General features: G+C 43.3%; 8 protein-coding genes, 1 long non-coding RNA gene and 1 pseudogene across 11 annotated transcripts; 4 read left to right on the plus strand and 6 right to left on the minus strand.

The window, feature by feature from the left end:
* Positions 1–6,520: 6,520 nt before the first annotated feature.
* LOC129834600 (Golgi to ER traffic protein 4 homolog) lies at positions 6,521–11,502 on the plus strand. The gene is made up of 9 exons (XM_055899775.1): positions 6,521–7,086; positions 8,041–8,119; positions 8,254–8,335; positions 8,450–8,599; positions 8,696–8,834; positions 8,945–9,085; positions 9,190–9,265; positions 9,374–9,446; positions 9,588–11,502. Exons 1-9 carry the CDS (start codon positions 6,944–6,946, stop codon positions 9,674–9,676), a joined length of 972 nt encoding a protein of 323 aa, XP_055755750.1. The 5' UTR covers positions 6,521–6,943; the 3' UTR covers positions 9,677–11,502.
* A 1,932-nt stretch (positions 11,503–13,434) lies between these two features.
* On the minus strand, positions 13,435–17,212 carry LOC129834660 (uncharacterized). The gene is made up of 3 exons (XR_008756291.1): positions 16,962–17,212; positions 16,525–16,602; positions 13,435–13,671 (listed from the first exon to the last, which is right to left on the minus strand). It is a non-coding gene; the product is annotated as an uncharacterized LOC129834660 (long non-coding RNA).
* Positions 17,213–21,184: 3,972 nt separating this feature from the next.
* On the plus strand, positions 21,185–32,314 carry LOC129834831 (palmitoyltransferase ZDHHC16B-like). Of its 2 annotated transcripts, none has more exons than XM_055900173.1 (10): positions 21,185–21,587; positions 24,602–24,855; positions 25,201–25,464; positions 25,587–25,675; positions 25,791–25,819; positions 26,027–26,160; positions 27,835–27,920; positions 29,551–29,674; positions 29,768–29,838; positions 29,916–32,314. In XM_055900173.1, the coding sequence occupies exons 2-10, from the start codon at positions 24,610–24,612 to the stop codon at positions 30,022–30,024; spliced, it is 1,152 nt and encodes a 383-aa protein (XP_055756148.1). In that variant the 5' UTR covers positions 21,185–21,587; positions 24,602–24,609; the 3' UTR covers positions 30,025–32,314. The 2 variants fall into 2 exon arrangements, with proteins under 2 accessions (XP_055756148.1, XP_055756231.1); XM_055900256.1 differs by having other exon boundaries at positions 21,186–21,587; positions 25,270–25,464.
* A 37-nt stretch (positions 32,315–32,351) lies between these two features.
* Positions 32,352–50,374, minus strand: LOC129834707 (MMS19 nucleotide excision repair protein homolog). 2 transcript variants are annotated; one of them, XM_055900059.1, is made up of 31 exons: positions 50,239–50,374; positions 49,725–49,773; positions 49,510–49,610; positions 49,324–49,409; positions 49,117–49,191; positions 48,923–48,992; positions 48,624–48,752; positions 47,469–47,530; positions 46,972–47,058; positions 46,673–46,747; positions 46,496–46,573; positions 46,222–46,360; positions 44,972–45,126; positions 44,605–44,674; positions 43,561–43,686; positions 43,240–43,321; positions 42,868–42,965; positions 42,579–42,740; positions 41,940–42,095; positions 41,613–41,706; positions 41,177–41,279; positions 40,936–41,010; positions 40,603–40,729; positions 40,405–40,511; positions 40,075–40,131; positions 39,760–39,946; positions 39,548–39,630; positions 35,211–35,375; positions 33,410–33,469; positions 33,170–33,270; positions 32,352–32,989 (listed from the first exon to the last, which is right to left on the minus strand). In XM_055900059.1, the coding sequence occupies exons 1-31, from the start codon at positions 50,324–50,326 to the stop codon at positions 32,959–32,961; spliced, it is 3,078 nt and encodes a 1,025-aa protein (XP_055756034.1). In that variant the 5' UTR covers positions 50,327–50,374; the 3' UTR covers positions 32,352–32,958. The 2 variants fall into 2 exon arrangements, with proteins under 2 accessions (XP_055756034.1, XP_055755950.1); XM_055899975.1 differs by having other exon boundaries at positions 40,936–41,013; positions 50,239–50,373.
* Positions 50,375–50,738: 364 nt separating this feature from the next.
* Positions 50,739–63,283, plus strand: LOC129834956 (ubiquitin domain-containing protein 1-like). The gene is made up of 4 exons (XM_055900348.1): positions 50,739–50,811; positions 51,384–51,525; positions 59,604–59,831; positions 60,093–63,283. The coding sequence occupies exons 2-4, from the start codon at positions 51,438–51,440 to the stop codon at positions 60,473–60,475; spliced, it is 699 nt and encodes a 232-aa protein (XP_055756323.1). The 5' UTR covers positions 50,739–50,811; positions 51,384–51,437; the 3' UTR covers positions 60,476–63,283.
* Positions 63,284–81,982: 18,699 nt separating this feature from the next.
* LOC129865586 (small nucleolar RNA ACA64) lies at positions 81,983–82,102 on the plus strand (annotated as a pseudogene).
* A 1,219-nt stretch (positions 82,103–83,321) lies between these two features.
* LOC129835057 (anthrax toxin receptor 1-like) lies at positions 83,322–109,260 on the minus strand. The gene is made up of 18 exons (XM_055900446.1): positions 108,413–109,260; positions 100,272–100,343; positions 99,228–99,299; positions 98,954–99,035; positions 98,811–98,841; positions 98,635–98,708; positions 98,455–98,523; positions 97,644–97,724; positions 97,347–97,407; positions 96,709–96,807; positions 96,475–96,544; positions 93,921–93,999; positions 93,602–93,697; positions 92,324–92,362; positions 91,617–91,715; positions 91,272–91,439; positions 90,986–91,066; positions 83,322–85,473 (listed from the first exon to the last, which is right to left on the minus strand). The coding sequence occupies exons 1-18, from the start codon at positions 108,571–108,573 to the stop codon at positions 85,213–85,215; spliced, it is 1,695 nt and encodes a 564-aa protein (XP_055756421.1). The 5' UTR covers positions 108,574–109,260; the 3' UTR covers positions 83,322–85,212.
* Positions 109,261–116,701: 7,441 nt separating this feature from the next.
* Positions 116,702–125,082, minus strand: LOC129835129 (retinol-binding protein 3-like). Its single transcript, XM_055900563.1, has 5 exons — positions 122,072–125,082; positions 118,855–119,169; positions 118,482–118,672; positions 117,862–118,004; positions 116,702–117,742 (listed from the first exon to the last, which is right to left on the minus strand). The coding sequence occupies exons 1-5, from the start codon at positions 124,727–124,729 to the stop codon at positions 117,414–117,416; spliced, it is 3,636 nt and encodes a 1,211-aa protein (XP_055756538.1). The 5' UTR covers positions 124,730–125,082; the 3' UTR covers positions 116,702–117,413.
* Positions 125,083–127,209: 2,127 nt separating this feature from the next.
* Positions 127,210–131,388, minus strand: LOC129835240 (growth/differentiation factor 2-like). The gene is made up of 2 exons (XM_055900813.1): positions 130,332–131,388; positions 127,210–128,842 (listed from the first exon to the last, which is right to left on the minus strand). The coding sequence occupies exons 1-2, from the start codon at positions 130,678–130,680 to the stop codon at positions 127,941–127,943; spliced, it is 1,251 nt and encodes a 416-aa protein (XP_055756788.1). The 5' UTR covers positions 130,681–131,388; the 3' UTR covers positions 127,210–127,940.
* Positions 131,389–131,777: 389 nt separating this feature from the next.
* Positions 131,778–136,974, minus strand: LOC129835196 (growth/differentiation factor 10-like). Its single transcript, XM_055900694.1, has 3 exons — positions 136,435–136,974; positions 134,753–135,648; positions 131,778–133,317 (listed from the first exon to the last, which is right to left on the minus strand). The coding sequence occupies exons 1-3, from the start codon at positions 136,691–136,693 to the stop codon at positions 133,126–133,128; spliced, it is 1,347 nt and encodes a 448-aa protein (XP_055756669.1). The 5' UTR covers positions 136,694–136,974; the 3' UTR covers positions 131,778–133,125.
* Positions 136,975–142,821: the final 5,847 nt, after the last annotated feature.

Raw genomic sequence — 142,821 nt, forward strand, 5'->3', positions numbered from 1 at the left:
ATTTTTGTACTCTGAAGACTTTGGGTAGGTGGAGGGAGTCTGGAAGGGCATTTAGGAATCTTTGGGTTGTCAGAGAATTTATATCGCAGCTTTTGATAATCTTTGGTTGGGGTTAGAGCAGATTATTTGTTGCGATTTCAAACGTAATAACATGGTGGTCCGATAGTCCAAGATTATGAGGAAAAACATTTAGATCCACAATATTTATTCCACGGGACAAATCTAGATCCAGGGTGTGACTATGGCAATGTGTAGGTTTGGAGACATGTTGGAAGTGATTGAGTAGGCTGCATAGATTTCATGACTAGAAGCTTAAAAGGCGAAAACGCAGTCATGTTTTTCCCGTAAATTCAAATTTGAGGTCATACATTTTAGCAACACCTTCGCCTTTATGGGATGTGCAGGGGGATATGGCCACTAGTGTAACCAGGAGGAGAGTCCTCATTTAACACAGTAAATTCAAATCAAATCAAATTTTAATTGTCACATGCGCTGAATACAACAGCACCTTAGGGTGAAATGCTTACTTACAAGCCCTTAACCAACAATGCAGTTTTAAGAAAATACCCCCCCAAAAAGTATGAGATAAGAATGGCAAATAATTAAAGAGCAGCTGTAAATAACAATAGCGAAGCTATATACAGGGAGACCGGTACAGAGTCAATGTGCGGGGGCACCGGTGTCGAGATAATTGAGGTAATATGTACATGTAGGTAGAGTTATTAAAATGATGACTATGTATAGATAATAACAGAGAGTAGCAGCAGAGTAGAGGGGGGGGGGGGAATAGTCTGGGTAGCCATTTGATTAGCTGTTCAGGAGCCTTATGGCTTGGGGATAGAAGCAGTTTAGAAGCCTCTTGGACCTAGACTTGGCGCTCCGGTACCGCTTGCCGTGCGATAGCAGAGAGAACAGTCTATGTCTAGGGTGGCTGGAGTCTTTTCCAATTCTTAAGGCCTTCCTCTGACACCGCCTTGTATAGAGATGGCAGGAAGCTTGGCCCGGTGATGTACTGGACCGTACGCACTACCCTCTGTAGTGCCTTGTGGTCGGAGGCCGAGCAGTTGCCATACCAGGCAGTAATGCAACCAGTCAGGATGCTCTCGATGGTACAGCTGTAAAACCTTTTGAGGATCTGAGGACCCATGCCAAATCTTTTCAGTCTCCTGAGAGGGAATATGTTTTGTTGTGCCCTCTTCAGAACTGTCTTGGTGTGCTTGGACCATGTTAGTTTGTTGGTGATGTGGACGCCAAGGAAATTGAAGCTCTCAACCTGCTCCATTACAGCCCCGTCGATGAGAATGGGGGTGTGTTCGGTCCTCCTCTTCCTGTAGTCCACAATCATCTCCTTTATCTTGATCACGTTGAGGGAGAGGTTGCTGTCCTTGCACCACACAGTCAGGTCGCTGACCTCTCTCCCTATAGGCTGTCTCATCGTTGTTTGTGGTCAGGCCTACCACTGTTGTGTCATCAGCAAACTTGATGATGGTGTTGGAGTCGTGCCTGGCCGTACAGTCATGAGTGAACAGGGAGTACAGGAGGGGATTGAGCACGCACCCCTGAGGGGCCCCTGTGTTGAGGATCAGCGTGGCAGATGTGTTGTTACCTACCCTTACCACCTGGGGGTGGCCCGTCAGGAAGTCCAGGATCCAGTTGCAGAAGGAGGTGTTTAGTCCCAGGGGCCTTAGCTTAACGATGAGCTTTGAGGGCACTATGGTGTTGAACGCTGCACTGCAGTAAATTAATAGCATTCTCACATAGGTGTTCCCTTTTTCCAGGTGTGAAAGGGCAGTGTGGAGTGCAATAGAGATTGCATCATCTGTCTATCTGTTGGTGCGGTATGTAAATTGGAGTGGGTCTAGGGTTTCTGGGATAATGGTGTTGATGTGAGCCATGATCAGCCTTTCAAAGCATTTCATGGCTACAGACGTAAGTGCTACGGGTCGGTAGTCATTTAGGCAGGTTACCTTAGTGTTTTGGGCACAGGGACTATGGTGGTCTGCTTGAAACATGTTGGTATTACAGACTCAGACAGGGAGAGGTTGAAAATGTCTGTGAAGACACTTGCCAATTGGTCAGCGCATGCTCAGAGTACACATCCTGGTAATCCGTCTGGCTCTGTGGCCTTGTGAATGTTGACCTGTTTAAAGGTCTTACTCACATCGGATGCGGATGGCGTAATCACACAGTCGTCCGGAACAGCTGATGCTCTCATGCATGTTTCAGTGTAACTTGCCTCAAAGCGAGCATAGAAGTTATTTCGCTCGTCTGGTAGGCTCGTGTCACTGGGCAGCTCTCGGCCATGCTTCCCTTTGTAGTCTGTAATAGTTTGCAAACCCTGTCACATCCGATGAGCGTCGTAGCCGGTGTAGTAGGATTCAATCTTAGTCCTGTATTGAAGCTTTGCCTGTTTGATGGTTTGTCAGAGGGCATAGCGGGATATCTTATAAGCTTCCGGGTTAGAGTCCCACTCCTTGAAAGCGGCAGCTCTACCCTTTATCTCAGTGCGGATGTTGCCTGTAATCCATGAGGACGGACGTCCTTGATGCACTTATTGATAAAGCCAGTGACTGATGTGGTGTACTTCTCAATGCCATCGGAAGAGTCCCTGAACATATTCCAGTCTGTGCTTTTTCCCCCTGTAGTTTAGCATCTGCTTCATCTGACCACTTTTTAATAGACCGAGTCACTGGTGCTTCCTGCTTTAATTTTTGCTTGTAAGCAGGAATCAGGAGGATAGAATTATGGTCAGATTTGCCAAATGGATGGCGAGGGAGAGCTTTGTACGTGTCTCTATGTGTGGAGTAAAGTTGTCTGGAATTTTTTTCCCTCTGGTTGCACATTTATCATGCTGATAGAAATTAGGTAAAACTGATTTAAGTTTCCCTGCATTAAAGTCCCCGGCCACTAGGAGAGCCACCTCTGGATGAGCGTTTTCCTGTTTGCTTATGGCGGTATACAGCTCATTGAGTGCGGTTTTAGTGCCAGGATCGGTCTGTGGTGGTATGTAGACAGCTACCAAAAATACAGATGAAAACTCTCTAGGTAGATAGTGTGGTCTACAGCTTATCATGAGACACTTAACCTCGAGACTTCCTTAGATATTGTGTACCAGCTGTAGTTTACGTATATGCATAGGCCCCCGCCCCGTGTCTTACCAGAGGCTGCTGTTCTATCCTGCCGATATAGTTAATAACCCGCCAGCTGTATGTTCTTAATGTCGTTGTTCAGCCACGACTCGGTTAAACACAAGATATTACAGTTTTTAATGTCCCATTGGTAGGATATATGTGCTTACAGTTCGTCCCATTTATTTTCCAGCGATTGAACGGGACGGAAGGCAAAGGCTGATTAGTTACTCGTCGCCATGATCGTCACCTGATCCTCACAAGGCAAAATCTCTGTTTCCTTCTTCAGCGAATGACGGGGATCTGGGCCTGGTCGGGTATCTGTAGGGTATCCCTCCCGTCCGACTCATTGAAGAAAAACTCTTTGTTTAATCTGAGGTGAGTAATCGCAGACTTGAGCCATGCTTCAGTCAGGCCAATCACATTAAGGTCACATCAAGGTAATGATCAGTGATTAGTTCATTGACTATGACTGCCTTGGAAGTAAGGGATCTAGCATTACATAATCCTATTTTGAGATGTGAGATATTATCACAATCAGTGGCGACCCGTCATTCATGGCAAGCCCCACCTGTTTAGCAAAAAAGCAAATATATAGAGATATTTTATTGCCTGTTTTGCATGTTATTTTGGCATTAATACTTGTCCCATATCAGTTTGCAAACAATTTAAAATAGCTTCATACAAACATGGTCTCTTTTTTGCTTTCTTGAGTAAAGCAGCTCCAAAATGCAGGTGTTTCATCCTAGCTCAGTGCTTTCTGTGGTGGTGGTGGGGCAGCCAGTGGAAAATACGGAGCGTAGTGGTTGGTAATGTTCTCTAGTTGCGTAGTGATTGGCTCAGTGTTTTGCCACTCATGGGGACACTACGTCACCGCAAAATCTATGGAGAGAGCTCAAAAATTGAAGCCCCTTGAGTGCTGCCATAGAGTTACATTATAAGTGCCCATCCAAGAAGGCTCAAGGTCATTGGCCACAGATAAAATGATGTCAAATCACATTATATCTACCGTAGCTTTGATGGACTGAGGCATCCCGAGTGGGGCAGTGGTCTAAGGCACTGCATCGCAGTGCTAGCTGTGCCACTAGAGATTCTGGGTTCGAGTCCAGGCTCTGTTGCAGCCGGTCGCGACTGGGAGACCGATGGGGCGGCGCATAATTTGCCCAGCATCGTCCTGGTTAGGGGAGGGTTTGGCCGGCAGGGATTTCCTTGTCCTATCGCGTACTAGCGACTCCTGTGGCGGGCCGTGCGCAGTGCACGCAGACACAGTTGCCAGTTGTACAGTGTTTCCTCCGACACATTGGTGCGGCTGGCTTCCGGTTTAAGTGGACATTGTGTCAATAAGCAGTTCGGCTTGGTTGGGTTGTGTTTCGGGGGACGCCCGGCTCTCGACCTTCGCCTCTCCAGAGTACGTACGGGAGTTGCAGCAATGAGACAAGACTGTAACTACCAATTGGATACCATGAAAAAGGGGTATAAAAAAAAGCTTTGATGGAATGATCTGGTCAACATCATACTTTCAAAATCTTATCTAGCAAGCTAGACAAGCAGTCATCATCGTGAATCACGTCGACAATCTACTGGCAAATCCTTTTCAATCCTTGTCATATGAAGAGAAAGTATAGATAAAATGTATCCGTGCTCATCGGCCATTGGACAAGTTCAACAATGAGTGGTTTGGAAGGAATCAGTGGCGGTTAACTGCAAGCGTTACTAAAGCCAATCACTAGTGTGCTATTCAGTGGAGTGGGATGTGGTCCAAGTCTGGGTGTAAAAGGGTCTCTTTTCCAAGCTTAAAAGGATAAACATTCAAGCTGTCAATCCAGCATGATTTCTGTCGGGTTCAAAACAACTGGAAATTTGGAACTGGGAAATCTCAGACTTCAATGAGTTCAAGACACCTGGGAACTCAGAAAAAAAGAGCTCAGACTGGGAAAATACGTTTTGAACGGTCATCCAACTCATCCAAGAATTCCAAGTCGGGAACTCAGGCCTCTTTCTAGAGCTCTGACCTGAAGATCACTGATGTCATGATTCAACCTTGTTTTCCCCCCCAGTTGTCTTGAAAGCACCATAAATCCAGAGAATGCCAGACCTTGATGACAAAATTTGCCCAGAAGGACAGCCGCACAAGTGAGCTGTTCAAGTGAGCAAGGCACAACAAGGTGAGTCCAAAAATGTATTGTATGCTGCTGCATAAATGATGTAATATGCCAGGGAGATATGTATACTGTAGCTAAGAAAGTAATAGTAAGTGTATGTTGTGTAGTAAGCTGTTAGCAGCCTATGTGCCTCACCCTAATTGTTTGGTCACTTTCTCCCTATAGCCTGTTTTAGAGAAATGTAATCATCGAATATTGTAAGAGTTTTCATTGCCTGCTTATATGCCCCCTTTATTTATCCTACGGTTCTGACTTGGTGTACAGGGAGAATACTGTAAGAACAGCCCATATTCTGAATTCTGTTGCTGTACATTTCAAAAGTGCTGAACAAATAGTTATATTGACTATGTCCGTCCTAGCTCGCTCATTATGTCTTAATCGAAATTACGGATTGCCTCTAATCTGTTCGTTGTCCCCTTATGCCATAGTTTGTACATCCTAATTGTCAGTAGAAACCACATTTGTTTAAGCAAGTCAGCCATATCAGCTATGTTTCGTTTTTTTAAGGCAGTAAATCAGGCTGAATGAACTGTTTTGGTGCCAGACAAGGCTCCACTGATAACCAGGTGTAGCAGTGGTAAGGATTCAATCCATGGTGCTGAAAAGAAAGCTCCGCTGTTGGGACAGTTTTATGTAGGCCCTAACAGTTTGTGGGCACCGTTTGAAACCGTTACAGTGCAATTCATGTATTGTTTAGTGTTGTGTAGTGGCTTTGCTGGCATCTAAACATTTTTTTGTTTGTTTGCCCCACCAAGATTTACATGCTAAAATCTCCACTGATCACAATCTCTTTCAATAACGACAGGAACGGAGGAGGTATTTTATCCAGTGAGATTGCTAAGGCCAACACTGCCATGTTAAGTTTTGTCCGACCTAGACCGAGGCACAGACACTGTCTCAATAAAAAGTTGAGCTGACTGCACTAGTGGCAGACTCAACTAAGCTGGCAGGCTGGCCGGCACCCTATCTCATTGTGACCTTAGATGAAGAAAAAAAAAACATTTGATCACATAAAAAAGGTAACTGTAATAAAACGGTGAAAATGTGTAAACGCAAAATTAGTGAAATGAAAGTGGCCTAACTTTAGCAGGGACTCTTGTCACTAACGCCCCAGACTGTATTTGCTAGTACCTGACTTGGATGTAAACAACACAAGGTCATAGCCAAAGATACAGTATTTATAGATTTCCTTCAGGGAACGCCTCCTCTGTGAAGTGCGCATGTACACAAACCTTACACTCCTTCTAAACAACGCTATTTTTTAAGACTTTGGGAAAGCGTCAAGTCTATAAAACTTAATGCATTGTGTTCGTAAAAGATTTTAGTTTTGGGAACAGAAAATGTATTGAGATCAGATGTTTCATCGATGAGAAAATTTGCAGAATGTCGACACAGTTTCACCCAGTTCCATCCTCTCCCACGACCTGCCACTGGACTTCCTCTCTCTACCATATTTGGTGGTGAGAAAACGTTCTGAACGGATGCTTCAGCTTTATAGCCTTTGTGGCGTGTCTGTGTTGCCCATTCTGTCTGTGCCATAGCTAACTACGGCAAGTAAAATGGGTCAATGCTAGGTATTTTTTTTGTACACGCTTTCTGCACTGTCAGTGTCAACGTTTGGTTGTTGGGCCGAGTTGCTGGGAACAAACAATAATGATGTCGGAGCAGGAGGCTCTGAAGTGCTCCAATGCAAGAAATCGTGGAGGAACGCAGCGGGTTGAAGGGAAACTGCGAGCCAGTGTTGAAAAGGGAGATTACTATGAGGCTCACCAGATGTACAGAACCTTATTTTTTAGGTAAGAAATTTCAATTTTCGTTAGCCCGGTGAGATTATTAGTTCGCTTTTGGGCCTCCCCTTTCCAGACCGTTCTACTTGTTAACCTTGCTGCCTACATTTTAGTGTATGATTGGTATATTCAAGGTACTGCCCCACCCACTAGGGTCAGTCCTTCTTTTTGTTTGGACAGTTTTTTGCGTCAATCACTCCAAGTCACAAAATGGGACACAGCATGCGAGCTAGCCTAGCTAATGTCGCAATATACGCTAGCTAACTAGCCAGTCCATCTCGTTTTTCTAACTAGTTCCCCATAAGTGTACGTTTTGTTTAGTAAAGATACCGTTCACTGACCTGACACACTGATAATCAGACTGTCATCTCCAGCCCAGTAACAATCATGTCAGATACAAGTAGTAGCTAACGCTAGCTGGCTATCTAGCTATCGCGCTAACTAGAGTGTGTGTAGTTAGCCAACGTGAGCAAGCTAGTTTGTTTTAGCTAACTTACATGTCCTAACCAGCTAACGTTAGCTAGCTAGTCGTCTTTGCTACACATGCACAATCAATTTAGCTATGGGTGTTGGTATTGCCCATGGTTCCTAACCTTCCATCACTATTTTAATAGCGATGGTGTCATCAGTCATTGGGTGTAATTCATTCACTTACTGTTGTACTTCAATGTTTTTGACTGTCATGACAGGTAGCCTAACTTCACATGAGAACTGTGTGTGCCTAGTAACTGACAGTTAACTGTGATTTACTGTCGTGTATTGAGAAATGTTGGTCCAGTGACTGAGTATTACTTTTCAGCCCTCGTTATTAGGCAGGGGGACTACCACACTAACATTCATACTGTCACTCGGCTGATCTAAAAAGGGCTTTATAAATGCATTTGATTGATACTGTCACTTGCTTAGCCTGGCTTGAATTCAGTTTGTAAGTGACATGACATTTGCCATCTCTGTTTGACACAGGTATATTTCACAGGCAAAGCACACCGATGCCAGGGAGTTGATGTACAATGGCGCCCAGCTCTTCTTCAGCTACAACCAGGTATAAGAAGTCATGACGCTGGGTCATTTGTTGCATTTCGGCCACTTTTGTGGCATTGGCTATAGCAATTTTAATTATCCACAGCTGAACAGTTGGGAGTTCTGTGGCAAATGACAGGTTTTTGTCATCCACAGCTTAACAGTGCTGCAGACCTGTCAATGTTGGTGCTAGAGTCTTTGGAGAAATCCGAGGCAAAGGTGGAGGACGAAGACTTAGGTGAGCTAACGTGTGTGTGTGTATATATAATGAATTGTAGTTAAACAGTATAAACACAGTTAGTGTCAGTGTGCCGTAGTCGCTGTGTTAAGCTCCTCTGGGTTGTAATTTCAGAGCACCTGGCTAAGCTGTTTAGTTTGATGGACCCCAACTCCCCAGAGAGAGTAGCATTTGTGTCCCGTGCACTCAAGTGGTCCACAGGTGGCTCGGGGAAGCTGGGCGCCCCCAAACTGCATCAGCTCCTAGCAGTCACCTTGTGGAAAGGTATTCAGTAGAAAACTATGAACATTAAACTGCAAGGATATCATTTTCATGTTTCCCTGAACAGAGGTTGAATATGATATAATTATATCTGTTTAGAGCAAAACTACAGTGAGTCTCGCTACCACTTCTTGCACTCCTCTGATGGAGAGGGATGTGCCCAGATGCTGGTGGAGTACTCGGCGCAGCGGGGGTTTCGCAGCGAGGTGGACATGTTTGTGGCACAGGCCGTCCTGCAGTAAGTCTCTGTCTCCCTGCACCCTGATCCGTTTTCAATCTGTCAACAAAAGCTGCTTGTTCTGCTGTTGAATCGCTTGTTCACCTCTGCCCCTCCCTCTTCCTGCTCAGGTTCCTCTGTTTAAAGAACAAAAACAGTGCGTCTGTAGTTTTCAGCACATATACACAGAAACACCCCTCAATAGAGAAGGATCCTCCCTTTGTGCAGCCCTTACTCAACTTTATCTGGTTTCTCTTGCTGGCAGTGGATGGGTAAGGCCTTATTTATCCAACTACCAAAACCTTCAGGGAATTAAACACATTGTTTTTCCAGGTTCTCATAAATGTGCCTCAACTTTTTGTGTTCTCCTCTGCAGAGGAAAATTAACAGTGTTCACGGTGCTATGTGAGCAGTATCAGCCTTCCCTGAAGAGGGACCCTATGTATAATGAGGTGAGCTTGACCCTTTAATGAGTGTTCCTCATGTAGCATTGTAACTCGGCATGGTGTCTAATGATTTTTCCCCCCTTCTCCTGTTACATTGACTGCCTGCTGCATCAGTATCTCGACAGGATAGGACAGCTTTTCTTCGGGGTGCCACCCAAACAGTCTTCATCATATGGTGGATTGCTAGGTAAGTGCTTGTGACTGTCATCTCTTAAATACCAGGCATGACCTAAGCAGTATTTTTGCAAACTCATTCTGATCACCATTGAAAGCTGCTTGGTGAAACGGTATGTTTGTGTTTCATTCAAGTGTGTTCTGTATCTGTCAGGAAACCTGTTGAACAGCCTGATGGGCTCAGGTGAGGATGAGGAGGGAGAGGAAGCACAGGAGCACGGCAGCCCCATCGAGCTGGACTGAGAGCACAGGGTAGTGCAAGGCTGACCCCCCCCCCCCTCTACATCCAACAAGAACCCGAACAAAGAGCAGGCCAAACTATCCCCCTCAGCACTGCCTGGACTGCGCCAAAATGCAAATTCCTTCCGTTTGAGTTATGTTATAATTGTATTTTTTTGTCGTTTTTGTTTCTTAGTTTTGGACAATTTTCTGTGTAGGTTTGTTTCTTTAAAAAGGATAAGAGAGCAACTGCAATCCTTCCTTCCCTGGACTTATTTTCTCTCATCCACAGGGGCAGAAAAGATTCAACAATGGCTGCGTATTCATTTCAGTCAAAGTTCAACTCGTTAAATAACACGGCAGCCTGGGATACAACAACAAAGAAACCCTTTTCATTCTAGGGAGTGCTGCTTTTTCTCCTCATACCATGCATCTTCCACAGGTGCAGGTAGTAATTTGTATTAAATAATTACTATAAACAACTTGTAATGTGGTAGCTGCATGGTGTAGAGAGACGTACCTGTCAGGCATCGTACACCTGGCTGAAAGCTAAAGCCGGACTTGACCACTACTCATAATCCAAATGGAAGATTACGTGTGTTTAAGTCGACAGGAGTAGACGGGTAGATGGCACCTCATGGTAATGGCTCGAGTGGAATGGTATCAAACACATGGTTTCTATGTGTTTGCCATTCCATTAGTGCTGTTCCAGCCATCATTAGGAGTCATCCTACCCTCAGCAACCGCCACTGGTAGATGGGTATGCTCAGGTCATATACCTGGGTGGGTGTGTGTTAAATGTGTTTGGCATGCTCATGTGAATGTGAATCCGTTACGTTGAAGTCTTCTAATACATTGCCACCTCCCCGATACATTGTCAGATTGAGTTGGTGACTGCGCTATTTTTGTCGGTCCAGATGTTTGACTGAGACCAGAAAAAACTAAGAAGATTTAAAAATACTAAGATAAAAACAAAAAAAATCCCAGCCTATTGTGGAATTATATTGTCGATATCCAGAAGCTTAATTATTAATCTCACAGGGTTTGGTTTAAATATACCCCAGTATCCAACATGAAGACTCCTTTTACGTGTATAGAGAGAGTATACAGTGGTTGTTTAAGCCAGTTCTTTGACATTTTCCACTGCTAACTTACTGTATGTGTTTTGGTAATTTCTTGAATTCATGTTTAAGAAGAGTGGTGAAAGGTCTTAGGGGTTCTTATCTATTTTGGAATTATAACGGCTATAAATACTCTCACGTGACTCTTCCAAGCTAACAGACACATCCTTCAGGTATTGTTATTATAAAGTTACATCTTTGATAATAGCCATGATGTCCATAAGTGTTACTACTTTAACATATGTCATTTTGCAGACATTTTTATCCAAATCTACTTAGTCATGCGTGTGTACATTTTACGTAAGGGTGATTCCAGCAGTAGAACCCACTACCCAGGCTTTTCTAGCGTGTTGCTCTACCAACTGAGCCACAAAGGATCACTACAAATATCTCAGCTTAAAAAAATAAGTTAATACCATTGGTTACATCATTATTCAATGCACTAACTCAACAAGATCAGTTGCCTGGATAGCATTAAAGGCCTGCATATATATTATTCCTCCTGGTGTGTGAGTCGTATGTACGGTAATGCGCAGAATATTTAGGGAACGCTACCGGAGTTGAGGGGTATGTGTGATCAAAGGCTTTTTAGACAGACTGGGGCTCTGGCAAGCAAGCCAGCATGTTGAACATAACATTTGGTTTTTGATAATTTCATTTGAATGCAAATGGGGGTTGTTTGCCTTTTAAATGATTCACTACTTGAGTAAATAAACACAAATGGTGATAGCTTCTCTGTCCTCAGTCTTTTTAAAGAGTGCTGTGCTTGAATGAGTTGGTTGCTTTCAGAGGAGCCAAAACAAATACCCCAATATCACGATTTAGTTTTTTTCAATCATGTATGTTCAGACATTATTACAATAATATGCAGAATGGAGAAATATCAGTTCAGTAGAAATACACAAGTATACATTCATTTGAAATGGAGTAAAGTTTAACGGCACTGTATGAATCGGTTATCTATAATGTTAGTTTATGGTGTAGTAAGGAGCTTTTCCTATCTAGGATCAGTCTAGACTTGAAGAGGGAGTGTCATATCAATCTGGCAATTAATTGATCAATTGATGTAACTTATTGGCTGGAGGCAACCAACCTAGTTTACTAGGTCCAAATGAAATACTGAAAATGTTAAATCTGTAAGTGTACAGTCCTCCAGGGGCCTAGTTGACACCTAGTGGGCACTAAACAGATGCAGTTTTAAGGTGAGACAATCCCTACAGGGGATGTACAGTGTCTTCAGAAAGTATTCATACCCATTGACTTATTCAGCCTGAATTCAAAATTGATTTAAAAAAAAAAATGTCTCACCCATCTACACACATACCTCAGAATGACAAAGTGAAAACATGTTTTTAGAAATGTTTGCTAATTTATTGAAAATTAAATACAGGTATCTAATTTACATAGTTATTCACACCCCTGAGTTGATACTTTGTAGAAGCACCTTTGGCAGCAATTACAGCTGTCAGTCTTTCTGGGTAAGTCTCTTAAGAGCTTTCCACACTTGGATTGTGCAACATTTGCCCATTATTTTCAAAATTCTTAAAGCTCTGTCAAATTGGTTGTTGATCATTGCTAAACAACCATTTTCAGGTCTTGTAGATTTAAGTCAAAACTGTAACTAGGCCACTCAGGAACATTCACTGTCTTCTTGGTAAGCAACTCCAGTGTAGATTTGGCCTTCTGTTTTAGGTTATTGTCCTGCTGAAAGGTGAATTAATCTCCCAGTGTCTGGTGGAAAGCAGACTGAACCAGGTGTTCCTCTAGGATTTTGCCTGTGCTTAGCTCCATTCCATTTATTTTTTATCCTGAAAAACTCCCCAATCCTCCATGATTACAAGCATGCCCATAACATGATGCAGCCACCACTATACCTGAAAATATGGAGAGTGGTACTCAGTAATGTGTTTTATTGGATTTGCCCCAAACATAACACTTTGTATTCAGGACAAAAAGTTAACTTGCTTTACCACATTTTTTTGCAGTATTACTTCAGTGCCTTGATGCAAACAGGCTGCATGTTTTGGAATATTCTTATTCTGTTCAGGCTTCCTTCTTTTCACTCTGTCAATTAAGTTAGTATTGTGGAGTAACTACAATGTTGTTGATCCATTCTCATTTTTCTCCTATCACAGATATTAAGCTCTGTAACCGTTTTAAAGTCACCACTGGCCTTATGGTGAAATACCTGAGTGGTTTCGTTCCTCTCCAGTAACTGTGTTAGGAAAGACGCCTGTATCTTTGTAGTGACTAGTGTATTGATACACCATCCAAAAGTGTAATAACTTCACCATGCTCAAACAGATATTCAATGTCCGCTTTTTTATTTTTACTCATCTACCAATAGATGCCCTTCTTTGCGAGGCATTGGAAAACCTCGCTGGTCTTTGTGGTTGAGTCTGTGTTTGAAATTCACTGCTCGACTGAGGGACCTTACAGATGATTGTATGTGTGGGGTACGGAGTCATTCAAAAAAATCAAGTTAGACTCTTATTACACACAGAGGGAGTCAATACAACTTATGCGAGTTGTTAAGCAAATCATTACTCCTGAACTGATTTAGTTTTGACAAAACAAAGGGGTTGAATGCTTATTGACTCAAGACTTTTCAGCTTTATATTTTTTATACATTTGTAAACATTTTGAATAACAATTCCACTTTGACATTATGGGGTATTGTGTGTAGGCCAGTGACAAAAAAATCTAAATGTAATAATTTTAAAATTCAGGCTGTATCACAAAATGTTAAAGTCAAGGGGTGGGAATACATTCTTAAGGCACTGTAGATGTATGGGACAGGGGATGTAGTTGATGGCCTCAGGTCCTAGACTGCAGGGTGAGGTGTTGAACCATGTCTGGCTGCTGGGCCTGGAGCTTGATGAATTCTAGTGTCCTCACCTGTCAAGAAAAAGAGGGTGACTAAGAAATAAACCATATTCTGTGTTGTGTATGTAGAGATAGTGAATATCTCTCCATGTTTTGTTCTTGCACCTAAAACTGCCTGTGTCTTGGTATTGTCCGCATGTAGCTCGTTTTTGGTCACAGGTCCAGGAATGGTTGAAGAATTGCAACATTTGCGTAGAACTAACGCTACAGATAGCAATACTGGGGGATTTGAAAAGCCATAGTCAATCAATCAATAATATAATTATTTTAGCAAAAATGTTTATTTCTAATTTACAATCCGTGGAAGCTATGAGAATAGGAAGATTCAAATCTTTTGTGAAGCATCACAGCACAGTTCAAAAATATATGGCAAATAAAAATCCGAAATGGATGATGTTGGAAGATAGATGGGAAGGGTTGAGTGGAGCTGAAGGGTGGGACTAATAACAAGATAAACAATGTAGGGCATACGGGATCTGTGAAATGTGTATAGGTGCGGAGCTATTGTGAAATAGCACAGTTACAAGTGGAAATCAAACTGGATGGACAACAGAAATAGAGGAAGGACTAAGAACAAACAAGAGAGAACTATTATAAAGTAGACTGTGTCTGTAAAATGTGTATAAGATGTATAAATTGAAGGTAAAAACAGAAATGTTTATCAGTTTACTCCAATTGGGGGATCGGTGGTAGGGTTTGCGGGGAATAATAATAAAGGTATACTCTTTAAAAAAAGTATGTATGTCTATGTAGGTATGTGTATGTATATATGTGTATATGTATGCATACGTGAATGGATATATATATTTACCCCAAAAAATATGGGGGATTGGAAATGATGCAGACAATTACATTGGAAGCAACATTCTTTCCGCAATATTAAGCTGATCCACCCCTAAAAAAAAAGTAAAAAAATATAAAAACAACTGCCTGTGTTTTACTCACGGAGGTGCGTGTGTGGCTCAGATTCCACAGGTTGAGTTTGTTGTTACATAGCTCCCCATGAGCCAAGAGGCAGCCAAACAGAGAAGGCTAGACTACCCTGTCTACGAACACTCTATAGCACAAAGAGGAAGAACAGGAAGGGATAAGAGAGGACAGTTAAGTAAAACATATTCTATGGAAAAATACAAAGAACATGTATAAGCAGCGACTTTGACTCCAATGATTCTTTCATTTCACTTTATCTCTATATTTCTAAAGTCTACTCTGAGAAATCAATATCATATGGTCCTCTGTAGCTCAGTTGGTAGAGCATGGGCTTGCAACATCAGGATAGTGGGTTGGATTCCCAGTACCACTAGTACTTGGTTAGAGCCATGGTCCAGTAACTGAAAGGTTGCTGGATCGAATCCCCAAGCTGACAAGGTAAAAATATGTTGTTCTGCCCCTGAGCAAGGCAGTTAACCCACTGTTCCCTGGGTGCTGAAGACATGGATGTCGATTATGGCAGCCCCCCGCACCTCTCTGATTCAGAGGGGTTGGGTTAAATGCGGAAGACACATTTCAGTTGAATGCATTCAGTTGTAGAACTGACTAGGCATCCCCCCTTCCCATGACTGTAAATTGCTTTGGATAAAAGGGTCTGCAAAATGTTGTTGTTGGCCTAAATGGCATAAAGGACCAGTCAAAAGTTTGGACACACCTACTCATTCAAAGGTTTTTCTTATTTTTTTTTACTATTTTCTACATTGTAGAATAATAGTGAAGACATCAAAACGATGAAATAACACATGGAATCATGTAGTAACCAAAAAAGAGTTAAACAAATCAAAATATACTTTATATTTGAGATTGTTCAAAGTAGCCACCCTTTGCCTTGATGACAGCTTTGCACACTCTTGGCATTCTCTCAACCAGCTTCATGAGGTAGTCACCTGGAATGCATTTCAATTAACAGGTGTGCCTTGTTAAGTTAATTTGTGGAATTTCTTTCCTTAATACATTTGAGCCAATCAGTTGTTGTGACAAGGTAGCGGTGGTATACAGCAACAACAAGGTAGGGGTGGTATACAGAAGAAACTACAGTCCATCATTACTTTAAAACACGGAGGTCAGTCAATCCAGAACATTTCAAGACCTTTTAAAGTTTATTCAAGTGCAGTCGCAAAACCAAGAGTCACATCTGGAGGAAACCTGGCACCATCCCTACGGTGAAGCATGGTGGTGGCAGCATCATGCTGTGGGGATGTTTTTCAGCAGCAGGGACTGGGGGACTAGTCAGGATCGAGGCAAAGATGAAAGGAGCAAAGTACAGAGAGATCCTTGATGAAAACATGCTCCTGAGTGCTCAGGACCTCACTCGCAAATGCTTCATAATGTATTTCTTTGTAGGCTATATCCTTAAAATAATATGCCATACCATCTGGTTTGCACTTAGTGGGACTATCATTTGTTTTTCAACAGGACAATGACCCAATACACCTCCAGGCTGTGTAAGGGCTATTTGACCAAGAAGGAGCGTGGTGGAGTGCTGCATCAGATGACCTGGCCTCCATAATCACCCGACCTCAAACCAATTGAGATGGTTTGGGATGAGTTGGACCGCAGAGTGAAGGAAAAGCAGCCAACAAGTGCTCAGCATATGTGGGAACTCCTTCAAGACTGTTGGAAAATCATTCCAGGTGAAGCTGGTTGAGAGAATGTCAAGAGGCAGAGGGTGGCTACTTTGAAAAATCGAAACTGTAAAATATGTTTTACATTTTTTTGGTTACTACATGATTCCATAATTGTTTTTCATAGTTTTGATGTCTTCACTATTATTCTACAATGTAGAAAATAGTAAAAAATAAAGAAAAACCCTTGAATGTGCAGGTGTGTCCAAACTTTGACTGGTACTGTAGATAGTGCTGTGGTGTGACAAACCCTGACTCAAGCAGCAGTCTTATGGGAGTGGCTCCCCCTCATCACACAGCTTGTCTCCATGGCCAGCTGGTTCACAGCCTGAAAAGAAGACAATAAGTTGAGTGCATTTACAGTATGTGCTCTATGTGTAACCTTTGGAAAATTCTTACAACGTTTAACTAGATCGATATCAACTGTCAAAAGAAGTCGGTTTGTATTGCAATTACAGAACTACACACAAGTTAATAAAGGTCAACCATGTCTAGGTGTGGTCTAGGTGTCGCATGTATGTATGTGCACACACACAGATAAGACGATGTAGATAAGGGCTTATGAGGGGTTATGGTTGGCCCCTTGGCTGTTTTCACGTGGAGGGGGGGTCACTGTCCGTCAGCCTTGGAAATGCAGGAGGAGAAGTAGTGCGGACCCAGAAGAGGGGTATTCAGTCAGACACTCACCATGCGTATGAAGCCATTGATCAGTAAGGCCAGAGATCTCTTCTCATCCTCCAGAGTCAGCGCACTAAAGGACACAGAGAGAGTGGGGTCACTTTATAACACACCCACCCACAGTTGACTATTTACTTTACAGTGTCGTGCATGGTCTTGCAGACGTGCAGTAGAGCATTGAGGATAACAGGGTCTCTAGTGTGCTCCTGTTGGTGTCTGAAGGGACAGACACAGACAGACATTCGAGATAGACACATGGATACATGCACAGAAGCAAACTGAGTTCACATAGAAAAGAGTTGAAGAGATATTTAGCTTGGGTGTCATTAGCCACTTAGCATGACATCAACCAAGGTGTTGCCTAAACCAGACGTACTTGATGAAGACGTCCATGATGGAGAGACACACCTTCACCCTGACGCAGTCCTTCTGGAACATGTCCACGAAGGGAAGGAAACGCTCCTAACGGAGAATCATAGAGAAACTAGTTAGATCGATCCACTGACAAACACAAGTGATTGTGTGAGACTGGAGAATATCAAACCAAGTCTTACCATGGAGAAGAGGATAGAGAAGTCATGAAAGTAGGTGAGGATCTTCCTTATCACGGACTGGAGCTGAGCATAGGCATCCTCAAAGGCATGATCCGGCATAATGTGCTTGATGATGTCAGAGAGCACAGTGTTGACCTCACGTTTTTGAGAGAAAGAGGAAATAAGGATTATACTAGCATGAATCATTTGGAGACCCTGATGCTTACAACTCTTTCATTGGCAGTCTGTTTTGGAATAGATGGCCAGTAATAATCTGGTCCTGAACATCTCTAAAACTAAGAGCATTGTATTTGGTACAAATCATTCCCTAAGGTCTAGACCTCAGCTGAATTTGGTAATGAATAGTGTGGCTGTTGAACAAGTTGAGGAGATAAAATTACTTGGCGTTACCTTAGATTGTAAACTGTCATGGTCAAAACATAGATTCAATGGTTGTAAAGATGGGGAGAGGTCTGTCCGTGATAAAGAGATGGTCTGCTTTTTTGACACCACACTCCAAAAAGCAAGTCCTGCAGGCTCTAGTTTAGTCTTATCTTGAATATTGTCCAGTCATGTGGTCCAGTGCTGCAAGGAAAGACCTAGTTAAGCTGCAGCTGGCCCACAACAGAGCGGCATGTTTTGTGCTTCATTGTAATCAGAGGGCTGATATAAATACTATGCATGCCAGTCTCTCTTGGTTAGGTGTTGAGGAGAGACTGACTGCATCACGTCATCATTTTAGAAGAAACATTGTTTTGAAAATCCCAAATTGTTTGCATAGTCAATTTACACACAGCTCTGACACACACACGTATCCCACCAGACATGCCACTAGGGGTCTTTTCACAGTCCCCAAATTCAGAACAAATTCAAGCGTACAGTATTATATGGAGCCATTATTGCATGGAACTCCGTTGCACCTCATATTGCTCAAGTGAACAGCAAACCTGGTCTCAAAAACAGATAAAGCAGCACCTCACGGCACAACGCCTCTCACCTATTTGACTTAGATAGTTTGCATGCGTGCATTGATATGTAGGCTAATTATGCTTTTTTGTAAAGACTTTTTTTTTAATGTAGTTCTGTGCTTGTCTATTGATGTTCTGTATTATGTCATGTTTCATATTTTGTGTGGACCCCAGGAAGATTAGCTGCTGCTTTTGGAACAGCTAATGGGGATCCTAATAAAATACCCACAGTGAAGTGACGACAGGTGAACTCCACCCTGATCTCAGCACAGTTGATGTAATCCTGGAATAAGAGAAGGTAACATTTACAACCCGACCATTTGTCCATGTGCATCACCAAGCATGTCTTCATCGTCTAATAGGGTTATTATTTGTTGTGCACCTGTGTACTGCACACTTTGGTGATGACCTTATTATATAGAGCCAATCCTAAATGTATTTTTGATACTGTCGCAAAGCTAACTAAAAATCAGCGTTCCCCAAGAGAGGATGGCTTTCACTTCAGCAGTGATAAATTCAACTTCTTTGATGAAAAGATCATAATCATTAGAAAGCAAATGACGGACTCCTCTTTAAATCTGCGTATTTCTCCAAAGCTCAGTTGTCCTGAGTCTGCACAACACTGCCGTGACCTAGGATCAAGAGAGACAATCAAGTTTTTTAATACTATATCTCTTGACACATTGATGAAAATAGTCTTGGCCTCTAAACCTTCAAGCTGCATACTGGACCCTATTCCAACTAAACTACTGAAAGAGCTGCTTACTGTGCTTGGCCCTCCAATGTTGAACATAATAAACGGCTCCCTATCCACCGGATGTGTACCAAACTCACTAAAAGTGGCAGTAACAAAGCCTCTCTTGAAAAAGCCAAACCATGACCCAGAAAATATTTTAAAAACTATCGGGCCTATATTTTAGGTTTGTTTTGTTTCCTCTCAAAATATCAACATTTCCTGTCTTTTTCTCCTCACTTTGAAAACATCTACAGTCCTATTGATCTGATTGGTTACTAATAATATCATTTAAAATCCCTCAAATTGTGTCCCATATGTGTTTAGACACGGCGACCATTTACGGTGACGATCCCCAGTCTCCCATTCCTCTCAAAATTTTTAGAAAAAGCTGTAGCACAGAAACACAATGCCTTCCTGAAGACAAACAATGTATACGAAACGCTTCAGTCTGGTTTTAGACCCCATCATAGCACTGAGACTGCACTCGTGAAGGTGGTAAATTAACTTTTAATGGTGTCAGACCAAGGCTCTGCAACCTGTCCTCGTGCTCCTAGACCTTAGTGCTGCTTTTGATGCCATCGATCACCACATGCTTTTGGAGAGATTGGAAACCCAAATTGGTCTACACAGACAAGTTCTGTCCTGGTTTAGATCTTATCTGTCTTTGTGGATTGTTTGTCATCTGACAAATCAACTGTAAATGTAGGTGTTCCTCAAAGTTCCGTTTTAGGACCACTACTGTTTTCACTATATATTTTACCTCTTGGTGATGTCATTCGGAAACCTAATGTTAACTTTCACTGCTATGCGGACAACACACAGCTGTACATTTCGATGAAACATGGTGAAGCCCCAAAATTGCCCACCCTGGAAGCCTGTGTTTCAGACATAAGGAAGTGGATGGCGTCAAATGTTTTACTTTCAAACTCGGACAAAACAGAGATACCTAGTTCTAGGTCCCAAGAAACAAAGATATCTTCTGTTGGATCGGACAATTTATCTCGATGGTTGTACAGTCGTCTCAAATAAAACTGTTACTTTGGACCCTAATCTCTCTTTTGACGAAAATATCAAGAATATTTCAAGGACAGCTTTTTTCCATCTTCGTAACATTGCAAAAATCTCAAACTTTCTGTCCAAAAATGATTCAGATTAATCCATGCTTTTGTCACTTCTAGATTAGACTACTGCAATGCTCTACTTTCCAGCTACCTGGATAAAGCACTAAATAAACTTCAATTAGTGCTAAACACGGCTGCTAGAATTTTGACTAGAACCAAAAAATGTGATCATGCCTCAGGACTACCTGGCCTGATGACTGCTTGCTGTCCCCAGTCCACCTGGTCGTGCTGCTGCTCCAGTTTCAACTGTTCTGCCTGTGGCTATGGAACCCTGACCTTTTCACCGGACGTGCTACTTGTCCCAGACCTGCTGTTTTCGACTCGCTCTCTCTACCTTTGCAAATATTGCAGTGTGTTTGTATTAATGCAGGTCAATCAATCAATCAAATGTATTATATAGTCCTTTTTACGTCAGCCGATGCCACAAAGGGCTATACAGAAACCCAGCCTAAAACCCCAAACAGCAAGCATTGCAGATGTAGAATCACGGTGGCTAGGAAAAACTCCCTAGAATGGCAGGAACTTAGGAAGAAACTTAGAGAGGAACCAGGCTCTGAGGGTTGGCCAGTCCTCTTCTGGCTGTGCCGGGTGGAGATTATACTTTGATGCCGAATGTTGTTAATTAGAAAGCTGACTTCGAGAAAAAACAGTCAAGACAAAGTTGACAGCTTCTGACTAGTTATGACAGCAAGACCATGACAGCAATATCAGGACAGTACACGCATTTTAATTTGCTGTTATGCATCTAGCTATGTTATTTTAATGTGATGTTTATACTCTTAAGATTTAAAGAACAGCAAAGACCGATTTTTGATCAGAAAATAGGCATCTTTCCACTGCACAGATGCCGTCTCTCTCCAGTCATATGACGTCTCCACTTCCTGCTTGGAGTACCAATTTTGAGACAACGATGTTTTCTCCTCTAATAAAGAAATGTTTCCAGATTTAATTTATGGTACTCATTAAACATGAAAATCCCCAAAGGATGGATGATGTAGCGCAGCTTGAATCAATCAACAGATTAGCAGGGAACGGTTTTATTTACATCTTGAAAAGTACAAAAAAAAATCATTTCCCATGATCCAATGCATGCCCAAAGGGGTACGACGTCTCGAGGATTTTTGACACAAGAAAATAAGATAGGCTGCTTCCGCGCGCGATTTATAATGGTTTGCTCACTTTGCGAAATCTCTTGAGTGTAGCTAACGTTTCACAGTTATAATGACTTGAATGTCAATGCATTTAACCTAGCTGGTCCTATCATCTCTGAAGATAAGGTGAGTGAAATATTTTGATTATTGGCATATCAATGGTGTCAGTACTAGTAATTAGCCAGCTAGTTATCATAGCTAACTGCTAGCGAGCCATCATAAAATGGCAATATTTTGCAATCAACACACATCTCAGATTGTATTCTAATGTCATGGAGCGGCCTGCCAGCGGAAAACTCAGCAATCAAGATTGCCAGGCTGGTGGCACCCTATCAACATGGTTTGTCTTTTGTGGTAGCCAGCGGCAACAGATATTAACATGACACTGAGTATGCTTGTCTGTGCCTTAAAGCGGCAATCGGAGGTTGAAACAAGAATAAGACATACTCCTCGAGTCCTGCCACCTTTTCGGTAAAAGGCTGAGAAATGGGTCTAGAGAAATGTTAGCTCTCAATCTCAAATTTACCAGCAGACCTATGGACACAATGACTGAGCCATCCATGACATCAACAGGATCGTTTTAACCATGTTGAGGCTATATAGGGTTTGTTTACAAACATTTGAGTAATGGTTCTAATGGGGTACGACAGTTGAACTAAGCTCATGAGACATTTATAACTTAAATTCTTCAATAATTGATGGGTAAATATAATTAATTTATGTCCGAAAATGTATGTAGTAACTGCAGATTGCCCCTTTTTAACGTTAGAGAACCCTGTAACATGAAGACTAGAAAGAAGTCAGGGCTATGTTATTTGTACAGTCAGCGCAGAGCTGCAGACATTCCAGATGTTTTGAGTGTTGATGGTGTGAATGTGATCATAGAAATGTAGTACTTTAGGATGTAGAACTTACTGTTCAGTGGTGACTGCATTAACATTCTATTTTGTAGAATGGGATTCTTTTCTTAATATGTGAATATGTAATTTGCATCCCTTCGGATTGTAGAATGAGGCCATTTTCTGGAGTACAATAACCCCAATAAACAACTCCATCATTCCCTGGGCCCAGTGCTGTCAATGCCGGTGTAAATGTTTACCCCGAGGACTGAACCAAGAGACACAGCAGTAGCACAGAGAGCGAGAGAAGTCTTGAGCAGAAGCAACAAACAGACCGAAGTGTCCGTTTTAGAGTTGTCAGTACAGCTTGCCAGTTGCAAGGCCTGTGCTGCACACAAATATGCTAAGCCAGTTTCAGGGACAGACCGGGCAAAGCTTATTACCCTGGCAGAGCAGAGGTGACAATTTCCTTGCTGGGCAGATTTGGAGGTTGCCGTAGAGACTGCCCTCACTGCCTTAAAGAGCTTAATTGTTGTGTTTTAAAATGGAGAATTAAGGGGTTAATCTGAGATTCTGGAAAAACGAGCTTTCTGATGGTGATGATCAGGTTTAGAGATTGATTGCATGTTCACATTTTGTTCATACTGGTTTGTTCCAATATGTCACTCTGAACTCTACCTTTGGAAATTCATGTGTAGTTGGTAGGTAGTCAACAACAGCCTGTCGATTTGGCAGGAAACCAACCCTAATCTTTTCCAGTTCCACGCAGCTTTTCTATGACTGGCATGCTGCCATATGCTGATCAATGATCTCCGTAATACTGGGTGACTTCATGGTCACCTGTTGGCATTATTAGATTTCTGTCATTCTATCTGCGCAGGTTGTAAAGAGGGATTACATACTCTCTGCATATTGACAACAGAGGGGGCAGTTGTAGGCCAAACAGCTGGCCACAGTGAAGGTCCCAGCATTATAATTGATGATTAGGCCTTACAAATGTAATTCAAAGTTGGAACGAATGACCCTCTTCACTTTTCTGGAAATTGCACAATTAAAGCAAAAAAGATGTCCCCAAGCCTCCAGTGAAGAGAGAAACAACTTTCCCTCAAGTTATGGCTGAACCTTGCCTAATTTAGCCTCCCAAAAGGCAAAAATATATTGATTTGGTCGCTAGATGTTGAACTAAGGTTGCTATAGTATGTTAACAAGATAGTCTACTTCTGTTTTGTTGTTCACTCGCATCACTCAAAAAAATAATCTGTAAAACATTTAACAAAAGGTGTATGGCCTTAGCGTTCTGGAGAGCCTAACCAATGTTTCCCCCTTATCGGTGTAACTAATACTCACTTTCATGAAATTGATGCCCCAAATGGGTGTCCACTTATTCCCCTCTTAGGAAATTCATCCTTGGGCTTTTGGTGTCTTATAAGGTTACTGGTTTTGCATACCTAAGGTCTTTCAATAGAAGGCTCGGCCACAGAACTGTATTTCTAATGAATTATTAACATTATACGTTTTGTGAGAGTGGACGCACTCATTACCTGATAGCCCTGTCCCATTTTCTGGACATGCATCCTTTGGTTCCATTGGAAACGGCACTCACCTGGTTTTAATTACTTTAATGCCTTGTCTTCACTCTGTGGAGAGGAAGACTGCGCTGAGCAGACGTCTCTCTTGATGAGCTTTTCTAGGTCTTGGAGAGCTGGTTGTTGTTAAGCATTTAAAGGGATACTTCAGGATTTTGGCAATGAGGCCTTTTATCTACACCAGAGTCAGAAACTCGTTGATACCATTTTTATGTCTCTGTGTCCAGTATGAAGGAAGATGGAGGTAGTTTCGCAAGCTAATGCAATTAGCAATTGCGCTAGTCAAACTGCACGCGGAGACATAAAAATGGTATCCACGAGTTCATCTGACTCTGGGAAAATGAAGGGCCTCTGCCAAAATCCTGAAGTATCCCTTTAATTGAGAGATAAGATGAGGTTTTTCAGCTTTTTTAAGAAGAGTGGAATTCCACCCGTTTTGTATTGTTTTCATGTTTTATTCAGACAGATTAGAATTAAAGAAGGAGCTTGAGGAGAAGAACACATTAGGAAGGGTGGATGCGGGGATTGAACCCTGGTCTCTGAAGTTGCAGTATGTGTCGAGCTGGGAGTGTTACCACTCAACCGTGGGTTGTATTTCTCAAAGAAAGAGTGACGATGATGACATCATCTGCAATATGGATGACTGTACATTCCAAGTTCTTCTTCCCGGTCGTAGTAGTTTTTCACCTGCTTCTGTGTTGTGTGTCTGTGGAAGACTGGGCCATGCGCAGCTGGAGGTGGCAGTTCTCCAGGATGATGCGCCTTTGCCTGCGCTGGTGCCGGCTGTGTCCTAAGCGAGGGGTGCGTCCCAGCAAACCCCGGAGGAAGCTAGGAGAGCTGTGGAGCTACTGGAAGCTGCTGCTCAGCTCCCTCTACTTCAACAGCCTCACCAACTCTGACACCTACCTGGACTGTGTCTTTGAACCCATCTACTGGATTGTGGACAATGTGACTCGCTGGTTTGGGGTGGTAAGTCAATAGATCACTTTTCTGGTACATTTGATATTTTATATACATTTGAGTCATTTAACAGATGCTTTTATCCAGAGCAACTTTCACGAACAGTTAGTGTCAAGTGCCTTGCTTAAGGGCACGTCAACAGATTTTTCACCTAGTTGGTTTGGGGATTCAAACCAGCAACCTTTCGGTTACTGGCCCAACGCTCTTAACTGCTAGGCTATCTGCTGCCCTGTCTGTAGATGTACAGTCAAATAGCTTTGTTTTAATGTAGTTAATTAAATATAGGCTAGTTAATTGAAAATATCCCATGTTTGGTTACATTAACCTTTTTGCTCTTCCATTTTTCCCCCCCAGTTTTTTCGCCTTTCACGCTCCCTCATGAATTGTTCCCTCTGTCCGTGTCCTCCTCTCCTCTGTTCCCAGGTATTTGTGTGCCTGGTGATTGCCCTCACCAGCTCTGTGGTGGTCATTGTCTACCTGTGCCTGTTGCCTGTTATCCTCAACACCTACCCACTGCAGTGGATCATCTGGCACCTCACCTATGGCCACTGGGTCCTCATGATGGTCCTCTTCCACTACTACAAGGCCACCACCACCTCCCCTGGACACCCACCACAGGTGAGGTGCCCGCTCCAATGCCTGCAGAAACACGGTTTTGTGAAGACACAGGCTATAGGCAGTTTTAGGTGTTGTTGTGAAATAACTGTCTTCTATTTCCCTTTTTTTGGTTTGTTTCTCAGGTTAAAAGTGATATACCGTCAGTGACCATCTGTAAGAAATGCATCGTCCCCAAACCAGCCAGGACTCACCACTGCAGCATCTGCAATGCGTAAGTTAAGGTCTCTGTCTGTCATTAGATGTCATCAAGAAATACAAAACCTCTACTAGATAGCTCTAGTCCATGGAGCAGGTCAATCACACTGAGTGACTTTCTTTCATTCCAGGTGTATTCTGAAGATGGATCACCACTGTCGTATCCTTTCTATCGAGACCCACAAACAGTCTTCAACATCTCACCTGTCTCATTCCTTTTTTTGTGTAATCTTTTTATTTGAATTTAATACATGTTAAAACCCAAGGGGGGGGGGGCAGTCATTCAATTGAATGATCTCTCGCATTCCTACATGTTTTATCTTTGTTAGATCTGCCTCATTGCCCTTAACTTGCCTTGTGGCGCTAGCTTGGCTCAACAACTGTGTGGGCCACTTCAACCACCGCTACTTTTTCTCCTTCTGCCTGTACATGACCATGGGCTGCATGTACTGCAGCGTCAGCTGCAAAGTCATGTTCATAGAGGCCTACAACGCTGTCGAGGTGAGGGAGATCAACAGACGGAAGAATGGCAACTTCTTAGAGGTTCTAGAAGGCTTGACATTTTGACTTTCAAAGAGTATTCGGAGTACTGCCCTCCGTGTAAATCATGCCTTGTTATTGACATGTGGACCAAACACCCTGATTGAGTGAGGCCGCTTGGTTCATGACTGTTTGGATAGAGTCTGGCATGTCTTTGCCACATTTTTCCTGCTGTTATGTGCTAGGTGAGGCGTGGGCTTGCCGTATAGGTAAGCGAAAGGCCATACATTCTGAGCATGATGTGTCAAGTTGAGCTGCCGCAAGTTTAGCTAAAGAGACAGGCAAAAGACAGCAGCCAAGCAAAGCTGGCTTACGGAACGCCAAGCGAGCTTTGGAATGTAGGACTCAAAGACATCAGATGAAACATTAACAGCAATTAAATGCACGTGTTTCTGGTTAAGTCCACTGAGAAGGCACATGGCTGTTTGTCTAATGTAATTTAAAGTCTCCAGGATCAAGATCACTTACTGTTTCTTACCAGTCCACCATGGTAAGATGGGAGTTAATATAGTAACAGATCCTATGGCTCTTAGGCAACACCTCACTGTTTTAGATTTTTAAAATGCTTCCATCGCTGTGTGACAAATTCTCTCTAGCTACAGAGGTATCATGATGATAACCCATAACCAGTCTAGTCGATAGTTTCCCTCACTATTATGAGTTCTGATTGAGCTAGTCAACAGCACTAACTTCTCTCCTGCATTTGTCTGTTGTCCCCCAAATTGCATTTTATTCCCTATATAGTGCACTACTTTTGACCAGAGCATTGTGGGCCCTGGTCAAAAGTAGTGCACTACATATGGAATAGGGTGCGATTTGGGATGTAACCAGTGTGTGTATTGACATTGTTCCATTAGCAGTGTGAATGGGGAGCCACAGAGGGATCCAGTGATAAGAGTAGGCCATGTAGTACAAAAGGTTTTTGAAATCACAGCACTCAGAACAGGGCCTGGTTTTCCAAAAGCATCTTAAGGCTGTTTGGGAAACCGGGCCCTAGTGTGTTGGCCAAAATTAAAACTGCAGATTAATTTGTGGAGGGTACTCAAAAAAGATGTTGAAAGTCATCATTTTTTGGCCCGGTAGTACTACAGATTGACAGGCTGCAAAGGTCAACTGGGCAACACTGGGTCCCACTGTCAATTAACAATCAACATTTGACAACAATGAGGCAATCTCCATGTGTAGTATGGGGCCTTCTATGTTTCCCTGCCCAGTGAGACTGCAGCTCTCTCCTCAAGCCAGGCAGTCCCATGTGATTGGTAGTTAGTTTGAGGTCCCTTGGCTATAATTGGCTACAGACTTGGCATCTAGAGTTTTGCTGATTTGCCACTAGTTGCATCCTGAGGACCGCGGATGTGCTCCTTTGTTAACCCAGCTACTGTTTGTGATTGGGCTTTTTTGTGGTTGGTGGTTTAACCCTGTGGAATACTCATTGGTATCACATTTACTAATTGAACTGTAACTTACTTGAGTGAGACCATTCTGCACATTTTAAAGTGCGTTTCTAGCTTAAACGGTGTAGGAGGAGTAGCGTGTTTAAGGTTGAAAATTTAAGCTGGGGTTTTTGCTGTGCAAGCACCACAAACTGCTTTTCATGTAGGGTCTTTACATTGTTTGCTTTTGCTTTCTTTCTAGAGCTACTATCAGACCCCACCAGCACTGTTTTCCATCAGGGAAAAGTTGGTCCACAATGGTGTCATTTTCCTTTGGGTGCTGACAAGGTGAGACGAATTTGTAACCGCTAAAAGTTTGGGGTTTTGTTGTGGTGAACTGCTATGGCTGTTCTGTGTGTGTTCTCAAATAGACCTCATCTTGAGTTGTGTTCAGTACAGTCGTGGCCAAAAGTTTTGAATGACAAATTTTCAAAGTCTGCTGCCTCGGGGTCTTTAGATATTTGTCAGATGTTACTATGGAATACTGACGTATAATTACAAGGATTTCATACGTGTCAAATGCTTTTATTGACAATTACATGAAGTTGATGCAAAGAGTCAAAATTTGCAGTGTTGACCCTTCTTTTTCAAGACCTCTGCAATCCGCCCTGGCATGCTGTCAATTAACCTCTGTGCCACATCCTGACTGATGGCAGCCCATTCTTGCATAAGCAATGCTTGCAGTTTGTCAGAATTTGTAGGTTTTTGTTTGTCCACCCACCTCTTGAGGATTGACCACAAGTTCTCAATGGGATTAAGATCTGGGGAGTTTCCTGGCCATGGACCTAAAATATCGATGTGTTGTTCCCCGAGCCACTTAGTTATCACTTTTGCCTTATGTCAAGGTGCTCCATCATGCTGGAAAAGGCATTGTTCGTCACCAAACTGTTCCTGGATGGTTGGGAGAAGTTTCTCTCGGAGGATGTGTTGGTACCATTCTTGGCTATGTTCTTAGGCAAATTTGTGAGTGAGCCCACTCCCTTGGCTGAGAAGCAACCCCACACATGAATGGTCTCAGGATGCTTTACTGTTGGCATGACACAGGACTGATGGTAGCGCTCACCTTGTCTTCTCCAGACAAGCTTTTTTCCGGATGCCCCAAACATTCGGAAAGGGATTCAGAGAAAATGACTTTACCCCAGTCCTCAGCAGTCTAATCCCTGTACCTTTTGCAGAATATCAGTCTCTCCCTGATGTTTTTCCTGGAGAGAAGTGGCTTCTTTGCTACCCTTCTTGACACTAGGCCATCCACCAAAAGTCTTCGCCTCACTGTGTGTGCAGATGCACTCACACCTGCCTGCTGCCATTCCTGAGCAAGCTCTGTACTGGTGGTGCCGCGAATCCGCAGCTGAATCAACTTTAGGAGACGGTCCTGGCGCCTGCGGGACTTTTCTTGGGCGCCCTGAAGCCTTCTTCACAACAATTGAACCGCTCTCCTTGAAGTTCTTGATGATCCGATAAATGGTTGATTTAGGTGCATTCTTACTGGTAGCAATATCCTTGCCTGTGAAGTCCTTTTTGTGCAAAGCAATGATGATGGTATGTGTTTCCTTGCAGGTAACAGAGGAAGAACAATGATTCCAAGCACCACCCTCCTTTTGAAGCTTCCAGTCTGTTATTCGAACTCAATCAGCATGACAGAGTGATCTCCAGCCTTGTCCTCGTCAACACTCTCACCTGTGTTAACGAGAGAATCACTGACATGTCAGCTGGTTCTTTTGTGGATTCAGTTAATTTGCATGGCAGAGGGACTTTGCAATTAATCTGATCACTCTTCATAACATTCTGGAGTATATGCAAATTGCCATCATACAAACTGAGGCAGCAGACTTTGTGAAAATTAATTTGTCATTCTCAACTTTTGGCCACGACTGTACAATTGACAGATGGTCATGATCGCTGTTTGTATTCCCTGCAGTTCGGTGGCAGTTGCTCTGGGAGGTCTGACACTGTGGCATGCTATCCTCATCACTCGAGGAGAGACCAGTGTGGAGAGACACATCAACAAGAAAGAAATCAGACGTTTAAAGGAGAAAGGAAAGGTGAGGCTTATTGGACTCTATGGGTTTACCAAAATATCAACAATGGTGTACCAGTTCGGAATGAGTGAGTAAAGCCTGTTTCTCTTTTGTAAGGTGTTCCGAAATCCATACCACTATGGGAAAATAAACCATTGGAAAGTTTTGTTTGGCGTGGAGGAGACAAGGTAAGCCTTGTTTTTAGGCTGTTGTGAAACATACATGATTGTTCTTACTGAGTTGGTTTGTCTTCCTCTTCCCACAGTCACTGGTTGACCAGAGTCCTCCTGCCGTCTAGCCATGTTCCCCATGAAGATGGACTGATATGGGAATGCCCTCGGGCTCTCACCAGAGGAGACCCGATGACCATCTAACCTCACTGCTGCTGGACAGTTCCTCATCTCCACTTTATGGGCCATAATCACTGCTATGGCCCCTGGATGGTGGGGTAGACAGAAGACTTCTTTTAGCCTCTGAGGAGTGGACTATTTGGTGTTGATTGTGGCCCATGAGTCCAGGGACCTTAATCAGACCTCCAGTCACTCTCATGTGAAGTGAACTGATGGTCCTGTCTTTAATTGTCTCCTTGTCTTGTGAACTGACTGTTTTTGTACTGTTAGGTATGTTGTCCAACGTTGATGTGAAGTGTGTGCTTTTTAATTGTACTGAAGTCACAGAAGAAGCAGTTTGGACTTTTTCAGTGCCAAAGAACAGCTTTCCACCAAAGGCTATGTTCGAGCTAGATAACCACATGCCTTGGCCATTGTCCAACTATGGGTGAGTACTCTGGAGACTCCAGTTAGATTATGGTGCTCATGTTACTGAGCAGTGCCCCTGTCAATATTAGGAATTGTCATAAGATTGCTATGTTAAATCTTTAACCTGGTTTCTATTTGTTAATTATCAGGCACTAATGCAAAGTACAGTTTAATGTATTTTCTACTATTATCCAATCTCTCCCACATTGATTTCCCCACTAAAAAGCGGCGTGTACACTACACGATTTTGGTCCTGATAGCAGTCCCGGTCAAGTTTTTGAGATCGGTATTTTCAAACATGGGTTTTACTTTATCGGCATAAAATCAGCAATGATCTTGTAGTGTGAGATGTGCAACAAGTTTTTAGAATGGTGATAAGCAATAGCCAATGAGAGCTCGCCAGTGAGATGACGTTTCGCATCACACAGAATGTGTAGGTGCTCGAGCCGGAGCCATGAATACTATTAGTACGCATTTGTACTTCCCTTTAACCAAAGCGTCAAGTCGTTACAGCTCTGAAGTTCACAAGCAATGTTATTGAAATCAAAATGTTGTCTAGATATTTAAACTCTGTATGGCAAGCGTGAAAGTCTTAAATAAAAGGAGAGCCGCACACTCTAGGAGCTCAGATGCAAAACTATTTATGTCCAACGTTTCGACAGACAAGCCGTATTCATCAGGGTATAATGACAAACACTGCGAGATGATTCATTTTATATAGTGTCAAAAGACACACAGGTGTCTTATCATGGACAGTTGTGGCCTGATATCAATGGTTAATTCTATTAAAATAGCATACAAATACAATTTGGCTACAGCGTGAAAGTCTGACTGAAAACGTTTGAGGCTGTTGAGACCGCTCGTTGTAGCTACATTAAATCTAATAGCGTGGTATCTAGAATCCTCACAAGTGAATTATCTTGTAGTGTTTGACCCCTGTCTGTGCCACATCGTTTAGTGCGCACCACTACATTGGCAAGACAACTACAGGAATGTGGTTGTTTAACTTCTACGGAATCACCCCCCCCCCAGGTCATGGTTGCGCTAACGTGATGAGCATGACGTAAGTAGCATGAACATAGACATATCTGATATGGGCAGAAAGCTTAAATTCTTGTTAATCTAACTGCAATGTCCAATTTACAGTAGCTATTAGTGAAAGAATACCATGCTATTGTTGAGGAGAGTACACAGTTAGGTACTTAAATGTATCAATTAAGCACATGTTGAACAGTAATGCAATGGTTCATTGGATCAGTCTAAAACTTTGCAGAGACTGTTGCCATCTAGTGGCAAATCTAAATTGCACCTAAACTGGAATAATACATTGTGGTCTTTCTCTTGCATTTCAAAGATTAAAAAAAAACGTTTCTTTGTGTTATAGATCTAATGTGTTATTCTCCTACATTAATTTCAAAGTCTTTCCTTTTAAATGGTATCAATAATATGCATATCCTTGCTTCAGGTCCTGTGCTACAGGCAGTTTAGATTTGGGTGTGTCATTTTAGGTGAAAAAAATAATAAAATAAAAATGGGTCAGATCCTTGGTTTTTATTGTGAGAGGCTCAGCGACGTTAAGATTTTGAAAGTTGTGTAGTGTACACCCGCCTTAACCAACATTAAGATCACTTAACATGGTCGGAAAGCTGCGGACTTCCTCCTAGCTGATCTCGAATATGGCCACCATAGTTAGAATTCCTAGTTTGGTCGGGGGATATTTCTTGTGGCCAGCCTGTAACAGGAGGGAGGGGCTATGTGGTTGACATAGTGAAAGTTGACTGCTGTGACATGACCAATAGAAACTGTTTAACTATATTGCGCACATCTATCATTACAATTGATAATACTTTTGATATTCGCTTGTATTGTTTTAATATTTGATAAAGGATTGTTTTTGGAAACGTCATCCAGCTTCTTTGAGCTCGTTGATTTTAAAGCACTGATTCATTTACAAAAATGGTTTTATTGACAGCTTAAGTTAGACATTTAAATATTGTCCACATATCTTCGGCATATGTTTGAGGTTCAAAGTTAGCCTAGTGAAATTAAATGTGCAGCCTACCATGTGCCAGCTGCATCAATCCTTCCAATACTGAATACAATGTTGACTCTTCATAATGGCATCTTCACGAGCGATGTTAAACACATTAATATAGTCATCTATGGTTAGATAGTCAATTATGTCAAATGTACTTAAATCAGTAGCTCTTGTACACAACTGGCAGGGTGAGGTCAAATGTTAGACTTGTAACTCATGATTTCAAGGCATAATATTGTAGATAGAAATGGTTCTCTCTGTGCCAAGCTTGTTTCAGTGCAGCGCAGTCCTTCCATGATGGACGGTTGGCTGTCACCTATAGGTCCACGCCACCATGCAGTGGTGGAGGGGTAGCAGTACAAAAAAAAATGGACGTGTAAAAGGTGAAGTGCTGTGGGTGGTGAGATGTCACAGACTCCAAGGGCAAAAAACTAGGGTCCCATGCCTGGATCCAAAGCCTCTTCCTCAGGAGCAGGCGGTCCCACAACCAGTCTGTAATGGTGGGGCCAAACTCACCTTCCCCCTGGACTCCCCAGTAGGAACCTTCACATGAGACACAATGGAGAGAAATTCGGGGCCTGTTTTTCTCATTGTTAGGTTTTTTGTGTCATATTGACTTCTTGTCTGGTGAATCCTGTTCCATTTCTAACAATGTTACATCAACAGATTGAAATGCCTAACCCTTGTAGTTGTGAGAATGTTTGAGGAAATCTAATGCCTCACCATTCATTGCGTGCCACCACCGCCTCGCTCCTCACCATCCTCTTGAGGTCGTCCAGGGGCACAGCCAGGCCACGCAGCACCCTCGCACGGAAAGGCATGATCTGCCAGAGGAAGGGTGGGTTTGTTTATGACCAGAGTTTATATGAATCGGTTGTTAAAGCCAATCACTTGTTAAAGTCCCATCTGTGTGGCCAGTTGGCTGACAGAGGTTGTTCTGTGCAGTCCAGGACCGAGTCTTACCTCATGTTCTGGAAAGCGGGAGAGGGCATGGATACAGCGCAGAGAGGCTATCCGCACTTTCTGTGAGGACGAGGAGAGAGACAGACAAAAAAAACGACCTTCGTGAGTGAAGATAAGTGTATGGGGATTGGGGACAATGGTACTCAAGGTTACCTTGGTTCATGTTGCAGCTGAATACTGAATAGTCCAGATTTCAGAAACGCTGAGTTGCATTCTGGGGTTTATGACATTAATTGCGTTTCAGGTTAAAGACCACACCGGTACAGTCAAGCAGCATTTCATTTGCAGATGTATTGTGGGTTATAGTGATAGTGGGTTCGATTCTTGGGTCCACGCATACGTAAAATGTATGCACATGACTGTACGTCACTTTGGATAAGTGTCTACTAAATGGCATATTATTGAATGCTCGCGGGGACACGGCTGAATCAACTACCTCTGGCACAGGAATAATAAGATACACGGTCTGTGGGACAACGCTAATGTCACAGAGAGAACACATCTCTGCCTGATGCTCACATTTGACTATGTATTTAGCTTTCTCAATACTTGTCCCATTGGCATATGTCACTTTTATAATGATAGTGTGTTTGTCTGCCTGCGTTTGGTGTCTCATAACATACACGCGTGTGTGTGTATATAGGGTATGTGGACACCCCTTAAAATGAGTGGATTCGGCTATTTCAGACACACCAGTTGCTGACAGCTGTATAAAATTGAGCACACAGCCATGCAATCTCCACAGATAAACATTGACAGTCAAATGGCCTTACTGAAGCGCTCATTGACTTTCAGCCTGCCAACTTTCCAACAAGTCAGTTTGTCAAATTTTTGCCCTGCTAGAGGTGCCCGCCTAGTGTTAAAGAACGCAAAAATTGTCCACCCTCAGTTGCAACACTCACTACCAGGTTCCAAACTGCCTCTGGAAGCAACGTCAGCACAAGAACAGTTTGTGCGTCGGCTGGAGTGGTTTAAAGCTTGCCGCCATTGGAGCAGTGGAAACACGTTCTCTGGAGTGATGAATCATGCTTCACCATCTGGAAGTCCGATGGACAAATTTGGGTTTGGCGGATGCCAGGATAACGCTACCTGCCCCAAAGCATAGTCCCAACTAAAGTTTGGTGGAGGAAGAATAATGGTCTGGGGCAGTTTTTCATGGTCCAGTGAAGGGTAATCTTACAGCATACAATGACATTCTAGACGCTTCTGTGCTTCCAACTTTGTAGCAACAGTTTGTGGACGGCCCTTTCCTAATTCGGCATGACAATGCCCGGTCCATTCAGAAATGGTTTGTCGAGATCGGTGTGGAAGAACACCTTTGGGATGAATTGGAACGCCAACTGCGAGCCAGGCCTAATCGCCCAACATCAACGCCCGACCGCACTAATGCTCTTGTGGCTGAATGGAAGCAATCCCCCCAGCAATGTTCCAACATCTAGTGGAAAGCCTTCCCAGAAGAGCGGAGGCTGTTGTAGCAGCAAAGGGGGGACCAACTCCATATTAATGCCCATGATATTGGAATGAGATGTTCGACGAGCAGGCGTCCACATACACTAAGTAACCAAAGGTTACTGGGGCGGCAGGGTAGCCTAGTGGTTAGAGCGTTGGACTAGTAACCGGAAGGTTGCAAGTTCAAATCCCCGAGCTGACAAGGTACAAATCTGTCGTTCTGCCCCTGAACAGGCAGTTAACCCACTGTTCCTAGGCCGTCATTGAAAATAAGAATTTGTTCTTAACTGACTTGCCTAGTTAAATAAAGGTGTAAAAAAAAAAAAAAAAAAAAAAAAGGTATGATACGTACCATAGCAGGGCTTGTGGTGAGGGTGAGAGTGCGGCCTACTAGCGCCTCCAGCTGAGTGATGAGGGCGGAGGGGGGGTCCATGAGGACAGGTTGCAGGCAGGACAGGGTGGACAGCTGCACCGCCTGGTCTGGACAGGACAGGGCCTCTAGCAGGAGGGGCAGGAGCTGACCAAACAGTGGAGAATAGAAAAAGGAGGACATCACCACATCCTTAAGATACAGTGCCTTCAGAAAGTACTCACACCCTGATTTTCTTTCTACATTTTGATGTTACAAAGTGCGACTAAACTGGATTTAAGTAATTTTTTTGGTCATTTATTTATTTTTGATCCATCTACCAATAGGTGCATTTGAGGCATTGGAAAACATCCCTGGTCTTTTTTTGTATTTTAGCTAACACTTTTATTTACAATGATGGCCTACCAAAAGGTCTCCTGCAGGGACGGGGGCTGGGATTAAAAATTAAATACAGGACAAAAACACACATCACGACAAGAAACACCACAACACTACAGAGAGACCTAAGACAACAACATGGTAGCAACACCACATAACGACATGGCAGAAGAACAAAAGATGGTACAAACATTATTGGGCACAGACAAAGGCATGAAGGTAGAGACGAGACAACACATCACGCGAAGCAGCCACAAGTGTCCATGATTGAGTCTTTGAATGAAGAGATGGAGATAAAACTGTCCAGTTTGTGTGTGTTCCAGTCGCTAGCTGCAGCGAACTGAAAAGAGGAGCGACCCAGGGATGTGTGTGCTTTGGGGACCTTTAACAGAATGTGACTGGCAGAACAGGTGTTGTATGTGGAGGATAAGGGCTGCAGTAGGCATCTCAGATAAGGGGGAGTATTGAGTGCAACGATGTGTCCGATAAGGAATATTGGTGGCAAATCTGATGGCCGAATGGTAAAGAACATCTAGCGGCTCGAGAGCAGCCTTTACCTACCAATCTATAAATTACGTCTCCGTAATCCATCGGTAGGATGGTCATCTGAATCAGGGTTAGTTTGGCAGCTGGGGTGAAAGAGGAGCGATTACGATAGAGGAAACCAAGTGTAGATTTAACTTTAGCCTGCAGCTTTGATATGTGCTGAGAGAAGGACAGTGTTCCGTCTAGCCATACGCCAAAGTACTTGCATGAGGTGACTACCACAAGCTCTAAACCCTCAGAGGTAGTAATCACACAAGTAGGGGAATTCTTCTTACCAAACCACATGACCTTTGTTTTGGAAGTTTTTTGTACCTTTATTTAACTAGGCAAGTCGGTTAGGAACAAATTCTTATTTTACAATGACGGCCTACCCCGGCCAAACCCTCTCCTAACCAAGACAACGCTGGGTCAATTGTGTGCCGCCCTATGGGACTCCCGATCACAGCCGGTTGTAATACAGCCCGGGATCGAACCAGGGTCTGTAGTGACACCTCTAGCACTGAGATGCAGTGCCTTAGACCACTGTGCCATTCGGGTTAAGGGCTAAGAAAGCTTTGTTGTAGAGCGTTTAACACAAAATCCAGGGAGGGGTCAGCTGACTAAGACTATCATCTGCATATAAATAGATGAGCGCTTCCTACTGCCTGAGCTATGTTGTTGATGTAAATTGGGAAGCGTGTGGGGCCAAGGATCGAGCCTTGGGGTACTCCCTTGGTTACAGGCAGTGGCTGAGACAGCAGATGTTCTGCACTCAGAGAGGTAGTTAGCAAACCAGGCCAAAGACCCCTCAGACACCAATACTCCTTAGCCAGCCCACAAGAATGGAATGGTCAGCCGAGTCAATAAAAATAGCAGCACAACATTGCTTAGATTCCAGGGCAATGGTGACATCATTTTGCTCGATTGAGGGACCTTACAATTATCTGTATGTGTGGGGTACAGATATGGGGTAGTCATTCAAAAATCATGTTGATCCCAATTATTGCACACAGAGTCCATGCAACTTATTATGGGAGTTGTTAAGCAAATCTTTACTTCTGAATGTATGGCTTGCCATAAAGGGGTTGAATTCTTATCGACTCCAGACTAGAGGTCGACCGATTAATTAGGGCCGATTTCAAGTGTTCATAAATCGGAAATCGGTATTTTTGGACACCGATTTGGCTGATTTAAAAAAATTATTTACAATTTTTTTTTTTTAATACACCTTTATTTAACTAGGCAAGTCAGTTGAACACATTCTTATTCTCAATGATGGCCTAGGAACGGTGGGTTAACTGCCTTGTTCAGGGGCAGAACGACAGATTTTTACCTTGTCAGCTCGGGGATTCAATCTTGCAACCTTACAGTTAACTAGTCCAACGCTCTAACCACCTACCTCTCATTGCACTCCACGAGGAGCCTGCCTGTTACGCGAATGCAGTAAGCCAAGGTAAGTTGCTAGCTAGCATTAAACTTATCTTATAAAAAAACAATCAGTCATAATCACTAGTTAACTACACATGGTTGATGATATTACTAGTTTATCTAGCATGTCCTGCGTTGCATATAATCGATGCGGTGCATATTCATGAAAAAGGACTGTCCTTGCTCCAATGTGTACCTAACCATAAACATCAATGCCTTTCTTAAAATCAATACACAGAAGTATATATTTTTAAACCTGCATATTTAGCTAAAAGAAATCCAGGTTAGCAGGCAATATTAACCAGGTGAAATTGTGTCACTTCTCTTGCGTTCATTGCACGCAGAGTCGGGGTATATGCAACAGTTTGGGCCGCCTGGGTCGTTGCGAACTAATTTGCCAGAATTTTACGTAATTATGACATAACATTGAAGGATGTGCAATGTAACAGGAATATTTAGACTTATGGATGCCACCCGTTAGATAAAATACGGAACGGTTCCGTATTTCACTGAAAGAATAAACGTCTTGTTTTCGAGATGATAGTTTCCGGATTCGACCATATTAATGACCTAAGGCTCGTATTTCTGTGTGTTATTATGTTATAATTAAGTCTATGATTTGATAGAGCAGTCTGACTGAGCGATGGTAGACACCAGGATGCTCGTAAGCATTCCTTCAAACAGCACTTTCGTGCTCTTTGCTGTGCTTCAAGCATTGCGCTGTTTATGACTTCAAGCCCATCAACTCCCGAGATTAGGCTGGTGTAACCGATGTGAAATGGCAAACGTCACTCGCTCTGAGAGTTGGAGTAGTTATTCCCCTTGCTCTGCATGGGTAACGCTGCTTCGAGGGTGGCTGTTGTTGATGTGTTCCTGGTTCGAGCCCAAGTAGGGGCGAGGAGAGGAACCTATACTGTTATACTGGCAATACTAAAGTGCCTATAAGAACATCCAATAGTCAAAGGTATATAAAATACAAATGGTATAGAGAGAAATAGTCCTATAATTCCTATAACTACAACCTAAAACTTCTTACCTGGGAATATTGAAGACTCATGTTAAAAGAAACCACCAGCTTTCATATGTTCTGAGCAAGGAACTTATACGTTAGCTGTTTTACATTGCACTTTTACTTTCTTCTCCAACACTTGTTACATTATTTAAACCAAATTGAACATGTTTCATTATTTATTTGAGGCTAAATTGATTTTTATTGATATTATATTAAGTTAAAATAAGTGTTCCTTCAGTATTGTTGTAATTGTCATTATTACAAAAAATAAATAAATAGGGCAATTAATCGGTATCGGCTTTTTTTGGTCCTCCAATAATCGGTATTGGCGTTGAAAAATCAGTCGGTCGACCTCTACTCCAGACATTTCAGCTTTTTAAATAAAAAAATAAATAAAAAATTGTAAAAAAAATCTACAAACAAAATTCCATTTTGACATTATTGGGTGTAGATCACTGACACATCTAAATGTACCGGTAATCAACTTTAAATTCAGGCTGTAACACAAAATGTGGAAAAAGTCAACGGGTGTGAATACTTTCTGAAGGCCCATAGTGGGATATAATGCTCATCACAGATGTATAAAATAAGAATTTTATAAACTGGGTGGTTTGAGCCCTGAATGCTGATTGGCTAAAAGCAGTGGTATATCAGACCGTATACCACTGGTATGACATGTATTTTTACTGTTCTAATTATGTTGGTAACCAGTTTATAATAGCAATAAGGCACCTCGGGGTTTGTGGTATATGGCCAATATACCACGGCTCAGAGCTGTATCCAGTCACTTCGCGTTGTGTTATGCCTAAGAACAGCCCTTAGCAGTGGTATATTGGCAATATACCACACCCCTCTCAGATATGTGTTTTAGATTTAAGGAATATATTAATGGAAAAAATAAATTTCTAAGTTGTTCCTGTTTTTGCTCCCTTGTCTGGCACTTCTCTATACTGTTTCACTGGTTCTCTCTACTTACCGCTGGTAGCTCAGTGAGCTGAACCTGTCTAGGTAGGTTGTTCACTATGTGAGACAGTGCCTTCAGGTAGCCAGACTTCTTCTCTGTAGAGGGAGAGAAGGAAGGGAAAGTTAAGAATCGGTACAATGAACAGGACTCTCACAAACTGGTCAACAAGTTACAACACGTGGCCAGTATCTGTAGTGCATTGAAAATGTGTCCCTCTCCGGTACCTTGGGCTGCAGAGTTAAAGCCCTGGACCAGCTTGGCAGAGTTCTCGGTGAAGAAGCGCTGGCGGTACATGATGCGTATGTCGGCGTTGCAACCGCGGTTGAGGACGTCCGGCGAGTCGCTCATCAAGAGAGAGAATCCATCGGCAGCTAACGAACCCAGTTCTGAGTCACTGAGCAGGGAGAAAAGCTGAGACCGACACAGGATTATTGCTGTGTGAGGTTACTGAGGTAGAGATTTTTCTAGGGGAGAAGAGACAAAACAATTAAACTACAGACTGTGTATGTGTAGGAGGACAGAGGACTCCTGTCCTTTACCTTGTCAGTCAGGGCTGTGGACAGAGGGTGGTAGCGGAGGAGGAGAGCCTTGGCCACCTAAAGACAAGAAAGCCATTCACAACTTGATGAATGAATGGACAGAACACCATACAATAGGCAAGTCACCATTCACCCTAAAGGAGAGGAGGTCGTAGGAGAAACAGAGATCCCTAGTCTAGAGACACAGGGGGGGTTACAGTGTGGGGAGTTCAGTAGGCTAAGTATGGGCTGAGGGGAACAGAAAACGAAACAGAGAATACATGGAAATCATAGAAACTGATGTGATTGGATAAAATACTGCCATGTGAGTAGCAATACAAAACGTCTAACCCAGAGCAGCAGCGTGAACGCCTGCTTTCGGACCGAAGAGGACGCACAGTCCAGCTCAGTGGAGATCCTCTTCAACATCCTGTCTATCAGAGAGTCCAGGGCTTCTCCTGTAGAAAGACACAACATGAAATATACCATCTCACCAACATTCACTTGACCAATCCTCATTCAGATCAAGGACAGGACTGGAGGACTCGCCTGCAGGCCTCTTGTTGACCAGCCCAGCGTAGCACTTGGCGGCTGAGGTGTAGGAGAGGGGATGGTCACAGGTACAGCTCAGCTCCTCCAGTTCTAACAGTAGCCTATCCATCTGTGGAACCTCCACCTGTCCAGGACACACGGTCAGTCAGTCAATGATAACAGGCTAAATTAAGCCATTAAATGTCAGGATATCTTAAGAATGCAACATTTGAGTATCCAGTGTAACACATTAAACCGGTATCCATTGTATGAACATTTAACAGTACAAACACGGTTACAATGTGGTTTTGAGACCCTGTGATGAGTAGCAGACATGTAGGGCGTTCTTACACTCCGTGGCAGCGAACACACACAGCCCATTAGAAGACACACCATCTGGGACTGGCTCCAGGAGTCACCTGCCTGCTTCTGGAGGACAAGGTCAAAGGACAACCCATTCAATATACCACTCACAGATACAATGCTCTATTTACTCCCAGCATGCATCCTGTCCCTTGAGTATCCTCAGTAGTAGGTATAAGTGTGTTTTGATAAAGGAGATGGCTGGGTGTCTTTAGCATTGAACCCTGACCTTGAGGAGCTGGATCTGGGAGGGGAAGGCATTCTCTGGCAGGAAGGACATGTCCCCATCCAGGAAGAGGGACACCACCCGCGAGGCTGTTTGGCCCGCCAGTCTGGTGACACAGCAGAGCTTAGTAGGGTTACAAAATTACAGGAACTTTCAATAAACTCCCATTGCTTTCCAGAAATCCTGGTTGGAGGAATCTGGATTTCCTGCCTGTTTCCTCCTGAATCTGGGAATCATCCAACCAGGAGTTTGGGAAAACCAGGGAATGTATTAAAAGTTCCTAGAGTTTTACAACCCTAGTGGTTAGCACCAAGCCAACATATTTACATATGACATAATACATGTGCATGTAATACATGTACATGTACATCAATTATGTGTGTGTGTGTGTGTCTCTCGTCTGACTGGGTGGCTGGCTCTCTCAGTGATGCCAACTCACTGGGACTGTAGTCGGGCACAGGTGGTGCTGATGACTGGTACCATGGCTGATAGGACAGACTCCTCCACTAAAGGACTCTGATGGTCTGAGGACCCTTCACATATAAAAGGGAGCAGAACAAAAACATCAGTCAAAAAGAGTTAGGTCTTCTGCATTTAGTTTGCATAGGTTTGCCAAAACACACCAACTCATTTTCAGAACAGCTCTCCATTGAACCAGAGATTCCTTATCTCAAGGGACTTCCTGGTTCAATAAAGGTTACATGAATCAAAACATTACAATGTGTTGCAGAGGCCTGAAGGCATTAGTTGGTCAGAATATTCTCACCCTGCATAGCTGCCTGCAAGGCCAGTCCGAGCAGGCGCGGAATGATGATGTCATGGAAGACACGGCCGGTCTCTTCAGTGTCCTGGGCATGCTCTGCTATCCTCTGCAGATTGTGGCACACAGAGATCACCTCCTCCAATGAAAATGAGCCAGTGCCTGTTGGGAGAGAGATTACATCTTCATTGTCATCAGTCTACTTATACAAAAGGTGCAATATGCAGAAATTGCTCCGTCATTTCCTGGTTGCTAGAATTCTAATAGTTCAAGCAATGCATAGTGTAGAGAACCATTGCACCATCTAAACTGCTGGGAAATATATTTACAACCACCACAAAAATTCTGTTTTTCAGCTATTTGAAGCTGGTGTACAAAACCGAAAGTAAATGACAAAAAGGAAAGGGGAAGCATCGAAATAGTGCACATAGAAGAGATCTGCCGCTTCTTAGACTTGCTTTCAATGAGAACAACATATCTATAACTCACATTTCTATGTGAATTTGGTCAGGTCGCCCAAAAAGTTACATATTGCAGCTTTAACATAGAGAGATAGGGGAGTTTACCTATACAACGAAACATAAGACATATTTAGAAAGGGTCTACCTATACAAAGACAGATGAGTGTGTGGTAGTGACACATACCAGTGTGTGAGGAGGTGAGAACCTGTAGCAGGACAGGTGTGCTCTCCTGAACCACACTGGGCCGGGACGACACCGCAGCCAGCGCCGTCAAACACCGCTGACGTACGGCCTGCTGGGAATGTTCCTGGGACGGCGTGGCGCTGTCACCTTGTGCCATGGACTCTGGGAACAGGAGAGAAAAGGGTTCAGTTCAGTAACCCTCCTCCGGTTGGAATGATGTCATTGAAGGAACGTAATGATAAAGACCTTTGTTTACATTTTTTCGTTTTGACCTTTGACCCTAACCCACCTGAGAAGATCTCCCCCTTCAGCCGTGGAACCATCTTAGAGATGAAGGCTAGAGGGTGCAGACAAGCCAGAGCCCCTGCACACTCAACCACAGCCAGGCTGGACAGACAGGGAGAGGCAGAGAGAAGAACCAAACCCTTGTGTTAATTGATTAGGCACACACAGGTTGTGTTTACACAGGCAGCCCAATTCTGATGGGTTATTTCTCACTAACTGGTCTTTTGACCAATCACATCAGATCTTTATCAGCGCTTATCTGATTGGTCAAAATACCAATTAGTGAAATAAAAAAAATTCAGAAGTGGGCTGCCTGTGTAAATGTGGCCACAGACTTCTGATTGCCCTCCCAGAAGAACTGAAAACAGGTACTAACCTGACTTTAGCATCTTCCTCCTCCAGGATGAGCCTGACGAGGTGGTCAACGGCCAGCTCCACATCTGACTCTAACAGCAGGACTAGGAGAGAGGTGGGAGAGGTCAACCTATACGTCTCAGCATAGTAAGGGGAGATGTAGCACAATCTGAATGGCCAATTAAATGTATTCTCTATCCCACAAGCTGAACAGCATGTGAACAAAGACTCATTCTGACTTCAATTCAATCCTGTGTAGCAGTGAGAGGAGCTCAAAAGGTCTCAAATGTGTTGGTCAGGTATTAGTTAATTGGAAGAGGGTTTGCGAGGTCAGGAGTCTCACCTGTCTGTTGGCTCAGGGCAGTGAGCACACGCAGTGATGTGATCTGGAGCCCAGCACTGTTCTCAGCCAGGGCAGAGAACACTATACTGCAAAGAGACTGCCTGAAGTCCAACAGCACACTCTCATCTGGTGAGAGGAGAGAGAAAGAGGGGGGAGGGAGAGAGACAAAGAAAGTAGGGAAGGAGAGAGGGAGGAAGAGAGAAAAGGGAGAGAAGGAGGGGTGTGAGAGTGGTGGGAAAAGGTTAATAGAACAATTCACACCGCCACATATCACACGAACCAGGAGGGAAATTTCATGAGGGACTGAGTTATGGCACAGTAGAAATGGCTGGATATTCTCATCATTCCTAAAGCATGAATTGTTATTATGCTGGGGCAAGTTCTAACAGCGTTCTGCTTCAAATGGAGCCCTGAAATGAAGCATTGTAAATCACTTGTTTAGCTGCAGAGGCAGAACATGAAAGGAGGAACAAGGGACAATAAATCTCTAAAAGTCCAAGCCGATGGGGGGGGGGGGGGGGGGGCGATGACGAAATATTTAACCCACAGAACTACCTCCGTACTTCCATTGGTTTGTACGGGTTACATTCAGACGAGTTCCGTGACACTTGTGGGGTCAGAGCAAAATGAAGAAAACTATCGTGTTTGTGCGAGTCACCCCTTTCCATAGTTTGTAGCTCAAGCTAAAGGCCATAAATTACAGACAGAAATTGGCACATCAGAGTTACTGACTTTAAACGAGTCACAGGCTATGGGGCTCGTAGAACAAAACAGAGAACATCATCATTACAGACGTTTTCGTGAGAAGACCAATTTCTCATGGGCTGACAAACACCGCTGTAGCTCGGCCACCTTCCACCGCAGATGCGCAAGGCCAACATAGGAGGATGTGGCAGGGTTGAGAGAAAGCCCATGCAACAAAACAAAAAAATATATCCCTTGACGGGTTTTGATAGAGATTATTTTATTATGTTACCTAGATTGACGCACGGCTCTTAATGAACGTCGCACAAAGAGCGGGACAGTAATGAACGTTACACTTACCCTCCTCTGAAGACTTCACTGGCTGGACGAAGCCCTGTAACACCTCCAGTAGGGTGCGCCGCTGAGCACACTACACGGGGGAGGACACAGACAGATATTTAAGATTTCTGTAGGAACCAAGCCAGAACCAAGATATTTACAACAGGCTGGGCTGCCTACATGTCCTGTGGCAGTATTGGGTCAGCAAAAGGCCATAACTTACAATGCAATAACACTGTGATTTTGACTATGTGGGAAGCCAGAAAAACACACAATGTGAGAAATCTGACTGGCAGAATTGACTCAAATCATTACCAACAGTCAAGAATGGGAGACAAGCGTCAACACTGATGGAAATGGAACGACCTAGCTGGCTGGTGTGACTCACCTGCGTTCGGCTGTTGTATTGTTCTATGAGGGACGGCATGATGGCGGCTGCAACTCTGTGGCTCGCCCTGTAGGAGGCGGTAGAGGTGGCCTGCAGCAGCTTGGCGCTGGGCCACACCAGCTTCAGGTCTGGCTCACACAGGTGGTGCTGACAGTCTACAAAACATTAGGCTGGGTTGGCAAATTGGCGATGGCACGTGTATCAGGACATCATGCTGGACTATATGAAGTGTGTATACCTACATCTATCTGGGTGTAAATAACGAACAGTGTGGTGAGTCGAAGGTGGAAGGTTGCGAGTAAGCATCGAGGGCAGACAGGTAGCAATGAGCCTGAGATTTATTTGCCATCGCTCGCCTTCATCTGAAGCCAAGCTGCCTCTGTGGAGTTGTCATCGTCTCTCATCTCCCTCCACCTCTCTCTCTCTCAATTTTAAAAATGTTTCAATTTAAGGGGATTTATTGGTATGGGAAACATACGTTTACATTGCCAAAGCAAGTGAAATAGATAATAAACAAAAAGTGAAATAAACAAAAAAAGTTTACATTAAACTCACAAAAGTTCCAAAAGAATAAAGACATTTCAAAAGTCATTATGTATATATACAGTGTTGTAATGATGTGCAAATAGAAAAATAAAAAACGTAAATATAACCTATATTTATTATGGTGTTTGTTCTTCACAGGTTGCCATTTTCTTGTGGCAAGAGGTCACAAATGTTGCTGCTGTGATGGCACACTGTGGTATTTCACCCAGTAGATATGGGAGTTTATCAAAATTGGATTTGTTTTCAAATTCTTTGTGGGTCTGTGTAATCTGAGGGAAATATGTCTCTCTAATATGGTCATACAGGAGGTGAGGAAGTGCAGCTCAGTTTCCACCTCATTTTGTGGGCAGTGTGCACATAGCCTGTCTTCTCTTGAGAGACAGGTCTGCCTGAGGCGGCCTTTCTCAATAGCAAGGCTATGCTCACAGTACATAGTCGAAGATTTCTTTAATTTTGGGTCAGTCACAGTGGTCAGGTATTCTGCCACTGTGTATTCTCTGTTTAGGGCCAAATAGCGTTCTAGTTTGCTCTGTTTTTTCCCTCTCTCAACACCTCTCCTGCTGTGGTAAGCACTGAGGAGAACAACTGACAAGTCCGTCTCCCTCTCACACATTTCCAAATACACTGACCCCACACAATAACAAAATAGACAAAACCTTCGACATTAGTTGGCTCCTGTTTCTCAGATTTGTTTGAGGGGTTACCTTTGAGGACCAAGTCGAGGAAGACATTGAGGTAGTCTTCAGAGTCAGAGTTGAGGACGGAGCGGGAGATGCAGGCTGTCAGGGCACCGAGGGCAGCTAGACCAGCGGACTCCACCCTCTCACTGGCTGTCTGGAACACCTGCACAGGGATGGAGGCCAATCAAACTCTCCATTCAGACTATCAAGATGCCTCGTGTACTGTTCGAGACACTTTCACACAATTCTAATAGTAATTTGCGATGTTGCCAGCCCCCCAGGTTCCATTGAAACGCACCTCCCTGCGCAGCGAGGCCCAAAGGCCTGGTAGGAATTCGGCTAGCTCTTTATGTTCATACACAGAAGCACAGGCAGTCTGCAACATGAGGATGAAACACAGCTCATTAAGGCATGAATGCCATTTACTTTATATATAAACCATAAAGATGATCTGAGGTGACCAACATGGTATTACCAGGGTCTGCAGGGAGTCCACCTTGGCACTCTGAACATCGGAGTCCAGCTTCTCAATGATCAGCGGCAGCAGGAACTGTTGAAGCGAGACAATCAACAAATCATGACTACACCCACCCAAACTCTTTCACTTGTTCACTTTCTGTCTCTCACAAACATACAACCTTACAGAAAGACTATATCTGATGTCCTTTAACGTTCTAAAAGGCTATGCGTTGTTAGTCTCGCTTGCCAGACACGGCAGATGTGGGAAGAGGCTACGCATTGCGTGTAGTGTGCAGTACAGTACGTCTTCCCCACCTCTGCAAAGCGTGGTGTTCCAGTGAGCACGGCCCTCAGGGTGAGGATGAGCTCTTCCTGGGTGATGCCGTGGGGGTCATTGGGTGGCTGGGTGGGGACATACACAGAGACAGTCATGGATGTCAACCATTTCAAAACACGGAACAACTCAAATTGAATGTTTTAATTGATTGAATGAAACTTAGATCCAGCTCATCAAAAGACCTTCCTTAACACTCTTAATACTTTAAAATGAATGTTAATCAAGTACTGTTATGAGTGATCTCCACTATCAAGCTCAATCTGAATCACAAAAAACATGGAATAATACAAGCTGTCTGTCAAAGTGTTTAGACCCGGGACTTATCCATTTCCTATATTCCTCTGCCAGACGCTAGTCAGTGTCACATGGCTCAGGTATCAGAGCACATAGGACAGAGAGCCACATACGCATTGTCTCCTGGGTAGGTTCATCTGGCGGGTCTAAGTCCACAACAGCTGCACAAACAAACACTTACCGGGCTGAAGTCTATGGGGAAATAGCAGGAGGTAACTTCAAACAGCTCCTCTGTGAATTTACCTGAATAAAGAAACACAGACATGATATTACCGTCTACGGATTGAGGAATCGTTAGATAATACATGTATTAAATATCAACCCAACTACTGGTATACATAAAACAGGGCTTAAATCTGTCCTCTAGTGTGTGTGTGCGCACGTAAAGGGCTCCAGACTAACTCTTTCCACTGGTGCAACTAACCTTTTCAGTTGGTGACACCAGCCCATGATTTGGTCGCACAAAAATGTTGTTGCGGCACATATATATTTTTTGCAATCATCTTATGAAATCATTTACAGTGCTACTTAGTTGGTATGCTTCAAGACATACGTTTCATCCAACATGTCCAAGCAGAAATGCATGAACATGATGTGCAACCTAAACCGGTGACTCGTGAACTCTGCTTCATATGGCTAGCTCTCAGGAGAGCTGTTCTCAGTAATGACATGCAGGTTTTTCCATGCCTCCGCGCACCCTAATCTCTGCAATTTACAGATACAATTTCATTAACGGAGAGAAAGACACTGGCAGTCTAAACAACACGAGCAGCACTCGCGAGACTACACTAAGTTCACTTCCGAAACATGACTCCGCTTGAATTAGTCTCTGTCCATCTGTCACACACCACAGACTAAACAAGCAGAAGCCAATGCTTCATTTCTCGTAACCAGGACATGGTTAATCCACAACAAAAAGTCAAGAGTTCATATCATGCCTCGACACCATGTTGATATTGTTACCTGACACCGTGTCGCTATTGTTACCTGACACCGTGTCGCTATTGTTACCTGACACCGTGTTGATGGTGAGTTTGGGTCACCTGTGTGCCGCACACGTTTAGAGGGTCTTTTTTCCCTGCTTGTCGTTATAGCACGTTTTCCTAAGACACAGCGGATCAATTTCCTCAAGCAATGTAATTTCCCTGTTCCTTATTGAATACAACCTGCCTTTACCTCATTACTGAGGAAGCAATTAAATGAAGATGGATGTGTTACAAGTTCACTCAATGCCCAGTAAACCTGAGCAACATTGAAACACAAGATGACAGCACAACTAAAAAAGGTACATAAAACACATTTGTAAAGTTTGGAATAACAATGTGTGTGTTCTCACCCAGATCATAGCCTCCATGGATGATTTTCCCAGCGATCTGGAAGGCCAGGAGAAGATTGCGTGGGTCCCTCTCCCCATCCACTGACTGGACAAACCCAAAAACAAAGTCTGCACCCAGGCCCTTCAGCTCTGTGGGATTGAAAAAGTGGTTCATCAATTTAACAACATGCAGATAAGCAACATACAGATCATGCTGATTATTACAAAGCTGTACAGTCTCAATGTTGACCACTCTCAACAAGGATTTCTACAATCCGCTGATTTCTCCATTATAGCTACCACTCTACCTCAGTTCTTACCTGACTCTCTGGATTCCATAAGCTGGGTTAGGATGTTGTAAACACATGACCGCTCCACCAGCATCAGGGACTGTAGTGACAAAGAAACAGAAACAGGGTCAGGGGTTTTGCAGTATAAGAAACATATAGGCCCCCTCTGTATGCTAATTATTTAGGAGAGTTGACACTTGACAGGGCAGGTTGGATGTGCTCACCTGCACATGAACGTCCTGGAAGAGTGATTTCAGAATGGACACTGCAGACCCAGGCGGCAACACTGAGCATTTTGTCTGAAGGGGTTATTTCAAAACGTTGGTCAGGAATAGGCAAGGAATGTCTGTCAGTTCACTTTTGACAATAGTCGCATTTCTATCTAATATTCACGTCAAATTTAACATGAGGCTACTAAGATTGAGACTTACCAGCGCTTTCAACCCCTTTAAGACATGTGGTGTGATGACATAGTGGTCCTTGAGTCTGTTCTCATAAAACGCTAGAAGGACTTCCACTGAGGGCAAAACAAAAAGAAGAAGATAATCAATAGCCATGGACAGGACATATAGCACCCACAAACCAAAACGACAAAGATGTGTTATAGTGCTGTTTACCTTCTCTCTCTGTAAGGTCTCCATGGCACTGCTGTAGGACATTGGAGAGGAGCTGGACACCACGGGCTCGGGTCTGGGGTTGGGAGCTGGCCAGATGCAAGCTGCACAGAGACAAGATGGTCAGCTTGTTAGTGTTGGCTGGAACTGCATGACATTGAAGTTGATGACATTGATAGTGAATGGGACAATAATGATTAATGTAACTTAAACATTACCCCAACGCTTCAACCAACTGTAGTATTGTAAACTGTCCAGCCTTGAGTCCTAATAAAAGGAAAATGCATTTATTCAGCCAGAGGAAAGACACGTGGTCAATGAGTAGGATATATCATGCAGACACTTTTAGGGGACAGGGAAGTAGGTTCAGAGTCTAATGTCAAAGACGGTACACTTTGTGCTAATATGTTGATAAATACCCTTTTCACAGCAGGTTGGTTAGAAAGTTAGCAGGCAAGTTCTGGCCAAAAACATATGTTCATTCGCTTGACTTCAAAGACATTGATTGCCACTTTGTATACGTTGATAGCTACTGAACAGGCTGTTGTTGTCCGTTTTTGTAGTATGCACTTGAACCAATGACCGGTTAAACACAGAAAGCAACGTTAAGAGTTTTGATGGCCTGCTGCTAGCTAGCATGCTAGCCAGATGTCATGCTGGGCCACCAGTCACGCGCGATTTCTGCATCGTTCATCTCAAAAAACAAATCAGAGAGAAAGGTGGCTGAAATACCTGTTGCGGTGTCTGCGGCCTTGCTGTCCTGTTGTCCCGAAACAAATTCTTCTACCAAGCCCACTAGCAAGGCACTACCCGCAGCCATCACGAACAGCCTTGGTTCAACCAAACTGAAGTGAGCATGCGTGGAAAGTTCTTGCGATTACCCTGAGAGCAGTCACAAAAAAAGTAATAATACCAAATATGATATTGAAACCCATGCATAAATGTGCAAATACTTTTTTGCAATGTATTAAAGCTGTACATTCTTTACTGACCAAATAATACATAAACTTGTTGTGGAAGTGCATGGCTATGTGCATATTCTAAAGAAATGTTATATATGGAAATGTTTATATTTCTATTTATCATTTGACCGTTCATCTGCAAAAAAAAAATATAAAGTTAGTTTTGGCATGGTTGAGGACTTTCATTTGTTCAAGGGATGCTCCCCACCCCTGAAGGAAATCGTGACGTGCCATAATCTGACACCCCTTGCCTTGAGCACGCGCAGGCGTAAAAAGTTACTGTTGCTACCCGCACCAGGAAGAGAAGGGGGATTTAAAAACCTGGCTGAGAAAAATGAGAAAGGTTTGAAATTGACCACGGTGTTAAACGGAGAATCATATCAACAATAATTTTGGTTTAAAATCCAAACTACCTGTTTAGAATACTTACGTGGTCGTGAGTACGTGAAAGGTTATTTACTAATGTTAACTAGCTAAATTAGCTAGAGCTGTTTCGCGCAACGACGGGTGGCAGTGTGCGAGTTATCAAGCCAGCGATCTAATGTGAGCTTGCTAACAAGTTGCTTAGCAAATTGTTGTCCACGAAACTAGCCAGTTGCCACGCTAACTTGTCTAAGTAGAATGTATGGAGGGCAGTCTAGATATAATGCAATCAATTATTGTTGACACTTATCCCGTTTAGGTTGCTAGCGAGTCTGCACGTGACTACTCATTTTGGAATGTTGGATCGCATCAAACAATAATAAAGCAGAAGTATGTAGCTAGCTCTTCCGCGCTTACAATTTAGTTGTGCGACCAGTGTTCACATTTCATCTAACGTTAATTTGTGGATTCTGCTTTTAAGAAAAGCACCTTGACCTAGCGAGTTAATTTTGTACAGCGGCTCTAGCTATACCTTAATTGTTTTGGAACTAGGTAGCGGTTGGCTAATAATGGGGCCCCGACATAGTTAGCCAACTGATAATAATCATGGGAGGATGTGTTGGGAGAGAACGTGAGGACACACAGGGCCACGGATCGTCCAGAAGCAGTGGAAGGGCACACCGAAAACGTGGAAGTAAGTAATGGTAACTTTGTTGTCTGAGTCCATCGAATAGAAACATAGTTCAACACATTACGTGGTAAATGTTTACCATGTAGTACCATATTTACCCATTTCATTACTACAACATATGAACCCCCAGAGAAATATGGATCTCGTCCTTAAGGTTCTCACTCTTCACACGGGTACCCAATCTGGACTGTGCCCAAATAACTGTAGGATAAGTTTGAAATGTCCCTTCCCCCGTCTTGCAGGACACGAGTTACTTCCTGTTACCTCTCTACCAGTACAGACAAATGTATGCACTCACTACTGTAAGTCGCTCTGGATAAAAGCATCTGCTAAATTACTAAAATGTACCAACCGATGGCTGTATAAATAGCTACCAACACAACTAGGCTAAACCTAATTTGATCAGGGAAAACACCATTGGTTGACTGTCAATAATACATCATAGTAGTTGAGTTGACTTTTCACCAACAATGTTATCTTGATTTTTCATGTGCAAGTCCATTACCTTGCTAAGATTATTTTCTGCATTAGAAAAATAGTGGCAGACTGCCATGTTTAACCTGTTATAGTTTGTTTGCGTTTTAAGTGACTGATGGAATGTAGATTGCTGCTAAAGCACTTTGCATAAAGATGACGCTACAGGCTCCAAATAGCTTAGGTCTAATGAAACACAAACTGGAAACTTCCAAGGGACACGGAAAGCAGTAAGATCCCTCTGCCACATAGGACCTATCAACACCTCGGCCTAATTTAGAAAATGCAATCTTACACTGGACTGTGGGACTGTCATAACACAGTTTCTAAACCCAGAGGCGCAACATCGCAAGACTTCCGGGAAAGCTTGCGAAACAGACCATCCCGGGGTTAGGGGTTTGAGAAGTCAATAAGTGAAGTGAAGACCCGATGATGCATTTCTACGCATGAGCTTTGCTAGCCAACATCACCTTAGTGTGCTCGGGATTTCTATTGGAGAAGCAGTTTGTCTTTCTTCATACTGTACGGTCTTTAGTCACAATGTGCCATTAGACTTTCTTGGTGTATTATACAACAGGGCTCCCGAGTGGCGCAGCGGTCTAAGGCACTGCATCTCAATGCTAGAGGCGTCACTACAAACACCCTGGTTCGCATCCAGGCTGTATCACAACCGGCTGTGATTGGGAGTCCCATAGGGCGGAGCACAATTGGCCCAGCGTCGTCCGGGTTTGGCAGGTGTAGACCGTCATTGTGAATTTGTTCTGCCTAGTTAAATAAAAACATAAAAAAATTGAAAGACCTCGTCTATAAAGTTGACTGAAGAACCAACAATGATTTGTAGAGGCTTCAGGACAGTGTTTCCCAAACACATTTTGGTTTTTGCCCTAGCACTACACAGCTGATTGAAATGGTGATCAGCTGATTATCTGAATCAGCTGTGTAGTGCTAGGGCAAAAACCAAAATGTGCAGCCCGAGTTTGTGAAACGCTGCCTTAGGAGCAGTGAGTGTTTGATGCAGGTAGACTAGAGGCACTCCCAGGCCGGTAATAAGAACAAGTCGTGTCATGTGCCCTACAGCAGTGGTTCTCAAACCTCTCCTCTGGGACCTCCAGCCATTCCATGTATTTGATCTATTCCAGAGCTAGCACACCTGATTCAACTTGTCAACTAAGTATCAAGCCCTTGACTGTGTGAGTCAGTGAGCGAGTTCAGGCCTACAACAAAATTGTGAAACGTCTGGGGGTCCCTGAGGAGAGGTTTGCGAACCACTGCCCTACGGCAACTGTTCCACCGGGGCTGCGTGCACCAGGCCGGCATGCAGTGTGCCATGTGAAAACAAGGAGATGTCTGACGTTTCTCAGTGTCATGTCTCCCATTAGGACTAGAAATAAGTACCAGGGTGCTAAGTTAAGAATGACTTGCTGCCTTTGTTTTATTTTTTAAATTTTATTTCACCTTTATTTAACCAGGTAGGCTAGTTGAGAACAAGTTCTCATTTACAACTGCGACCTGGACCAAGATAAAGCAAAGCAGTGTGACACACACAACAACACAGTTTCACATGGAATAAACAATAAACAAGCCAATAACACAATAAACAAGTCAATGACACAGTAGGGAAAAAAGAAAGTCTATACAGTGATCCCTCGCCACTTCGCGGTTCACTTATCGCGGATTCGCTATTTCGCGGATTTTCATAATGCATTTTTTTTTTTTTTTTTGGTGCATTGTGCTCTGCATTCTGATTCGCTAAAAACTCACTCCCGCTTCTTGTATCAAATGACAAAGCCACAAAGCGACGATGAAAGAGAAGAGGGAGAAGAGGACACGAGAGATGAGGAGGAAGGACTAACGCTTGGTCGCTTAGCAACCATGGTGCGAATGGTCACTGAACTTAAGCGAGTAGCTGAGGAATGGGACCCTTTGATGAGCCGTTCATTACAGTTCTCCAACGTAATCGATGGTGGCATGTCGGTGTACAAGGATCTTTTTGCAAAGAAGAAAAAAGAGCGACAACAGCTGCCTATCACTATGTTCTTCTCCCGAACAAACACACCTGCACCGCGGGCTTCAGAAGAAGAGAACACTGCAGAGCGCAGTCAGGATGCAGCGGCCCAGTCTGAAGAGCAGTGAAACGGCCTACACGTGAGTCACTGTATTTGTATACATGTAATAGTTGCTAATTGTAAAAAAAAAAAAAAAAAGTTTTCTATTTCGCGGATTTCACTTATCGCGGGTCATTTTCGGAACGTAACCCCCGCGATAAACGAGGGATTACTGTATACAGTGTGTGCAAAAGGCATGAGGTAGGCAATAAATAGGCCATAGGAGCGAATAAGATACTGGTGTGCCTAAGAGCAGAAAAGTAAATAAAAACAGTATGGGGATGAGGTAGGTAGATTGGGTGGGCTATTTACAGATGGACTATGTACAGCTGGAGCGATCGGTTAGCTGATGTTTAAAGTTGGTGAGGGAAATAAAAGTCTCCAACTTCAGCGATTTTTGCAATTCGTTCCAGTCACTGGCAGCAGAGAACTGGAAGGAAAGGCGGCCAAATGAGGTGTTGGCTTTGGGGATGATCAGTGAGATATGTGGGTGGAAGTATTGTTTTATTCCTTGGTGTAGAACTTCATTTGGGTGTAAGCATTTGTTTAAATATAACCGTGGCCAAGTCATGTTGTAGCTACATGTAAAATAAAGGAAACACCAACATAGTGTCTTAATAGGGCGTTGGGCTGCAAAAACAGCTTGAATATGCCTTGGCATAGATTCTACATGTCCTGAACCTATATTGGAGTGATGCATCACTATTCTTATAAAAATAATTATGAATACGTACTTTATTCAACTTATACATTCTTCCACAAGAAATTCCATAATTTGGTGTTTTGTTGATGGTGGAAAACACTGTCTCAGGCACCGATCCAGAATCTCCCAGAAGTGTTCAATTGGGTTGAGATCTGATGATACACACACACACCCTTTAAACCCCCCTATGCTCATTTAAGACCCTTCTTTCAAAGTCACTGAGATCTCTTCTAGCCATGGTATCCAAAATAATGGCCAACTGGGAATTTTTATACATGACCCTACGCATAATGGGATGTTAATTGCTTAATTAACTCAGGATCCACACCTGTGGAAGCACCTGCTTTCAATAGAGTACCGAAGTATCAGTCATAATACCCATAAAACCTAGCAGTCAAACAAGGAAATGGTTCCAATCATTTTCCCACCATTCATTTTTGCCATAGGGGATTTTAGAAATACTTAAAATAAGGGCTGTGTTTCATGTAGGCTTACCCTGGTGTGACGTTTAGATAACCATGTAAATCTCTCTTGGACAAAGTGATATATATATATATTGATACAAGTCCCCTTATCCCTCACGCCAGGGTAAGCCTACATGAAACACAGCCCTTATTTTAAATGTTTTTAATATTCCCTATGGGGAAAATGAAGGGTGGAAAAACGATTGGAACCATTTCCCTGTTTGACTGCTAGGTTTTATGGGTATTATGACACCTCCACTGTGGAGCTCTATATCCACATCAAAGTTGTCTAGCAACTGGGGCTAAGCCTAGTTGATAGCAGTTTTCAAACAGCTTTTTGGATGTTCCGTGGAGGTTTGGCAGGCGAGGCCAAGTTTTATCTTTAGCCGCAGAATGTCGAGGAGGACTGTGTTTTGAAAAAGGCGATAAGATTGTCAATTACAGGGGTGACTATGTGTTCACAGTGAATTTGTGCTTGGCCCAAGCCTAGTTTTGACTTTCATAGTACAGCCATGTAGGAATGAATTCTGTCTGTGAAAGGGATACTTCCTAGTCTTGCGGATATGCTTTTAACTTGCAATGTTGGTTCAGGGCTGAAATTGGCCTACTTCAACATTGACATTGTAGGGGTGAAAGCAGGCTGTAGGCCTCTAGGAACAGATCTGCCCTATATTTAGTGTTATCGGGGGAGTGAGGCGCTATGATGTAAGATTGTAACCTATTATTTTGAACCCAAGCCCCAAGATTATACTTTTTAACAGCCACATACAGCCCACCGCTACATCACAAGTGTATCTTCGTGTCCTGAAACAGTACATAACGTGATCTGCAATGCAGTCCTGTCTGTAAAATGCAATTTACCAACACCCCAGTGTGGCATTATCTGCCCCTTCATAACCTCAACAAGCCCCACGTGAGGAGCACACCCTGCTATTGCGTCATGTCTCTGGAATGCTTCTCTAATGCTGCGGCAACATGGAATCATGATGGGTGGAGATGCTCCTTGGCCTAGTGCTGCAATATCTGCACACCTGGAAATAGGCCTGCACGTTTCCAAACTATTTGCTAATCTGATGTTGAAACGTTAGCTGGTAATCAAGACGACACATTCGACCTATTCACTTTTTTCAAGAGGCCTAGTCAAGGCTATATGATGACTGGAAAGTCTACAATCCTTTTTCCCAAGACAGCATGTATGTTGAGTTGAACGTACAGTATATGATGTCCCTTACCACTGCGTTTCCCAAACTCGGTCCTGGGTGCACATTTAGTTTTTTGCCCCTAGGACTACACAGCCGATTCAAGTAACCAACTCATCATCAAGCTTTGGATTATTTGAATCAGCTAGGGACAGAACCAAAACAGGCCCCAGGACCGAGTTTGGGATACCCTGCCTTACGACATCACATAGTGTTGCACACACAGTTGTGTCCTAGTCCTGTATGCTGCCTGATCCAACAACTCTCATAGACTAGTCCATTACTCTGCTTGAGTGCTAGTATGAAGATTATTACACTCTACTCCCTGTATATCCTACACTGTCCTACCGTTTACTCCTCGTAAGCTACCTGCACTCTAAATAATTTGTTTGGTGGAAAGGTGACCTTTTTTCGATACTTGGCAACTGCCCTTGGTTAGCCTAGTTGTCAATGAAGACCAGAGATGCCGCTGATCATGTTAGGACAACAATCGGCACCTCAGCAGACTCTTCTTTGACCATTCAAACACTCGTTTGTGAGCTAACTGGGCCCGTTTAGTATCACGTGACAGACCGAGCCGAAGTCGCACTCCGGTGCCAAGTATAAAACTCAGCTGCTCAGTTTGACACCAAGTCCTCATTGGAGGCCGGGACCTACCTCTCCATACCATTCTGAGAGCTGCGTGTCAGCCGTCTGCCTGCGTCCTATTAAGCCCCCTCTCTCCTTTAGGTTATGTGGTTGAGACAGGAGGTGTTTTAGAGGCGCTGTATGGTGGTCAGCCTGGCCTGGTGCTGAAGGAACACTTTACCACATGCTGAAAAGTGTTTTCCTGGCTTCCCCGATAGGTGTGCAGTGCTAATCCAATGCTAAGCATGGATTATCTTTCAGATGTACATGGCGTAATACTGTCTGCAAATTCTAATTATAAACCCTGATTGAGGGTATAGAGAGCTGTGTGTGTGTGTGTGTGTGGGGGGGGGGGGGGGGGGGGGGTTCTTTGCTGGCAATGCAGGGAAAACTTCTCCAGACGGGCAGGCCCAAACACTCCAGAAATGTCTTGTTAACTGTTGCATCCGTATTAGTGAAACGTTTGGAGATGGGAACACCCATCACATGCTGTGTGTACCCAGTGCAACCGAGATTGCCACACACTCACTCTACGCTATCCTGGACCGTGTATGGTGTGGGAGGGGGAATTTTATTGTCCAAACAACCCCCCCCCCCTCCCCCCCCTGCTCTCGGGAATGCCTCCTTTGCTCTGTCATGCAAACGAGCAGAGCCTAGATTGGTCTTGTTTATGTTGTGTGGCTCACCTGGCTGCCTTGAATCTGGCAGAGAGGGGAGGACTTTGGTCATGATGATGAGGAAGAGGGTTTATTATAGCTGGGTGTACTAGTCCTCATGGAATACCTAACGCTGCAAAGGCCTGCTGTGGCATTGCCAGAGCAACGTGTAACGTCTATTAGTTTCTTAAGTATCTCTCTAGGGCAGTTTTTTTGAAAGAGCTCTAGTCTTCTGTGTCTGGTACAACTTGCTTATATGGTATTATGATGACCTTAATGAATGTAGGTGATAGACTGTCCTATTATAATGAGATTCCAGGCATTGACAGACGCCACGACATTGTTGCTCTAGTTTCGTCCATGGTAATGACTGTGTCATGATGATACCCCCCACATTGTCTAAGCCCCCTCTAACATTCTTTAATGGGTGTTGTTCACTCTGCGTCGCAAATCAATGGCTGCTGGTAAGTCTCATGTAATAGGCTATCTAGTCTATTGTACTTGGAAATGAATATCTGAGTAATTTAGCAGATGCTCTCATACAGAGCGAGGTGAGACCACAACATAGAGTATAGAGTACATTTAGGGGTGGGAGGGGCAAGAGACCAGAGGTGGCGGAACGGAGTGCTCAGGTTTGGGTGTAGGGTTTGAGCATAGCTTGAAAGTGAGGAGGGTCAGTTCCCCTTGCTTCACTGTGGGCAAGCACCAGAGTCTTGAAGATGATGCGAGCATCGACTGGAAGCCAGAGTGTGCGGAGGAGCGGGGTGACATGGGAGGACTTGAAGGGTGGACAGCAGACGGGCTGCTGTGTTCTGGGTAAGTTGCAGGGGTTTGATGGCACAAGCAGGGAGCCCAGCCAACAGAGTTGCAGTAGTCCAGACTCCAGATGGGAGAGGACAAGTGCCTGGATTAGGACCTGAGCCGCTTCCTGTGTGAGGAAAAGTCATACTCTATGGATGTCGTAGAGTATGAACCTGCAGGTGCAAGTCACTGCTTAGATGTTTGCAGAGAACGACAGCATGTTATCCAGGGTCAGGCCATAGTTCTTTCCTCTCTGGGAGGGGGAGCACCGTGGAGTTTTCAACCACAATGGAGAGGTCTTGGATCGGGCAGGCCTTCCCCGGGAGGAAGAGCAACTCCGTTTTGTTGAGCTTGAGGTAGTGGGCCGACATCCAAGCTGAGATACCTGCCAGGCACGCAGAGATGCGTGTCACCACCTCGGTGTCAGAAGGGAGGGAAGAGGAGTAGTTGAGTTTCATCCGCATAGCAATAATAGGAGAGACCATGTGAGGATATGACAGAGCCCAGTGACTTGGAATAGAAATGGCTTTGTGGCCAACAGATAGTTGGAGGAAGGCAAAGAACCTGGATTGCAGCCTTGACAGAAGTAATGATGTGGGAGGTACTCCCATTGCCCTATCATGTCTTCCGAAAACTGTCAAAAGGCCAGATATATGCAGCAGACATTCCCTATCATGTGCTAGATTGTATATACCCAGATAATCCACATGCCCAGATAAGGACCTAGAGTTAACATGTTTACCATGTGGATGCCCTTGCCTTGGACATAACTACGATCTAACTTTGGGAGGTGTTGAAAACAATTATGTGTACCTTAACTATATTTTGTAACAAATAGGCTAGAATGGGTATCTGGCACTTTGACATTAGCCCTTGCTGTAACCATATGGGTTTTTAGAGAGATGTAACCCAGTATATGTTGCTCAGCATGTGACTAAAACTGTACCCGTTTCAATGCACTAAACAATGATGTGTAGCGATATTCTGGTACGTAGGTTGATATTGGAAAAGCCTTCTAATAATGTGACTTTTTGTTGTGTCCCTCCCTGCAGGTCGCAATGAGCCCCTGAAGAAGGACAAGCCCAAGTGGAAGAGTGACTATCCCATGACGGAGGGCCAGCTCCGCAGTAAGAGGGATGAGTTCTGGGACACAGCCCCGGCCTTCGAGGGCCGAAAGGAGATCTGGGACGCTCTGAAGGCAGCCACCGTCGCCCTGGAGTGCAACGACCACGAGCTGGCCCAGGCCATAGTGGACGGAGCCAGCATAACACTGCCTCACGGTGAGGCACACACACACGCAAGATATGGGGAAGCTATGATAACCTGGGGGCACATTTGGAATCTGAATAGACTTGAACTGTCAGTACATTTGGAACAATGGTAATATTACACCATGATGTTTTTGCACAACTATTGACCTGATTATGAAATCTGATTCATGTTTCTCTGATTCATGCCTGAGTCAAGACCACTTCCTGAGCAGTTGTGAAATAACACATATTTAGCAACAGAACATGTTTTTTCCTCTGTCTGTGTTCCAGGCTCCCTGACAGAGTGTTATGATGAGCTGGGTAGCCGCTACCAGCTGCCCGTCTACTGCCTGGCCCCGCCGGTCAATCTGATCTCCGAGCGCAGCGACGAGGACCCCGGCGACAGCCCCGAGCCCACAGCGGCCCCCAAGAAGGAGTTCCAGCTCAAGGTGCGCCTCTCCACGGGCAAGGACCTGCGCCTCAGCGCCAGCATGGCCGATTCCATCGGGCAGCTGAAGAAGCAGCTTCAGGCCCAGGAAGACATCGACACGGCCCACCAGCGCTGGTTCTTCTCAGGCAAGCTGCTCACGGACAAGACCCGCCTGCAGGACACTAAGATCCAGAAGGACTTTGTCATCCAGGTCATCGTCAACCCGCAGGCCCCCATTAACTAGGTCCCAGATGAAAGGAGGATCGACGGAGGAGCCCTGGATAATGGTTTTACCGCTGATCTGTAAAACAGAGAGGTGATTTGGGGAATTACGGTTAATTGATGAACAACAGAAGGGAGAGACTCTGAAGTGCTGCTTTTCAATGTTTCATTGTTTACCATTAAAGAGTGTGGTTCTTTTCAGTGTGTCACTTCTCTATAGGACGGTTGGTCGATCGATCCAGACGTTTCAGACCAGACCACTCTCCCGAAGGGGTGTTTTCTGTCACTCACCACACTAACTTTGAAGTAAATCATAGTAGAATTGCCCCCCCAGACGTGAGACATTGCAGGCGTGCACCGCACGGCACGTGCAAGGGGTCTGCTTCGGCACTAACCAAGTGCCAATTGAAATCGCAGAATCTTTTACATAGTTTGTAAAGCACATCTTTTTCTGTCCCTGGTCTCTACTCTGGTACCCTGTAATGGATACTTCCCACGATCCTCCCTCAAGTGATATACAAAACTTTTTCTCTCATTGTTTTCTTTCTTTTTTTGGGTTAATCTCAAACAAAGCTTTTTTGCACAGTTGATTTGTACTTGCGTGGAAGTTTGTGTGCCTTCAAGGAAGAAAACTAAACAGAATCCTGCTTTTTTTACTGCTAAAGCCTTCTGTCTCTAGATTCAGGAAAAATCGTTTCATAGATCTATACAAATCCTAAATCTACTGCTGCATTTCTCGATCAGCTGTCTCTGTCAGTTATTGCATTTCAAATGTACCACTGGTGTTTCCATGGATGTTAGCCCCATGTTGTCCCTAATGGTTGTATGCGCCCCCCCACGCTCCTATTGTCAATGTACCGTAAAGTGACAATGATTAGAGAGCCTAGCCCTTGTATGCTGTGCCACATTACAATCCTTAGGTGAAATGGGAAGCTCAAGCTACAGTGAAGATGATAGGAGAACGTCTCTCTGTTTGAGTATATAGTCATGGAAGAGGAACAGTGGTTTTCTGGCTGTCTTGGGTGGCACCTCGCTGCACATGAGGTGCTCCTTTACCCTTTACGTCAGTCCTTTGATTTTCCATCTCTCTCTAAGCGCTTGTGCCTCTTTCTTTTATGGCCTCATCAAAAGAACATAAACAAGATACTCAGTGGTGGATGGTTAAGCTGGAGGTGGGAAGACTTGTTACCAGGCTATTGTCATCATAGTTATGCTGTCATTTAAAGGGATATTTTGGCAATGAGGCAATTTATCTACTTCCCCAGTGTCGGATGAACACGTGGATACTATTTTTATGCCTTTGTGTTTTAGAATGAAGAAAGTCAAAGGTAGTTTCACAAGCCAATGCTAACTAGTGTTAGCGCACTGACTGGAAGTCTATGGGTATCTGCTAGCATGCTATGCCCTTTAAGGATTTTAGGTTTGTTGTCTGTATAGGCATTTGAACTTTTATCCAACTTTAGCTCAAACAGTTGATCAATGACTGTGCTGGGAATATATTTGTTGACCTTTATGCAAACTTGAGTATTTCTCTCAACTTACAATGTATGTGCAATACAAAATAGACCTCGTACCTTTTGATTCTCCCCTTATTTCATATATACAGTAGCATTAGCTATGACTATGTAAAGGTTCTCAGAAACACAACATAGGAGCCTGCTATGTTCAGATTGCTTTGTTGTACAATCAACCTTTGACCTTGTTCAGAGTTTCATATTGCCTTCATCTCTGTTTTGAAATGTTGTCCCATCTATAAAAGTGTTCAAATGGCCACTTCTTTCTTTTAATGGGATGTCATCACTATAACAATCATGTACCTTGCGTGAATTGGCTTGGCCCTTGTCCCCCCCCCCCACTTTGTGTGAAGGTTAGCACAGCCATTTGGGCTCAGAAAAATACCTAACTTTGTAATAGAGCCTCTTTTTACAGTCTCCCACCTCTTCTGTGTATAACAGCAGAGACCCATGCTCTGTTAGCTGTGTTGCTACATCTTGTCTCAATCCTTCCTTGCAGAATGTGGCTCAAATGTTTGCTTCATCTAGGTTCATTTAGTGCTATGAGAGGTAACAAGATACGTCGGTCTAACATCAATGTACAATCCCTATACCAGACAGCACAAAAATAGAAACCTCAATGTAATCTATGTGAGGGAGCTGCACGATGTTGCCAGTAAATACAAATCTGATGCCACAGAGCAATGACATCACACAAGGGCCGTGGTTCGATCCAGGCCAGGGGAGCAGGGGAGAGAGAGCGACTTCTCTGCTCTTCCTTCAGTTTTCTGAGGCCTGTGAACCTCCCATCACAATAGTTGGGAGAGATTTCAACAATTGTCTAGGAAAGATCCCTTATGCAGGCAATTAATCAGACACGCTTTCTGTTTTAGTAAGAATGTACAAGTATGTTTTGTATGCATGATACGTGTTTGATCATATGGGGGTCAGATCAGGAGTTTCATTTGTATGTTTCTGTAATGTCCTAAGTCATATATTAGTCATGGTACACAGGTGGACTCAGTCATGCAGTAGACTAAAGCTGGTAATATGGCCATGGATATTTATTTTAGTTATTTTGTGGGTTACTTTAGGAAACCATGTACACTGCTTTATGTTCCTCTCGGACCTCGGATACCAATAAGCCATTGCATTTTAATCAAGCATTTTCACCAGGGTGGATCAAGAGGCCTTGCTCAAAGCAGAAACATGCAAATTGTGTTTTTGTTGATGTCCACAAGGATGTATAAAGACATGTATATTTAGTCATTTGGAAAAAATATAAGTGATTATTATATATGAGATTTCTGATAATTAAAAATGCTTACAACAACTCATTTTACAAGTGACGTGTACATTTATAAGCTGATTTCATTTTCAACCTTGTTTTTAGCTGTAACATAATTACCGGTACAATTATTGTTAAAGGAAATCTCTTCATTTTATCTTGTAGCCAAATCTGTATGTGGCCTTGGACCAGAATATCCTTACTAGCCTCTGTAAATGAATAACAACCAAAGTGATTGATGTTGTTCTCTTGTCCCTTTGGTGATCCGTTTTTAAAGTTCAATACTTATTGAATGAACTTCCCTGGTCTCGCCCCACACAATGCAAGTTCAGGTAATTGATTTAGGTCATACTGCCATCTTGTGGATATACGGTATAATTTAGTGTATTGATTATTGACTCTGTGAAATTCTCTTGTGGCGCACTAAAGAAACATGATCACTTCCTTTCTTCTATAGAAATAAGATAAAGGGAGATGGGGTGAGCGAAAAGCACTTGGAGATGTGACACTGAAGCAGAAAGATCGGCTACTCCTGGAATATAATGCAGAAGACTGTAGAGAATGAAGTTGAGTACTCGGTAGAGTCGTTGATGATGGCAGATGCTCCTCATGGGGCGACTAAGCAATCTATTCTACTCCCACTAATTCAAGTATTTCCAGTCTTATTGCTCAGATCCCCACCATCCAGTTTTACTCCCCATCTGTAACATGAATGAGAGACCATGCTGTTTTCCTGAAGACCATGGGTATGTTTTTGCTGAAAGCCATAAGGCTCTGATTTCCCTGACCTCTGTGTTGAAGAGTTTACAAACCCCTGCATTATCTCTGACTGTTATTTGGATATACTATTCTCTTACATTTTGTAATTTACTTGTTAGTCATTTTCTTTTCCAGAACCGGAACACTTAAATGTGATCATATCTTCAACAAATTGAACTTTGATGGGCCAAAAAGAGCAACGGATGTTTGTGGGTTACTGGACTTGGCTCTAACAAGGTATGTTTGGAGTCCCTGATGAGTCCAGTGAGCCTCGCCCAGTGAGAAGGTATGACTGCTGAGCAGGCTCTGGTCTGGTCTTGTGTGTTTGACTGGGCTTGTCTGATCCAGAAGGAAATACCACCCAAGTTAGTTGACCTCTTCCTCGATCTTCCACTACGCCCAGATTAGGTTGTGCTGAGTTACAGGATATGCAGCATTCAGTCGAACATCCTCGGTTAATTTAATAATAATTGTGAAACATTAAAGTTATTATTTTTAGATAAAACTATTTCTAAATATATTCATGTCACCAAATAATTGATTGAAACACACTGTTTTGCAATGGTCTACAGTATCCTCAGCAGCACTCTGTAGGGTAGCACCATGGTGTAGCCTCAGCAGCACTCTGTAGGGTAGCACCATGGTGTAGCCTCAGCAGCACTCTGTAGGGTAGCACCATGGTGTAGCCTCAGCAGCACTCTGTAGGGTAGCACCATGGTGTAGCCTCAGCAGCACTCTGTAGGGTAGCACCATGGTGTAGCCTCAGCAGCACTCTGTAGGGTAGCACCATGGTGTAGCCTCAGCAGCACTCTGTAGGGTAGCACCATGGTGTAGCCTCAGCAGCACTCTGTAGGGTAGCACCATGGTGTAGCCTCAGTAGCACTCTGTAGGGTAGCACCATGGTGTAGCCTCAGCAGCACTCTGTAGGGTAGCACCATGGTGTAGCCTCAGCAGCACTCTGTAGGGTAGCACCATGGTGTAGCCTCAGCAGCACTCTGTAGGGTAGCACCATGGTGTAGCCGGAGGACAGCAAGCTGCTTTGTAAATGACATCGCCGAATTCAAGAATCGGTAGGATAGTCAGTTTTACGAGGGTATGTTTTGGCAGCATGAGTGAAGGATGCTTTTTTTGCGAAATAGGAAGCCGATTCTAGATTCAATTTTGGATTGGAGATGCTTAGTGTGAGTCTGGAAGGAGAGTTTACAGTCTAACCAGACACCTAGGTAGTTGTCGTGGTAAACATTAAGTGTTGGACCACCACGAGCTGCCAGAACAGCTTCAATGAGCCTTGACATAGATTCCAAGTGGCTGAAACTCTATTAGAGGGATTCGAAACCATTCTTCCTCGAGAAATTCCATAATTTGGTGTTTTGTTGATGGTGGTGGGAAACACTGTCTCAGGCTCCTCCCCAGAAGCTCCCATAAGGTGTTAAATTGGGTTTAGATCTGGTGACTAAGATGGCCATGGCATACGGTTTAGATCGTTTTCATGTTCATAAAACCCTTCAGGGACCACTTGTGCCCTGTGGATGGGTTATTGTCATCCTATGGGCTGGGGGCATAGCAATGGTGGCCAAAATAATGGGCAACTGGGCCTGCCCAGCATTTTAGTAGATGACTTTAAGTGTGATGGGATGTGAATTGCTCGGGAACCACACCTGTGTGGAAGCACCTGCTTTCAATATACTTTGCCTCAATTTACTTTAACGCTAAATTGTAATTATTTCGCCTCTATGGCCTATTTATTGCCTACCTCCCTACTCTTCTACATTTGCACACACTGTACATTGACTGTATGTTTGTTTGTGTAACTTTGTTGTTTTTGTCGCACTGTTTTGCTTTATCTTGGCCAGGTCGCAGTTGTAAATGAGAACTTGTTCTCAACTGGCCTACCCTGTGAAATAAAAATAAAAAGTGTTTCCATTATTTTGGCAGTTATCTGTACAGATACACTACCAGTCAAACGTTTTAGAACACCTCATTTTTTAAATATTTTTTTTAATTTTTTTACCGTTATTTTACCAGGTAAGTTGACTGAGAACACATTCTCATTTGCAGCAACGACTTGGGGAATAGTTACAGGGGAGAGGAGGGGGATGAATGAGCCAATTGTAAACTGGGGATTATTAGGTGACCATGATGGTTTGAGGGCCAGATTGGGAATTTAGCCAGGACACCGGGGTTAACACCCCTACTCTTACAATAAGTGCCATGGGATCTTTATTGACCTCAGAGAGTCAGGACACCCGTTTAACGTCCCATCCAAAAGACGGCACCCTACACAGGGCAGTGTCCCCAATCACTGCCCTGGGGCATTTTTTAGACCAGAGGAAAGAGTGCCTCCTACTGGCCCTCCAACACCACTTCCAGCAGCATCTGGTCTCCCATCCAGGGACTGACCAGGACCAACCCTGCTTAGCTTCAGAAGCAAGCCAGCAGTGGTATGCAGGGTGGTATGCTGCTGGGGTTTTTCTTTATTTTGACTTTTTTCCACATTGTAGAATAGTGAAGACATCAAAACTATGAAATAACACATGGAATCATGTAGTAACCAAAACAAAAGTGTTAAACAAATCAAATTATATTTTAAATTTGAGATTCTTCAAATAGCCACCCTTTGCCTTAATGACAGCTTTGCACACTTTGCAGTCTCTCAACCAGCTTCATGAGGTAGTCACCTGGAATGCATTTCAATTGACAGGTGTGCCTTGTTAATTTGTGGAGTTTCTTTCCTTCTTAATGCGTTTGAGCCAACCAGTTGTGTTGTGACAAGGTAGGGGGGTATACAGATGATAGTTCTATTTGGTAAAAGACCAAGTCCATATTATGGCAAGAACAGCTCAAATAAGCAAAGAGAAATTACAGTCCATCATTATTTTAAGACATGAAGGTCAGTCAATCCGGAAAATGTTGAGTTTCTTCAAGCGCAGTCTCAAAAGCCCCCGTGTCATCGATGGCCGGCCAGCGTACACGGTGAGACGCCTCTTGAGGGTTCGACTACGGGGCAGGGGTTTCCAGTACCTGGTTGACTGTGAGGGTTATGGCCCGGGGCAGAGATGCTGGGTTCTCGCTAAAGACATCCTGGACCCGGCTCTCATCGCCGACTTTCACCCCCAACACCCCAGTCAACCAGGTATCTGCCAGGTGGCGTCCCTAGAGGGGGGAGGTACTGTCACGCCTTGATTTGTTTCACCTATCTTTGTGATTGTCTCCACCCCCCCCCCCCCCCCCCCCCCCCTTTCTGTTCTTGTTTGTTCAAGCCTACCAGCGTTTTGTCTCAGCTCCTGCCTTTTCTCTTTCTCATCCTCCTGGTTTTTGACCCTTGCCTGTCTTGACCCTGTACCTGCCCACCTGACCACTCTGCCTGAGCCTGCCTGCCGTCCTTTACCTTTGTTCCACCTCTGGATTTCCGACCTCCGCGTGACCTGAACCTGCCTACCGTCCTGTACCTTGGCCTCTACTCTGCATTATCGACCCCTGCCTGCCTTGACCTGTCATTTGCCTGCCCCTGTTACAATAAACATTGTTACTTTACACAGTCTGCACTTGGGTCTTACCTTGGTACCTGATAGAGCGACGGTTGCTGATAATGGGCCTATGTAGATATTCCAATAAAAAAATCTGTCGTTTCCAGCTACAATGGTCATTAACACTGTCTACATTGTATTTCTGATCAATTTGTTTTTTTAATGGACAAAAAAGTTGCTTTTCTTTCAAAAACAAGGACATTTCTAAGTGACCTCAAACGTTGAACGGTAGTGTGTGTTTTCTCAACAACAGGTTATGGTCAATGTCAGACTGCACTGAAATCTAACAGTTCAGATCCCACAATCTTCTTATCAATTTCTTTCATCCAATCATCAGTCATTTGTGTCAATGTAGTACATGTTGAGTGCCCTTCTCTATAAGCATGCTGAGCCTTTGGTCTAACACCATTTTTCCCCAAAAAGTTTTCTAAGAACTGGCAACAAGCTGATTGGTCTGCTGTTAGAACAAGTAAAGACCGCTTTACCACTCTTAGGTAGCGGAATGACTTTAGCTTCTCTCCAGGCCTGAGGACCAACACCTTCCTCTAGACTCAGATGAAAGACAGGAGTGGCCATAGTCAGCTACCATCCTTAGTAGCCTCCCGTTTAAGTTGTCAATGCCAGGAGGATTGTTATTGATCAAAAACAATACTTTTTACACCTGTCCCAAAATAACTTTACAAAGTTCAAACTTACAATGCTTTTCTTTCATTCGTTTTTTTGATGCAAGAATACGATGGCTCACTATTCGTTGTTAGCATTCCTGCTTAAGTTTGCCCACTTTGCCAATGAAGTAATAATACCAATAATTGGCAACATCAAAAGGTTTTGTGATGAGTAAGCCATCGATGAAATATGTAGTTGAATTGGTCTTTCTGCCCATAATTTCATTTAAAGTACTCAAGTTCTTTTCTCCAGAATCCTTTATATCATTGATCTTGGCTTCATAATAACGTTTCTTGCTCTTAATTTCTCAATTTGCAGTAAGTCAGCCAGTCAGATGTGTAGCCAGACCTTTTAGCCACTCCTTCTGCCCCATCTCTTTCAACCATACAGTTTTTCAATTCCTCATCAATCCATGAAGCCTTAACAGTTCTAACAGTACATTTCTTAACAGGTGGCATGTATGTAAAGAATTGGAAGAAGCTATGTCATAAATTCATCAAGTGCAGCGTCTGGATGCTCCTTATTAATCACATCAGACCAACGTCGGCCACAAGAGTCACAGCAAAAACTTTTTGTATGATTCTATTTTAGGCCCAGCTTTTGAATCCTTGGTTCTCCTAGATGTAGCATCCAATTACTGCATCCAATGGGTACGGAAACCACTTTAGAACAGAGTTCTACAGTATCAGTTAAAATGTGATCAATACATGTGGGTGATCTTGTTCCTGTAGTGTTTGCAAACACCCAGGTAGGTTGATTAATAACCTGAACCAGTTTACAGGCACTGGTTACAGTGAAAAGCTTCCTCTTGAGCGGAAAGCTTGATTAAAACCAGTCAATATTCATGTCCCCAAGAAAGTAGACCTCTCTGTTTACATTGCACACACTATCAACCATTTCACACACATTATTTAGATACTGACTGTTAGAACTTTGTGGCCTTTAGCAACACCCCAAAAGAATAGGCTTTAGGTGAGGAAAGTGAACCTGCAGCCACAGTACTTCAATAACACTTGACATGAGATCTTCTCTAAGAATTACTGGGATATGGCTCTGAATATATTCTATATACAAAAGTATGTGGACACCCTGTCAAATTAATGGATTCGGCTATTTCAACCACACCCGTTGCTGACAGGTGTATAAAATTGAGCACACCGCCATGCAATCTCCATAGACAAACATTGGCAGTAGAATGGCCTTACTGAAGAGGTCAGTGACTTTCAATGTGGCACCGTCATAGGATGCCACCTTTCCAACAAGTAAGTTTGTCAAATTTCTGCCCAGCTTCAGCTGTTCTGGTCAGCTGTAATTGCTGTTATTGTGAAGTGGAAATGTCTAGGAGCAACTAAGCCGTGAAGTGGTAGGCCACACAAGCTCACATAACGGGACCGCCAGGTGCTGAAGCACGTAGCGAGTAAAAATCATCTGTCCTCGGTTGCAACACTTCCTACCTAGTTCCAAACTGCCTCTGGAAGCAATGTCAGCGCAAGAACTGTTTGTCGGGAGCCTTCATGAAATGGATTTCCATGGCCGAGCAGCGGCACACAAGCCTAAGATAACCATGCGCAATGCCAAGCGTTGGCTGGAGTGGTGTAAAGCTTGCGGCCATTCGGCTTGTTTTTTGAGATCGGTGTGGAAGAACTTGACTGGCCTGCACAGAGTCCTGACCTCAACCCCATTGAACGCCTTTGGGATGAATTGGAACGCCGACTGTGAGCCAGGCCTAATCGCCCAACATCAGTGCCTGACCTCACTAATGCTCTTGTGGCTGAATGGAAGAAAGTCCCCGCAGCAATGTTCCAACATCTAGTGGAAAGCCTTCCTAGAAGAGTGGAGGCTGTTATAGCAGCAAAGGGGGGACCAACTCCAAATTAATGCCCATGATTTTTGAATGAGATGTTTGACAAGCAGGTGTTCAATACTCTTGGTCATGTAGTGTGTGAATATATAGCAACACCTCCCCCATAAGCATTCCTGTCACTTCTACAGATGTTATGTCCTTGTACTGGCACTGTTTTATCATCAAAGGAATGATCTAAGTGAGTCTCAGAAATGGCTAATATATTTATGTTTTCTGATGTTAGCAAGTTATGGATTTCATTAACCTTATTTCTAAGTCTACATATATTAATATGGGTTATTTTCAGCTCTTTCCTGGGTAACTTCTCAGAGATAGACATAATATGGAAAATAACAAACAAGTGTGTGTGTGCTGCGGGGTTAAAGCTAAGAACCCATACGCTTGGCTCTCTTATCCCTTCCAGGCTTTTGGGAGGGAGGGCGGACAAAGAGCCCTTTATATCGGACGTAAGCAATGTCCCCACACGTTTTGGCAGCTTTCATGGCCGGGATAAGTTATTTCCTTTTCTGGCGCACAGCTTCAGGATAGTCCTTGTTGAGCAAGATCTACGTTCCCCTCAAGTTCTTGGCTCTTTCCAGAACCCCTACCTTGTCCTTGAACCTCAGGAACAGCTACTATCGCCCTGGGCCTTTCACCTGGGCTGGTGGTGGCTTTTCCTGTGGGCGCTCTCCATCTCAATCTTCCTGTGATCTATCTTCAGTTTCTCCAAGATCATTTCCCTCACTTTGTCCTCAGACTCCATCCAAGTATTGTGGAGATTCTGCAATTCCGTCGACATCAATGTTGTTCTGCCTTGATTGTCCCTTGAGATAATCTGATTTCTCTGTCATTGTTATCATGGATTCACATACAGAATTAATGTACTCTCTAAATGACTTAAAGATTGTTGTTATCTTGCTGTTTTCAATAGCCATGATGGTGAGCATTTACCCACTGAAGTCGGTTACGACGCCAAACTGCAGTCAGGTCAAGACCCTGGTGAGGACGACGAGCATGCAGATGAGCTTCCCTGAGACAGTTTCTGACATTTTGTGCAGAAATTCTTCGGTTGTGCAAACCCACAGTTTAATCAAATGTTCGGGTGGCTGGGCTCAGACACTCCCCCAGGTGAAGAAGCCAGATGTGGCTTCTTCAGCCAGATGAGCCAGATGTGCTCACCAGGTCCTGGGCTGGCGTGGTTACACGTGGTCTGCATTTGTGAGCCTTGTTGGATGTACTGCCAAATTCTCTAAAACGACAGCTCTGGTGGACATTCCTGCAGTCAGTATGCCAATTGCACTCTTCCTCAAAACTGTGACATTGTGTTGTGTGACAAAACTGCACATTTTAGAGTGGCCTTTTATTGTCCCCAGCACAAGGTTCACCTGCGTAATAATCATACTGTTTAATCAGCTTCTTCAAATCTCACACCTGTCAGGTGGATGAATTATCTTGGCGAAGGAGAAATGCTCACTAACAGGGATGTAAACAAATTTGTGCACCAAATTTGAGAGCAATACCCTTTTTGTGCATGTGGAAAATGTCTGGGATCTTTAATTTCAGCTCATGAAACATGGGACCAACACTTTACATGTTGGCTTTATATTTATGTTCAGCGTTATAGCCAGTACAGCATGCACAACAGACAGCCTGACTCATAAACAGTCACTAGTTTGTCATTACCACTAGATGGCACTGTGCACAAGATGTTAGAACAGGGAGAATTTTTGGCTTGGATACCGGTATACAGTAATAGGCTGCAGGCCGATTCCTTCAACTGAGAGAGCTTATATTTGAAGTGTTCCCTGGAGATAAAACGTATTAGGAACATACACCATGTTCAGATTTGGTCATCGATTCAAAAGTGTTTAGATTTTTCCATGACTGTTTTCACCATTTATGTAACATGAGGCTGATGGACAATGAATTAATATAATATTATTCCCAGTAGCACTGTGGGGTGAATGGTATGGCTATCATCAGAGGTCTGAAGGGTTCAATGTTAGGGAACTGGCCTGAGGACAGGACCAGAGGTGGTCAGCCAACGACGTCTGTGATTTCTGCTCGCCCCAGATCTGCCGCTTGGCTGCCTCCACTCAACTTACTGTCACACATAATATCCTAACGTCACGACACAGTCCCACAAGTAGTCCAACAGACAGTATTTGACCTGGACGTGAGAGATCATTGAGATTTCTGAAAGATGCTTGAGTAATCCTCAGTAGACTATGCTGTAACACCATACAGTAACGTTACATTTCTTCACTAGTCGACTGAGGTTTTTTCATATTTTTCCCAATATATGATGCCCATGTATATATGCACAAGAAAACACACACGCACACACTATACACACACTATACACAGTACTCTCTCTCTCTCCCTCTCAAGGCAAATACAGTCTACAGGGCGGATGAAAATCCCTGAAAAAAGGCCCTATTGATAGAATTTCTCAAGAGGCGTTTGTGGTTGGCTGCCCTGCCAGGACCTGAGTGGAATCAGGCCATTCTACACTGTGTGCCATTACAGACCCAGAATGAGCCTATCAAGCCTAATGCACAAACGTGCTCAAAACAGTTTTCAATGCGTTGAGGTGCTCAGCTGAGCAATCTGGAGTCTCCATAGGCATCTTTGACTGTAATTTACCCCAATTACCCCATTAGAAATGGACTCATTTCTCAGTTTCTCAGAACGAGCAGCATCAACATACTAAGGGAGAGGGATGCACCTTTATGCAGTTTCTGAGCAAGAGCTCTGACTGAATCTTGTGGGATAGCTTGTAGGCATGTTGAAGAACATACACTATCTAATATCAAAAAATATTAGATAATGGTGGACAGGTGCTGTTTATCGGGCGCACAACCAATTCATGTTTTACTCCTTGTGTAAATCCCTTCTGTGCTTGGGCCGACTTACAGCACATGTCATCGGTATGCATCGTCAACGAGGAAGAAGGATTTTAAGGTCACAGCTGTTCGTGGAGGAGGACTATGGAGCAGGGCGTGTAGGGCTGCTCTATGATCTTGTGCAAACTGGGCAGCTCTTTGTCCAGAATAACAGAAAGCTCTGACCAGAATAGAAGAAGCAATCTTGTCAGGGCAGCAGATCTTGCAGAACACAGTTCATGTGAGTCAGTGTGTGGGGTTGGAGGCCCGGGGAGTTAGGTGGGCTTTAATGCTAATCTGCTGCCATCTCCTCGTGGCCAGTCGCCTGGAACGTTCCCCCACCGCTCACTAAATGCTTACCTCACCTCATAATGCTGCTCACCTCAACACAATGTGCATAAACCTGTGTTGAGGTGAGCAGCATTCCATGGGCTGATATGACGTCACATGGTCTCAGTGACTCCAGGGGAGGACAACAGCAGACGCCGGACACCTTGTCTTTCCAGGAAGTGGGCTGTGGACCCAATGACCAAACCCCGGTCCTAAACGGGTTTCAACTTGCCTCTCTACACAGATCTATTTGAATATAGCAATGAAATCAGCATACAGAGGTTTAAAGTAAACCATCCACCCTCACTATGCAACATAATACAATATCACACCATCAAAAGTCATAAATCAATCCCAATTTGCCGATTACAGGAATCAACACCTGTGAACTTAACATATATTTCACTGACACACATTGTGTCCCTGCACTGGATTACAGGGGACAGGGACGGGAGCCGGGACAGGGTGTCCATCTCACCTGTAGTAAGCTATTGTGTTCGATGTGGCCTAGTTACATCTTAGAGCCAGATATCCTTTCCCCTTAAGGCTGTGGCACCAGCTCCCTGTCTAAGCCTTGAGCCCCCTGCCCTGCAAGTTGGTCAAGCCTACCAGCCAGCCAAACACTCCCAACAACCAACAACACAAACAACATCAATAACATCCCCTGTAATGAAACACTTGCCCCAGGCCAAATAAAGCTCCTCCTCACTCTCTATCCCGGCCCCATGGACCAATGAGGACGCTGCGCATCGGCTCCAGCTCTGACACCAACCCTAACCAACTCAAACACCCTCTGAGCTACTGACAGCCAGAGGCTTAGGAGAATCCTGAGGTCCCTGGATTCATTTGCTAAAACTCTGCCAGCTAATCTGTTAATGCGGTTGTTTTTAATAGGGTGACGGTGTATTTGTCTGTAGAATTAAGGTAGGCCTGCATCCCAAATGGTACCCTGTTCCCTATGTAGTGCCCTACTTTTTACCTGCGCCTGGCCGAAAGTAGCACACTATGTGTTGAGGAATAGGATGTAATTTGGGACACTCACAGTGCTGTGGTTGGGGATGTGCTGCTGTTTCCAGGATACTGCGAGACCATTGGTTAGAATGGGCCCGTAGAGGGTTACATTCTTGAGGGGAAAACAACATAATTGCAACTGGCCTAAATATTTCTCCACAGACCGCATGATGGAGATAGTGGAAAATGTACAGGTAACTGCCAAAATAAAGGAAACACCAACATAAAGTGTCTTAATAGGGCTTTGTGCCACCACGAGCTGCCAGAACATCTTCAATGCGCCTTGGCATAGATTCTACAAGTGTCTGGAACATGACGCTAAGCATGATAGGATATTAATTGCTTAATTAACTGAGGAACCACACCTGTGTGGAAGTACCATCTTTCAATATACTTTGCCTCCATTTACTCAGGCGTTTCCTTTATTTTGGCAGTTACCTGTAGGTTTGTGTCAACATTTCAATGTATCAGATCATATTTATTTTCATTCTGTGTTTTTTATACTGTGGTGAGGGATTGAATTTGATTTACGCTTGCTTTAAGGGTCTATTCCATTACCATTTTATATGGTGCTATTTTTTTATGTTTCTGTACATGCAATCTGTTATGTTCATTTCTATGGAGGTTGTGTAAGGACGGGAAATAGCAGCATATGTTTCTGTTGGAGTTCTAGATATTGATGGCTTCCCCAGTAGACCTCTTTACTCCCAATGGGCAGTATCCACATTTGTGCACAGCATTTAATTTAATTCACTGTGTGTGTGTGTGAGTGTGTGTGTGTGTGTGTGTGTGTGTGTGTGTGTGTGTGTGTGTGTGTGTGTGTGTGTGTGTGTGTGTGTGTGTGTGTGTGTGTGTGTGTGTGTGTGTGTGTGTGTGTGTGTGTGTGTGTGTGTGTGTGTGTGTACAGTATGTGTGTGTTATTCAGAAAAGTCATACCATGCCAAAATTCTTTCTGCAGTCTTGTGGTTGTTTTTCTCAGAGAAAAAAAAGTCAGTCTAACCCAGCAGGCAGCGGGCGGCCATTTGACAAAATGTCTGACGACCGTTTGATTCAACATAACCAGTAGTCTAGCTTAGTTAGAGCCGTCCGAGGCACGGTGCTGCGCCTACTTCCAATTAGTTTCCCCAGCTAGTATCCCCTCTTACATTATCTATCTCTGTTTTCTGTCTCTCCTGGCCTGTCCTGTCAGTGGACAAGGGAGGAGGAGGGGGTAACATAAACTGTGTGTGTGTGCGTGCGTGTAACTTTGTAGAGCATATCCCAGTTCTACCAGCAGGAGTCGGTGCGCTCTCTCTTTCTTTCTTTCTTTCTTTCTCTCTCTCTGTCTCTCTCTCTCTCTCTCCTATCTCTCTCTCTTCTCTCTCTCTCTCTCTCTCTCTCTCTCTCTCTCTCTCTCCTCTCTTTCTCCTTCTCTCTCTCTCTCTCTCGCAGCCCTTTGGCAGAGAGGAGAGGGTGAGAGGTGGAGTGGGAGAGGGGGCTGGGGGCAGATGTGGGTGCCACGTTTGCATCACAGTACTGTAATACTATTCACAGCCAAGCTGGCATTTTTGCTGCCTAACTTTTAATCTGAGGAATGCTGCTCGTTACTAAACGCTCAATGTATAATCTCACTGACCAGAAAGACTCTTATTCATTCAAGTTAAGAGAGAGAAAAAAAAACATTATAATTCCAACATTCAATAACATTAAGCCTAGGCCTACTACCCGTGGGAATGGAACAGTGTCTGCACTGTTGCTGACACTTTTCTATAGGACAAAACAAAAATCACCCAAGACTGTGCATTTACTCAGAGGAGGCTGCTGTTTCAGACAGAGAGCGAGAGAAATAGTAAGAAGAGGGAGAAAGTAGAAAGAAGGAGAAAGTAGAAAGAAGGAGAAAGTAGAAAGAGAGAGAGAGGAGAGAGAGAGAGAGTAGAAAGAGAGAGAGGAGAAAGGGAGGGAGAGAGTAGAAAGAGTGAGAGAGGAGAAAGACAGAGAGAGAGTAGAAAGAGAGAGAGGAGAGAGAGAGAGAGTAGAAAGAGAGAGAGAGAAGAAAGAGAGAGAGTAGAAAGACAGAGAGAGTAGAAAGAGAGAGAGAGGAGAAAGAGAGAGAGAGTAGAAAGCGAGAGAGAGAGAGTAGAAAGAGAGAGGAGAGAGAGAGGAGAAAGAGAGAGAGATAGTAGAAAGAGAGAGAGGAGAAAGGGAGAGAGAGAGTAGAAAGAGAGAGAGAGAGTAGAAAGAGAGAGAGAGTAGAAAGAGAGAGCGAGAGAGTAGGAACCAAATGGTTGACTTGGCTGTGGCCTTGAAGTATTTGGGTTTTTCCAACTGATGATGCCCAAAACCTCATGATTAAGTCATGCTATTTTGAAGAAAAAAGGATGAAACAATATATTCTGAGAAGAGTTGCCAGACAGTAGTGAATTCAGGGAATTCAAAACCCAAAGATTCCATCATTACTCTATTCAATGAAATTCAGCTTCAATCTACTTTCCAATCTATCGTTTTACCTGTGCTAAACAGCAAAACACAAACAAAACCAGTTCATTCCCAGCATATTGAAGTCTTGGAAGTTTGAAATGCTTTGGTGTTAACTCAGAGTGAGGGCACATAACTTTGGCAAAAATAAGATGTTTTGAAGAAAGATTTATTTGACAAGAGAATAACAACTTTAACGTAGCCTACTGCCCAAACATTTCCTTGTTCACATGTTAACATAGAGAACGAACACTAACTTTGGGCTTTTTAAACACTGATTTGAATGCAAAGCACGCTGTGCTCTCTCACTGGCTGAATTAACCTTGTTTTCACATCATTTCAACCAAAAAATGAATCATGATGATGTTGAATGAATGTGGGAAACTGAATGGATTTCCAAAAAGTAATCAATGTGAGGGATTTTTTTATTTTTTTTATTCAACTTTTAACCTAAATCCAATCACATGGTGATGATTATTACATATATTTTTTACGTTGAATTCACATTATTTGACCGTTAAACCAAATCAAAACTAGACGTTGAACTGACGTCTGTGCTCAGTGGGCTGCTTACAAGAAAGCTTTCCTTCTTCTGTTTGCAGTGAGAAGTTGCCCTGGATACAAGGGCATGGAAATAGAGGGTTAATGACAATACTAGTGGAGGGAAGGAGGCAGGAATAAAGATTGGGTCAGGGAGGTTCAGTCTTCAGTCTGGGTTGTAATGTGAGACGCTGAAGAAAAAACGGAATCATCAGCACATTCCTCTCAGCCTGGGGTTAGACTGAAAAAAAGACCACTAACTGTTCATGTACGTGGTTTCTCAGCTTGGTCTTGATGCATAAACAAAAAGCCAGGGAATTTACTGGTCCAACAAGAGAGGTTGGGTGGGGTTGGGGGGCTGTAATCTCCAACCCTCAGGGGTAAATTACCACAGTTTCATCACCTTGTCAGGTAATTATGGTAATCCGTTTAAAACACTCCGATATCAGGCATAACAGGGAATAAACCGGAAATAGTTTTTCGAATGCAGTATTTTTCCAGCCTAAGGGCAGCCAAATTCACAACGAGAAAGCTATCTCAGAAACCTTTTTGGGAATACTGGGCAGCTATTTGAGGATATTTTACCAAAAGATAGTCCATGATAGTTTCACAGGGTATTTTATTTTACACTGAACGAAATATAAATGCAACATGTAAAGTGCTGGTCCCGTGTTTCATGAGCTGAAATTAAAGATTCAAGAAATGTTTCACATGCACAAAAAGCTTATTGCTCTCAAATTTGTTTACACCCCTGTTAGTGAGCATTTCTCAATTGCCAAGATAATCCATCCACCTGACAGGTGTGGCATATCAATAATTTGATTAAATAGCATGATCATTAGACAGATGCACCTTGTGCTGGGGACAATAAAAGGCCACTCTAAAATGTGTAATTTTGTCACAACACAATGCCACAGATGTCTCAAGTTTTGAGGGAGCGTGCAATTGGCATGCTGACTGCAGGAATGTCCACCAGAGCTGTTGCCAGGGAATTGAATGTTAATTTCTCTACCATAATCCGCCTCACAACCGCAGACCACGTGTAACCACGCCAGCCCAGGACCTCCACATCCAGCTTCTTCACCTTCAGGATCATCTGAGACCAGCCACCCGGACAGCTGATGAAACTGTGGGTTTGCACAACCAAAGAATTTCTGCAAAAACTATCAGAAACCGTTTCAGGGAAGCTCATCTGCATGCTCATCGTCCTCACCAGGGTCTTGACCTGACTGCAGTTTGGCATCGGAACCGACTTCAGTGGGCAAATGCTCACCTTCAATGGCCACTGGCACACTGAAGAAGAGTGTTCTTCACGGATTAATCCCGGTTTCAACTGTACGGGAAGATGGCACACAGCATGTATGGAGTCATGTGGGTGAGCGGTTTGCTGATTTCAATGTTGTGAACAGAGTGCCCAATGGGGGCAGTGGGGTTATGGTATGGGCAGGCATAAGCTACGGACAACGAACACTATTGCATTTTATCGATGGCAATTTGAATGCACAGAGATACTGTGACGAGATCCTGAGGCCAAAGCCATGCCGTTCATCCGCCGCCATCACCTCATGTTTCAGCATGATAATGCACAGCCCAATGTCGCAAGGATCTGTACACAATTCCTGGAAGCTGAAAATGTCCCAGTTCTTCCATGACCTGCATACTCACCAGAGATGTTACCCATTGAGCATGTTTGGGATGCTCTGTATCAATGTGTACGACTGCGTGTTCCAGTTCCCGCCAATATCCAGCAACTTCACACAGCCATTGAAGAGGAGTGAGACAACATTCCACAGGCCACAATCAACAGCCTGATCAACTCTATGCGAAGGAGATGTCTCGCTGCATAAGGCAAATGATGGTCACACCAGATACTGACTGGTTTTCTGATGCACGCCCCTACTTTTTTTTTTTTAAGTATCTGTGATCAACAAATGCATATCTGTATTCCCAGTCATATGAAATCCATAGATTAGGGCCTAATTTATTTATTTCAATTGACTAATTTCCTTATATGAACTGTAACTCAGTAACTCAATTGTTGCATTTATTTTTGTTCAGTGTAATACACATCCTAGTGGTCCTCATCAATCACGTTCCTCTCACAATGTACATTCTTGCCATAATGTGGTGGCTTTGGGCTGTGAGGACAGCTTCACCACAGTGAGTGTGGCTAGGCTGTGATTTATGCTGATAAAGGCCTGGGAGTCATTTATGTTATCTGGAGAAGTGCTGCCAGCCTCCGGCCAAAACCTCATCCCTTATCAGCCATGCGCTCTCTCTCCCCCGGGAGAGGAGGGGCACGGCCCTGGCCTGCACTCTTTTCCACATCTCCTGTAGTTTAAAAATACACTGCTCAAAAAATAAAGGGAACACTTAAACAACACAATGTAACTCCAAGTCAATCACACTTGTGTGAAATCAAACTGTCCAATTAGGAAGCAACACTATTTGACAATAAATTTCACATGCTGTTGTGCAAATGGAATAGACAAAAGGTGGAAATTATAGGCAATTAGCAAGACACCCCCAAAAAAGGAGTGATTCTGCAGGTGGTGACCACAGACAACTTCTCAGTTCCTATGCTTCCTGGCTGATGTTTTGGTCACTTTTGAATGCTGGCGGTGCTCTCACTCTAGTGGTAGCATGAGACGGAGTCTACAACCCACACAAGTGGCTCAGGTAGTGCAGCTCATCCAGGATGGCACATCAATGCGAGTTGTGGCAAAAAGGTTTGCTGTGTCTGTCAGCGTAGTGTCCAGAGCATGGAGGCGCTACCAGGAGACAGGCCAGTACATCAGGAGACGTGGAGGAGGCCGTAGGAGGGCAACAACCCAGCAGCAGGACTGCTACCTCCGCCTTTGTGCAAGGAGGTGCACTGCCAGAGCCCTGCAAAATGACCTCCAGCAGGCCACAAATGTGCATGTGTCTGCTCAAATGGTCAGAAACAGACTCCATGAGGGTGTATGAGGGCCAGACGTCCACAGGTGGGGGTTGTGCTTACAGCCCAGCACCGTGCAGGACGTTTGGCATTTGCCAGAGAACACCAAGATTGGCAAATTCGCCACTGGTGCCCTGTGCTCTTCACAGATGAAAGCAGGTTCACACTGAGCACATGAGCACGTGACAGACATGACAGAGTCTGGAGACGCCGTGGAGAACGTTCTGCTGCCTGCAACATCCTCCAGCATGACCGGTTTGGCGGTGGGTCAGTCATGGTGTGGGGTGGCATTTCTTTGTGGGGCCGCACAGCCCTCCATGTGCTCGCCAGAGGTTGCCTGACTGCCATTAGGTACCGAGATGAGATCCTCAGACCCCTTGTGAGACCATATACTGACACATGCACATTTGTGGCCTGCTGGAGGTCATTTTGCAGGGCTCTGGCAGTGCACCTCCTTGCACAAAGGCGGAGGTAGCGGTCCTGCTGCTGGGTTGTTGCCCTCCTACGGCCTCCTCCACGTCTCCTGATGTACTGGCCTGTCTCCTGGTAGCGCCTCCATGCTCTGGACACTACGCTGACAGACACAGCAAACCTTTTTGCCACAGCTCGCATTGATGTGCCATCCTGGATGAACTGCACTACCTGAGCCACTTGTGTGGGTTGTAGACTCCGTCTCATGCTACCACTAGAGTGAGAGCACCGCCAGCATTCAAAAGTGACCAAAACATCAGCCAGGAAGCATAGGAACTGAGAAGTGGTCTGTGGTCACCACCTGCAGAATCACTCCTTTTTTGGGGGTGTCTTGCTAATTGCCTATAATTTCCACCTTTTGTCTATTCCATTTGCACAACAGCATGTGAAATTTATTGTCAATCAGTGTTGCTTCCTAATTGGACAGTTTGATTTCATAGAAGTGTGATTGACTTGGAGTTACATTGTGTTGTTTAAGTGTTCCCTTTATTTTTTGAGCAGTGTATATATTTAACCAGGCAAGTCAGTTAAGGATAACACTGGGCCGATTGTGTGCCTCCCTATGGGACTCCCAATCATGGCCAGATGTGATGCAGCCTGGATATGAACCAGGTAATGCAGTGACACCTCTTGCACTGCGATGCAGTGCTTTAGACCACTGCTCCACGCGGGAGCCCCAAGTGTTCTGTGAGACTACAATGCAATTATATAGCTGTAACTGCTCATTGCTCAATATTCCCAAGCTGGGATTTCATTTTGATTATGAATATTCCCGTAGCTGAAGACCAGCATGAACAATACGTTTTCTGGTCCGAAATGTCGTCTGATCATCATGAGAAAATAATAATTGTGTAATTATCTGGAAGTACAATTGCACATGTAAACAAAGTTGGATAGCACATTGCCTGGTTAAAGTTGAGTGGAAATGATCATTATTTTTGGGATACAACTGAAGCTCTGAATGAATATGCGGTCTTTGACAAATTAGATGTTCCAAGGTTACACAAACAACCTCTTTGGGCCCTGTGAATGTGACATGTGAAGTGACCACAACTCCATATCATAGTTATCTAAATGGCATAGTGGATCATACAGAAGCTGCTGAATGTGTGTGTGTGGCAGAAGTAGAGGGTGGGCCAGTCCCTGGGGAGGCCTGCCTCTCTTTACAGTCGTCTCCTATCCAAATGTTCTGGGTGGAGCAGCAAAGAGTGTGTTCAAATGGGGTCAGTGACTGCTTCTTTTACAACACAGAGCCTCTCATAATTCCCATAATTTAAAGGCTTGCTGTATTTCATTGTACTTTACATAGAGTTTGTTGGCACAGTCTGAGAATGATCCTATATGTGTCATTTGTCTGGGGTGAGAGAACTGTCTACAGTATTGTGGTACGTTAAGCTTATTGCCTGCTCTGTGACGGTGTAATAAAACCCATGTGCTCACAATCACTGCAGTAGAAGACATTTCAACAAGTGGCTGTTGTATTACTGGTGTATTAGTAACAAAGTTGTAAATGTTTCTTCCCTCCATAGTGGTGCTCTCCCTGCTGGCCTGTCTGAGCTCCTCTGTCTGTGAGGTGAGGAGGACAGCCACAGCCACCCTACAGACCCTGGCCCAGGTGGACAGCTCTCCCTTTCACCCCACCATCGACAGGCTGCTGAGGACCACCGAGGAGCTCATCACTGACATCACTCACCGCAGCCAGGTCTCTCTCCCTCTCCCACACACACACACTCCATAATTCATATACTGTCTATACACACACACACACACACACACACACACACACACACACACACACACACACACACACACACACACACACACACACACACACACACACACACACACACACACACACACACACACACACACTCCATAATTAATATACTGTCATATACTGCCCATAATGCCCGTACACACCATCATATACATATATATTTATATTCTGGACTCTGACATTACTCGTTGTAATATTTCTTAATTCCTTTCTTTACATTTTTGTAGCTATTACTGCACTGTTGGGGCTAGGAACATTAGCATTTAGCCAAACCCACGATAACTTCTGCAAAATATGTGTACGCAACCAATAACATTTTTATTGGATTTTGACACACGCACATGTAAAAACAGCCCATTAGTCACATATAAAAGCTTGGAAGTCAACTTTTATTGATACTGTTAAAAAAAAACATTGAACATATTAATGTCTTTCCATATTTGTTTCAGTACTCCCATTAATACATGAAAAACAATGGTTAACATGTAAAACAATGGTTAACATTTAGCATCTCAAGAGTTTTTTTCTCTCAGAACACCACAAAGGTCCTAATGGTCATTCTGAAGCACAGAGATAAAAACGACATAATAACGAGGTGTATATAATGTTGTTGCTTGCTCCTCTAACTACTGTATGTCATTGCTTGAGTGGGGTGATGTACTAATAAAAGCCACCAATCCAGGCAATGAAATGGAGGGCTTTCATCATTGTCAAAAAGCAGAACTTTTATATCACACTTGGGTGCCTTTGAGCTTTATTTGTGTTATTGTACCAATAAAAACAAAGTAAATGTATGCACCTCTTAATCATCATCATCATCATCATCCTCCTGAACAGCTTTCAGCAGAGCTACAATATATCAAAGGAATATAGTAACACAATGGTACATAATCGAATGAAGTACATTATACAAAGAGAGTAGAAAAATCAAAGTAGAAAAATCCTGAAAGGTACCGAGTGTAAAACGTTTCTAATAGTCTTCCTCAACCTTTGTCTGTACCAAGGACTGGCGACTGGCATGCTGTAGTTTTCCTCCTTTGGGGACTTGATTGAATCGGTTTTGGTTCATAGACAAATCACTCAGATTTCCCCATGTTTTAATAGCCTTCTGATAAAGTACAGTTGCACTAAGGAAGCAATATTCCATGACCTAGTGCCGGACTATAGACCAATGGGGTTGAGAAACGCTGTCGTATGAAGTTGCGTGAATAGTTTGTTTACATGCACAGTGTCCGTCTTTGTCAGCGGACACCTTTGTCGTATTCAAGTACCCTCCTCTAGGTCTGGGGGTTAATAAATTAGAGACGTGGTGAACTGCCCTGCAGTTGCAATGTGATTGTGGTCAAAAACCAAAGGTAAACGATACAATGTATCAAATTAGTGTACAGTTTTGGGAATGTAAAAACTTGATGAGAGAACAATGACCTGACTTTGGTTACCAATATTAACTTAGGTAAACCTGGGTTCACCCTCAGATATTGACCAACAAAGTGTTTAAAAATGCCAGTTTTTGTCTATACACATCTCCTACGCTATGTATGATTTTCCATTTACTAATTTAAAAAATATACACATTTTACGTGTTCAGTCCATATCAAAAGTATCTCAGTGTCAACTTATGCTTATTCGCTCATGGCTTCCGGCAACACTCCCAAATGGGAGTAATAAAAATCGGTTTCTCAATGGGAATATGGACTAACTCACATGGGCTAAAACCAGTGGTGTAAAGTCCTTATGTAAAAATACTTTAAAGTAATACTTAAGTCGTTTTTTAGGGGTATCTGTACTTTACTATTTATATTTTTGACAACTTTTACTTTTACTCCACTACATTCCTTATGAAAATAATGTACTTTTTACTCCATACATTTTCCCTGTCACCCAAAAGTACTAGTTACATTTCGAATGCTTAGCAGGAAGAGAAAAATTGGCCAATTCACACACTTATCAAGAGAACATCCCTGGTCATCCCTACTGTCTCTGATCTGGAGGACTGACTAAACTCAATTGCTTCGTTTGTAAATGATGTCTGAGTGTTGGAGTGTGCCCCTGGCTATCCGTAAAATAATAAAACAAGAAAATTATCAAAAGTAAAACATGTACTTTTGATACTTAAGTATATTTAAAACCAAATACTTTTAGACTTTTACTCAAGTAGTATTTTACTGGGTGACTTTCACTTTTACTTGAGTAATTTTCTATTAAGGTATCTTTACTTTTACTCAAGTATGACTTCGGTACTTTTTCCACCACTGGCTGAAACTATCTTTCTCAGTCTGAGTTGAACTAATTTGGACCTCAGAGAAAAAACCATAACCAAGGCCTGTTGTGTGACCCCCTACACAATTTGCCCTTATGAAATCTTTCAATGTACAAAAGAGAGATCTAAAAAGCTATATGTAAATATTCACAAAAGAGAGATGCAAAAAGCTAATCTAGATTGGTTTGACAGCAGGTTCGTCATACTAGAAAAAATCCAATCCTTGTGGTTGAAAGTAAATCGACTCAGTGGTAACTAAAGCCACACAAAGGCCCAGTCTACTCTCCTGTCACCTTGACGCTTACCATCATCGGATACTCAGTAGTTGATAAACAAATTTCATCCATTGCAGTATTTTTCCTCCTATGACTAAATCTTTTGCTGTCCAGCAACAAACCATTACATCTCCTGCTAAATTCACCCCAACTCAAATAAATACTATGTTTATTTTTGGTTGAGGGAGCATCTTTGGCAGCGGGGACTATTGCTTTATTGGAGTGGGGTCCCTAAATCGCTTTCATGGTCTGTTGTTGGGGCACGGTGGGGGGCGCGAGGGAGGGGGGCAGGGGGGCCCTGGGGGGGTGCGGGAGGGGGGTGGCCCCGGGGGTAGCTGGCTGACGGGCGGTGCTCGCGAGGGCGAGCTGGTCTGTGCTGGCGGCGGTGTAGTGGGGCGGATCAGGGGACGGTAGTCTGGAGCAGGGGGGCTATGGGCCCGAGGAGGGGCCTTGGCTGCTGCCGCTGCCTCGTCTTTCACCCGGGTGAAGTTGATGCATCGACCCTGGGGGGAAAGAGACCGTAACATCCGATTACATGGTGATCAATGTCCTAAAAGTCAGGAATATACAGAACCCCATTAAGCTACAGTAAAGACATAACTCAGATGACATTGTACCCCCCCCCCCCTCCCCTCCCCCACATGGTCCAGCCCACCTCCCACGTACAGTACACAGGTGTCTTACCCATCAGCCCCTGCTGTGACCCCTCTACCCTCTCCTCCCAGCCCAATGTCCTGTTCCAATGTACTGTTACCAATGAAACTGTGGCCACTTTCCAATAACCCCATGTTGTTTATAGCACCATATGGAGAATGAGAGAGAGAAATGTAGAGACAGAGGGGGGTGGGGGGGTTGCTGTGATTTGAGTCAATTCAAAGCAATACGTTCCTTTTGCAGCATAAACTTTTGCTCCCTATTCTCGTCCACCACAGCTACTTCCCTACATAGTGAGAACCCCTTGCTTCGACCACAGTGGCGTCTTACAGTGCACTCTCGCGGTATATGGTCTAACTCAGATTTATGCCCTTACCAGACAGACATCCCAGTCACCCCGTTTTCATTCCCCACGCAGATAGGCAGACATGGACTTACTAGGTCATACTGTAGAGCCATTTAACATATGCAAACACACACATTAACACACACACACACACACACTCTGAGTGGCTGCATTGTCAAGACAGCAATGAAAACAACAGAGGACACATTCCATTCTTCTTGACTTGTAAATTATATATGAGGTAGAAAAAATACAGAAATCCTCTGGTAAACAAACTCGGTCTCTGACATTCAATCAAGTCAATAACAGGATGAGAACATGAGAAGGGTCATGGATTCTAATCAAATATTCTTTCATTCTCAGTGCATACGTTCTCTGCAGACCCTTTGAGAGAGGCTCATTTTAGCAACCTTTCTGCGAGTTCATAACATTGAACCAGTGTGGTCAAATCAAATCAAGCTTTATTTATACAGCACATTTCAGACATGGAACACAAGCATTTCGCTAAAACCGCAAAAACATCTGCTAAAGATGTGTATGTGACCAATAAAATTTGATTTGATTTGAATGTACTTCACAGGATTTTTTTTTTTTTTAAACAATAAATAAAAACGGAAATATTTACTACACAACAAACATAAGAGGATAAAAACAAAATAATTACAATAAAACTGAACGAATAAAAGGCACCCTAAGGAAAATCAAAAAATATGTGTTTTAAGATCTCTTTCAAATATGTCCACAGTTTTGGCCCCCCTCAGGTTCTCTGGCAGGCTATTCCAGAGGCTGGGGGCATAATAACTAAAGGCTGCCTCTCCGTGCATCTTGGTCCTAGGCTTTAGGATAATTAAAAGGCCAGTGCCAGAGGACCTGAGGGACCTACTGGGTACATAACTCAAAAACATGTCTGACGTATTGGGGTGCGCAAGCACGGATTGATTGAAAAACAAATAGAAGAATCTGGTGTGAGACTTTGAACCAAAACTTACAGTACAAAGGCAAAACAAAGATGCCCCTTCAAACCTCCCTCTTCTAACGTCTACCATTAAACCCCAGAGGTCATAAAACAGACTAGCCTGTGTTACGTCAGACTGGTTTCCATGTGCCCCCGCTGGTTGAGACGACTCTCGCGGTCATCTCTGCTCGCTATTACCTCATGTCCTTCGCGTTGCGAACACTCTGTCAGGGGAGACGTTAAATCAAAGACTCTAATGTAACCTCAGGAGGACGATCTGCTCGAACACATGATGTTCTACACGTAGGAGCTCGCTGAGAAGTTGAGAGTATTTGGAGACATAGCTGTGGTCCTATGTAGCGGTGTGGAGCCAGTGAATTAAGACTAGGGCTGCACAAAGAGAGAGGGATATGACTAAACCAGACTATGCACAGATAATCATACCCTGTAGGGCTGTGCACACACACTGCACTATACCACACTCAACCGAAACTAAGCAAACAGGGAGTGTGTCTGGGTGTCCTAAACCAGCACAGAGAATCCCACAGTAAAGCTGCGGAGGAAGTTAGAGAGAGGGAGGGGGGGAGAGAGGGAGGGAGGGAGAGAGGGAGGGAGAGAGAGGGAGAGAGGCGGAGAGAGAGAGGGAGAGAGAGGGAGGGGGGGAGAGAGGCGGAGAGAGAGAGTGAGAGAGAGGGAGAGGGGGAGAGAGATTGAGAGGGGGAGATCACACTCTACTTGAACAGAGCTATGCTCAATCATGAGGCATCAAAGCCAAAGAAACGGCACAATATTAAGAAATGCTATCGATGGAAGGAAAGTAGTGTAGAAATATACCAAAAAATAGTTAGGCAGCAACAAATTCAATCCCTTCTAGACAATATGTTTCACTGTAATAGTGAAGGAGTAAACTTGGCAGTAGAAAACCTAAACAGTGTATTTGACTGCTTCCCTATCAAATCCCAAAGTTCCAAGCAGTGAACCTAAGAAAATTAACAACAATGCCAAATGGTTTGATGAAGAATGCCTAAGAAATAAAATGAGAAACCTATCCAACCAAAAACATATGGACCCAGAAAACCTGAGCCTACGGCTTCACTATGGCGAATCACTAAAACAATACAGAAATACACTGCGGAAAAATAATGAACAGCACGTCAGAAATCTAACCACTTCTGGAAAAATTTGAAAACTCAAAACAAACTACAACACAAAGAATTATCTATCCAAAAAGGAGATGTATGGATAAACCACTTCTCCAATATTTTTGGCCCTATAACAACGAACAAACAAATAGATGATCAAATACGAATCTTAGAATCATCTATTAAAGACTACCAGAACCCACTGGATTCTCCAATTACATTGAATGAATTACACGACAAAATACAAACCCTCCAACCCAAAAAGACCTGTGGGGTTGATGGTATCCAAAATTAAATGATAAAGTATACAGACCACAAATTCCAATTGGCTATACTTTTAACTCTTTAACATCATCTTCAGCTCTGGCGTCTTCCCCAATATTTGGAACCAAGGACTGATCACCCAAATACACAAAAGTGGAGACAAATTTGAGAACCCCTAGCTTTTAGAACAACAAATAATGCATGAAGAGCAGAATTAGGCCGATACCCGCTAATTATAAAAATCCAGAAAAGAGCCGTTAAATTCTACAACCACCTAAAAGGAAGTGATTCCCAAACCTTCCATAACAAAGCCATCACCAACAAAGAAATGAACCTGGAGAAGAGTCCCCTAAGCAAGCTGCTCCTGGGGCTCTATTCACAAACACAAACAGACCCCACAGTGCCTCAGGACAGCAACACAATTAGACCCAACCAAATCACGAGAAAACTAAAAGATAATTAGTTGACACATTGGAAAGAATGTACAAAAAAACTGAGCAAACTAGAATGCTATTTGACCCTAAACAGAGAGTACACAGTGGCAGAATACCTGACCACTGTGACTGACCCAAACTCAGGCTGCCGAAGGCAGACCTGTCTCTCAAGAGAAGACAGGCTATGTGCACACTTCTCACAAAATGAGGTGCAAACTGAGCTGCACTTCCTAACTTTCTGCCAAATGTATGACCATATTAGAGACACATATTTCCCTCAGATTACACAGACCTACAAAGAATTCAAAAACAAGTCCATTTTTAATAAACTACCATATCTATTGGGTGAAATACCACAGTATTATCATCCCAGCAACATGATCTGTGACCTGTTGCCACAAGAAAAGGGCAATGAGTGAAAAACAAACACCATTGTAAATACAACCTATATTTATGTTTATTTATTTTCCCTTTAACTATTTGCACATCATTACAACACTGCATTTATACATAATATGACATTTGAAATGTCTTTATTCTTTCGGAACCTTTGTGAGTGTAATGTTTACTGTTAATATTCTATTGTTTATTTCACTTTGGTTCATTATCTATTTCACTTGCTTTGGCCATGTAAACATATGTTTCCCATGCCAACAAAGCCTCATGAATAGAAATTGAGTGAGTGAGTGAGTGAGTGAGTGAGTGAGTGAGTGAGTGAGTGAGTGAGTGAGTGAGTGAGTGAGTGAGTGAGTGAGTGAGTGAGTGAGAGAGAGAGAGAGAGAGAGAGAGAGAGAGAGAGAGAGAGAGAGAGAGAGAGAGAGAGAGAGAGAGAGAGAGAGCAACAGATGCTGCCTTTCTGTTTTTCAGTAGTCATGGAGTTAGATCGATAGCTACGTGAGTTGTATTCAGAGGATGCATTGACAAGGGGACATAGCAGGTCCATTGTAAACTGATGAAATCAAAGGAAACTAGGCTTCATAGATCAGCCTTTCTACTGTGGATACGAGGAGCATTCAGTCGTGTTTTATGGAATTGTACTGGAAAGGCTTTTAGCCAAGGCTTCTCTCAATAGTGCCATTCAGGATACAGGCGTCGTCATAGCAATCTGCATGGCGATAAAATGTAACATAGCAACAGACTGAAATATGTCTGTCGGGAAACCAGATCTGACCTTGGCCAAATGGGTCCAACGGAACACACAAGGCCTGTACATGTTCTGTGAACACCAATATGATCTGTGTGTGTGTGTGTGTGTGTGAGTGAAAGAGCTGTGTTACCAGCAAGCATGGCCCGGTCTCCTCAGGTAACACTTTACACAGGAAAGAAAAGAGCTCTTCTGCCTTGTATGTGTGCTCATTCCTCCCTGAAGGAAAACATATATATTACACCAGTAGAAGTAGGCCTGCCTCTGAATTTTTGTGCTTCTTCGTAACCGACCGCAAATTACTCAAGTAGGCGACGCCATTACACGGAGGGATGGAAACGATTCCGCTGGAGTAAGCATTGTGTCACGTAACCCTTTGCAGGTGGCGATCGTTAAAAGCTTTCCTGGGTCAAACCTTTTGAACAAAGTTTCGACATCTTTTTGTCCGGGAGAAATCTGAAGGACGCTAATCATCATTGTTCCTCTTTGCGGTCGATAGCTGACTTCCCGTGTCGTTGTTGAGAGCTTATCTGGCAGTACAGTCATGTCTTCTCAGTTCCTATTTTTGGCCAAGAGAATACTCTTTAAATGTGGAATTCCAGTTAAAAAGGGCTATTGAAGATTTTCTGCAAATAACGCATGATTTTAACTTGCACCTGGAGAGGTGCCATCTCAACAGGTTAGCTGCAGCTCTCAAAGGAAAGAATGGAGAGGAGATCTATGGGATACAGTCCCTCAGATAGTCTAGCCCTCCAAAGTGCATATCTAGAGCAAAAACCAACTCCAAGCCAAACTCCAATCTCCGTTTTGATACAAAGGGTCAGCAATGCAAAGTTAAAACATGTGAATGTAGAGATTTGAAAACCTTAAGAGGAACTTCCTGGAGTGTGTCCACAGTCCTGGTTTATTTCCCTTTTATGGCTGATTTAAAGCAGGTGTTGGGCTCTGCCGTGTCATGAATCTTGGCACTGGTGAGGTGTCGGCCACTGCAGGGGCGTTTTTGGGGGATTGGACTGTCTGATGAGGGATTGGACTAAGGCTGGGCTCTCAGGGTGTTTTAAGGCTTTAGTACTCACATGTTCTCCTGGCTGAGGCCGCATGAGAGAGACCTGGTCGTAACCGCGGCGAAACAGGGCCCAAATGGCGTCCAGTTTACCCTGCCGACAAGAGACAGAGAAATGACTACAGTGAATACTGTCAAAAATGCATTCTAATTAGCAAACTGGTAAGTGTGCATGGCCAATATGTTCTTTCATACTACACAGTACCCTATTATAAAAGTAGCGGTAGCGAGGAAGAGAGTGTAGGTACTAGTCTTAGAAAGAAACGAAGAAAGGAAAGAGAAGAAAAGTGTGTTTCTACCTGTATGGGAGTGTACCACTTCCTGTCCGCGGCTGGCTTCCTGTTGTGGGCCTTCTTGGGCTTGGGCTCGTAAGGCTCAAACTCCTGCTCGGGCATTTTCACCACAGCGTTCTTGGGCATCTCCAGTTTAGCCCCCTCCTCCGTTGAACCCTTCCCTCCCCAGCGCACCTGCAGGAGTGGAACAGATTATATGACCTACAGTACCTGCAGAAGGAGTGTTACATACTACACACGGGCAGTGATGTAGTCTATAATAAAGTTCCAACTTTGATGTGTTTGTGAGGAAATATGGAGGATAAAGATTATAGCAATTTCAATGTCAAGAGTGGATTAGATCCAACTCGCCTCCATTCTTTTGATTCCACCGACTCCTCTTCCTCCATAGTAGGATGCATCCACGGTGGGCCACTTCTTCTTGGGCATGCCATCTTCATCATCTGATTCCTGGCGGAGAGAAAAGATAGGAGCATGTGTTCATGTGTTACGATATTATGCATCTTTCCCATATTCTTGGCCACGATAGTAAACGTCTCCAAAAAGCAATTTATCTCACTTGCCTTGCATGAAAGCTTTTTTCATTCACCAACAAAATAGCTTCACAGAAAATAAAACAAGAATTCCGCCAAAAGGAAATAGAATTGAAAGACTCCCAGTGAGGGTAAAATAGAGAATTAGTAACCGCTTTAGGCCATTCATGCATCAGAGATCCATAGAATATAAATGCCTCTGTTTCACGACCAGCTGTGTCACATCTATGGAAATTGTGACAAAGACTTATTATTTGGAATCAACTTCTGTGGCGAAATGCCCTGAAGAGGCCTCATGACTGCATCACTTAACATTTGGTCACTTATTCTTGATTTTTCATCTGAATACTGTTGCTTTTTCTGGGAACTTCATCCATATTGAGCATAGACCCCACTGAGCTTGATGATGCGTTCCCTGGCTCACTAATAGGGCTGTGCTATGATTGAGACCCTGTGTGTGACTGAGTGTGTGTGTATAGTCTTTAATGCATGTGTATACTTTCAGAGATTTAAGGGCCGACTTACTGGCTCTGGAGGAGGTGGCGGTGGCGGCTCCTTGATCACCTTGACAGGAAGTTCAGGGGAGAAAGTCACATTAATATCAATTGTTGGACACTAGCTCTGTTTCCAGTAATTTGTCCAGTGATTTTTCTTATCGACATTTCGAACGTTTGCATAGAAAATAGATTAGACAATTGCCTGCTAAGGTGCGTATCCGTTTAACATTCTTGTTTTGATAAAACAGCTGGATGTAATGACATGACACCAGAATAACGGCAATGTCTAATACAATGTAGTGGCTGAAGTGTTTCATTATCCATTTAGGCAAATTGCGCATGAATCAATTGGCGACCTTCTGTATTCCCTCCCACCTATCTGTTTCAGGTCTCAGGTAGCCCGAGAAAGCCAGCATGGATAGAATGCAATAACTAACTAGTATTTGCCATATTCTAATAATACTCATGTGCCTGAATGTATCGCCATGGTCCGTGCCAAAGTTTGACTCCTGTAGATCTGACATAATTGGATGGTGTAACTTGTATCAAGACAACCAGAAAAACAAGGAAAAACAATTCAGCCATTTTTGAACGTCAGGAAAAGGATCCTGCAAAGAAACATTATTTTTATAGTTGAAAAATAGATTTAGCAAGCAGTTTAGATGTGGAGTGGAGCTTCATAGATACGTGCCCCGCGTTCCTTTAAAATGATTCGGCAATCATCGTTTATTGTCCAAATAAAGAATGTTCAACAAAAGAAAAACCACAGATGTATCATTCATTTTCTGAATGAACTGCAAACCTGAAAGAAATTTGTTACAAATGTTTAAAGTAATGTTTGCTGGTAAGTAAAAGCCCTTACAAACAATAACAACATCATTTTCATTACATTGAACCAGGTTACTTTGTTTACGGTAATTACGTAAGTCATTTCAATGGCAATTACTCTGCTATAGGGTCTACTCTATACAGTATACAGATGTAGGAGCTTAATTTGAGGCATTTTGCTACAGCAGGAAAAGAATCCTGCAGTAACAGGAAATTTGAATTATTATGTGGATTATAATGAATGGACATTTTTGTAGGGGTTGATACATTTTATATAAAAATCATGTCTGAAATTTCCAAGTGGATATTACAAACTTCAGAAGCCTTTTCAAATCACAAATACACTACATGTTTTAAATGTCATAGGAAAGTTATCCTGCAACAGGGTAATCAAATTAAAATCCTACACCTGTAAAATAACACATGGCCCATAATCGCCATCATATTGAACCAACTGTTAATGGAGGGTTCCACTAACCACAGTGCAGCAGAGGGGCCAGAACCACCACATGAACAGCACGGCCATTAACAGGAACAGAACCAGGAGGGTGATGAGAAGGATGGTGCCATCAAACTGCCAGGGAAGATAAAAGACAGAGCTAAGACAGGGTTACGACCCACATTAGGAGGAGGAGGAGGAGGAAGCAGAAATAAAAAACAGAACAAGATTCAGATAGAAGAAACAAAGAAAGGATTCAATGCAAAATAATGGAAAATGGATCATTGTTTCCCAACATTAGACCATTTCTAGTGAGTTTTGAGTAGTAGTTGTAATGTGATTGGCAGAGCATACTTACACACTCTGTGGTGGTGATGTGTACAGAGCTAGTGATGAACGACAGGCCTTCATTCATGCTCACTTGTAGATAAACAACCCTGAAACACAAAAACAGACAAATTAGGCTAGTTAAGACCTGCTTGCCCAAGACCACTGAATGGCAAAAGGGCACAGTTGTTCAGTGCCAAGGTGCCACACAAAGAGAGCTTTGCGCCCAACAAACAAAGCTATTAATGCGCAGACATGTTATTACACGTCTGAGACTAAGTAGGGCACTGGTATCAAAGTTGGTTTAACTCTTTTTCAGCCAAGAGAGGCTTTTACCTTGCCCGATCAAAAACAGTTGATGCCCACATTTCTTCATATCTCCAAAAACTACTGCAAGTACCTTTCTCTTCTGGGTGCAAAACAATTATTCACATGTGACCTCAGGGAGCCTGGAAAACTTCTCAAACCTTGGTGATAAAAAAACTCATTTGGAATTCCCTGCATTTTTCTAGGGTTGCAAAGCACGCAGACTGATCAACAGGATATGCGAACTAGGTCATTTGGACTGATAAGCATTATTTGGTTTGGCTGTCTGGAGTCCACTCTTATCCCTGAAAGAAGTAACGATCAGGGGGAAAATATGGTCAGTTGGACTTGGGGCCACGTTCACATTTTGTGGAGATGTGAGTACGCATGTGCATGCGTGTGAGGGGAGAATAATCAATTTGACCACGGGGTGCTAACTGCTAGATTTATTTTTATTTTATTTTAATTTACCGTTATTTTACCAGGTAAGTTGACTGAGAACACTTTCTCATTTGCAGCAACGACCTGGGGAATAGTTACAGGGGAGAGGAGGGGGGTGAATGAGCCAATTGTAAACTGGGGATTATTAGGTGACCATGATGGTTTGAGGGCCAGATTGGGAATTTAGCCAGGACACCGGGGTTAACACCCCTACTCTTACGATAAGTGCCATGGGATCTTTAATGACCTCAGAGAGTCAGGACACCCGTTTAACGTCCCATCCGAAAGACGGCACCCTACACAGGGCAGTGTCCCCAATCACTGCCCTGGGGCATTGGGATATTTTATTAGACCAGAGGAAAGAGTGCCTCCTACTGGCCCTCCAACACCACTTCCAGCAGGATCTGGTCTCCCATCCAAGGACTGACCAGGACCAACCCTGCTTAGCTTCAGAAGCAAGCCAGCAGTGGTATGCAGGGTGGTATGCTGCTCTATAGATTAAAAGAAGATGACAGACGAGGGGGAAAAAATGGTGAAAAACAATGGGAGAGAGGGTAGGAGGAGGGAGTTAACTAGAGAAAGTGGATGTTCAGGAATAAAATACCAGACAGAGAGGAAGACAGGAAGTGCCAGTCTTGGCTGTGTGGTGTCAGACATCTGTTAAACAAGCAGATGAAAAGGCAGGGTCTGCACTAGGCAGACGTTCTTCTGCTTTGATCAGAGCTGTTAGTGTGAGAGAGAGAGAGAGAGAGAGAGAGAGAGAGAGAGAGAGAGAGAGAGAGAGAGAGAGAGAGAGAGAGAGAGAGAGAGAGAGAGAGCAACAGATGCTGCCTTTCTGTTTTTCAGTAGTCATGGAGTTAGATCGATAGCTACGTGAGTTGTATTCAGAGGATGCATTGACAAGGGGACATAGCAGGTCCATTGTAAACTGATGAAATCAAAGGAGCGGTGAGCGAGCAGGCGAGGTGGCAGGGTGAGGGTAGAGGAGAAAGCTGGAGGTAGAGGGGAGAGGAAGGCAGGCAGGGGAAGGGGGTGAGGCATGGAGGGAGAGGAAAGGAGGAGTGGAGAGTAACAGGGTTTTGAGTCTGGGGGAACACAAAGAGTGGGTGGGAGAGAGACTTTGTGGGCTGGAAAGTACGTCATGTACTTTTATTTTATGTCTCCCTTAAACTGTCTCATCCAAGGTCAAAAGAACCCTCAGAGTCTTAAGTCTTTTACCATTGCTGTCTAATTCCTCAATTTATGACCTGATCCAATAAGTTCTTAAAAATGGGGTTCTGAAGTGGTTTGTTGATGTTGGAGATTCTGAGGCCTACATTAGAAACGAGGCAGCCTGATGATGGATGTATCTGTTATTGGATTATGGAGCACACAGGAGGCTGCTGAGGGGAGGAGGGCTCATAGTAATGGCTGGAATGGAGTAAATGGAATGGTATCAAACACTTGGAAACCACATTCGATACCATTCCATTAATTCTGTTCCAGCCATGAGCCCTCCTCCCCAATTAAGGTGCCACCAGCCACCTGTGATGTGGCAACTGTAACACTGTCCTCATTATGAAAACACAGGGCTCTAACCAATGAGGCTCTACCTGAATGAACTCATTGGCATATATAGAGAGAATAGAGGAGGAGTGGAATTTGGCCTTGACGGAGTCCGTTAAGACACCCTAATGAATAGCAGGCTTCTTCTGGTAGTGTGTTTATGTGGGAGGGCTTGGGGGGTGATCGGCTAGAAATGCCAGGGAACACACACTCATTCTACAGTGCTTAAAAACAGCGATAGCTCTGACCATCTTAAAACGTTTAAAAAATGTATTTTTAAAAAAGGTACTCACTGCCCAACTTTATCCATAACTGGAGCCGTACACAGCAGGAACGTGTCTTCGATTTCCACAGGCTTCTTATCTATGGAGAGAGCCAAAAACTCTGTTTATTAAATAGGTTTCCTTCCTTCAATCGACTGTAGTTCTTCATGCATGTTACAGCTGGAAATACACATTGCACACATTGGTATGAAACACCTGGTTAACCCTCCAGTAAATGAAGTGTAAATGTAAGCAGGTACTCACTAATGGTGAGGGTGTCATTGAGTCTAAAGCTGCACAACACCTGCTCTATGTTCCTGGCGTGAAGGAAACCGTTTCCTCTCACCACTACCTGGAAGCTCTCTGGAAATAAGACACACCTTGAGTTTAGAAAAATACTACATACATTTAATATGATCATAGGCTATCAGACTTTGCACAATTATGTTGGGTAGCATACAAGAGTAGCTAGACTGACTTGTCAACATCGGTTAAATAAAATACAGAAAACATCATGCTCGGGAAACACAGGTCTTATGGGACTTGTCTCTCTCGATTAGGAAACAAGTCATTTATCAAATTGACTTCGGGTTAAGTTAGGGTTAAGTGCAATTAGGGTTAAGTGCCTTGCTCAAGGGCACAATTTTCACCTAGTCGGCTCAGGGATTCAAACCAGTGACCTTCGGTTATTGGCCCAACGCTCTTAACCGCTATGCTACCTGTCGTTTTCCATTTCAAAATGTTTTTCTATGTTTTGCTACAGTGTGCCATAATGAATACGAGCCAGCTGAGCCCCAGTCAGAGGGAAGGGCACCAGCCTGGCCGCTTAATGAAATGAACACAGCACTTAGGTAATGACAGGGAACTAGCGTTGCTCTGCTTTGATCCTTTAGGGACCCCACCTCCTGCACAAACACTGGAGGGCTCTGCAGCTAGGATCTCAATACAGGACTTCTTGATGATCTGGAGAAGGAGAAAATGATTGAGTTGACTAGGTTAAATAGGCTAAAGGTGACTCATATCTTGTGAAGATTCTGTATCGAAATAAGAGACAGGTTCCTCAAATTTGAGACACTCAGTAGCTATAGGCTACATTTACAACAGTCTATTTTGACTTTTCAACTTTATTTGATCTTTCTCTGAAGGTATGTTTCGTGAAACAGGCCTAAGTCTCTCCTTCCTGGCCAGTGTGTATTTACCGAGTCGATCACTCCTCGCAGGGCTACGAATCCGCCCATCACAGGAAACACATGCTCGATGGTGTCTGCTATGGTGGCCAGCTATAGGGGGAAGGAGAGAACAAGTTTATTTACACAGACCCAGTGCTTCCTCCTGGCTCCCGTCTCAGTAACCAGAGACACACACATCATGACCCATTCATCTTCGGTGAAGAGTTCAGTGAACACTTGATTTGAGGTGAAATAACCATATCATTATATTGTATGGTGATTGTACCTTCATCTCTCTCTACATGCATGACCAGGTTAGGAGGGAAATAACAGTACAATGATAGGGACACTAAGCACAATCCTGATGTACAATGGACATTGGACTGAGGCCTAAACAACCTTGATGAAGGGAAAAGTACAGTATGTTATATCCAGACATTTAGTGAAAGTCAATCTGGGTGGTAGAACGACACATTAAAAATCCAGTTAAAACGATGCATGACTCTGAAACTTGCTTCCTTAGCTAATATGGTAATCGTTTGCATGCAAGTCAAATCGCCCAATTTCATTACTGCTCAGCCTGGCGTATAAGTAGCCCTGTAAACCTCACAAGCAAACTCGGGTTCAAGATGTGTAGGTAGATGCAATTATGGGATACATAATCTACACGTGTTACTAAATATAAATAGCACATATTGTAATCATTGTTGTGAAATAATATTGAGAGCGTAGTATTACTAGATGTAATTACAGTATATCATTTTCTGTTAACAACAGGTTCCTAAATGTGTTTTGACAGGGGAGCAGGACATGCATGTTACACTGCAAACGAAACCCTTGCCTGTGTCTCGTTAAAGTCCTTTACTCCAACACAGTACACCATCGCTCCTAGAGACCGGCTTCTCTCCGCCTGTTTGTTTTGGGGGGGAAACCGAGAATCAGCGCCAGAGAACATGTTTTAACATTGTCTTTCCTTTACATCAACAGGAAGGTGAATGTTACATAAATCCAATTTGCCTACCTCCTGTTGTGCAGTGACGAGTTGGTGTTCGTTCAGCTCCCCATCAGTCAAGGCAATGATAACACTTGCTGTCCCTGTAACAGAGAGGTCGATCAATTGTATGACCTCAACGTCGCCAAGTATCGAGTGGCCTTTGCTATGTCTGACTCTAGTGACAGGTGCCATTGGATGCTCACCAAAGTTTTCATGGTGTATCTGCTCATTCGCCTGAAAGGAGAAGACAATGTTATTCTTCTCATTATGTTTAAAAAACAACAACAACATGTTAAACAGGTGAATAACACGATAGAGTAAGACCACGTCAGAAGCAGATAAATACCCTTTCCAAGCCCAGGTGCATAAAGGTGTCTCCACCAGGTATCTCTTTTCTCAGCACATTCAATCCTTTTCTTATCTCCACCCTGACAAACAACACAAATCGCACGTTATTAAAAAAAAAGAGTCTCGGTCTGATGTCTAAACGTCATTACTGAGTAAAATAGTCATCACCACTTCTATTCCTCATACAAGACAAACGGATGCGTCCCAATTGCCACCCTATAAACTGAATAGGGTGGCATTTGGGATGCATTTAACCCATATTTGCAGTGTACCTGTTTTCTGTCAGTTTCATGAGAGTGGTTCCTCTGGATGAGAAGACAATGAAGGACATTCTCAGCATTGGGCTGTCAAACAACACAGCACACAAACAACGGTTAGAGACTTTGGTGGTCCTGAACCATTCAACAATTCCTTTTGTCAAGCCTCAAAGAGGCCATACTACGTTTGAGCTCAACACATAAACAAACAAACTAAAAATCGGGACCACACAATGGACACACTCTCCAAATCATTTATTTCACGTATTTATTGTGACATGCAAGGACGTGTTTTGGCGTCACAAATGTACCTAGGATGAAAAAAAACTCACATGGAAACCTGTCCATGCATTCAAGCATAAATCACAGAATTCTCTATGGTTAGTTCTATACTATTATTTGTTTATGGGCCATGTTCACAAGGACTCTGGACCCAATTTGATGGATTCATATGTTGTTTTTGAGACTTTTGTGATGGGGAAAAACAATACCACCCAAACTGAGGAAGCTTACTAGCTATTGACGTTAATGGAATAGCTAGCTGACATCGCTGTGCACTCTGGTCATGTATGTCTTTGTCCTCCAGCTTGAAGCTCTCGAGCTGCCGTTATGTTCATGGCACATGCCATTACCGCGGTTGGTTGGTAAGTGAATGAGCACATGGACAGTGTGCTCCATTGGGGAAATATTTTTTTTTTGCTGGGGGGGGGTTATGTGTTGTCGAGTGCTGTTTCTCTTAAAGCTCGCTGGATGGATCCTGCCATTACAGGCCAAGCAGCAATGAAGATACTTTTCCTATTAATAAATAAATGCTGTTACAGAATTCCCATGCTGATGGCGATGAAGGACTATTTTCCGGCATGCGTGTTGTTTATTTCTCCGGCTGGCGCCGCAGAGTCTAGCTTTCACCCACCCTCACATGAGAGATCACTATCCCCTCCAGCTCGTGGCCTCAGCCAATCGGACTGTCCCGATTCAGCTCACCTCTGTGCACGAGCTAGCCATGCTGCCTCTTCAGGCCTTGATTGACAACAAAATATCTTTGTGATGTTCTCTTACCTGATAAACTTTTCAGCTAGATGCTCCACAAAGGAGTAGATTTCTATCCAGTGGTGTTTGACACTGCCAGATCTTAGAAAGAAAGAAAACAGAGGAATAGTTATATCCTACAATCTAACGTTGTTTAAACGCACATGTGACACATTTCCTAAATGTTTATCCAACACCTCCTAGTACAGGAACTGTTTGTACTACTGCGACATATAAAGTCAACACAAAATCATAACAGAGAGGTTATCAGTACGCTGATTGGCCAAACAATATGTCACGGAAAACACAAGCCATTTGAACATTAGCAGAAGAATCTCCATTGACACAAACTAACCCCATTTATTAGGGAAAAGGAGGAAAGTGAGTTTGGACACATCTGAGGACCAAGTCTGTAACTTAGCAACCTGCCCAGCTAGCTACCCGGTGATCTCTGAGCTTCCATAAGGGACGGTAGCAGTAATAGTCCCTATGAAAGCTCCACAGAGAAGAGCTTCATTTCCTCTAAGTCCGGGAAGGAAGGGACCTGGCTGGTGGTTGTGGCGGTGACTCGTTACTGAAGAATACTACACATGGGGAATGATCTAATTTATTAAACTGAACCAAACCGCTGTTAGCGGATGGATGAAGCAGTAGCCTGAAATAGGACAATGCTGCTGACGAAGCCTCACATGGATGTCTGATGTAATAGTTACAATCTGAGCACCAGACATAACATTCACTTGTTTTCCCAGTTTAGTCTCCGTACTGGTTTTCTGGTGTATATTTGTGTTGTTAATGTGTAGGATAAACAGGCATGACATACTGTGCAGCTAGAGTTGAGTATATTCTTTAGAAGCTTTACAAACATTGCATTCAACGGAGTCAAAGCACCCTGTGAGGACAATACTTGTCAAGCTAAACAAACCTTACCCAAATAAAATGTGTGGGGGAGGCCAGCGAGCGTCACACTTGGATGTTCAACAAATGTGCTGAATAAACAGTGTTCATCTGACGCGGCTTGAACACACACAGTCGGACTGCCCTGACCCGAGGGAAGAGCCAATCTGTCAGGCATGCGGTTTGTTTCATTACTACGGGGGAAATACTACACCTCAAAATGTCTTCTTTCATGTACAGTACAGCCATATAGGGTTAGTGTTTCAGTGATTCACAGAGGAGTGAGGCTAAGGACTCCCCGCCTTGGAGATTTTCTTTTGCATCACAATAGATATTATTTGTGTTGGACAAGACTGTTTTCTGAGGTACCAGGCAGTCGTGGGATTGGAGCCTGGCTTGCAGTTTTCTCACCTGTATAAACAGCATTAGGAAAGGAAGTGGGCTATTGTCTTGTGAGATCCTTGAAGGAAAATGTTGTGGTACTTTTTCTTTGATACAATTTTAATAGACTGAGTCAAACCATTACAGTTCAAAAGTTCTGGAAGTTGTTATTGCAAGCTTCAACAGCTTTGTTGACTAAAATGATTGAGCTCTTGACGACAGGAGTTTGAGATTATATCATGTCAAAAAGGGTGCACGTTGTCGTTGTCTAGCGTTATATAATTGATAAATCCTCTGACTATAAGTACATGATAAACGGCACGTCGGGCCATATGAAACTCATTTTGAAACCGATGGAACCCCATAGACAAGAGAGAGAGAGAGAGATCGGGGTAACATTCGGATGGCTGGGATAATTAAAACCACGCGTTGGCTCTTTAATGTCTCCTCTGCTGGGGGAAGCAGAAAAGATCCACCGTGGATCTCTAACCACAAGTCCATTTTTTTGTCTTTCAGCCCACACAACCAAAATAGATCAGGACTGGTGAGGTCTGTGCCCTAACCAACCCACTGAAAACTGTCCTGGGGAATAACAGACCCACGAGCACAACAGACAAATTACATAAGACGAATGACAGGCTATGGCCTCAAGGCCATAAACAACAGCTATTCAGTTTACTACAGCGTTTGATCAGACGGCTGTAGCTGTGCTGTTTCCAAACACCTTAGGACACTCAGGGAAGAAACATGCACAATCAACATCTAGCAACGCTAAACAGATCAGGTCAGGACTGTGCTAGATGTCTGAGAGGGAGAGAATTTGTTACTTTAAACATGAAAGCCCAGAGTCATTTATATATATATATATATTTTTTTTATCAAGCCTTTCATTCTGCTGACTGTGTGAAAACTCACCACTACAATGAGCAAAATGAAGTGAGTCGGGGAGAGAGAGAGACAGACAGAGAGAGTGTTCAGTCGGTCTAGGCCAGGGATGTCAGAAAACATGTGAGGGAAAAGGCTCTGTCAGACCCAGGTGTTCAGTAAAAGGCTCTGCTCTCACGCTTCTAAGTGTTGAGAGGAAAATCCAACACCGTGGAGCTGTAGGGTCCCTTTCCAGTTGGAGCCTGCTGCATGTTAAAAACCACCCCAGTCTCTGAAGCAATGATCTTACTCCAATTTAACTGACTATGCACATGGATTTGTACCGATAGACCATTAACCTACGTTTAGCTTGAGGCCTACTTGCTGTGTCTAGGCTTCCAACTGAAATCTTTCTTTATTCTCACTCCCTTATCTTTTGGATTTTTTCAAATTTTTCCCTGTCTTTCTTCTTCTCACCCTATTTCTCTGGGTGCAATATTATTTTCTCTAAATAACTGACTGCCCATTTAAAATGTCTGTCTTGCTCGGGTACCCCAAAGCACTGGGGATTCTAGATGGTGTGATAACATTTAAAGCTTCAATATGTAACTTTTTGGCGGACCAGACCAAATTCACATAGAAATGTGAGTTATCGATCTGCCATTCTCGTTGAAAGCAAGTCTAAGAAGCTGTAGATCTGTCCTATGTGCATTATTTCTATGGCTCCCGTTCTTAAGTTTTTACATCTTTTACTTTCGGCTTTGTACAATACAAAAATACAATATTTTGGCTTATGGAAAATATATTTCACAGCGGTTTAGATGGTACAATGATTCTCAACACAAGAGATCATCAACTCGACTCAGCCGCGGGCCAATGTTTTTCTTGAGCGGATGGTCAGGGAACATAATTACAAATAATTTGTAAACTGCAAATTGACCAAACGGACACAATATTCAACTAAAACAGAATCATTTCAAACCTTGCTGACATTTGTATACGATCACTTACTGTATATCTCTCTATTATGCTTGGGAATACTTTGGAACAGATTTCCAAAATGAAAATCACTTGGAGCTGATTTGCTGGCATGTTTACAGTTTTTTATGTCCAACAATAAAATTACAATTAAAAAAACAGCTGGGCCGCTGGGCCACCAGTTGGGAAACACTGCTCTATAATATACTTGCTTGTTTTGTCACATAAACTGAAATTAGGTGAACTTTTAGAATTTTAGCAACCAGGAAATGGCGGAGTGATTTCTTCATAGTGCATCACCTTTAACAAGGCATTTATTCCTGCAAAACACACATGCCAAAAGCTTCTTCTGATGCGTTATGGAGGCCAGAGCAGCACCATGGTCCAGGAGAGAGAAAAATAACACATTCCACAGTGAGAAAGTCTTGACATGTTTACATTATTTATAGACTCCAGATGTAGTCCGGGTTGGCTTGGATTTTAAAAATGATCACAACATAACGCCCAACTTCAATGTAGGCCTGTGAAAAAAACAACATTTCGCAATGATTAACATTCTTGTGAAGAATGACGTAGACTTGAAAAGGAAGAACAAATGGCTGCTACATGCAGCTTCTAATGGGAAAACACAGGTGCAAAACATAATTTTTTCCTATTGTCCCATAGCTTGATCAGAAAACAATTATAACAAGGCCAAGCGGGTCAAGACACACATTATGGCTGTGGGAATCTGCTAGGGCATCGGAGCTTCTAGCATTATTATCGTGTGTTTTCTAAACAGTGAATGTCCCGTAGGCCAGAGTTTTTACGTCCTACAAGAGGTAAATGCAGGTGGCAGTAGCTAGGTTTCCATCCGAATGGCGACAGATTTTCACGCGAATATTCTCCAAAATCTGCATTAAGAAAATATGCACATTTTTCCACCAGTTTCCACCAAACAGACTTGTTGCAGGTAAAACTCTGTGCGTGATGACGTTGTGCACACAAAATGTACCTTTTCACTTAAGTGTCCAAGGACCGAATAAAAATCAAATGTTCAATGTGTTTCCATCGCTTTATTTTAACTCTACCGATAGTTATGTCACAAATACTGTTGCGTTAAATAGCAAATGTACCTAGTCTGGTCTTGGCACATGTGCTCTAGACAACAGCAGAGTGCGGGTAGGTGCGGGTACAGTGCGGGTAGGATCTGCGGGTAGGTTAGTCCACCTTGCACTTTCACCACCCTGTGAAGTTCATCAAAACGTATTTAATCCGTAGCCTAATAAACTGCATGGTTTCCCGAGTCGTATTGTGAGGACCACACAACAAATCATCGTGTGACTCCAAGTTTACTTCGATATTATGATTATTATATCAATATTTTCTCATTAAGGTGTTTCCATCGCCATTTCTCGCATAATTAACTTTACCGACACAAAAAGATGCCACCATGTTGAACGAACAAATGATCTGTTGGCATTGTACCCGAAACCTCCTGTTTCCATCACAGCTGATGTGATTATTTTTTTTATACAGTATGACTTTACTTGCATAAAAACTGTGGATGGAAACATGGTTTTTATTTAATTTATATTTAACCTTTATTTAACTAGGCAAGTCAGTTAAGAACAAATTCTTATTTACAATGACGGCCTACCAAAAGGCAAAATGTCTCATGCGGGGACGGGGGCTGGGATTAAAAATAAAATACAAAAATATATAAATATAGGACAAAACACACATCACTTCAAGAGAGACAACACAACACTACATAAAGAGAGACCTAAGACAACAACATAGCAAGGCAGCAACACATGACAACACAGCATGGTAGCAACACAACATGACAACAACATGGTAGCAACACAACGTGACAACAACATGGTAGCAACACAACATGACAACAACATGGTAGAAACACAACGTGACAACAACATGGTAGCAACACAACATGACAACATGGTAGCAACACAACATGACAACAACATGGTAGCAACACAACATGACAACAACATGGTAGAAACACAACGTGACAACAACATGGTAGCAACACAACATGACAACATGGTAGCAACACAACATGACAACAACATGGTAGCAACACAACATGACAACAACATGGTAGCGGCACAACAAGGTAGCAGCACAAAACATGGTACAACATTATTGAGCACAGACAAACAGCACAAAGGGAAAGAAGGTAGAGACAACAATACATCACACAAAGCAGACACAGCTGTCATTAAGAGTGTCCATGACTGAGTCTTTGAGTTAAGAGATTGAGATAAAACTGTCCAGTTTGAGTGTTTGTTGCAGGCTGCAGCGAACTGGCTACCGATAAGGAAGTAAGGGCAAGGAAGTGATGTCAGCAGACCAAAAGTAAAACTAGGGTGTTTTCCCATAACATCTGATGAGCATTAGCTACAGTGGTAGGGAGTGCGTTTTGATGATTTTTATTATGCAGAACATTTGGCATCAGTACTGGTCTGCAGTGATAGAAACATGCCCTAAAACAATACAATTTGTTGTGTTCCTTATAAAACAGCAGGATAGGGCCTACCAGTCTGATTAAGCTCAAAGTCATACCCATAGAAATCTTATTAAATTACTAATTATATGGTCATACCTCAGTAGGCTATAGTACACCACAACATAGGGTTAACTTTAGCTTGGTTCTCTTTGATCCACTGCCCACTTGGACCTTAACAGTAATGATTCATGATATCCACATGGTCCGTTTTCCTTTATTCGGTGACCGCTTGGCTGGGGGAGATTTTTCCATAAACTAGTCGTGAAATTTACAGGATTTATATTCAAAGAAACTCGGGACCAAAGTGTTGACTCCAGCCACTCCAGTGTTCGGCGCATGTGACAAATACAATTTGATTTGATTTGTATCCTAGTTGTAGCCCTATGGAGTGTGACAAAAGCCAGACCTGGAGGAAGAACTCCTGGTCCGATGGGATGTAACTAAGGCCCAGAGTTTTTCCTGTTCAGGTCTGGTCAGGAACCCAATGACCAAGCTAAAGTACAAAGGGCTATGTCCTTAATCTACATCTCAACCAGAATATGGTCTGTGCTAGTGTTGTCACGATACCAGTATTGCAATACTATGACACCAGATTCTTCTTGGCAAAAAAGAAAACATGAAGCATAGTCAACTTTATGGTCCATTAAAACATACTTTTGCAAAATAGGGTGTGCTATAGCTTGCAAAAAAACCCAAATGTGACTCTGGGTGACAACACAAGACAGTTTTTCCCCCCAACATTAGGACTTGAGTCTGCTTCATGTTGTGTTTCCTTTGCTTCCTTACTTCCTAGTATTGCGATACTGGTGTTGTAAAAGCACTTGCCTGTGCATCTCATAAACAGCTCAGGCCTGAGGGATGAGGGGATGTCACTAACGAGCATCCGGTTGTTTGAAGTCAGGAACCTCGCTTAGTAGCACCAACATCCTCATCATCAGGGCCACACAAGTTTGTACACATAGAAATCTATCAACATTGAATCATACATCTTCTACGAGTTGTGTTACCAGATGAGAACTTATCTAAAATATGTCCAAATTAGATCAGATATATTACATAAGGTCAGAGAACTGGCAATGTGGAGCCAGGACAACAACCTATCCCTCAACGTGAGCAAGACAAAGGAGCTGATCGTGGACTACAGGAAAAGGCGGGCCGAGCAGGCCCCCATTAACATCGACTGGGCTGTAGTGGAGCGGGTCGAGAGTTTCAAGTTCCTTGGTGTCCACATCACCAACAACCTATCATGGTCCAAACACACCAAGACAGTCGTGAAGAGGGCAAGATAAAACCTTTTCCTCCTCAGGAGACTGAAAAGATTTGGCATGGGTTCCCAGATCCTCAAAAAGTTCTACAGCTGCACCACCGAGAGCATCCTGACTGGTTGCATCACTGCCTGGTATGGCAACTGCTCGGCATCTGACCATAAGACGCTACAGAGGGTAGTGCGTACGGCCCATTACATCACTGGGGCCAAGCTTCCTGCCATCCAGGACCTATATAATAGGCTGTGTCAGAGGAAAGCCCATAAAAGTGTCAGAGACTCCAGTCACCCAAGTCATAGACTGTTTTCTGTTCTACCGCACAGCAAGCGGTACTGGAGTGCCAAGTCTAGGACCAAAAGGCTCCTTAACAGATTCTACCCCCAAGCCATAAGACTGCTGAACAATTAATCAAATGGCCTATTTACATTGACCCCCCATTTATTTTGTATACTGCTGCTACTCACTGTTTATTATCTATGCATAACCACCCCTACCTACATGTACAAATTACCTCAACTAACCTGTACCCCTGCACACTGACCCAGTACGGTACCCCCTGTATATATGGTACCCCCTGTATATAGCCTCGTTATTGTTATTTTTTTGTGTTACTTTTAATTTTTTATCACTTTAGTTTATTTGGTAAATATTTTATGAACTCTTCTTGAACTGCTCTGTTGGTAAGGGCTTGTAAGTAAGCATTTCACGGTAAGATCTACACTATTCGGCGCATGTGATTTGATTTGACACGCTGACTCCAAATTGACACAATATACAATTCATTTCTATTGGGCACAAAATATTCTGAAACACAACCAAAACAAACAGCAAATGCATCCAACAAATGTGTAGAGTCACACGCTTGATGTAGTCATTGCGTGCTATGGAACCAAATACTTAACTTTTTACTCCTTTAATACACATATAACTGAATTTGTCCCAATACTATTGGTTCCCTATAATGGGGGGACTATGTACAAAAAGTGCTGTAATTTCACCCGATATGGATGAAAATACCCTTAATTGAAAGCTGATAGTCTGCACTTTAACACCATAGTCATTGTATCATATAAAATCCAAAGTGATGGAGTACAGAGCCGAAACAACAAAAAACGTGTCACTGTCCTAAACATTTTGGAGCTCACTGTACACTATTGTCTGTTTAGTAATGACTTAATACTGTGTAACGAGCGAGGCTTGGCATCTCAATATAACGGTTCGCTGGGTTTATTATGCAGTATAATAATAAATATGCCATTTAGACAGTTACTTACTTGTCAAGCACAAAATACAAGTCAAAAGCCCCCTGACATGTACTTTCCTCCCCTTCTTCTTCTACTTCTTGCTCTGGTTCAGCATTTACAGATGCTAAAGTAAACATAAAAAATCCAAGGAAAAGTAGGGCAAGAGACACTTTTCCCCAAAACCTCGCCATCTTTCCCCCGCCAAAAACGCAAAATACTCCAAAAACTCTATGGAACTAAGTCAATGCTGTCTCACATCCACAAAGTCTTGAAATTACTTATCTAGGCAGAGATACATAACCGACAAAAAACGGCCAAGGCTGCGCCATAGAAAACCGTTGCTCTCAGTTTCCAAACAATACAGACCGTGTGCCTCTGACAAATATTGGATGGGCGGTGAAGGCGAATATACTATACCAAAACTTGCAGCACTTTGTTCTCCTTTGAAAACGTAGGAAATAATTTGTTCAGAGATTTTACTCTCCGATGTTATCCTGTCATATTCGCATGATAAAACAATCGTGGAGTATTTGAGTAAAAAATCTAAAATGTTTCAATGTGTTAGAATATATGTGGATAATTCACAAAAATACAAGTTTCTTGTGAAAATTGTCCAAATCATTTTGGTTAAAATAGCTAAATGGAGACGTGCAATGTTAAGAACTGGGAGCTCGGGAACAAACATGCCAGAAATGAACCAGGTTTCATATTTCTGGCTAGAGAAAAAAAACGAAAAAAGGTCGAGATTCCATTTTGCACCTCCCTCTCAAGAAGCTAACTTTGGAGAAACATATGCCTGCCTATAAAACAACGAAGAAATGATGAGCTGCGGCATCCACTGAATTAACACAAAAATCCCATCTGTCCAGAATGTTATTGTAGGATAATAGAGAACCACAGTATGAGTCATTATACCCAGAAAACCTAGCAGTTAAACAAGGAAATGATTCCAATCGTTTTTCCACCATCCATTTTTCCCATAGGGGATTTTAGAAACACTTAAAATAAGGGCTGAGTTTCTTGTAGGCTTACCCTGGCGTGACATTTTGATAACCGTTTAAAGCTCTATAGGACAACGTGACTTTTATCAATATATTTGCCTGTATTCCCCCCCCCCCCCCCCCCCACCATGAAATGCTAATTAGCTGCTAATGTGGCTATCATAAAGAACTACAAATGCCATGATGATCTGGACGAAACTGCCAAATCGAGGCAAAGGTAAGAATCTCTGGATTAATTATCTAATGTTCGCTACATTTAATAATGAATAAATTGGCACATTTTTTTTCAATTGATAATTCTGTGAACTGTTGTGTGCAAGTTTTCAATTGACAATCCCTATTAGCAAAGGTCTCAGCTAGAGATGACGTGCAGGAGCTTGCAGGGATTTGTAGTCTTGCATGATGTCTACTTTGATGCTAATTAGCATTTTAGAATCTGAGAGTAAATTAGAGCTGAATATATTGATTAAAGTCAACTTGTCCAAGAGAGATTTACATGATTATCGAAATGTAACGCCAGGATAAGCATACACGAAACACAGTTTTAGGTGTTTTGAAAATTCCCTATAGGAAAAATGAGTGGTAGAAAAATTATTAGAAACCATCATGGGCTCCAGAGTGGCACAGCGGTCTAAGGCACTGCATCTCAGTGCTAGTGGCGTCACTACAGTCCCTGGTTCGAATCCAGGCTGTATCACACCCGGCCGTGATTGGGAGTCCCATATGGTGGTGCACAATTGGCCCAGCGTTGTCTGGGTTTGGTTGGAGTAGGCCGCCATTGTAAATAAGAATTTGTTCTTAACTGACTTACCTAGTTAAATAAAAAATATCCCTGTTTGACAGCTAGGTGTTATGGTATTATGACACATCCGCTGTTGGGCTCTATTGAGTACCATGGTATGAGTCATAAGGATAAAATAATAGCCAATCAACGTTGAGCTGAACTGAGTGAACTCAACTGTGAATGGTCCTGGAGCACCAAAAAAAGTGTAATGGGAAGCTAGTTTGGATTTGGCTTCACTCCAATCACATCACAACGAGAGCAATATGTCATTGACAGAAACAACTTGAATTGTTGCATCTCGTTGTGTTGTTGTCCTCCAGTGGCTAGCTAAAATTGGCCATTTCCTAAATTAGCCATGGATGAAGATGGACTCGTTGTTTTTTTACTTAATTCTCTGTACTGGCCAATGATTATAACAGCGATTCTGATCCAACCATAATATCATACATTGTGCCCCTGGCCTGAGAGGATGGACGTTCAATATGTAGCTAGATGTAGATGGCTAATGTTAACTTGCTAATGTTGCCCATGAAAAGAATTTAAGGTGGCGAGCAAACATTTTAGCCAGGTAGCCTAGGACAACAAAAATATAAGTGTTTACTGTATGACGGCATCCCAGAACGTTTCATCAACATGAAAGAGAGGAGGATGGCATTGGCGTTTCTCTTCCAGTAGGGCGAGTCAACGTCTACTTGCATGAACGCACAATTACTCACAAGCGGAAAGAAATCACAACCATGAACAACCACATCATATTTATCTTGCGTTGTAATTTTGTTTTTGGCATCTTTTAGTTGTCATTGTATTCTACTAAGCATAGGAGATTTGACGATGTTAAAATGTTGGAATTGAAATGGTGCTGGAATAGTGGAGGCAGCTCCTGTTTTCTTTGCGACTTGCGGTAACTCTCTGTGGTTCTAAATCAATAGCGGTTTAGTAGTCCGAGTACCAACTTGCTTGACCATGCTGTAGGTCATGTAGCTGTTTGTTACATGCAATATGCTTTGTGGACTTCACCTGACAGATGTTGCTCTCCGGTTTTGTGATGAAACAAATACGTGGTTGAATTTATTCTGCCACTGTGTCTTCTTATTGTCTCGTCCTTAGGCCTATATATCATGGTGGCAAGATATATGAACTAACAGGTTATAGAGCAAACAATGCAATTATCACAAGACACACTGCAGGTTGTAATATGGCTTTTCTTTCTGGCTTGGCTTCCCCAGTGATTTTACCCACTCACCGTTACTGTGCATATTACTACCCTTTTCACAGCCCATCCCAGCATAAGACTAGTCTGATTATTCAGACTGTAATACACAATGAATTTGTATATACAGCCTGAAACTAATGGCTGAACAATCCTATAACTGTTCTTTACAAGCCAGAATGTTTAATAAAATGACATTTAAAGGTGCACTATGCAGAAAGCGCGTCGTCATTTCCTGTTTGCAAAAATTTGAATAGTTCGCCTAATTTCAGTTTGTGTGTCAAAACAAGCAAGTATAGTGTGGAGATGATAAAACGAAACGTAAGAATGGGAAGCATAGAAATACTGCACATAGAAGAGATCTACCACTTCTTAGATATGCTTTCATTGAGAATGACAGATCTACAACTCACATTTCTATGTGAATTTGGTCATGTCGCCCAACAAGTTACATATTACAGCTTTAAACTCTACCGGTTGTATGTGCTGTTTGTCCTTCAGCTGATCAAAATGTAAAAAAAACAAAATTCCCCAGGAAAGTATTGTTTACCCAACTTTTTAGAGAACCGGTAGGCATAGGCTATGGTTCGGTTCGGCACCATGGTAAAGTTAGTTTTATATTGTATATACGGTTTTCTCTCATCAATAGCTGTTGAACAAATAAGCATGTCATGAAAATAAGAAAATTATATAAAATAAAATAAAATTTTATTTGTCATATACACATGGTTAGCAGATGTTAATGCGAGTGTAGCGAAATGCTTGTGCTTCTAGTTCCGACCATGTAGTAATATCTAACAAGTAATCTAACCTAACAATTTCCCAACAACTACCTTGTACACACAAGTGTAAAGGAATTAATAAGAATATGTACATAACAATATATGAATGAGCGATGGCCGAACGGCATAGGCAAGATGCAGTAGATGGTATAGAGTACAGTACATACATATGAGATGAGTAATGTAGAGTATGTAAACATTATATAAGTGGCATTGTTTAAAGTGGCTAGTGATACATTTATTGCATTCATTTTTCCATTACTAAAGTGGCTAGAGATGAGTCAGTATGTTGGCAGCAGCCACTCAATGTTAGTGATGGCTGTTTAACAGTATGATGGCCTTGAGATAGAAGCTGTTTTTCAGTCTCTTGGTCCCCGCTTTGATGCACTTGTACTGACCTCGCCTTCTGGATGATAGCGGGGTGAACAGGCAGTGGCTCGGGTGGTTGTTGTCCTTGATGATCTTTTTGGCCTTCCTGTGACATCGGGTGGTGTAGGTGTCCTGGAGGGCAGGTAGTTTGCCCCCGGTGATACGTTGTGCAGACCTCACTACCCTCTGGAGAGCCTTACGGTTGTGGGCGGAGCAGTTGCCGTACCATGCGGTGATACAGCCCGACAGGATGCTCTCGATTGTGCATCTGTAAAAGTTTGTGAGTGTTTTTGGTTACAAGCCGCATTTCTTCAGCCTCCTGAGGTTGGAGTACAGGAGAGGGCTGAGAACGCACCCTTGTGGGGCCCCAGTGTTGAGGATCAGCGGGGTGGAGATGTTGTTACCTACCCTCACCACCTGGAGGTGGCCCGTCAGGAAGTCCAAGACCCCGTCAGGAAGTCCAGGACAGGGCGGGGTTGAAACCCAGGGTCTCGAGCTTAATGATGAGTTTGGAGGGCTCTATGGTGTTAAATGCTGAGCCGTAGTTGAAGAACAGCATTCTTACATAGGTATTCCTCTTGTCCAGATGGGTTAGGGCAGTGTGCAGTGTGATTGCGATTGCGTTGTCTGTGGACCTATTGGGGTGGTAAGCAAATTGGAGTGGGTCTAGGGTGTCAGGTAGGGTGGAGGTGACATGGTCCTTGACTCTCAAAGCACTTCATGATGAGTGTGATATGTGTGATATGGTGTGATGTGGTCCTTGACTAGTCTCTCAAAGCACTTCATGATGACGGAAGTGAGTGCTACGGGGCGATAGTCATTTAGCTCAGTTACCTTTGCTTTTTTGGGAACAGGAACAATAGTGGCCCTCTTGAAGCATGTGGGAACAGCAGACTGGGATAAGGATTGATTGAATATGTCCGTAAACACACCAGCCAGCTGGTCTGCGCATGCTCTGAGGACGCGGCTGGGGATGCCGTCTGGGCCGGCAGCCTTGTGAGGGTTAACACATTTAAATGTTTTACTCACATTGGCTGCAGTGAAGGAGAGCCCGCAGGTTTTGGTAGCGGGCCGTGTCAGTGGCACTGTGTTGTCCTCAAAGCGAGCAAAGAAGTTGTTTAGTTTATCTGGGAGCAAGACATCGTGGTCTGCGACGGGGCTGATTTCCTTTTGTTGTCCGTGATTGACTGTAGACCCTGCCACATACCTCTCGTGTCTGAGCCGTTGAATTGCGACTCTACTTTGTCTCTATACTGACGCTTAGATTGTTTGACTGCCTTGTGGAGGGAATAGCTACACTGTTTGTATTCGGTCATGTTTCCGGTCACCTTGCCCTCATTAAAAGCAGTGGTTCGTGCTTTCAGTTGTTCGCAAATAATTCCATCAATCCACGGTTTCTGGTTGGGGAATGCTTTAATAGACGCTGTGGGTACAACATCACCGATGCACTTGCTAATAAACTCGCTCACCGAATCAGCGTATTCATCAATGTTACTGTCCGATGCTATGCGGAACATATCCCAGTCCACGTGATCGAAGCAATCTTGAAGCGTGGAATCCGATTGGTCGGACCAGCATTGAACAGATCTGAGCACGGGCGCTTCCTGTTTTAGTTTCTGTCTATAGGCTGGGAGCAACAAAATGGAGTCGTGGTCATATTTTACGAAAGGAGGGCGGGGGAGGGCTTTATATGCGTCGCGTATAATAACAATGATCCAGGGTTTTGCCAGCCCGGGTCGCACATTCGATATGCTGATCAAATTTAGGGAGCCTTGTTTTCAGATTAGCCTTGTTAAAATCTCTAGCTACAATAAATGCAGCCTCAGGATATGTGGTTTCCAGTTTACCTAGAGTCAAATTAAGATTTTCAGGGCCGTCGATGTGTCTGCTTGGGGCGGGATATACTCGACTGTAATTATAATTGAAGAGAATACTCTAGGTAGATAATGCGGTCGGCATTTGATTGTAAGGAATTCTAGGTCAGGTGAACAAAAGAACTTGAGTTCCTGTATGTTGTTATGATCACACCATGTCTCGTTAATCATAAGGCATACACCCCTGCCCTTCTTCTTACCAGAGAGATGTTTGTTTCTGTATTTGGCTGTTATGTTTTCCCACCTTGTTGGCTCACGCAAGGATGACAGGTAAGGCCTATTGTCTAATCAAGAAATCCCAAAATATCCCTTTAAGAGATAAACATGGTAATGCTTTCACTGATTGCACATAAAGGAAGATAGTTCCTACATGATGGTGTGCTTGCTTTGTTATCCAACTGATCTTGTGTCCTTTCTGTCATCCTGTGAACCCCGTTCATTGCTGCTTGCAGCTATATTTATTGTTTCTGTATACTTCTCTAGATAAACAAAGTTAATAGATTTATTCAAGATAAAATCTCACCTCCTGTAGTTTACCACTGACTTGTAACCTACCTTAACCCTTGTTTACTGGGCTGGCCCTTCCAGTTAATTAGCACTGTGGAATGATGTGACTATGTAATTGTCATGTAATTAGCCTACACATTTATAATTACATGCAATTACTGGGACTGTAATGAACACATGTTGATTGGCACATTCTCATCCTCTCTCAGAGGCTGAATGTTGAAGAGCCAAGTAGGCAGAAGCTGTAGTGATGTCCACAGTATTTAATCCATAGCCAGCAAGCTGCTGCAGGTACCACATGAGTCAGCTGTAAAACAAAGTTACGCCTCCAGAGACAAGTAAAGCAAGAATTATCAAATGAATGTGATGACTACAGGAAAACTGGACGTCTGTCTTAACATGTATTTCTCCATTGATCATTTTTCCCATTACTCTATGTAGGCGTATGACAAGCTTACTTTTTCACACAATGGAAACATACAGTGTATATAGATCATGAAACACAGAACACACACACACACACATACTGTACACACACACATACTGTACACACACACACGCACGCACGCAGACACGCACGCACGCACGCACACACACACACACACACACACACACACACACACACACACACACACACACACACACACACACACACACACACACACACACACACACACACACACACACACACACACACACACACACACACACACACACACACACACACACACACAGCTAAACTTTAGCTACTGTATGTGGTCTGTGATTAGCTTCATTCATTAGCTTCATTCATCTCTTCATTCAAAGACTCAATCATGGACAGTTTTATCTCCATCTCTTCATTCAAAGACTCAATCATGGACACTCTTACTGACAGTTGTGGCTGTTTTGCGTGATGTATTGTTGTCTCTACCTTCTTGCCCTTTGTGCTGTTGTCTGTGCCCTATAATGTTTGTACCATGTTTTGTGCTGCTACCATGTTGTGTTTTCTACCATGTTGTTGTCATGTTGTGTTGCTACCATGCTGTGTTGTCATGTGTTGCTGCCTGGCTGTTTTGTTGTCTTAGGTCTCTCTTTATGTAGTGTTGTGTTGTCTCTCTTGTCCCTTGGCTCTGCACGTGTTTATGTACGGTGGTATTCCCTGCATAACGTATCCTGTTAAATCCTTGTGTTTTGAAAGTGTGCTTGCCAAAAGCTGGTCTGTTCTCACTCTCTCACTGATCAGTATCTGTATGTGCCTCTGAGATGTTACAGCTGCACTGCCATCTCCTGGGTGGAATGGATTTGCATCCCAGTGGTTGAATAGAATGGTGTAGATTGAAAAGGGACAAAGGGAGCCAATTGAATTATATTGGCTGATTTAATATATCCTCTAACAGAATACTAATAAACTGTGTTTGTGTATTACAGACCAAATTGAAACTGCAGAAAGCAACTAGAATGGGTAAGTATTACTTGAATTGACAGACTGATCATTGTTCTCAGGTTTTAAATTCTCATCTGAATGAGTCGTTTTTGTAAAATGCTTTTGCTGCTTAGAGCTGAAATACAGTTTATCTCAGGCATAATCTCACTAATTTGTTGGTTTGGATTATTATAAGAGGCTGTAACGGAAAGTCGTGTAACAATGGCTGGGATTGATTCCATTTTGTTGGTGTGTTTAATTGCCATCGGGAGAAAATCTGGTAGGAATTGTAGTAATTCTAATGTGTTTGGTGTTGTATAATATCAAAAGCTGCTTGGTTTTCTTGATCAACTCATAACCTCTGTTATAAAACAATACACAGATGTATTATTGTGTTTCCATTGCCTTTATTGTGTCCCACCATTGGAATTGATACAACCCAAATGTCCTCACATGGCAAGTCACTATGTATGGACACAACGCTACTTCCCATACACAGCAAAAAGACCCTGCATCAAATTTAAGAGTGCTCCCCCAACAGACAGGACAATTTGTTTGTAAAGATCCTAACAATATTACTTGAAATTATATAAGAATATCATAGGAAAAGCAAATATGTCATTACAAATATTTCAGCGCTTGATCCACTTCTGCTTTTTCAACTAGTTTCAGCTTTCCTGTTCTCGCACAATTTACAATTCACTTTATTTTTGACAGCCAAAGATCGAAGCTGCTTTGACAAATCATTGACACAAAGGCTAGTGGATCAGTAACCCAAACAAAAAAATAGTTTCTGAACCACTCCTTTAAGAGTCACATGTCAGTATAACATTTAAAATCACTCACACGTTCTTAAATTATTCTGCAATCACAGTAGTTTTCAGAAGTAAAAACTAGAAGTAAAAACAAACCACAATCTGGTTCAGAACCTCTCACATTTTCTTGCAAAACGAGAACAGGCTACAGAAAGAAGGCTTAGGTGCAGAGGCTGGTTGCCTAAATTTGGTCAATTACATGTAACGGTACCCTACACACTTCTCTCATCTGAGAACATAAGATCCTAAACGCCTTTGGCTGCCAACATCCTTGGTTGGGGACTTCACTTCTTTGCACCGGCGAAGTGCTTGTTGAGGATGCCCTTGGCGGTGTCCAGGGCTGCGTCGGCGGGCACGGGGATGTGAGGGGTGACTCCGGCACCCTCCCAGGCGGGACCCTGGGCTGTGTCTGAATGGGTGGTGGGGATGCTCAGGAACACATCACTGTCGCCCACGCGGAAGGTCTCAGCGGGGTGTGAGGCACCGTTGGTGGTCTCGCCCACGATCATGGCCCGACCATGCTTCTTCATGATGTAGACAAACTCCTCGGCGGCGCCGGCCGTGGCTCTGCTGGTCAAGATGATCAGGCTCTTCTTGGAGCCATACCTCGCACCTGAGAGAGAAGATGGGAGTCATTTTCATCTGCTGACAGCACACAGATGTGTTCGGATGAATCCAAATTGATAAACTCATTACACAGTGCACATTATGAAACTTGGGATTTTTTTTAACCTGTGAGCTCAGGTAGAGTCCACAGCTCCTTAGTGGTGCCAGACGGTCTGTCGTACAGTTTATCCAGCAAGACCTGCTTGTCTGCATCAAAGAAGTAGGAGCAGAAGCCCGCAATGGCAGTGGTGGCCCCGCCAACGTTGTTCCTGCAAAATCAATTATACAAACTCATTCAATATAAAAGATGAACATGTTGTGAATAAAACTTTCCCTATGGTGCAACTGTCCCCATTTTAACCCAACTAAATGGTAAGCCACTCTGTAACTCTGTTCATCTTGGTGAACATAAATATGTTCCTCTAGTTGCTATGCTCGTAATTTGAGTTTTGATTTTCACTATAAAGAGAAGTTCTACAGATGTAGGATCTTAATTTGCGCCAGTTTGCCACAGTAGGAAAATAATGATGCAGCAACAGTAAATGTGAATTATTATGGGGATTATAATTAATGAACATTTTTGTAGGGGTTGATACATTTTTCATAAGGGAAAATCAAGTCTGAAATTTCTAAGTGGAAATTACAAACTTCAGAAGCCTTTTTAAACCTCATATACACAACTAGTTTTACATTTCCGGAAAGTTCTTCTGCAACGGAGTGATGAAATTAAGATCCTACATCTGTACCTGAGATCAACAATCAGAGCGTCAGTGTTAACAACTTTGTTCCACACATGCTCCACGATGATCTGGGCAATGGCCTGAACCTCCTCGAAGTTACCAAACATGTCAAAGCGCAGGTAGCCAATGTTGTTCTCAAACAGATCCGTGTGGAAGGAGACCTTGATCAGCTCAATGAACATCTCTGGAGATGGGTTCTGAAATCAACATAAATGTCTCAAAATTGTCCCCCTAATTAATACTGAAATTCAACATACTTATTTTTCAGGCAAATATTCATTTAAAAAAAAGTTGCTCTCTGGATTCACATAAAAGTATTCTCTATAGATAAATGTATTACATTGGCTATAAATACAATACAACATAAAATGTGTCTTACCATTGGTGGCAGGGGTGGGGTGTTGTGTGTGGTCTTCAGGCACTTGTCTCCAGACAGTTTCATGAGGTCAGCGGAGAGTTTCGTCTCCAGATCCACCTTTGAAGAGATCAAGTTGTAGTCGCCGCTCGTTGCCGCCAGCTTCTCTGCAACGTCCGCTCCCACATTCTCAAAGGCGTAGTTGTCGGCCACCAGAGCTCCAGTTGCCTCGAGGATGGCAGGGATCTCGGCACGTAGGTTAATGATCTTAATGGCAACAGCCAGGGCATCTTCAGCATCAACCTCAACATCGGGCGTCACGCCGGTGACCTCCCAAGACTTCCCTGTGATGGGGTTGATGGACTTAGCCGAGGGCACTGTGACATAGAAGTCTGTGTCCCCAATCTTGATCTTGTCAATTTTCACGGATCCGCCAGCGGTTTTCTCCCCAACGATTGTGGCCCTCTTGAGGTTCTTCAGACAGTAGGCGACGTCCTCTGCAATTCCCTTGGTGTTTGCACTAGTCAGGATGACGAGGGATTTCTTGGTTCCGTACCTCTCGCCCAGAAGTGTGGGCATGGACCACATCTCGGTGGTGGTGTCGGAGGGACGGTCGTACACGCTGTCGATGTGAATCAGAGGCTCGGCGTCGGTGAAATAAGACACAATGTATGGGATGCCCGACAGATCCCCGCTGCCTGTGTAGCGGAGGTCAAAGATCAGAGCGGACGTGGGCAAAATCTTTTTCCAGACCAGCTCCAGGAGGAGGGTGCCGATCTTGTCGGCCAACTCCTCCCCGATGATGTGGTCAATCCTCAGGTAGCCGATGTTGCCCTCCAGGACCTCCAGCTTAATGGAGCTCTGGAGCACACCGATAAGCTGGTCCGGTGGCAGGGGTGGCAGGGCAGGGGCCACCGCAGGGACATAGTTGGGCTCATTGGAGATGACCAGTCGGGGGTCGTTGATGGTACTCTGGACCCCGCCGGTCAGGACAGAGGCGAGAGTGTCGGGGTCAGGGATGCTGAGGATCTCTGTATTGCTGCTCGCAGCGTCGATGGCCTCCTGCATGCCAGTCAACTTCTCCGGAGAGCAGTAGTTGTCCAGGAGAATTTTAGCCATGTCTACAATCAGGTCGGGTGCAAAAGCGCTGTGGATGGCAACATTGCCGAAGACCAGCACCGATGCCAACAAGAGGAGAGACTTTGCCATCTTGTCGGTTTTCTAGATTGCAGTAAACCACAGTAGTAGCTGCTCTGCGGTGGAACGTACGTCTGCAAAGAGGTCCTTGGTCAAATGAGACTGTTTCTCCTGAAAGTTTCTGTTAACACACACAAGGATTTTCCTCACAATAAACCTTTAATCGTATTATCCTGAGTACTTTGGTAAGACAATAACAAGCTAACAATGTAGGTGCAACATGTTGCCCAAGATGTAGATGTTAAATATATCTTTGTTGCTATGCATGTGAGGTAAGGTTTGACTAGACACAAATATCTGCTGTGATTATACTTGGTGGAAATATTCACATTACTGTATACATTTCTGAATATTTTTCATTTGAAGAAAAAATCTCACTGATTGAAGATCAGTGTTAACTATATAAGGTACAAATAATATATATATATATATATATATATATATATATATATATATATATATATATATATATATATATATATATATATATATATATATATATTGTACCTTATAATTAGGCCTTCTGTTGGTCAGTAAATTGATCTTAAGTGTAATATTACCTGTGACTGTCCTTATACCATATTTAGGAGTCTAATCTCACTCAGCATTATCCTTAGAATATCGAATTTACACTTAGAACATAGAATTTATACTTAGGACATAGAACTTATACTTAGGACATAGAACTTATACTTAGAATTTATTCTTAAAACTTAGAAAATTAAATAGTCAAGTCCCCCCCCCCCACCCTTTCTTAATTTCCCATTGGCTGACCCAATATTATGGTCTGTAAATATGACATTGAGCTCTGAACAGTTCATCTCAGGTAATCAATAACTCACACGTTTATTTAACAGTTTAGTGTTGATTAAAAATCAAATGAAACTTACCAGGAACCAATAGCATTTGCTCTACAGTTATATTCCACCTACTATACCAGCGTAAAACAGAACATTTGTGTTTTCTCTTCTAAGCTACAGTATATGGCCTCCATTTGGTCATGACACTATTCATCATTTCTTGTGGACAGACTACGTAAACATAAATGGTACCGTAGATCTGCCATGATAAAAAGGGATGCTCTTCGTTACGGTTCTGATCCTTGTTCTATAGTCTTTTCTCCTAACATGTATGAGCCCAGAACTTAATCAAGCATTTGACCAATTACGTGAAACTAGGTTAACCGATATTACACTATTCATAATGAGTTCATGTGGTTATCATTGATGCTATTACACAGTAGGGAACTGAGTACAGTAGTTCACTACAGGTTTGTATGGGAAATGCTCCCTCTACTGACTGGCTAAAGACTCTTCTACATTGCATGACTAAACAAATGAAGAAAAGGACAAATAACAAATGCATTTAAAAGCAGATTAATAAAGAAGTATAAAGTATTTGCGATAATCAAATGAAGTCCATGACAGTACAATGAAATAAAATATCAACTTGGTTTCCTCACCCATATTTAGGCCAACACAGATGTAGCCCAAAGAGTTACATCAAAGAGATTAAAAATACATTTAGATATTCATAAAATATAAACAAGAGGATTTACTTCTAAATCTAATCCAATTTCGCAAACAAAATGACGCACAGAGGGTTTGGTCAAATTCATCGAAGGCAACTCATTTCATCCCAGTGCTGCGACAGTTATTGATCTGTATATTTTCAGGTACAAAAAGAACGCTGTCATAAGGTGCCTGAATAATAATGTGCAATCTACTATTTTAAGATTTCGAATAAGAGAACCAAAATAGCTTTCCTTGGGGTGGATATATTATACCACAGATACATTATGTCAGGTTACAGAAAAATGATGATAATAAATCACATTTCTGTTAGAAATTACACAGGAAAAATAACATAATTCCAAATACAGGACAAACAAAGTAAACATTGAAAGGAACGAGAAATTAAAACATGACCACTATTTCCCTTTATCTTGCTTTAAAAGCCTGGCTGCAATGATTCTCTGTGCAACACTCAGAGCATCATTTGCCTGGGCAGTAACGTGTGGCTCGACCCCAGAGACACTCCACACCTTCCCAGTAACAGCACTCAGGACCACCTGGTTAGGTATGGAAGCATACAGGATACTATTCCCGATCTGGTAGGTGCCGCTGGACAGGGATCCTCCGATGGTCGGCTCCCCAATCACCTTCGCCCTGTTCAGGTCCTTCATGGCCCGCGTGAACACCTCGGCAGCTGACCCTGTCATTTGACTAGTAAGGATGTAGATGTCCTTGGTGGAACCGTACCTCTGACCCTGGATCTGAGGCAGGGTCATGACCTCGGTCATGGTGGTTGTAGAGCGGTCAAAGACGGTGTAAAGGTGCCTCAGGGGCTCAGCATCGAAGAAGTAGGTACAAAGGAGCGGTATGGCTGTGGAGTAACCACCTGTGTTGTATCTCATGTCAATGATCATTGTGTCCGTGTTCACCAGCTTGCTCCACACCAGTTTGATCAACTGAGGGCCGATGGCTCTCATCACTTCTATGTCTGCCATCATATCGAACCTCAGATAGCCCACGTTCCCGGGCATCACCTCGATCTTGAACAGCGTGTCAATGATGTAACCCACCTCCTGAGCTGTCGGGATTTTTGGCATGTCATGCAGAGACTCGGGTTCGATGTCGCAGTAGAATATGTGCAGCCGGTGGTCGCCTGACGTCTCCTGGAGGTCAGCTGTTAGCTGGGATGCCAGAGACTCATAGTCGACCACCGATCGATATGAGCCCTCGGCCCATTTGGTGAGCAGCACTCTACTGAGCTTGTTGGCGACCTCAGGGATGGCATAGTGTACTTCCAAGAGCTCCCCTGTCCCCTCCACCAGTGACAGAACCTCCTTGTGAAACTCTATTATCTCATGGGCGTGGTCCACGGCCTCCTCAGCAAGCACTATGGCATCGGGGACCACGCCTCCACCTAGCCAGCACTCCCCGTTGTTGTCTATGAAGTTTATGAAGGGGACGGTGATGACAATGTTTGTGTCTTCCACCTGGAATGACTTGGAGTGCATAAGGGTCCCAGATGTGATTTCCCCGATGAGGGTGCCACGGTGCAGCGATTGCATCAGATAAGCAAATTCCTCCCCTGCACTGGCGGTATAGTGACTAGTCAGGATGTACACTCCACGTTTAGGCCCGTAGGGTGGGCCTAGGAGGCCAGAAAGCGTGTTAAACTCAGTGGTGGTGTTCTGGATCCTGTCGTATATGGTGAAGAAGTGGAACTGTTGTGACGGGTCTTGGAGGAAAGAGAGCAGGATGCCCATGGAAGCTGAGGACCCGCCTGTGTTGTATCGCAGGTCGATGATGAGGTTCTCTGTGTCTTTGAGGGCCTCCCAGATTTTTTGCGCAATCTGCTCTCCTAGTTTGGCCATCACTGACACGTCTCCAAACTTGTCGAAGCGGAGATAACCAGTGTTTCCAGTTAGGATGCGTACTTTGAAGACTGTATCCACCAGGTTCCTGAGAAATGCTGGATCACCTGGTATGTTCTCAGGTTCAAAGTCTTCCTCAATGATAACCGGGGGATCTTGGGTCAGTTTGATCATCAGACGAGGGTCCTCTGACACAGACTGCAGTTCGTTGTTGAGTTTATTCGCCAGGTCCTCCTCTGAAATGACAGAGAAGAAATCAGTGGATTCCAGATGTTGAAGGAAAGCCGGTACTCTGTCTGTGAATGAGTAGTACTGCCTGATGATGTCAGAGACGCTCTGGATGGCCCTTGGAATGGCACTCCTGACCGCCAGTAGATTTTGGGCATTAGCAACAGCATCCTTGGCATTGATATTTACAGAGGGAGATACTCCACTCACTTCCCAGCTTTGGCCTGTTATTGGGTTCACTGACCTGGCCACTGGAATTGTGATGTAGAAACCAGAATCTCCTATTCTTATCTTCTCCACTTTCACTGACCCCCCGGCTGACCTCTCTCCAACAATGTTCGCCCTCTTCAAATGCTTCAGAGTGTAGGCGACTGCCTCAGCCGCACCCACAGTACGCTTACTGGTTAATACGATGAGGTCTTTTCGATTTCCGTACCGCTCTCCCATGATAGATGACATAGTCCACAGCTCCTTAGTGGTGTTGGAGGGTCGATCGAACACAGTGTCAATGTGAATGAGAGGTTCTGGGTCGGAGAAGTAGGAGATGATGAACGGGACTCCGGACAGCTCCCCAGCTGTGCTGTAGCGCAGGTCAAAGATTAACGAGGAGGTGTTGGCGACCTTGTTCCAGACGTTGTCCCGGAGCAGCGGGCCAAGCTTGGCGGCCGTCTCCTCCCCTATGATCTGGTCGATCCTCAGGTAACCCACGTTGTTCTCCAGGACCTCCAGCTTCACAGAGTTCCTGACCAGACGGATGAGCTGCTCAGTGGGGAGAGAAGGGAGGGCGGGCGGCATCACTGGGACAAAGTTTGGCTCGAAGGACACAGTTAGTCGAGGGTCATTGAGTGCACCCTGCACGCCAACTGTCAGCACAGATGCCAAGGTCTTGCGGTCAGATATTTTGAGGATTTCTCCACTGTTGATGGCTTGCTGAATGGCCTCCTGCATGCCAACCAGATTCTCAGGGAAGCAGTAGTTGTCGAGGAGAATTTTTGCCATGTCCAGCACCAGAGCCGGCTGGAAGGAAGAGCTGCCAAAGAGAACATTGCAAAGAAGCACCAGCAGTGCTGGTGAGACCCGACCTCCTGCCATTACTGCGGAGAATGTTATATTTTATCTGTGTTATCCTGCTTTTTTGTCCATTCATTCAGAGGGGCAGTCCTTTGTTAAGTGAGAATGTTTCAGCCGCCAGGTTTCGGACAGAAACAATGACGTAAGAGGCTTTTGTTCCCAATAAACCTTTAATCGTATTATCTGCGGTGCATCCGCCAGACAGTAACAGATAAAAAAGTTGAATTGGAGATTTTACATCAAAGGTATTATAATGTACATATTTGCGGATGCCACAGGATTATTGGAGTTTCCCTTTTTTCTGCTTGCTTTATTTCATTTGTTTTATTACTGTGAATGCTTCTGTGTGGATGTACAGTATTTTGTTTTAGGCATCAAATACAAAACCTTTGCATTCCATATTCTTTTTTGGAATTTCTATGATATGCACTACTACCATGTCATACTCATTTTCTGAGAAAAGGGATGAGATATGACAAGAGATTAGGTCAGATTAAAGAAGTGAAAGACTACCAGATTAGTATGAAAGCCCCATGTGAAAGTCACAATCACTTATGAAAGCATTGTGGTTTGGCCAGGTGAAGAATAGGGCCATGCTTTGTGAGGTCATGTCTGGGGCGCGGAGTGGATGACATGATTACACAGTTTGTGTTCACGTGTGTATTCCTGATACGCTGCCTTAAACACAGAATGCAGGATGGAAACTGAAGATTCAAATGCAATGATTATAAAAATGAACATGAATTACCATTTGTTTGAAAATACTTTTATATTCACTATTTACATTGCATGTTTGCATCCAGATTTTCACTCACTGATTTGAATGGCATTTCCCCTGTGTTAATTTATCAACGGTGAATAGCATTTAGGGTTGAGTGAGTTCAAAACTGAAATTTATCACTGGGAATTTTTACAACACAGAATTACGCAACTACATATCGTCTAATGCTGCAGCACGGTGTGTACCGTTAATCTTGCCTTAACTTCTAATACCCATTCTTACATAAGCCCGTCTGGCGATTCCTCATGACCAATCAGGACCTGGAATCTCATTTTAAGACTCTGGTACATTGTTCACTGTGTCATTTGGGAGGGTTAGCGTTATCCGTGATCCTTGGGACGTCCCTATCCTAAACCCTAACCTTAATCCCTACCCTAACCCTAACCCTAACCCTAACCTTACCCATAACCATTACCTAAGCCTAACCTTAACCCTAACCATTTTAATGGGGTAGGGACGTCCCAAGGATCCAGAAAGCAAGGACCCTTTTTGGAAGGCATGCTTGGCGCTAAAATGGATAGTGAGGAAGTCATCAGGGGAAGGAACTAATTTAGGCAATTGTGGACTCTGTTAACTAGGCTAAAATCAGATGTCACATCGTTTTTGAATGGAAAGGTGACCTCAACCCCAAAGGTGTTTGATGGGGTTGAGGTCAGGGCTCTGTGCAGGCCAGTCAAACTGTTGCCACAAAGTTGGAAGCACAGAATTGTCTAGAATGTCATTGTATTCTGTAGCGTTAAAATTTCCCTACACTGAAACTAAGGGGCCTATCCCGAACCAAGAAAAACAGCCCCATCCGCCAAAACCAGTTTCGTCTATCGGACTTCCAGATGGTGAAGCGTGATTTATCATTCCATAGAAGGCGTTTCCACTGCTCCAGAGTCCAATGGCGGCGATCTTTACACCACTCCAGCCAATGCTTGGTATTGTGCATGGTGATCTTGCGTGCGGCTGCTCGGCCATGGAAACACATTTTATGAAGCTCCCGACGAACAGTTCTTATGCTGACGCTGCTTCCAGAGACAGTTTGGAACTCGGTAGTGAGTGTTGCAACCGAGGACAGATGATTTATACACGCTACACACTTCAGCACTCAGCAGTCCCGTTCTGTGAGCTTGTGTGGCCTACCACCTCGCGGCTGAGCAGTTGTTGCTCCTAGATGTTTCGACTTCACTATAACAGCAGGGCAGACCAGGGCAGCTCTAGCAGGGGAGAAATTGACTAACCGATTTGTTGGAAAGGTTGCATCCTATGACGGTGTCACGTTGAAAGTGACTGAGCTCTTCAGTAAGGCAATTCTACTGCCAATGTTTGTCTATGGAGATTGCATGGCTGTGTGCTCGATTTTATACACCTGTCAGCAACAGGTGTGGCTGAAATAGCCGAATCCACTAATTTGACAGGGTTTCCACATACTTTTGTATATATAGTGTATATTAAGGCTGGGCTATATTTATTTTTACTGTGAAGCGGTGATGCAAATGTCTACATCTAGGCTTCCTCATCCCCTGACAAACATTTGCTTCATTGGGACGGGAACCATCACCTCTGATTAGAATACATTGGTGTGTATTGACTATTGTGCATTGACTAATGTTCACAACTGGAGTATGTCGGGATACACATGTACTTAATATTTAGATATGTGTGCAATATTTTAGTTGAATAATTACAAAAACAGACAAAAGAAAACGTTAGGAATGAATGAAAGAGTAAGATATATACACAAAAATAGTTTATTGTCCACCATTAGAGGGCGCTCTTTACACATTATTCAAAGAAGAAATTCATCCCCAAAAGTTGAACTTTAGAAATTCAAAATTAATATTAATTTATACAGTAGAAGATATTTAGCGGAGAAATACACTGTTATGCTATAGAGCAGTTTCTGCCTCTAATATGAAACTAATGAGAACACTACATGTTTAATTCAAATTAATAATTTAGAAGTCATAATCATCATTTTTATTTAACCTTTATTTAACTAGGCAAGTCAGTTAAGAACAAATTCTTATTTACAATGACGGCCTATCCCGGCAAAACCCGGACGATGCTGGGACAATTGTGCGTGCCCTGTGGGACTCCCAATCACGGCCGGATGTGATACAGCCTGGATTCGAACCAGGTACTGTAGTGACGCCTCTTGCGTACACTACAGAAATGCCCTCATAAAAAATACTTTCAAAATCTACTCTTTTCGATTATGATCATTTTGTTATAGATATCAAACAATTGATGAACACTGACTTCATAATAGATCCAATTTATAATCTCTTTTGTTTTCTAAAACCATTACAATAATGATAAATAGTTCATAAATACTGAATTACAGGTTTTATTTATATATTTTCTGAGCGTATACTAAATAAAATAACTCAAAAGCATCTTACAACAGGAATGTACAGATTTACAGTAAAGGGTAAAGGGAACCACCATGGATGTTACCTCTTACTACCTACATCCACACTCTGCCACCTTCATCTCCTCATACATCTGTCGCAAGGTGATGACACCATTCTCCTGGTACATGACCGTGATTGGGGCCAGTTTTGTGGGAACGCAACATGCCATGTTGGCTTTTTTGGGGTTCTTGAGATTGACCAGGGTTTGGATGAGGGCGTGTTTGGAAGGGGTCATGTCCTCAGTCAGGGGGTAGTAACACACCCCTCTACACTCAAAGGCGTCATACTCAGGGGGCGCTACGATCCACTGGTCCCAGCCGATATCTTTGAATTTGACCCGCATGGAGGTCCGTCGGCAGTAACTGGTGTCCCCCTGCCTCTTCCGCCTGGGGTGTAGGTCCACGGGGATCTCATTGAAGTCGGGCCCTTGCCAGTCGCTCCCTGAGAAGACCGTCTCTTCCTCATGGACTATCTCCTCCCTCAGCTCCTTCTTGGCCTCTCTCTTCCTGCTCCCCAGGTCATCAGAGAAGACAATCAAAGCAGCTGACTGGTTATCCCCCGCACCCACGCTCACGTCAAAACCTCCGCCTTTGAAAGGCCCACAGTCCCACCTGTCGACCACCACCTCAAATGCACTGGCCCCACGGCCTGATTTGACCCAACTCTGGATGGCGGTGGTCACATCGAAAGCTTCCCAAGAGTGATGGGCCCCAACGACGTCTTTCCCATTCACAAAGTGGGCTGTGACATTGTTTCCTTTATACTCCACTTCATAGACCTTTATGGAACCCCCGATCTGATTGGTGGAGGTTGATGGCGAGGTCGCCCTATTATCCAGCAGGGTGAATAGCCTGAGTTCCGCCATGGTGACCTCTTCGTGATTTGGGACAGTTACATTGAACAGCAGTCTGTGTTTTGACTTTGTTCCATTTTTTGCAGAGTGACTAACATCTGCGAAAGTAGGCAACAGGCATACGCAGTTTCATATTTGATGACATTTATTTGAATCAATAGCCTTAGAGGCACACAGGCTTGCTTAATAAGTTAATAAGCATACAGTACTAACATAATACCTTCAGAAGTATTCACACCTCTTGACTTTTTCCACATTTTGTTGTGTTACAGCCTGACTTGTGTATTGTTTAAATTGAGATGTTATGTCACTGATCTATACACAATAGCCCATAATGTCAAAGTGGATTTTTGTTTGTAGAAAAAATGTATAATTTTTTTTTTTAATGATAAGCTGAAATGTCTTCAGTCAATAAGCATTCAACCCCTTCGTTATGGCAAGCCTTTGTTATGGTAGTCACTACAAATATACAAGCATCCATCCTAATTCAGTTGCCAGAGAGGAAGGAAACTGCTCAGGGCTTTCAACATGAGCCAATGATGATTTTAAAAGAGTTACAGAGTTTAATGGTTGTGATACTGTATGACATAACTGAGGATGGATCAAAAACATTGTAGTTACTCCACAATACTAATCTAAATGAGTGAAAAGAAGGAAGCCTGTACAGAACAAAATATTACAAAACATGCATCCTGTTTGCAACAAGGCATGTAAGTAATACTGTAAAAGATGTGGCAGAGAAATAAATGTTTTGTCCTGAATACAAAGTGTTATGTTTAGGACATATCCAACACAACGCATTACTGAGTACCACTCTTCATATTTTCAAACATGGTGGTGGCTGCATCATGTTATGGGTATGCTTGTCATCGGCAAGGACTAGGGGAGTTTTTGGGGATAAAAAGATACGGAATACAGCTAAGCACAGGCAAAGCCCTAGAGGAAACCTGGTTCAATCTTCTTTCCAACAGACACCGGGAGACAAATGCATCTTTCAGCAGGACAATAACCTAAAACACAAGCCCAAAAATCTACTCTGGAGTTGCTTACCAAGACGACATAGAATTTTCCTGAGGGGCTTAGTTACAGTTTTGACTTAAATCAGCTTGAAAATCTATGGCAAGACTTGAAAATGGCTTTCTGACAATTATCAACAACCAACTTGACAGAGATTGAAGAATGTAAAAAAGAATAATGGGCAAATACTGTACAATCCAGGTGTGCAAAGCTCTTAGAGACTGTAATCGCTGCCAAAGGTGTTTCTAACATGTATTGTCTCAGGGGGGTGAATACTTACCTAATCAAGATATATTAGTGTTTTAGTTTTCCTAAATATTTGCTAGAATTTTTCTTCCACGTTAACATTACAGAGTATTTTGTGTAGATCGTTGACCAAAAATTTCAATTAAATCCATTTTAATCCCACTTTGTAACACAACAAATTGTCCAAAAAGTCAAGGGGTGTGAATATTTCTGAATACTTTCTGAAGCTACTGTATGTACGCAAATGTTGTGATAACTGATAAAAAAACTCTGTGACATAAGTCTTGCCCCCAATATTCCTGTTTGACTTGTCTATGTACATACCTTGAACGGTGAAGCTGCGAATGACATCAGAACGAGGCATAGCGGACTTGTCGGACACATACTTGTTGTACAGTTCAATCATGAACGGCGGTGGGTATATCTTGCTGTGCTCTTGTGGGACATCTGATAAGTTGAGTTTTCTCAGAAACCCTTCCTTCATGTTTCCCAGAAAGCTCTGTAACCTGGAGTCCATTTCCTCCTTTTCAACCAGGTCCTGCTTGGAAGTCTCAGTGAAGCCCTCAGGATCTTCACTTTGGAGGACATCGTTCAGTGACTTGCATCTACAGGACCCCGTGGACACCAGCAAACTCAGATACATCTGGAAGAAGAAACGCCTTGAGCATTGCATCTTCAGAGCAAATCCTTCCCAATCAACACACTTTACCTTCCCAGTTCCCACTATGTATTTAACATGGACTTTGGGTGACAATCTGTGGAAATTGAGCTTCTTCTATGCTAGAGCTGGGGTCCGCTCCCATGTTCTAGAGTAAACAGTAGCCTCGTTTCAACCAAAATAGTATCTCGACCATTGATACTGTATCTTCATTTGGGCCTTGTTATCATTAGGGCGCTTGCCGTTAATGAATATTCTGTAAACATTTGACAGACACACTGCGATAATGAGAGAGGCGCTGGAAATTGCGAGACTACTGACAAACACTTTGCTAAATTCTTCCCACTTGCTTCCCACTAACGGGTCATAGTTTGAGGCCGACGGAAATCACCATAAGTTAGGAGAGGCAGAAAAATACATAGTGAGAACTTTCCCATATTGATACAGGACATGTTTTCTTCAGAGTCTTTCAGATACATAAGCAATAAAGATGTCGAACTAACACATTTGCTTAGAAATGTTAGTTACAGGTTAAATTGGCAGCACTCAATATTCCAAGGGGAATTATTTGTGTAGAACACCTTCTTCATCACCAGTAAACACCGTGGCTAGGATCCAGTGACATCCGAGGCCAATGTGTCTGAGTACATTGGCCTGAGTCCTGGCCCTTTCCAACAGTGTGTTTGTCTCTCTCATACATTCAGGCAGACCCCCCTCTGTGGGATATCTTTATGAGTAAACGCCAGTTAAATATCCTCTGACATGCATTTTCCATAGAGAGGAATGCACCAGATAAACAAGTGATTTGGTGATTAAGGTACTTTCTTTATTTGAGTCTGAAATGAGTAACGCATTCCTATTTCCTAAACATTCCTGTAATTCTAATATTAGCTGCTTGACTAATACTGTAAATATGTAGGATGCTCTTTTTTTCCACTGATTGTTTTTTTGACCAATCACATCAGAGTTTTTCACATCAGATCTTTTTCAGTGCTGATCTGATTGGTCAAAAGACCAACTAGTGAAAAAAATATCAGAATTGTGGAGCCTGTGTAAACGCAGCCTATGAGGACTCAGGACAAGGTGTTACAACACCATCCAATCTCCCAGGGTTCTCATTATACATGTACTCCACTTTATGGAGCATTCCGTTTATTTCCATTTAAGTTTTGAGTCAATCTAGGCCATATTTGGGCAATTAATTAAAGCACACATGATCAAAAACGGACAAAGCATAAACAAAGGATAAATGCACAATTCACAATGTTGGAATAGAAATTACATAGCACAATATTCTCAAGACTTTTGTGGTAGTTTGACGTTAATCAACTACAGTGTGATGCGGAAAATTGAATGTAATAACTTTGAATGTAATAACTTTGCATTAGTGGTCTATAAGTAACCAGACATTAAGCTCTCTCGATCTTTCCGTCAATAACATCAAAACAATCAATATGAGGTCTACCTCTTCAAGTGGGCCATTTTTAAAAAACTATTTTCTATTTCAAAACAGCAGGTGGCAGGAATGTGCTGTCTATCTCCATTTTCTTCGCTGAATACGATGACAATGGATTCCTGATTCAAACTTATGCAAACATGACATTTTATCTTCCACAAAACATCACAGTATGTATACTGTCAGAAAACAACATGGAATTATTTATTGTAACAGTACATTCTCTCATGTATTAACCATTTATTTTGACAGATTAATTCAAACTGCACAACTAGTGAACACTACAGGCAAAACATAGTTTAAGATTCCAGCAATTATTTACAGAAATAAGTTTTATTTAGTTGTATTAGTTACATTATTATTTACAGAGGTTCAGCTTTTGAGTCTTGTACTGTATGAAGACATCATATCTAAAGCTCACCTGAGTCCAATAGTCTAAGTGCAGCAGTGGAGGCTGGTGGGAGGAGCTATAGGAGGTCAGGCTCATTGCAATGGCTGAAACTGAGTAAATGCAACTGAGTCGTGCATGTTGTTTCCATGTGTTTGATAGCGTTCCATCTATTCCATTCAAGCCATTGCAAGGAGCCCGTCCTCCTGTAGCTCCTCCCACCAGCTTCCACCGAAGTCCAGTACATGGCAATAGGGTCCATCATTTGAGTTACTTTGGAATCCGTGTATAGATCAGGAGCTCTGGATGGCTGAAGACTTGGAACTGACAGTGATACAGGCACAAATTCAACTCCAGTTGAGCTGCTGAATGACAAAGAAATGTCTGTGTGAATCACACTAATCTGATAGTCAGACACAGCGTTCTCTGGATCTCGCCACCCGAAACCCTTATCTATAATCCAGATCTCCCTCCATGGTGGGTTTCTCCATCGCAGCCTCATCCAAAGATGTCTGTCTTTTTTACTGTACTGACTGAATTTCTCTTCTGCTCCACTCTGTCTGATTCATTGTACTCTGGCTCATGCATTATGCATTGAGGCTCCTTCCGGGTGGTTCTACTGGCAGGCGCAGGTCTCCACAGACATGTTGGGGTAAACCTTCAACACCATGTTCCGGCTGGGGTCCAGGAAGAGAACACTCAGAGAGCTCATCCTGTCCGGAACACAGCACGGCTCCGGAATGCCGGGAACGATTCCCACCGCCCTCACAATGCTTTGGATGGTGGCGTGGTTCGAGGGCCGGGCAACCTGGGAGCCAGAGAGGGAAATAAGCTGGAGTTAAGAGAATTTCTCTTTCACAAGGGAGTATGATGATGACATCACGTTTGTCAGGCATGTACACTATATATACAAAATATGTAGACACTCCTTCAAATGAGTGGATTGGTTATTTCAGCCACAACCGTTGCTGACAGGTGTATAAAATCTAGCACACCGCCATGCAATCTCCATAGACAAACATTGGCAGTAGAATGGCCTTACTGAAGAGCTCAGTGACTTTCAACGTAGCACTGTCAGAGCATGCCACCTTTCCAACAAGTCAGTTCCTCACATTTCTGCCCTGCTAGAGCTGCCCCGGTCAACTGTAAGTGCTGTTATTGTGAAGTGGAAACGTCTAAGAGCAACAACAGCTCAGCCGCGAAGTGTTAGGCCACACAAGCTCACAGAACGGGAGCTGAAGCACGTAAATATCATCTGTTCTCAGTTGCAACACTCACTATCAAGTTCCAAAGTGCCTCTGGAAGCAACATCAGCATAAGAACTGTTCGTCGGGAGCTTCATGAAATGGGTTTCCATGGCCGAGCAGCCATAAACAAGCCTAAGATCACAATGCACAATGCCAAGTGCCAGCTGGAGTGGTGTAAAGCTCGCCGCCATTGGACTCTGGAGCAGTGGAAACGCCATCTCTGGAGTGATGAATCACGCTTCACCATCTGGCAGTTTGACGGATGAATCTGGGTTTGGCGGATGCCAGGAGAACGCTACTTGCCCCAATGCATAGTGCCAACTGTAAAGTTTGGTGGAGGAGGAACAATGGGCTTGGGCTGTTTTCATGGTTCAGTCTAGGCCCCCGAGTTCCAGTGAAGGGAAATCTTAACGCTACGGCATACAATTACATTCTAGACGATTCTGTGCTGCCAACTTTGTGGCAACAGTTTGGGGAAAGTCGTTTCCTGTCTCAGCATGACAATGCCCCTGTGCACAAACCGAGGTCCATACAGAAATGGTTTGTCGAGATCGGTGTGGAAGAAGTTGACTGGCCTGCACAGAGCCCTGATCTCAACCCCATTGAACATCTTTGGGATGAATTGGAACTTAGACTGCGAGCCAGGCCTAATCGCCCAACATCCGTGCCCGACCTCACTAACGCTCTTGTGGCTGAATGGAAGCAAATCCCTGCAGCAATGTTCCAGCAATCTAATGGAAAGCCTTCCCAGAAGAGTGGAGGCTGTTATAGCACCAAAGGGGGACCAACTCCATATTAATGCCCATGATTTTGGAATGAGATGTTTGATGAGCAGGTGTCTACATACTTTTGGTCATGTAGTGTATTTAATCCAGCATGCCCTTCGTCATCTGATCAATTAAAGCAATTCCAAGCATCTTTTCAATACAATGGAAGATTTTATTTACTAAATAAATACTACATGACACACTGAAGTAAAACACTATGCTAACTTACCTTAGGAATAGGAAATCCACAGGTGCCTGCACAGTAGTAGGCATCAAAGGCTTTCGGGGCTAGCACCCACTCGCTCCAGCCGATGTCGGCAAAGTCCACTCTCAGGTAACGTCTGGCGCAGACTCTGGGCTCACTCCACTGTCTCCTGCGAGCCTTCTTCATGGTCCTCTCATCAAAGCTCAGCACCTGGGGCTTATTCAACCCCTCACTGCTCTCCTGGCCATGCTTTTGCCCATATTTCACGGAGGGCTTGATCTTGGGAGCCAAATAAGTGCTCTCCCAGAGCTCATGGCTCTTCAGGGTGTTGAACTGGACCTCAGGCAGGTCGTTGTCCAGTATTTGGTCCAGGGGGGACAATGCTTCTCTTTTCAGCCTAGACGCTGGAGGAGATTCGTTGGATGACCGGGTGGGCTCCTCGCCCGAAGGGAAAGGCCCGTACCTCTGCAGGGTCATGGCCACACTGTTGGGCTCAGATATGGCCATGTCGTTGGCATACGCCAGGACGTACGGTAGAATGGCTGGAGAAAGACGCTCCTGGTTCCTCTGGGGCCTCATCCCGAAGTCAAACTCAGCGGTAATGAGGAAGACTCCCAGGATGCGGGCCTCTTTGACTACAGCGGAGACATCCCTTGTCTGCCAGGACCCTCTCCTGGGAGGGGGCAGGGTGACGTTGCCCAGCAGGGAGCCAAAGGCAGAGTTAGGGGACGTTCCTCGGAAGAGGAGCTGGGACGGGGGATGCCACTGGAGGCGACAGGAAGCGCTTCGGGAGCGCCGGCAGATCCAGGGTCGGTGGCGGGGACGCTGGTCCAGGAAGTGGAATGTGGCGGAGAGTATGTCCTCCGACTCCTGGATGGACGACAGGTTAAAATGGAACCACACACTGTTCTTGGAGACTCCTGCAAAAAAAAGACAAGACAATGGAAAGATGTGTGGTGACAATATTCTCGATTCTAATCTTTATTTTTCAATGTAGCTTACTTTCAACAGTTTTTTCTGCAAAGTATAATGTCATAAAAACAATGAATGATTAGCTACGGGTGAAATAGCATCACATACAGCAGGTTATAGTGCATGCTACCACATGGCACGATAACGATCTGATTGCAATACACACCATTTGGATTACAATAAACAATCATCTTAATTTCATCCCTTGACTCCCACTGCTGTTTGAAAGATAAACATTGCCCCTGAAAAGGTCTCAGACATGTGGAAATGCTTAGGAGCGCACGAGAAGAATTTTCCATGTGCCTCTAATGGCGTCATAATCGGCTTTGGTCTAATATGTCATGGATATTAACAGTAGCCTATACTCTCTGATCACATTGAGCTTGTATCAAGTAGTGACAGTGCATGGTGGTGCTTATATTAAACACATTCAGTAGCTAAACTGTATTTATTATTTACGTTTGACTCTTGCAAAATGATATTTATGTCACTACTGTTCCAACTGATATTGGCTACTGTAGCTGCTGCATCCTACCTACAGCAGCCCGCCACTTCATATTAGGTTATGTGATATTACAGTGTCATGCAGTAACATATGCACATATAATAATAATAATAATAATAATAATAATACATTTTATGTAGCAGACGGCTTTCGGGACACTCAAGGACATCTTACATTAAAAAGGCCTAAATAAAATCTACTGCAGTACATAGGGCAGGAGAACACTCACCTGGAATAGCCTTAAAACTTCTAACGGTATTTTCGTCTCGATGGCGTTGTGGTTCCTTACTGTACTTTTCATAGACTTTAAACATATTGATGGAGACCATGTCCCGCCGTGCGCTTTCGCGCGAGGAGGTGCCATCGGTAGTTTCGTGGATATCGCTGTCCTGCTGCGTAATTTCGAATGGCTCCTCTGATAAAACTTCCCCCATACCGGAATGAAAAAATAACATAAAATGCAGAAGATGTAAGAATATCTTCGTCATATTTTCGATGCAAAACGAGTTATTCCATCAAGTACCGTCTTTCTTTAGTGTTTGAATGTGCCAAAATGTGAGAAAAATCCCCCACAGCTCTCGGCAGTGCAATTCCAGGACGCGCTTGATTAGTTGTTTTTCTTTTTACTCATATGTAGATTGGAGTTCAACATTTAAAAAGGTAAGTCGTATGGCAAACTTCACAGCGTATTGCTCCGCACTGTTTTCTTTCTAACAGAGAGACCAGGGGGTAGACTACTGCTTTAGCAGTGACAGATGGTGACGCTTTGCAGCGCCCAGCCAACGAGAGAGTCAAGTCCGCAGATCTCCCCCATTGTGGAATTACTGTATGTGCTGGCTGCTGTTAAATGTACAGTGCTTTAGATATTGCAACTATGAAAACAGGAATTATATGATATTATTATTAAAGGTTTTCATACATCATTTTGAAAAAGCATTTACACTCTAAACCGAACTAATTAAATACATTTTGACTGTTTGAACTATAATGTCTATTTCGTTTCATTCTGGATAACCATAGGCATGATGATCACATAATGACTGGGACACAGGGCACTCCCTTGTAGGGAAGAGTTGCATGAAGAATTGATGTTTCGGTGGCATGCCGATATGTAAAGATATGTCTCCCTTCCTGGTCTCTCCAGCCAACCATGTGATGTTAAGACCTTTTGTGAGGTGCTCTTGTTTTTCTTCCATTTCATTCTTTTGTGGCCCCTCGGTCGGAGGGGCCTGCTGGAGCCTCCTGCGTTTCTGGGGTCTTGATGTCTAGTTAACAGCAGCACAATGCGGACCCTGTGAGAGAGGTGGTGACAGCCTGGCTACTGGGGTCAGTGAGCCATTAAAATACCTTCTACTGGCCCGACGGGAATCACTGGGGCCTTTCACACCATGCTTTACATGTCCTGCAACAGCACTAAAGGCCCCTGCTCCTGAAGCACTCACTAAAGCAAGGATTGTCACAAGGTTTTCACTACATAGCCCAAGCAAGATCATATCAGCCTCAGCTGTCATCATGTGTCGCGATCATGGTAGACCCTTCCCATTAGAGCTACCCATAACTTCCTTTGTAACAATGAGGTTGGAATAATACTGTGAACTTGTGAAAATTGTGTTAATGCCCTTTTAGTGTAAGAGCTGTTTGAAAAGACCACCTGGTGATGTCACCAGGCGGTAAATTAGTTAATAGACCAATAAGAAAGCGAGTTCCAAACCTCTCTGCCAATAACAGCTAGTTTTCAGTTTTCCCTTCCCCACCCAGACCAATCCAAAACAGTCCTAGAAAAATGATTGCTTGAGACATTTCTCTTAGCTAAAAAACTATTTTTGTTTCTTCTGGACCATTTTAATTGAAAACAATCACAGTAAGGTACTTAATTGTTACCCAGAAAGGGTAACAATTAATTTTGAGATAAAAATGGCTGCATTGGACCTTTAACTGTTCATAATTTCATATTTTTTAATCGGTACAGCAGACACTGGCCAAGACAATAGCCCCTCACACATAAGACCATTTAACGAATGGCATTCCATATGACATCATGCATGCATGAATCACCTCTGGTAGAGAGATGAAGTAGGGGGACAGAAGAAAATGCTTTGATTCACAGAATATCTGCCTGGGGCGTTCATCAAGGAGTGAAAGACAGTGAGTCCGCCATGTTGCTTTTGGCTGGACACCAATCTCCCCTCGACTTGTTTTCTTACTGCTGGCTAGGACTAAATGACCGCTCTGACTGATTTGGTCATGGATGTCCAAGGGCCATGAAAACCCCTCCATTACTCATCTGATCCCTGCCAAGATGTTCATGTGTGATCACACAGACCCTCACCAGACTGGGTCCTCTGCCATACCTCCCTCATGGACACTCAGAGAGAAGAGTTCACATCAATGTCCCCCTTCTGAGAAAAACAGACAGCAAGACAGACAGCCTTCCTCTCCCAGAGAGATATCCGGAACAGCTCCTCCATTTGCATAGCAGCGCATTTAGCGATCAACGCCAACAGAAGATGGAATGCCTCCTGGAAAGGATATGTTATGACAAATTTATGGCCCAAATCTCAGCAAATTGCAGGGTTTACTGGGTATAGATGACATCCGAGTGGGACTGGAGTAGTTTATCCCCCCCCACACACCACCTGGGCTGCTTGCTGACAGAATGATCACATCAGGGTGTATTTCTGCAGGCCTTGTCTCGTCCAGCCGGGCCACTCAGACGTCTCTGAATAGAGGCCTGAACCAGTGCCACGGCCTGTCGGAGCTCCGCATAAAAAGTGAGTGATTTATCATTGGGGTTCAGACATTTGGGTTCAGTAACAAAGGTAAAGAGCTGCTCTCAGCAGTGCGAGCAGCACTAACCGAGCGGTGCAGCTCCTCTCCTGAGACCCACTACATCTGCAGAAACTCAACCCACGGACAGAGCCAGCAATCAACATGATGGATTTCACCTCCAACGTTCGCTTCATGTGACCCAATTAGAAAACGACTTTTGTGTGTTATTATTACTGCAAGAAATCATTATGGATACAAAATTAAAGTATTTTCTCTGACCTCTTATGAATACACCAAAGTTATCTTTGCCTCAGTAAGGAGCGCTGGAGTTTTTCCCTTCAACTCAGGAATAATTGGCTGTAGATAGGGGAAATCCCTTAGCACTTAGGCAGAGAAAGAAACCATATAGTCTTGAATCAAAGTTACATCCACTCATTAGATGGTTTTATTTCTTCAGCTCATTTTCTTCAAATCCCAGAGTAATCTTTAAGCCTCTGTATACAGTCTGCAGTATATCTACCAAGACACTTACAACTTATACAGTAAAGCACAAACACTTACACAATTGACCGTCTGAACTCTTACCATTGCACTCACGCACACAATCAACTGAGATGGACCATTCTCTATTTCTTATGACGCTATGTCAAGTTAATATCAGTTGATGATCACTTTCCAGAACGTGAACTCATTGCTTTGATTACTTAAAGCAAGTTCTAATTGACTTGTTGGTCATTCTTAATGCGAGATGCCTATCTGAAAACAAGCAAGCCTGATGTGTTTGGGCACTTTTGAAAAATGGACAAAGCTATTGAGTTACAACCATTATTCACTGTTGGAGGCTTCTGTTTGGACGACACAGTGAGTTTTGCTGAGAAACAGCTGTATCTGCTTCAGGCAGGGGGAATGGGCCACGCCAATGGCCCAGTCGCTCTACGGCCCCTCTTTTGTTTATGCCTACGATGAGTTGCGGAAAGCGTGATTGGTCATAGAGCGTTGTATTCTATTCACATGGTTATCAATCACTTCAAGGGCTCCCAAACAGGGAGGCCATTTTCTCATCATCATTCAGTCAGTGAGACCATTACACTTCACTTTAATGCACCAAATGGACTGACGACTGGCACTGCTCTCTCCCCTCTCATCCACACCGTTTCGTTGGACTGTCTATAAATCACTCCGTAATGCTGTGACTTTGGCCCTGCGCAACTGTAATTGATGAGATTTGCCCTTAAGTCATTTTTTAATCTCGTCTATGTGTGATATATCAGTGCTCGGAAGCAAACGATTTGAATGAAGTGTGTAACTTATCAGCCAGTTTTGAAGTTGTGCCCCCTTCGCTCCCCTCCAGACCCTTTTTTCATGAGAGAGAATGGAATTAGCTTGGTGTATTTCAGACAGACTTTTCTGGCCAAGCATATTGTTTTTCTTGGCCTCACACAGTAAGTCTGCCATTACGGGCTTTTTTTTGTGTGCCTTTAAATATATTTTTTTCATTGATCCATATGGGAATGCTTGATTTTAAACAGGATTTAAGAGGATGCTATACTCTGTTAGGGGCCTGGATTTGCTACCCGTATTCTCATAGTGCTTTGATGAAATACCCAGTAATATCGATAATCATGATAATAGTAGGAGATGGCTGCCGTTTTAGGATCTCCTAACGAATTGTGCTATTGAGTGCGTTTTTTTTGCGTTATTTATAACTTATTTTGTACATAATGTTTCTGCCACCATGTCTTACGACCGAAGAGAGCTTCTAGATATCAGGACATTTATTACCCACCCCGTACTGGAGGAATACTTTTTCTTTAACGAGTCAGACGGGAAGGATTGACTTCAGACGCCCGACAAGGCCCTCATCCCTGTCATTTGCAGGAGAAAGAGATGGAGATATCGGGGACGAAGGTCTGGGTGCCTCGTAAGGATCCGACGACGAGTGGGTAATCTGCCTTTACCATCAGTCCTATTACCCAATGTACAATCATTGGATAATAAAATAGATGAGCTACGCCTGTGTATATCCTACCAACGGGACATAAAAAATCTGTAATATCTTATGTTTCACCGAGTCGTGGCTGAAGGACAACATGAATAACATACAGCTGGCGGGTTTTAAGCTTTTTCGGTAGGATAGAACAGCGGCGTCTGGAAAGACAAGGGGTGACGGTACGTTTGTAAACAACAGCTGGTGCACAAAATCTAAGGAAGTCTTGAGGTTTTGCTCGCCTGAGGTAGAGTATCTCATGATAACCTGTTGACCACACTATTTACCAAGAGAGTGTTCGTCTATATTTTTCGTAGCTGTCTATTTACCACCACAAACCGATGCTGGCACTAAGACCGCACTCAATGAGCTGTATACGGCCAGAAGCAAACAGGAAAACACTCATCCAGAGGCGGTGCTCCTAGTGGCCGGGGACTTTAATGCAGGGAAACTTAAATCCATTTCACCGAATTTCTACCAGCATGTTAAATGTGCAACCAGAGGGAAAAAACTCTAGAATACCTTTACTCCACACACAGAGACACGTACAAAGCTTTCCCTCGCCCTCCATTTGGCAAATCTGACCATAATTCTATCCTCCTGATTCCAAGCAAAAACTTAAGTAGGAAGCACCAGTGACTCGGTCAATAAGAAAGTGGTCAGATGAAGCAGATGCTAACCTACAGGACTGTTTTGCTAGGACATACTGGAATATGTTCCGGGATTCTTTTCCGATGGCATTGAGGTACACCACATCAGTCACTGGCTTCATCAATAAGTGCATCGATAACGTCATCTCCACAGCGACCGTACGTAACTCCAACCAGAAGCCATGGATTACAGGCAACATCCACACTGAGCTAAAGGATAGAGCTGCCACTTTCAAGGAGCGGGACTAACACGTTTATAAGAAATCCCACTATGCCCTGCGACGATCCATCAAACAGGCAAAGCGTCAATACAGGACTAAGATTGAATCGTACTACACAAACTATTACAGACTACAAAGGGAAGCCCAGTCACAAGCTGCCCAGTGACACAAGCCTATCAGACGAGCTAAATAACTTCTAAGCTCGCTTCGAGGCAAGTAACACTGAAACATGCATGAGAGCATCAGCTGTTCCGGATGACTGTGTGATCACGCTCTCTGTAGCTGATGTGAGTAAGACCTTTAACCTGTTTGGCGTGCAAGCCCGACGTCGGTACACTTATGACAACAGCCAGCTCAAAGTGCAGGGCGCGAAATTCAAAAGATTTTTTTTTTTTTTTATATTTAACTTTCACACATTAACAAGTCCAAGACACCAGATGAAAGGTACACATCTTGTGAATCAAGCCAACATGTCCGATTTTTAAAATGTTTTACAGGGAAGACACAATATGTAAATCTATAAGCTAACCACGTTAGCAAAAGAAACTACTATTTTTATTCCATCAGTTTTTTACTCCATCAGTAGCTATCACAAATTCGACCAAATAAAGATATAAATAGCCACTAACCAAGAAACAACTTCAACAGATGACAGTCTGATAACATATTTATTGTATAGCATATGTTTTGTTAGAAAAATGTGCATATTTCAGGTATAAATCATAGTTTACATTGCAGCTACAGTCAGAAATTGCACCGAAAGCAGACAGAAAAATTACAGACACCAACGCCAAATAACTAAATACTCATCATAAAACATTTCTGAAAAATACATAGTGTACAGCAATTGAAAGACAGGCATCTTGTGATTCCAGACAATATTTCCGATTTATCAAGTGTTTTACAGCGACAACACAATATAGCGTTATATTAGCTTAGCACAATAGCAAACATCACACCAGCATTGATTCAAGGCAAAAATAGCTATA

The sequence above is a fragment of the Salvelinus fontinalis genome, chromosome 1, assembly GCF_029448725.1.
Source record: "Salvelinus fontinalis isolate EN_2023a chromosome 1, ASM2944872v1, whole genome shotgun sequence".
Taxonomy (NCBI): Eukaryota; Metazoa; Chordata; class Actinopteri; order Salmoniformes; family Salmonidae; genus Salvelinus; species Salvelinus fontinalis.

Bases quoted from the DNA above. Each gene is read 5' to 3' on its own strand.
- LOC129834600 (XM_055899775.1), top strand. From the start codon at position 6,944: ATGATGTCGGAGCAGGAGGCTCTGAAGTGCTCCAATGCAAGAAATCGT. The intron at 8,120-8,253 runs GTATAAGAAGTC...TGTCATCCACAG, and splicing joins TCTTCTTCAGCTACAACCAG to CTTAACAGTGCTGCAGACCT. The intron at 9,086-9,189 runs GTAAGGCCTTAT...TCTCCTCTGCAG, and splicing joins CTCTTGCTGGCAGTGGATGG to AGGAAAATTAACAGTGTTCA.
- LOC129834831 (XM_055900173.1), top strand. From the start codon at position 24,610: ATGCGCAGCTGGAGGTGGCAGTTCTCCAGGATGATGCGCCTTTGCCTG. The intron at 25,676-25,790 runs GTAAGTTAAGGT...CTTTCATTCCAG, and splicing joins CACTGCAGCATCTGCAATGC to GTGTATTCTGAAGATGGATC. The intron at 29,839-29,915 runs GTAAGCCTTGTT...CTCTTCCCACAG, and splicing joins TTTGGCGTGGAGGAGACAAG to TCACTGGTTGACCAGAGTCC.
- LOC129834707 (XM_055899975.1), bottom strand. From the start codon at position 50,326: ATGGCTGCGGGTAGTGCCTTGCTAGTGGGCTTGGTAGAAGAATTTGTT. The intron at 44,675-44,971 runs GTGAGTCACACC...TCCCCCGTGTAG, and splicing joins AATACAACAGCCGAACGCAG to TGTGCTCAGCGGCGCACCCT. The intron at 40,730-40,935 runs GTAAGAACGCCC...TGTCCTGGACAG, and splicing joins TGTGTTCGCTGCCACGGAGT to GTGGAGGTTCCACAGATGGA.
- LOC129834956 (XM_055900348.1), top strand. From the start codon at position 51,438: ATGGGAGGATGTGTTGGGAGAGAACGTGAGGACACACAGGGCCACGGA. The intron at 51,526-59,603 runs GTAAGTAATGGT...CCCTCCCTGCAG, and splicing joins GGCACACCGAAAACGTGGAA to GTCGCAATGAGCCCCTGAAG. The intron at 59,832-60,092 runs GTGAGGCACACA...TCTGTGTTCCAG, and splicing joins CAGCATAACACTGCCTCACG to GCTCCCTGACAGAGTGTTAT.
- LOC129835057 (XM_055900446.1), bottom strand. From the start codon at position 108,573: ATGGCGAGGTTTTGGGGAAAAGTGTCTCTTGCCCTACTTTTCCTTGGA. The intron at 99,036-99,227 runs GTACACTGCAAA...GTTGTTTGTCAG, and splicing joins ATGAAACTGACAGAAAACAG to GGTGGAGATAAGAAAAGGAT. The intron at 96,545-96,708 runs GTGAGTACCTGC...CTCTCTCCATAG, and splicing joins CAATGACACCCTCACCATTA to ATAAGAAGCCTGTGGAAATC.
- LOC129835129 (XM_055900563.1), bottom strand. From the start codon at position 124,729: ATGGCAGGAGGTCGGGTCTCACCAGCACTGCTGGTGCTTCTTTGCAAT. The intron at 119,170-122,071 runs GTGTGGAGTGTC...ATCACAGGGAAG, and splicing joins TGAGTGCTGTTACTGGGAAG to TCTTGGGAGGTCACCGGCGT. The intron at 118,005-118,481 runs GTACAGATGTAG...TTGATTTTGCAG, and splicing joins GCTCTGATTGTTGATCTCAG to GAACAACGTTGGCGGGGCCA.
- LOC129835240 (XM_055900813.1), bottom strand. From the start codon at position 130,680: ATGCAATGCTCAAGGCGTTTCTTCTTCCAGATGTATCTGAGTTTGCTG. The intron at 128,843-130,331 runs GTATGTACATAG...CTACTTTCGCAG, and splicing joins TCGCAGCTTCACCGTTCAAG to ATGTTAGTCACTCTGCAAAA.
- LOC129835196 (XM_055900694.1), bottom strand. From the start codon at position 136,693: ATGACGAAGATATTCTTACATCTTCTGCATTTTATGTTATTTTTTCAT. The intron at 135,649-136,434 runs GTGAGTGTTCTC...TTTTTTTTGCAG, and splicing joins AAGTTTTAAGGCTATTCCAG to GAGTCTCCAAGAACAGTGTG. The intron at 133,318-134,752 runs GTAAGTTAGCAT...TCTGGCTCCCAG, and splicing joins GTGGATTTCCTATTCCTAAG to GTTGCCCGGCCCTCGAACCA.